At 32.7% G+C, this 144,179-nt stretch overlaps 3 long non-coding RNA genes across 13 annotated transcripts; 1 reads left to right on the top strand and 2 right to left on the bottom strand.

The window, feature by feature from the left end:
- The first annotated feature begins 12,725 nt into the window (after nucleotides 1-12,725).
- LOC118185061 (uncharacterized) lies at nucleotides 12,726-43,431 on the top strand. 5 transcript variants are annotated; one of them, XR_004757544.2, is made up of 4 exons: nucleotides 12,726-12,980; nucleotides 24,568-24,746; nucleotides 26,001-26,185; nucleotides 42,946-43,431. It is a non-coding gene; the product is annotated as an uncharacterized LOC118185061 (long non-coding RNA). The 5 variants fall into 5 exon arrangements; XR_015038465.1 differs by lacking the exon at nucleotides 12,726-12,980 and adding an exon at nucleotides 19,413-19,427; XR_004757541.2 differs by lacking the exon at nucleotides 24,568-24,746 and having other exon boundaries at nucleotides 12,727-12,980.
- Nucleotides 43,432-50,127: 6,696 nt separating this feature from the next.
- Nucleotides 50,128-53,243, bottom strand: LOC146993474 (uncharacterized). Its single transcript, XR_015038464.1, has 2 exons — nucleotides 50,871-53,243; nucleotides 50,128-50,520 (listed from the first exon to the last, which is right to left on the bottom strand). It is a non-coding gene; the product is annotated as an uncharacterized LOC146993474 (long non-coding RNA).
- Nucleotides 53,244-64,753: 11,510 nt separating this feature from the next.
- LOC118185059 (uncharacterized) lies at nucleotides 64,754-131,864 on the bottom strand. 7 transcript variants are annotated; one of them, XR_004757539.2, is made up of 5 exons: nucleotides 131,737-131,864; nucleotides 128,059-128,201; nucleotides 114,315-114,440; nucleotides 109,484-109,582; nucleotides 64,754-104,695 (listed from the first exon to the last, which is right to left on the bottom strand). It is a non-coding gene; the product is annotated as an uncharacterized LOC118185059 (long non-coding RNA). The 7 variants fall into 7 exon arrangements; XR_015038460.1 differs by having other exon boundaries at nucleotides 64,754-74,132; XR_015038462.1 differs by having other exon boundaries at nucleotides 64,754-74,132; nucleotides 109,484-109,548.
- Nucleotides 131,865-144,179: the final 12,315 nt, after the last annotated feature.

Here is a 144,179-nt window from a genome sequence, read left to right as displayed (position 1 = left end):
CCCTTCCTTTAGGCAGATAGCCCTCGTGTGCTTTTCCGTAATTGAATAATCCTAACTGCGAACTAAGGGGGGAAATTTGCTTTTCACTCAGTTATATGTATGCACGTGATGTAACGTTTTCAGCTTGTGTGAGATATCCATATTAAATCTTTATATTATTTAATATTAATCTTTATATTATATATACTGACAGTAATGTTATTTCAAGTAATGCATTGTCTAATCAGTAGACTGTTAATGAAAATGTGTATTTGCAAAGCTAGTTTTAAAAATAGTATTTAAGGGTACACAACTTATCAGGGTCAATGTTCCTTCTAACCTTCTTCGGGAACATACAAGGACCTGACTCGGAACAGAGAGCTTACTAAAGCTATGTTCACTAATTGTGGTAAGTAGACAGGATACAGACGAAGAGTATACAAAACCCTTTATTTTTCTCTATATACAATAACTTCCGTACTTCGGAATACACTGACCCGCCACTTGGGGTCTAACGTAAAAGTATAAAAATAAAACTAAACTCTAATTTAACTTTAGAATAATACACGTGGAAGATTGGCCTTATAATAACAGGAAGCGTATGTAGCACAGAGACTGTGAACACTACAATACGTTTAATTTATCAAGAGGATTAAAACCTCTGGCCTGGAAGGCAAACAGCAACTGCGTAACTTCTAAGGTAAGCGGCCTGCTTTGACTCACTGCTTCCTCCTCTCTCGCTTGGCAAAAAGCCACAACTTAAATACTTGGCGTTCGCCAGACAAACTTTGCATAAATACCTTCACGCTTATAATTCTGGCCGGAAGTAGAAAATAAGAAGTGATAGTAAAGATTTAAAATAAAATAAACGTTAGTAAAACTTAAGATCCTTACATACTTCCCGCCAGAGTTAATTAGTTTGAAACTGAGGTCTAAAACGACCTTGTTGAAAACTTTTAGCTCTAGAATCTAACGCGAGGCCAATCTTTTACAAACACACTTCGCTAGAAACTAGAAATTTAAAAGAAAGAAAATTGTTACAATAGCAGCTTCCAGGATATACAACAATCTTTTTTCATCTGTACTGCATCTAAACAGGAGCTTTTATTCAATTCTGGTTCCTTCCAGAGATCTGGAAGGAAAACTAGTTTAATGAAATGTTACACAATGAAATGGCAAGTAACATATACAATTATACTTCTCTTAACATTCTTATTTCATTCATGACTCTTTTAATTATCTCTCCCCGTGCTCTCTGACATGTGTTGTAAAAAAACACCAAACACGTATGTGTTTCTGTCTACGTGTGCCACACTTCCTCCTACAATCAAAACACTAACGTGTTAAAATTCAACATAACGAGACTCTTAACACACCCTAATTTCAACTCTAAACCCTGAGGTACTATTCTAAAAGTGGCTAACTCTAAAGTGTAGCGTCAGAGAGCCTAACTACATCATTCAACCTTTAACACATATTCGCCATGATTTAGTCTTTACAGTCACACGAATAACAAATTTTTAACATTACTTTCACTTTTACCATATCACGGTATTTCTTAACATTTAAAATAACAGTTAACATGTATATAAGAACATATCAACATGCCGTTAATTTTACACATTTGAAAACATACATTAGTAGTACATTGTTAACTTCTATTCTTTTCAAAGCAAGTGCCAATTCTTTCTACATTGAAATAATACATTTCAAAAAGTCTTTCAGACTAAAACTTCTTTCTTGCTAGAATGTTTTAAATAAAATTTATACAATAACTTTTTACAATATTTAAGTTTTTACACAATGCTATTATACATCAACTTTAGTTTTACGCGCGAGTAATTGAAAAACATAATACGAAAATCGGTCACAACTCATTTCTCGCCCTTTTGGCGATAAAGGTAGACCTCGCATGAGGTAAAACTTCTTGAAATCTGCCACTTGCAGTAAGAATGAAAGATTAACTTAAGTTTGCAAAGTAACATAAAATTTTACTTATCTTTGTAATATTCGGACATCCTTTTCTGGGTCCAGTCTTTAAAGGTACTGCAGATAGTAGTTTGATTTATCCTCCTTCTTGTACGGGCTCGCCCTTCAGTGCTTTCCTCTGGAAGCTTCCTTTTTTCACCAGTTCGGCCACCCTTGAATACCTTCCTTTTCTCCTCTGCTTGTGGTCTTGGCCGTTTGATGGCAGCTGGTCTTGGCGGAACCGGGAAACTTCTGTCGTGTTCCTGCTTGGACCTCGTTGTTGGCCGTTCAAATTTTCCTTGTAACTTTTCCTCCGCCGCTGATGGCCCTTCCGCAGTTCGGCGACTTTTGCTGCGGAGAGTTCTGTCGGATGAGTAGATCTTCCGTTTTAAAGCCGGGTTATAGTTGCCGTCATTTCTCCTGGTTCTCTTCACATACGTCGTCCTTCTCCCTTCTTCATTCTGGGGGTGTTCGTGAACTCTCTTTTCTGGACGGTGGAACGGCTTCTTTTTCTTGTTACCTTCAATTTTTCCGCGGAACAATTTTCTTTTCACTTGCTTCTGTCTCTCATTGGCTTGCCCTTGTACTTGTCGTTTTTCCACCTCTGGAGCTTGTACCTGCGGTGTCTGCCGTGCCGGATCCTGCAAAAGATCTGAAAAGATTTGCATTTTATTACGATCGAAGTAGGGCTTGATTTGATCAATGTTTGCGGAACAGGTTTCACCATTTCTGGCTTTTAACACTACAACAGCGTGAGTTATTTTTTCTATAACATATGGTCCTTCAAATCGTGGAAAAAATTTGGCAGTTTTATCTTCTGGTGCTGAAGAAAGTGAATGCTTAATTTTTAAAACTTCATCCCCTACTTTATAAGTTACTCCCCGTCGTTTCAAATCATAATAGAGCTTCTGTTTTCTTTGTGCTACTTCCGTATTCTTTTTTGCTTCTTTTATTAGTTTTTCTATAACACCCATTTTAAATTCTGGGGCTCTTTGTTGCACATAAAACAATTTATCTAACGGTATTATAATCTTTCTGCCTAGAAATAACTCAGCAGGTGTTTTGCCCGTTGTATCATGTTTTGCGGTCCTAAGGGCGAAAGCAAATTCATTGACATAGTTATCCCAGCTTTTATGAAAATTTTTAACATAACTACGGATAATTTTCACTATATTTCTATTGACCCGTTCCGCTATATTTGATTGCGGCCGATACGGAACCATTTTTAAATGACGTATGCCCAGTTTTTGGCACATGTCTTCAAATATATTACTTACAAATTGAGGACCATTATCCGATATAACTTTTAGGGGCGCCCCGTATTTTAAAATATATTTATTTAAAATAGAATCAGTAACTAATTTCGCGGAGGCTCGTTTTAAGGGAACAATTTCGGTCCATTTACTAAAATGATCAACCATAACAAGGAGATAGCGACTTTTATTTAACTGACTTTTTGCGAAAGGGCCCAATAAATCGATGCCAATTATTTCATTTGGAAATTCGGATTTAATACTATTTAGAAACCCGTCCGGGTGGAAATTAATATAATTAACTGCTTGACATGTTGGGCAGGACTGGACATACGCCCTTGTTAACTTTTGCTGTTCAGGAAAGTAGACTGCCTCGCGTACGCGTTGGATAGTTTTTCGAATACCAGCATGAGAAGCTAAAGGGCTGTCATGGAGCTCCTGCAGGATATTTAATCTAAGACTAGCTGGGATAACAGGTCGAAATTCGTTGTTGGAATTCGTAGTTTTTGTATAGAATAATAGACCATCTATTAGTTCGTAATGGGCCGCTCTATTTCTTATCGCCACAATATCTTGGTGGCTAAAATTTTCAGGATCCTTCAAATACTCATAAATACTTCCAAACTCAGGATCCTTACCCAATTCGGTTATTACAGTTTCTCGGGAATTTATTGTACATGCTGTAAGCATTCCCACCTTTACGGCATTACCTTGTTCGTCAATTTTAATTCTTGATAGGGCATCTGCTACGATATTTTCCTTTCCGGGGGTATGCTATATTACCAGATTATATTCTTGCAGCTTGAGTGCCCATCTTATTAACCTTGGGGATACGTTTTTCCCTGAGTACAATCTAGTTACCGCCGCATGATCAGAGTACACTGTTATTGGCGCCTGTCCAAAATAGACTCGGAACTTTTGCACTGCTAACAGAACTGCAAGTGCCTCTCTCTCGGTCGCGGAATAATTTCTTTGTGTTTGATTTAAAGTTCGGCTAAAAAATGCCACGGGCTGCTGATTTTGCGAAAGTACCGCTCCTACCGCATAATCCGAAGCATCCGCTGAAATTTCTAAATTCTCATCCTTTTCAGGAAATTTCAACACAGGGGCTTGCGTTAATGCTTGTTTTAATTTTTCGAAAGGACTATTGGCTTCGGCCGTCCACGAGAATCTTGCCTTTTTCCTTTTTAATTTTAACAATGGCTCCGCGATAGCCGCAAAATCTTTTATAAAGGACCTATAATATGGACAAAGTCCTAGAAAAGAAGAGAGCTTCTTTGCCGTGTTTGGAGTCGGATACTTTTGTACAGCGATTATTTTTGATTAATCTGTCTCGATCCCTTTTTGAGATATTTTGTAACCTAAATATTTTAATTCAGGTGCTGCAAATTTGCACTTTTCGACATTAACTTTTAGACCGGCCTCATTTAATAAAGAAAACACCAGTCTTAAATCCTGTACATGTTGGTCGAGATTATCACTAGTAATAATGATATCGTCTAAATAGATAAATGTGGACTTTCCAAGAACAGGTCTTAACACAATGTCCATGCATCGCTGAAATGTTGCCGGGGCCCCTGAAAGGCCAAACGGCATACGCAAAAATGCATAAGTGCTAGACTTGGTTATAAAAGCAGTCTTAGGCACGTCCTCAGGCCTCACCCCTATTTGAAAATAACCAGTCGTTAAGTCTAAAGTCGTCATAAATTTGGTTGATTTTATGTTCCTTAAAATTTCTTCTATGATCGGTAACGGATATACCGGATATTTCGTTATGGAATTTAGTTTACGGTAATCAATAGCGAATCTCCACCTTTTTGGATGCTCCAAAGGATAGTCATTATTTTTCTTACATAAAACCACCGGGCTAGCATAACTACTTGAGATGGGTGTTATGATCTTTTTACGTAGCATATCGGTAATATGCCATTCTATAATTTTTTCCTTATTCTTATCATACCGGTATGGTTTTTGGCGAACTGGCATTGCATCTCCGGTGTCAATACTATGGTTAGTAACCTGAGTAAATCCTGGAATATCACTAAATAACGAAGCAAATTCACTTACCACTTGTCGGATTCTATCTTCCTCGTCATTAGGCAGGTGGTCAAGTTTTAACATCGGCGGTCCAGCGTTTTCAGTACGAACTGGTTTCATTGTCAGCTTAAGGGACGCTTCATTAAAATCCAGCGTAGCTTGGGATTCTGAAAGAAAATCTATTCCTAAAATTAAATATGCTTGCAGATTCTTTACTATAAAAAACATCACCTTTATTTGTTCATCCTTGATACGGATATACAAAGGTACTTTACCTACGCACTTACATTTTTCTCCTTGCGCCGCTAACACTGTCGTATTATCCGAATTATATATGCGGTATTTGCGAAAATACTTCCTAAAAAACTCTTCTGCCACACAGGAACACTCCGCGCCGGTATCCAGGAGTGCGGTGGCTGGGATATTATTCACCAAGACTTCAATCTTCGGAAGAGTCAGATTTTTCACCATTACTGTATTTAACTTGTAGGAAGAGGGGTTTTCGTGGCCTTCGGATTTCCGCACCCTCTCGTCGGCAGAAATCCGTTTTAGTTTAAATTAATATTCATTTCCGTGCTTTCCTTCTTTTTCCACTGGCCTTGAGACTTTTTTCCTGGGTTGCTATTGAACTGTCGACGTTCGCGGGCTGTTTTTGAATGCTCGGGTTTCCTTGCCCACTGATTCGCTTTGCCTCCGTAGCCGTGTGTTTGAGTTTGCTGTAGTCTTGGCGTACCGAATTGGTTTCGCTGTTGATATTGGCGTCTTCTTTCAATGTCCGCCGTTCTTCTACTTTCAAACTGGATTGCTAGCTCAAATAACTTTTCCAGTGTAGTCGGATTTCTTAATTCAATAAAGTCTTGCACTTGGGGCAGTAACCTCGGCAAAATCACTTGAATTATTTCAGGATCCGGACGGTTTCCATACAAGAGCTTGAAAACGTGAATTTTTCTTAAAATAAAGCTCGAGAGGTTTTCGATTCTTTGTTGATATATACTGAAAAGTTCCGTTTCTAATTTCGCACGATCCCTTACAACAGGGAAGGCTTTTAGTTGGGCAGTCTTTAAATTTTCGTCAGTATAGGTGGGACTTCCTGCTTGACCCAAGAGACTTCTGCCTATACATTTGAACCAGTTAAGCGCTTGGCCCCTCAAAGCGCTGGTAGCTAAGGTAACTTTTTGAAACTCGTGCACGGGGTAGAGCATGAAGTGGTCATCCAATTTTTCCAAAAAACTGGTTACCGCTGAGTTTATGTTAAATGTTGCTTCTGGTTTCATCGAAGCGCGCATGGTCTGGACGATGTAACCAAATCCTTCCAGGGCGGCAGCTGGCATTTCTGGATTCTGAGCCGTTTCTGCAGGCAGCACAGGTTCTTCTTGAAACTCGGCCATGGTTATTCTTCTTCGTTGGGCGCCACTATCAGGGTCAATGTTCCTTCTAACCTTCTTCGGGAACATACGAGGACCTGACTCGGAACAGAGAGCTTACTAAAGCTATGTTCACTAATTGTGGTAAGTAGACAGGATACAGACGAAGGGTATACAAAACCTTTTATTTTTCTCTCTATACAATAACTTCCGTACTTCGGAATACACTGACCCGCCACTTGGGGTCTAACGTAAAAGTATAAAAATAAATCTAAACTCTAATTTAACTTTAGAATAATACACGTGGAAGATTGGCCTTATAATAACAGGAAGCGTATGTAGCACAGAGACTGTGAACACTACAATACGTCTAATTTATCAAGAGGATTAAAACCTCTGGCCTGGAAGGCAAACAGCAACTGCGTAACTTCTAAGGTAAGCGGCCTGCTTTGACTCACTGCTTCCTCCTCTCTCGCTTGGCACAAGGCCACACTTAAATACTTGGCGTTCGCCAGACAAACTTTGCATAAATACCTTCACGCTTATAATTCTGGCCGGAAGTAGAAAATAAGAAGTGATAGTAAAGATTTAAAATAAAATAAACGTTAGTAAAACTTAAGATCCTTACAAACTTTCAGTTCGTACGGTTTTGGACAGTGATTCTCAGAAATCTTATCTTTCAGAAAGGGTTATCGCGTTTTTGGAACTGCGTCCTGAATCGAAACAAACCATTATACACGGTTTGTTTGGGGAGAGAGACAAGTCCTCATTCCCATTTAGTGTCTGATGTTAATTTAAGAAATTTTGAGGGCACTTATGACCATAACTTTGAAATACTTTCTCAGAACAAAATATGTGGATGTGTTCCAAAAGTAGTTTATCATAATACCCTAAAAGAATTAAGAAAAAATATTACCTTGTCAGATTTGCAAGCTAAAGAATATGACATTGAATTGCTTTTAGGAGCAGATGCCATTGGAGACATTATTACTGGCAGTTCTCTGAAACTGAACTCTGGTGTAACTGTAGTTGAGACTAAATTCGGATGCACTGTTTTTGGTAAAGTAAACAGCTTATCTAAAGAACCTACTTCAACTACTATTCCAGCATTACTACAAAATAATTTGTGCAATAATGTAGTTTCGTTGCACTGTGCCAATCTTAGCGTAACTGAACTCTGGAATTTAGATGCCATTGGCATACTAGACCCAACTGAAGATTTTAAACGTAAACTTGCTCACTCTGACACCGTTAAGCAATTTAAAGGGAATTTAAATGTTCTTCCTGATGGCCGATATGAATTGCAACTACCCTTTAAATCTGAAATTCTGTTACCTAACAATAAGTATGACTTTTGAAAGGGCATCAAAGAATGTGTCAACGAATTAATGAGGAAAATCAGTTAGATGACTATAAGGTAGTTTTTAAGCAATGGGAAGACCTAAAAATAATAGAAAAGGTTCCTGAAACTGAAATTGATAATTTGAGTTATTATTTGTCCCATAGACCTGTTATAAGGCATACTAGCCAGACAATGAAGGTAAGGCCGGTGTTCGACGCTTCAACCCGAGAGAGAAATCAACCATCCCTAAATGACTGTAACTGTATCCCTAAATGACTCATAACCTGTTATAATTGATAGGTTTAGATTGTATTCCGTTGGTTTATCATCGCATATAGAGAAAGCGTTTCTTCAGCTGAGTATTATCCCAGAACATAGAGATTATTTGAGGTTTTTTCTTCCAACTCTTGAAGAACCTATGATTGACAGACACTGCAGAGTGGTGTTCGGCGTTTGTTCATCTCCGTTCCAACTCTCTGCAACGATAGAGCATCTCTTGGATAATTCCCCTGCCGAGTTTGACGATGTGACCCAAAAATTAAAGCATTCGTTTTATGTTGACAATTGTGTCACTGGGATTCACGATATCAAACAGCAAAAACATTTTATAGTTAAGGCGACAGAAGTAATGGCTCAGGGATGTTTTAACCTACGGGGTTGGGAAAGTAATGTTCCAGGTCATTGTATTTCCCGTAGTTCAGGTATAACTTCTCTTCTTGGAATCTTATGGGATTTGGATAACGTTACATTAAAATGTAATCTTAATTTTTCAATGGATAATGAGATAAGTAAATGTAATATTTTGTCTATGGTACATAAAATTTTTGATCCGCAGGGTTTTTTGAGTCCGACTACCTTGTTACCTGAATTACTATTACAGGAAGCTTGGACTATGAAATTAAAATGGGATGACCCCTTGCCATATAACATTCAGAAAACTTTTCACAAGTGGCAGGATGAAATTAAATATCTTGAGAAAATTAGTATTTCACGATATGTAGAGATAAATGAGAATTCCGAGCTACATCTATTCGTTGATGCATGCAAGAGCTCCTATGGTGCATGTGTCTACATTAGAACTGTAACGGCCGTGGGAGTCAAAATTCGATTTATCAGAGCCAAATTCAGGGTAGCGCCGTTAAAATCTCTGACAATACCCCGGTTAGAATTGATGGCCTGTTGCATTGGCGCGAGACTGGTTCACTCAGCATACGCCGCCTTAGACTTGCCTGATTTGAAATTATTGCATGAAGTGATTAAATGGTAGCACTCTGGTGGATTAAGAAACCGTGGTGATTGGTCAGTGTTCGTTGCGAATAGAGTAAAAGAAATAAACAGTCTGATTCCTTCTCAGTATTGGTGCCATGTTCTAAGTGATTTAAACCCGGCAGATATGCTTTCAAGAGGCTGGTGGGAGAGGTTAGTTCGTGTAGTAAAAGAACCGTTGAGAAGGACACTCGGTAACGCAATTCTTACAACTGAGGAGTTGTACACAGTATTGTGCGACTGCGAGTCAATAATTAACTCTAGACCTCTTACCTATCTGTCGGAAAATCCGGATGATTTAATTCCACTTTCCCCAGCCATGTTTCTCATCGAGAATCGTAGCTTAGGTGTTCCCGATGTTGATTTCTGCGATTCGAAAAGTCTTCGAGAAAGGGCTAGATATCGCCAAAAACTGCTTAATGATTTAAGGCATAGATTTAGGAAAGAATATTTAGGCTTTCTGGTCCAAAATAAGAAGGATCCATTGTCAGAGCTACGGTTGGGGAGATTGTAAAAATTGCAATTTTAAATTAAAAATATGCCCCCTTCTTTATATGTGAAAAAGGAAAACACCAAATATATTTTTTTCACTAAAATTATATTAAGGAATTGCTTATCTGATTGATCAATAGCCAGAAGCCTATATCATACAGATATGAAAACAAGCGAATTAGGGCTGATGCTATAGGTTTGGTAAACCGAAATAATCCAATAAAAGTAGGATCGTCAGCATCAAATGTGTCATTTCTATCGCGAAGCACTTGAGTTTTTCGAAAATCTTAAGAAATTAAAATATCCATTACGTACACTTCCAAAACGTATGCGTGACCAGTGGCTAATTGCACCGACGGTGCGAATGGCCAAGAAGCTATTCGCCACACCTACGTTCGCGCATGCGCACAATCAGGCCAGGTACGAGCATTTTACGCCGATTTCCGTAAGGCAGGCCTACAGCTTCACAAAGCCTACAGACCGTTTCTTCTGCTGTTTGCTCCGATTGGTTAAAAGAGGTAGGGTTACAAAATCTAGTGCTTGGCGACTTTTGGTTCATCGCCTTTACAATTTGTATCTGAGCGTCGTGTACCAAAAAGTGAGCATAACCAAGGCCAACTAGATATCTGGTTGGCCTTGGCATAACCCACCCGAGAAACCGCAGCCCAGTGGTAACGAGCGCGGGAATAATTCTCAAACTTCTAGCTTGCTGGCTCTATCCCCGCTCGTAGCTTTCATAAACTCTGCTCTGTACGAATTTATTTTTATTTTAACTTTATTGAATGACTTTGTCATTATTTGTCTTTTCGCCTTCGGGTACGGCGTTAAAAATTAAACGCCTTTATTTTCTCTATTTTTGTTAATGTTAATTTTTCTTTGGTTTGTACTCTTTGTAGTAGGTACCAGTAAGCAAGATTACGATTCAAGATCCCGAAAAGCGTTTCAATAGAAATAGCGCATAAGGGAATAAAACATAATTTTAGTTATACTTACTCGTAAAAAAATAGGTATGCGACACCCTTAAATGTTTAGTGAATGTTTTCATTTGGTTAATTTTTTAATATTCCTCTATTTGTATAAATCAATGCGCTATCAAAATTTACACAACAGACTCTTCCTAAGTGAAATAACGAAAAAGTGCATATGCTGTCTCCATATAAACACCTTTTCTTGTAAAACAATTACGTACTTTTAAAAGTTTAAATTCAAATATAAATAAACTATTAATAAGATCAGTAGGTTATTTAAGATATATTCCACACAATTCCTCTAAGCTTTCATTCATAAACTAAAAAAATATTGAATAAAATAAACGCTGTTTCCGTTTGTTTGGCGTTAATTACCACGCCTACAGGGCGATAACTTGCCATTCCAAATAAGACCGCCAAGCGGATGTTTCCTCCAATGAGAGCAGCCCGTAGCGAAATTGTCTGTAGGCTTTGTGAATATGCGGCAGGCGGTAGCGAGAGCGAAGGTTGTTAAGCCTAACTCAGCAGTAGGGTTGTTAATAGTTAACCAGCAAGAGAATAATTTGCATGTAATAATTATCAGTTACAAAGACGGGGCCAATCAGGAAATGATTAGATAAAATAGGGATTTAATGGTGGTCCTAATTGCAAGCGAGGACGTGTATTTAGCTAAAATTTTGACAAAAAGTTAAATTATTGACAAAAAGAAAATTTCAGAAATTACTTAAACTCTTTTACCTATCAGAGGAATTTTTATGCAAACGTATAGCATAGGACAGTCAGAATTTATTATTCAATAAGAAAACTTACTGAAAATTATAATATTCTGACATATTCATCACTTTTTCAGTATCCACACATGTATTATAGGTTCAAATGCCATATTTAAAAATCAGAGTTATTTATCAAATAAAACCTTATAAATTCTGATAAATAATTTATGTGTGTAGATTTTTAAATCTAAATCTCTTACATTAAATTATTTTTGTCTTTTAAATTACATCCCATTATTTTTTAAATTTAATTTATTAAGTGTTTGTACTAATATTTCAATGTTCTTTGAAATACTTTTTGTGTCCTGAAATTGCCAAGTATTTCTATAAAAAAATAAACAACAATACAAAATTATATGATTAATTCTTCATTTAATAGTTGATTTCTTTTAACTTATTCCATGTCTAAATTTTCTAGACAGAAATCCTCTGTCTAATTTTTATTATATTTTCTAAGACGAAAATTTTCAAAGAGGAATGAATTAAAGTATTGATTGTGTAAAACATATCTTTGAAGCCAAATGTATTCTAAGAAGTACAAAAAATGTAAACAAGATTTTGTCCCCCGCCCAAACCAGCCATTTAAATTATTCCAACCGCTCAGGAAAACGATAAACATTGTGAAATAAAAATCTGCACTTTCTTATATATACATACTTTAGTAAAAGGAAATGTGTTCCTTCTTTCTATATATACAAGAAAAGGAACCCATTTTCCTTTTTAATCTTTTGAAAGTCGTCAAATGATTGGGTTCAAATGACGGATCCGACAACTCAATGCGTATGAGTGGTTATTGTTGGTGCGAATAGCCAAGGCCAACTGGCCTTGGAATAGCTCAAGCGGCTACTCAGCTAACGGAAAAATTTCCTACGCGTCGATCAGGGTAATGATCGAGACTATGACACCAGACTCGCTCTTTGTCGAGTAGATCGCAAAAAACGACCCGTTCTTCCATCTTGACGGTGTTCAGACTAGAGCCCTATTACTAAGAATTCCCTCCTTACAAAGAATTCGTCTCCTTTTACCTACTCCTTTTTTTTTATTCTTTCTTACCTCGATGGCTACTCCACTCTTAAGATTATGAAAATATAGAAAGAATATAGAAATATTGAAGAAAATCCTGCTGTTTTCAAAGTACCATTTCCTTGGCATTTAATGGCTATTTTTTTTTTTTTTTTTTTTTTTTTTTTTTTTTTTGGGTAAAGGCAATCATGCATTATTTGTTAATAACATATTATAGTATAACTATACCTTGAATGTCACATGATGTCAGTTGCATTGTTCTATTTGTTCAACTAGTATACTGATATCAACAATAGTCGAGGAATTATCAAAATTATCAGACAGCTGAATGTGTGAAATAAGAATAAACATTCTATTAGCTGATAGAAAGAATATTTCTATATAAATACTGCAGAATATTTCTGAAATGTGCGAAAATATTGATGTTGCAATGAGTCTGAAGTGTTGAAAGAATGTTTTCTGTTGCGAACGGTATATGCCCAAAGGAGAAATCACCCAATGAGTTACGCAACAAGGTAGGAAAAAAAAAAGGCTACGTTAAATTGTGTCATAGAATGTGAGAACTTTCATGATAATGTGTAGAAGGTCAAGATAACTTGGTACAATCGAACGTGGCTGATCTTTAATAAATATACCTGAATTTTATAAGGGTTCTGTTACCGGTAATTAAGAGTAAGCTCACGATGTTTGTCATAAAACTTTCCTAATCACCTTTCATTGTAATGATTAACCTTTATCTCATATGTGAAATCCCAGTGTTTTGTTTTTTGACTCAACAACGTACAGGCCAGATATTGAATTAACGTTTTCTTGCCTGTTTTTAGCGCCACTGCACGGGAATTACTTTAACTTTTAATGATATTTGATAGTGTGTGTGGTACGTTTGTTTACCAAAATAAGTTATGCAATTTTTGATAGTTTCATTAAATAGTGAATATTGTTTCGTGCATAAACGATTGGATTTAATAATTAGTTGAGTTATTACTTTTATGCTGCGGACCACTCAAATAATCTGGCACTTGCATTAAAGTTCCGAAAGTCACTGAAAAGTGTTAATTTATTTTTATTTTCCACTGGATTAATAATTAATCTCAGAACTTTAAAACAAATTTATCAGATGAAACTGAAATATGTTAAGAGACTCGAATATGTATTAAAAGTTGATTGGGTACTTTTAGGATGATCTAAGTGAAATAAATTGCTACACGTCATTTTCACTTGTTATTTCTGTTTACTTGACGGATAAAAAGAGGTTTACAGTGTCTCAAAAAAGTGATGGGACACTTGTGCTTTACAAAATGAAACTGCAATAAAATAAATTAAAAAAACATGTAAAATTTTTTGTGGGTGTGTTTCATACTTAAATTTAGTAACAATTATTACATAACATACATTTTCTTAAAATATTAATTTAATAAAAATACAATTGTTTAGAACGGAGCAGAAAATGGCTCACTTAAGTGATGGGACACTTACTTTTCCATCGAATATTTATCCAAAAATTTTACTTTTTAAAAGGTTTTAATATTTTGTTGGATTTCCTTTTACTTTTAAAACATGATTTAATCTTCTTGGGATGGATTCGACAAATTTTTTTGTGATTTCTGGAATGATTTTATCTCATTCTTCTTGAAGCACCGATTTTAATTGTTGTTTTGAAGAAATGGTGTGTTTGCGAATTCTTGATTCCAATTCTTGCCAAATATTCTCTATGGGATTTAATCGTGGAGATTGTGGGGGTCTTTTTATTATTTCAGGACAGTTATACAGCAGCCAGGGTCTAACGTTCAAAGCACTGTGCTTGGGGTCGTTGTCCTGGTAGAATTTAAAATCGTTATGAAGGTTCAATTTTCGAGCTGAAGATTTCAAATTTTGATTTAAAATGTCAATGTACTTGTACTGATCCATTATACTGTCAATAAAAACAAGATTACCAACTCCAGCGGACGACATACACCCCATACCATAACTCCTCCTCCACCATGTTTTACTGTTGGCACCAAGTTCTGTTTACGAAATTCTTTCCTGGGTTTTCTCCACACCAAGATTCTACCGTCAGAACCAAATATATTAAATTTACTCTCATCAGCAAGTATAACTTCGTTCCAGTAATCAGAATTCTTATTTATGTTGGATTTTGCGAAAGCCAGTCTGAGTTTTCTATTATTTTCACTTACGAAGAATTTTTTCCTGGCTGCTCTACCGTGATATCCAGTAGATCGAATTACTCTTCTAATAGTCTCAGAATTAACAATTACTCCATATAATGCTTGTAAATCAGCAGCAACTTTAGGAGCACTCATTCTTGGATTTTTTTTTAAATATTTCGAACGATAATTCGCTTTATTCCATTGGATAGCTTTGATGGTCGGCCAGGTCTTCTTTTATCCTGAATCATATGATTCTTTTTATATCGTTTAATGATATTGAAAACTGTTGAATGACTGAAGTTAACTGTTTCAGTAGTTTCTCTAATAGATTTTCCACGTTCAATATGCAAATTAATAACTAATTTTCGAATTCCAGGCAACGTTTCTTTTCGTTTAGCATTCATGGCTGCACAGAGCTAAGAAACACAAAAATTCCAAAACAAACTGGAGAGAAATGCTGCAGACGATTTTATAAATTATTGGCAGTTGCTTTTGAGTAAAAATAAATACCCCAAAAGATATTTTTATTGCTTACTTCAGACGATTTTTGTTGCATAGTACGTAGTGTCCCATCACTTAAGTGAGCCATTTTCTGCTCCGTTCTAAACAATTGTATTTTTATTAAATTAATATTTTAATATTTTGAGAAAATGTATGTTATGTAATAATTGTTACTAAATTTAAGTATGAAACACACCCACAAAAAATTTTACATGTTTTTTAAATTTATTTTATTGCAGTTTCCTTTTGTAAAGCACAAGTGTCCCATCACTTTTTTGAGACACTGTATATATTTATAGTTGAACTGTGTCAAACTTCAAAGTGTTATATTGAAGCTAAAATTATTAGACGTATTAAAATTATTCTAAGAATTTATATATACAAATTAACTATGCGAAAGTCACCTGATTTAATTTCGACATTTCGAAAAATTCTCTGTATTGTTTGTTTGAATTAATAATAAAAAAAAAGAAACATCATAATGTGAATTATGTTTTCTTACGAATATTGTTGTTTTTTAAGGTTAGATGGAAGAAGAAGAAAAAAAAAAGAATACCAGTTTTAGCTGTAAAATTCAACAGAATTAAACCATGGACAGATTTTAGTTTTTTTTTTTTTTTAAATGTATATTTCTAGTGAATTTGGCACAAGATTTGAATATTTGCTCCTTAGAGGAAATTTAAATAGGGAAAGTGAAGAATCACCCACTGCTTGGTATGTTTTTCAAAATCACCAACGTGAAAATAACAAATCAAAGAATTGCACAACTCGGTGTCCATTTACACATCGACCTATTTTCACTTTAAAAAAATCGGAGAATTTGACAAACTCGGCATTGCACACTCCTTTGACTTCGTCCATGTACACATTGATAAAGACTGGGAATAAGTGAGCTATTCTGCATTTCATCCATATAAATACCACTGAAATATTTGCTTCTTAAAAAATGGGAAAGCCACCATTAGCCTAGGGGTTTTACCACTAAATTCTGAGGTTGACTTAAGTTTGATCCCAGTGGTGAACAAACTAGCTGCATGATTGTTTTCTCCATGTGTGGTGTGTGTATAAGCCAGTTTCCCTTAGAAACTCCTTCATGAAGCCATCCCATTCTTTTATCTGATAGCTCTTGTGTGCATCACTATAGTCAGATCACCTTATCTTAAGAACTTGTGTCAGATTTCCTCAAAATGCATAGAATTTTTCTATGATAATTGGGCTGACTGATGTTGAATTTTACCCTGTAATGTGAAATACCTTACTTACTGAAAGAAGACCTTTTTCTGGATCTTCTCAAAATGCTGAGAATTTTCTTACAAAATCGAAGGTTAATTTTGTCTTAATCCTCCTCCCTCCCAACTGCTTATTTTTGAACATAAAATTTAATGAGTATTCGTTAATTTTTTTGTGATTAGTTCAAGACAAATGCCAGAGTTTTTATAACTTAAAACAAATTTTTATATTTATTCTTGGTTCTTCAGTTTGATCTTTCCAGTGATCAACACTGTCAATAAAAAATCCATTATAAGGTTTTTTCTACAAAATAGGAATTTCCCCCCCCAAGCAGATTTTAGATATCATTTGTTTCATATTATAATAGTGATCTGTCTGTTACCATTACATAAAATATAATATTTCTTTTTATCTGTGTTAGAAGTAATTTTTTTCCCTCATTTTACCTCGCTGACTTGTTTATTTAATTTATAATTAGAAGTATGCTATCAACATTGTAAGCTAAGTTGGTTATAATTTTACTTACTTTCATATAGTTGGGTTAAAAATAAGTTCAAAAGTAAAATTTTATCTACAGTATTAATATATTAATTGTATCTATAGTATAAAATATAGTGTTTAAAAAGAATACATCACTAAAAAACAAGGGGTAAAATCCTAGTATATGGTGCAGCCTTGGCTCAATTTTGAAAATTATGGGCAATACCAAAGTGACCCATTTAACTACTAATCGTATATGTCCCGTTTACTGCTCATCATAAAGTCGCCAAAAGTAGCAAACCCCTTGTGCACCGGATACTAAGATTAAACCAAAAAAAAGTTAGTCTACATTGTCATATATATTATTTTGCATAAAATATGATCATTAAGTTGCATTTAACACAAATATTGTATATGTTCAAGTTGCTAATATTTCAAATGCTTTAAAAAAAGCATATATTTTTACTGAAATATTTGCACTGATTTTTTATCTTGGTCATACATAAGTATGTTTTGTAAATGCATGCTTAAGATAAAATTGAATTAAATTCCATACTGTATTTGATTTTTCTTTAGTGATTCTGGAATTACTTTTTATTTGAATATTAAAATCATTGTCATCTTGTATATAGCAATGATTGTTTTCTTTCATGTACATATTACATGTGTAATATTATTATTCTGTACTTTGTTGTAACATTAAACTGGAAATAAATGTTCCTTTTTTTATGATTCTTTAGGTAGGCTCTTAACCTGTGTGTGTCATTCTTGCCTTAGTGATCCAGTTATGCTTTTGAAATTTAATGTTATATTTTTTAATATTTAATTACCTTTGGAACTATTAATTATCAAGCTGTATTTTTGCTTTTAAGAAAGAAATATTTTTGCAGCTTTTTTGGAGGTTTATTTTTGTTATAAAATATGAGATAGTCTCTCAGTTTTTTATAAAAGTTTATACTTCTATAAAGAGTAAATTAATAATTATAAGCTTATTAGATTCTTTACTATTTTGATGATAGCATTCATGCACTTTATCAGAACCTTTATATGCCATTTTTGCTGTTTATTAGCATTTTTGTGGCAGTACTGGAAGTAAGTAATGATAGCTGAGTGCATGAATGCTTGATTATGAACTTTAGCGACACTGGTAATTTTATAGATTAAGAAGTTTCATCATCTGTAAAATTTGTAAGAGTGATTTTGTTATTAGTAATGGGTGCTTTACATATTTTTAATGTTTAAACTGTTGCATATGATACGTAGGCCAAGTATATGTAAGCATTTTATGAATAATAATATATACATGAAGAAATTGTACATATAGTTAAATGCATGCATTATAGTTTATATGAAATTAAGAATTCCACATTCATAACATAAATACAAGCCAATTTTATCAGAGCTTCTTATTTTACTCTAAATTTTTGTATGATTTAAAGAAATTAATTTTATTTTCTTTGGACCGCTCCTTTATGTTCTTTTAATTTCTCTGTCAAAGAAAGTAGGATGTTATTCTAAGGCCAGAAATGGTACATTTATATTTAGGCTTCATTGAAATATAGAATGGATTTAATGTAATTTTTTTTTTAATTTGGGGGAGATTGATGTAGTGGGGAAAGTGCAGAATCACCCACTGCTTGGCGCGTTTTTAAGAATTGCACAAACTCGGTATCCATGTACCCATCAACCTATTTTCACTTAAAAAAAACATCAGAGAATTGCACAAATTCGGCATTGTTTACTCCCTTGATTTTGTCCACATACACCTCGATGTATTTTCACTTAAAAAGCCAGAGAAAATTGACAAAAATCCAATTATTCTTACCCTTGTAAAAAGCACCAAACATAACATGCCAAATAAGTGAGCGATTCTGCACTTCACCTATTAATAATGTTTGTAATATGACGATGGTGGCTCACCAGCAGCCGAGCGGTAAAAGCAGCTGAACACTGGTAGTTCGGTCCGGCAAACGAGCTGGCTGCATAGGCGTTTTCGTGGTTTTCCCCATGTGTAACGTGGATGCGAGCCAGTTTCCCTTAAAAAGACCTCCACAAGGCATCCCTCCCTTTCCATGTAGTGCCTAAGGGCAGAGCACATAATAAGTAAAAAAATATGATGATGGTATCAAATTCCCAAAAGTTTAAAAAAAAATCAAAGATTGTACATATTTTTTTACGTATTTAAATGTAAAGAGTTGTATTTATTATGTAAAGCTTCTGAATTACATTATTTTTTAAGAATTTTTGTGTAATATTTAATTATTCTTTTAAAATTATATTGAAAATTATTTTGCCGTAAAAGTTATTTATTATTATCTTTTGACTAATTTTGTATTGTTATTTCTAAAGCATTTTCCCTGCAGCATTTGTGGATGAGACAATGCATTGAATATTGGTATTTCAGCAGAGGTTCTGTTTCTGGCGAACAGGCTGGAACTATGGGACTTTCTTGATTTTCCACATTCATAACATAAATACAAGCCAATTTCCCATAAAATGCCCTATATAGAGGCATACCTTATCGCAAGCAGATAACCATTATTTGCTTTATCATAGTCAGTTAACCAACTGTTCAGAGCATTTTATAGAGGTCTTTTCTTGGTTAGTTATATTTCTGCTATTATATTTTTTTAATTTATGCAGAAAGTAATTTTAAATTATGGTGATCTGCAATATTTTAGATTCTTTTAACTGAGTGTAATATATGTCCTGAAAACACCATGAATGATCTATGCTAGTAGCTGTGAGCTATGTCAAAAGAATAGTCTTTATTTTATGATATTTCTATTTTTCGTAAATTAAGAGAAAGTCAAGAAAATCATGGTAACTCACTTAAATGTAATATGTTCTTCACGAGATCTTTGTTTTGTAGTTAATATTAATTATATCAGCTCACTGTGAATATTGGTTTGAGTTACAGTACTTAATGAGCCAAGTAGCTAAAGCCATGAAACTAATTTCTTGGGTTCTTCTTCTAAGGATTTATTGGGATGGCAGTAGGCAGTGTTTTTGATTTTTCTCAGATGTAACCTAAATATGGACAAATTTCTTTTAGAAAGCACTTCACAGAGATATCCTACTCCATAGGCAGATGGCCTATATGTGCTTTGCCATAATCAAATAATCTAGTCAACCAATTTATGTAGTTAGATAGCTTCATAAAAACTCGTGTTTTGAAGTGAATTTTAATTGTGTTTTCCAAATGTGTGAATAGAAATTGGACATACCCATTTTATAAGAAATCTTGTCTTTTAACAGTTTCTAGCAAAATTATATCAGTTATTATTTTGCGTAGGAAAAGGATATGTTTACACAGCTTGCCAACAATTCCATGCCCCGTGCATCATTTTCAAAGAAATAAACTTGCACTCAAGTATGTGAACTTGACTTTAAGTCTCTAGAACTTTACATTGTTCACAGATGAATCCAAATACAATAGGTGCAGATTTCTATATGTTAACAGTCGGGAACTCAGCTGTTGAAATAGGTACTTTCTGAAAACTGCACATCTTTCCAAAAAGTTGCCATCTTGTTGCTGACTGAATTTTCTCCAAGCTAATGTGTGAAAGGCTATAGCTATTTTAAAAAATGACAATGCACTAAGAATTCCATACCTAAGAAAGAGCAATAAAACAATAAAATGAAAAAACAAGAAACGTCTGTAATAAAATTATTACCTTTTTAATTTTTTTTATATGTGTGTATGTTGTTGTTTCCTCCACCTCTACCACCATGTACAAAATAATCTATTTTCACTTAAATATTCATCATAGAATTGCACAAATTTCAATCTGTAAAATTTTATCATTTCAGAATACGACTTCATTGAATATGAATTTTAGCATTATCTACTGTTAGGCAAACCGTAGTATTTCTGAAGAAATGCAACACTTTCTTTTTCATTAGCCAGCACACTTCACAGTCTCATAACAGTTTCTTACAAGAAAGAAAAATTTACTGTATGTAAAAAAACACTAATCAGAAAAATGACTGTTGAATCGAAAGGTGGAAATCTGTGTTCATCTGATGCATGTGTTTGCATACCTGGGCTGTCACATAAATACATTTTGGAAATGTCATGGGTTGCCCATTGCCTAATGAATACTTTCCAGGGGGGTAATCAGAAAGAATCCTGAAATGTAATAATGATTTTGTGGACCCTCTTGTGCATTTTAATCTTGGTGTTGTAGGGAAACATTTATTTTACGAGACAGTAACTCTTGAAAATTAGAACAGTACTTTCGAGAAATGACCACTGTGCATATAAACTGGCCATATGTTGAACATGTATGGTTATTCTGTGTAACTGGCTGCATAGAATTTCTGTCTCCCTTCATAATTCTCAATTGCAGAACATGAAACACTAAAAGTATCCACTCTCCACCCTCAAACATATGTTTTAAGCAAAAATAGTTTGCTGTGCACATGGAAGAAATAACAGTGCTAAAAAACGATTTCTCAAAATATAAGTGTTTTATTACTGATGTTTCTATCTTTTTAAAGCTTGGCAAAAAATGAGTTTGCAAATGCCCTCCAGAGTCACCAACGAGTTTGTGACTTTCCGATTGGAGGTATGGATAATGAAAAGTAATCATATTTGTTCCAAGCATAAAATATTTTGCATGCTCTTACTGCCTTTTTTTTTTTTTTTTTTTTTTTTTTTTTTTTTTGTGAGGAAGGAGGTACAGAACCATAGCTGGGGTTTTCAGTACCTAGTGGCAACAGCAAATTTCACGCCTTCTTTTGTTTGCCAAGAATGGATAACTTTTCATTCTAAAATTTTGTATCATCAGTTTGCCTTCCCCCTCAGATGTTGTGCCTAGGGACAGATGCCTTCCCTCCAGATGATTGTTCTAAGCTACTTCATCCACAGTTTCAAGCAGCACAAATAATGTATGAATCTTTGACGAGTTGTGAAAAATTGAAGGGCAAAATTAAGTTGATCAATTGAATTCATGATATGTTTGTACCTATATGGCCTTTCTGTTGAAAATTTTGATATGTCATCTATAAACATTGCCAGGTGAAAATATCATAATGTACATAAGATCATAAAATAATGTGTCGTTCTTTTTGCTTGTAATTTCATCTCATTTTAATTTAAAAATATGTTTGTAGTGTCGAAGCAAAAAAAAAAAAAAAAAAAAAAAAACTGCTGCAAGAATCTGTTTTTGTAGTTTTGATGTATGCAGTTGATTAGGTAATATTTGAAATTTGGTATTTATATCAATGAGGAGAGCATAAAAATTAAAAGAATTCTTAACATTTATATGATTTTATCTTTCCTTTAGAAGTACTTGGTCTAGTGCATGTTTGATAAAGTGATGTTTTTACTAGCTGAACTTTTTTTTTTCCAGTACCTGAAAAGGAAATTGATTTTTAATTGTAATAATGTCTTCAACAGTTATCAAAATGAGTTTAATATGAAATTTCTACAGTCGTATAGATTTGGTAGTGTATATAGTGTAGCTAAGTATATAACCTTGCAGATCAATTATGTTAGTGGCCGCAAATAATTTGACCTATGATGACATGAAATACACTGAGTAGTAGTTACATTCTGATTCACTCATATATCTCTTGCCAAATCCAAAGCTCAACAGACTTTAAATTAAATTTTGGAAAACAGAATTTTCTTTATTTTTTCCCATTTGATGCATTGGGCTGTCCTGTCTAGAAGACATTAAGTTCTAAGCCTAATTCTAAAGTTATATTTCTAGAATGACAAAATGCAGCAGAACAGTTACATCATTTTTTGAAGAATATAAAAACTGAACTACTGCTACTTGTCATTTGATTTTGGGAAGGTATAAAAGATTGCCAATCATATGTCTGAATCTCAAAAATTCAAACATTTAGTGATTGAGTTCTTGACAAAAGAAAGTCATAACAATGCATTATATTCATGCCTTTTTGTGCTGTGTAGTGCGACAGTACTTTTCTGGACAGCTAATCAATGCAGGGCTGTTCTCTTTACGGATGAGTCCAGGTTTAGCCTCCAAAGAGATAGTAGACATTATTTGATTTGGAGAGAACCTAGAACCCACTGTCATCCATCAAACATCCGTGAAAGAGATGCATGCAGAGGAGGCAGTGTCTGTGTTTGGGGTGGTATCTATTTGAGTGGATGTACAGACCTCCATGTCTTGCCACATGGAACCATGAATGCTCAGGTCTGTAGACAGTGCTAGAATGCACAGGGCTCACATCTTGGATCATTATTTTCAGCGCATGGAGTGGCTAACTCGATCACCAAACCTGAAGCCTATCAAGAATGTTTAGGATACTTTAGAAAGATGTATAGCTGCTCTCAGTCCTTTTGATGTGTTGTGTCACTTCTAAGGGAGATCATACTCCATACTGAAAGTAATTTTCTTATACCAAACTGACACACCAGATGTGTTCATTTTATACATATGCTAGTTTCTATAACACCATAATTGTCTGGTAATTTCTTTTCATATTATTTTATACCTTACTATGTATTGTATACTGTGGGTCAGCTTCATTAAATTCTACATGTAACTTTTTGAGTAATTATTATTTTTGTGATTTTTTCCTTAACTAATGATAACCAGTGTAGTTTTTATTCATGACTAGTCACTGCTATGACCTCATAGGGAAATTTAGTGTAGAAGCAAAATAAATCTTCCTATTCCTGAGTACAGAAATTGTTTGGCTGCCATTTTTGGGAGGTTGAAGAGGAACCATTGATCTATAATTATTTGTTATTTAACTGATATTTATTTTGATAACTTTTTGCCCGGACTTCAAAAGCTATAAAAGTAAACTACTATGGCAAATTCAGCAGAAAAGTGATGTTTTTATATGAACTCATGTACAGAATTGAGATTTCCCAGACGGCCACTCTGCAGTGCAAATTTTACCTTCTCTCCCACTAACTGTATTCAGCAGACAAGTCTTCAATGACATTTGTTCAAAAACTGAAGCCGCACTTATGTAGTTCATGTGATGACAGTAATGATGACACAAAAATGGCATTTGGTATTCGGTAATAGTTTCAAGGCTGTGACAGAACTTTTTTTTATTACTTGAATTGGCTGCCTAACTGATCAGAGTGCTATGTGCATTGGAGTCGATGGAAACTTCATAGAAAGCTGAATAGGTTATATTGGATATTATTGTTATGTGAGTGTTAGACTAAAGTCTCATATAACACACATATTAATTCACATACATCTGATAAACATATCCCATATATTTTGTGTAAAGCACTGCAAGATTACAACTTAAAAGTGTGAGTTATATTTTAGCACAATCCTTTGATTATTTGAAATATTTATCATAATTACAGGAAAGTTATTTATATGGGAAACTCTCAACTTGTCTTCTTTTATTGTCTATAATGGTACTTAAATAGTGAGTGTCCATAATATGGTACTTAAATAGTGATAATACTTGAAAGTGAATGATTCTACAGTCATTCATTTAGGCTGTTCAGATATCATAAAAAGAGCTTTCCCACTTCTCTTAAAATTGTATTGATAAGCAAAAGTACTTTCTCTAATCAAGTAAGTATATTGTAGTTTTCTGATTAGAAAGTAAAAAATATTCTGATCTTCAGACAGTTTTAATGCTCTTTCAGTGCTGATTTGTACTTTGTTGTGCTGTTTTATGAAGTAGACATTTTATCTGAAAATTCTTATTTGTGATAAAATTCCTGATTATTTATAGCAAAAGTCTTAGTTTCTTATGCCAAAATATTTATTTATATTTTTAGATATTCTTTTTGGATGGAGAAGAAGAGCATCTCATTTTGCATGGAAGCCAAAACATATGCTAATATTCTTAAAACTTTTAAGTGCTTTGTTTTAGTGTTTGTTATTTTGCAGTCTCCTGTTCAATTTATAAAATGATTGAGTTTTTTAAACTGACAGTATAATCTTATGAGGCATAACTGTTTGTATACCTTCTTTTATGAAAACTATTTTTTATAACCAGTATTTTTATCTTCTATAACTAATTGAATAACAAATTATATCTGTTGTAAAAATTTGATGCCTGTTTATATAGGTGTATATTTCAAGTAAAAAATGTATTTCCTTATTTTTAGGGGAAATTGACATAAATGTTTATCTTTATAGTATTTATTCTTTTTTGGGGGGGGCCTCTATGTTTTAAGTAATTTCACAAAAATAAATTTGAAATGATTTTTATATTCACTATTTTGATATTTTTAGGTACAGATATTATTTATACTGGTATTTTTAATGAATAGCTTTTATGTTCTCTCTATAAATTTAGAATATCTTATAAATTTAGAATTTATAAATAGGTTTTTCCTTAGTATATATTTCAAATACGGTAAAAACTAATTTGTAAATTGAATTATTTGTAATTATGTAAACTTGATTAGCTAGGCTTTGATAATTGAAGAATTTACTATTTTCATTTCAATATAATTGATAAAATACCTGATGAGAAATGAGACTGAAGCTTACTTCACTCTGTATTCTGTATATATTTTTTATTTAATTACAAATTAGTTGAAATCAACAGAATTGTCTTACAATTTTGTGCATGAATTTAAATTTTATTTAATATGCATTTATTCTTCTGATATGTCCATTAAGTTATTAAATAAATATACACTTTGCTTTAAAGTTGCTGTAGTAATAATATTAGTTTTGAATGTAAATAGTTGTATTGTATTAAGCTAGTTCTGAAGCACTGACAGACTTTTAATAATACTTGTAATATTTATTAAGTATGCGTACATTCAGTTCACACTTAATTGTATTTTATTTTGTGGGAAAAGTAACATGTTTTACATTATATTAAATGAAATTCTTCTTCAAATTAGAAGGTTTAATTCAGATTAAGTGTAAAATACCTTTTTTTAATAAGTAAAGCCAGATTTTGTGACACTATTTATAGACTTCTGCAATTTAATACTCCATGTTAGGAAACCTAGTTGTGATTTTTTTAGACAAAATTAAAAGATTACTTCATTATATTCTGGAATTTCCATCTTTCTAAATATATTTAAATAATCACATTTGCTTCTCCTTTCTCAACCAGTTTTCAGGTATTTCTGAGTCAGCTTTGTATAAATGAAATATATATTGCAGGCTAATTTTTTAAAAAGAGTATTTTGAAGACCCTTTTAATTTTAAAGAATAATTTTAGTTATTATTGTTATTTTTTTTCTAGGGAATCATGTATGTGATAAACCTAAATATCCTTGCCCCCACTGCTGGAAAGAATTTGGGAAACGAAAATACCTAAGTCAACATTTAAAAATGCATATTCCAGATTCATTTATGTGCCCACACTGTTGTCATACCTTTCGGTGGAAGTATCGTTTAAAACAGCATTTAGAAGTTTGCAACAGACAGGTAAGATTTTTTTTCGGGGAGGGCAAAAAATGTAAATTTTTGGATGTTATATGTTACTAGAATCATCAAACGTTATGTGATCTGTGAGTGGTCAAGTGTTGTACAACTATTGAACTCTGGTATTCAGGTTCAAAATGCAGCAAACTGGCTGGCTGTATGGGGTTTCCTGTATATGTAATGTAATTATGAACTATTTTACCAATTAGGGCTGGCAGCCTTCACATGCTTTGATTTAATCAGTTATGTTGTAAGGTATTTCTCTTGCCTTCTTAGCGTGCCTTCGTGGTGTAGTGGTCAGCACACTGAGCCGGTATTACAGAGGTCCGTAGTTCAATTCCTGGCGAAGGCGTTGCTAATTTTTCATCTCTTCTGCTTCCAAAAATTACCTAATGTCTCTACAATGTGATGAGTAACTAAGTAAAATGTTTTTATTTGTTTAACATAATTATGGGCATCTTATTTCATTCATTTTTAACAGGAGCTTTTATTAAGCTTATTATTAATATGCTGTCGGATCACAACAGCAGCCTGATCTGTGGATCTGATGTGTGCTGATTTTTTTGTATGAAGAATAAAGCGTTTTCTGAACACATTGTGCCAAAGTATTAGAATTGAAGTACTGCATCAGAATTACTATCACTAATATCTCTGGCAGTATGCTACAGTTAGCAATAGAGAGCTTCTGGTACCATTTGAAAGAGCTTGTGATGCAGAAGGCCATCATTTGACAAAGGTCATATTCAAACAACGGCATTCCTATACCTACTATTTGATACAGAAAAAAATATATACCATGCCCACGAAAGTCCTTATGCAGCCTTTGTTTTTGCACTGGTGCTCGTTCCAGTCTTAAAAAAATATTTTAAATAATGCAGTTACTCATATATTGATGTTTTAAAATTTTTAAAAAGTATTTTGTAAATTTATTAATCTTTTTATACAGTCACGCAGCCCCTGTAGTTTTATTTAGGGAAAAAAACATGGGTTGTTAAAAAAAGTAAAGCACAAAAAATTGTGACTCTGAATGAATTATACATAGATTATTAAGAAATAAAATGCAAAAGTGCAACTTCTGCATCTGAGCTATTTAATGCTTGGAAACTTATTAAACTAAAATTTAAATGCCAGTTTAGGAAAAGGCATTTCATGTGAATGGATACATGTAAAAGCTTTACTATCCAAAAAACTTGGGAAATGTCAAATTATGGATTGTTGAGCATATGAAAAATGGAATTCACATTAGAAAAGCCAAATGAATGAGAAATACTTCTGCTCTAAAATTAAAAGCAATCGTCAGATTTGTTATCAACTTGAATATCAAAAGCCTACATTCAAAATTCTATATCAGGGGGAAACTGCATTTCAGACAGAAAAGCTGACATATTTAATGGATTTTAACCCTCTGAGTAGCATGGCTTTCTAGATCTGCTCATGAAGTCTTGTATTTAAATAGCTTTTATTAGCTAAATTTTTATAATTACATATTTTAATATCTGCTTTAGCAAGCTTCCATTCATTAAGATGATATTTATATTATTAAAGATAGTAAAGAAACAAAATATTTGAAATTATAATACAATATATACCAAGTGGCAAAAAAGTTCATGACTAAATGAAGGCAGTCATGCCACTTAGTTAACAGGTTAAACATGAAAGTAAAACATCTGATCCAATTACAAACTCCTGCCGAATGTGAAAGTTGGTAAAGATGTTGCCACTCATTCTGACAGAAGTTTAAGCGAACAAATTGTTCTTTATTTAGTTAGATAACAGAGAGATACAAATTAATGGACATCACATATAAAAAAAGTTGAATTACATACTTGTCATAATTTTTCATGTTATATCCCCATACCTAAATTCAGGTATCCTGGCTTTTTTTATGCCCGGATCTTGTAACTTTGAAAATATACTACTTCATGCTATGCCAACTGTTAATCATTTTTTCCAAATGTGAAGAAAAAAATATGATAAGTGATATAACGAGTACGCACAGGTACAGGGCAGCAAATATGGATCCTGCATGCAAATGTTAAAATATTTTTGTTGGAATGCAAATATTCCACCACAATACCCCCCCACACACACACACACAGACACACGTGCCAAAGGCACAAGGGGTCAGATATATCTAGGGTTAAACTTGACTCTTCTGCCAGAACGAGTAATCCACACTGGAAGTTTAGTGCAATTAGGTCTACTATAGAAGTCTGCTCAGGAACAGGAGCCGATGCTACAGTATCTGAAACTAAAAATGCTGGTTTCAGGTGATCAATGCTGATCATAGATTCTTTGTGCAAAACAGCTTCAATAGCCACATGTGAGCCATCAACCATTAATGACAACCGCTGACTAGGGGCATGGTAACAAAGTGTCACTGCATTTGTTAGATCAGTTTTGCATTTTCAAAGGCTGCACTTGTTCCTGCTGCCTAGCAAATAGGATATTTAGCATTTTTCTCACAATCTTTCAAAAGAGAATGAAGCTGGGCTTGGGTAATTATTGCATATTTGCCAACCTATGACACTCAAAAATCAGGAGATTTTGCCAAATGTTAAAAAACTTTTTAAATGATAAAAATATAGTTTTTAATAATTAATTAACTTTAAATAGTAACTAATTCTTAAATGCAAGCAACACATAAACATTTTTATTACTTGCATCGTTTAAGAAAACAACAAAAAACAAAACCAAAAAAAAAAAAAAAAAAAAAAAAAAAAAAAAAGACACTTTAATCAGTTTTCGTACAAATGTTATAAACAGTGGCAGATTTTGTTTTCTTTAAGAAAGAAACTTCATAATTTGTTCATAGCAATTGCCACATAGGCCTACTTTCACTAATAAAAGTTTTTCTAATGTGTCATCACTAATATTAGATCTAAATTTAGTCCTCGTTTTTGCAACTTAAAATCCTCTCACACTCTGCATTACTATGGGGAACTGTTAAGATGGCCAACATAATTTTAGACAGTTCACTATATTTTAAAATTCCATCAGCACCTTTCAGTTTTCCAATTAAACTCCACTGGGTGTCAATCCTAGCTGATTTTATAACTTCATCTAAGTTTTCTAATTGTAAATTGCTGTTATGCAGCTGTTGGAACAGTTTCAATTTTTCCTTCCTTTTAGAATTCCTTTCAAGATAATAATAAATATCAACAATGCGTTCATCCACATTTATTGGTAAAGAAGCTGCCCCTTTTTCAGCTGCTAAATTTAAGAGGTGACAGGTGCACCTCATAATCTGCAAATCTGAATTTTCCGTTCTTAAGATGCCTGCAACACCAGTCTTCAAGCCTACCATTACTGGTGCATTATCGGCAACAAGTGCTAAGCAATTATCCAGAGGGACTGCATTTTCTTTTAAAGTTTTAATAATTAGCTGTGCTATATTAAAGCCTGTCAAATGTTCTAAAGCGGGGACAGAAAATAAACTGCACTCAATTTCTGAAGACTCTGGATTAAAAAAAAAAAAAAAAAATTTGGATACAGTTTTGAATCGGTATTATTGCTTCTATCCGTAGAAAGGCAGAATGGAGCTGTTTTAATTCAATCAATAACTGAAGATTGATTTTTCGAACCCATTTCTGTAACAATTGCACCTGTTTGGGTTCTTGCACTTGAGTATTTCTTAGCGATTTCACTATTGGAAAACATTTTACTAAATAAAGCTGCAGCGTGATCCGGTGCATTCAGTGGCAGGTTGTGCTCCAGTAAAAAGGCAGAGAACAGACATTCTGCATTAATAACTTTTTGGTCCTTTGTTTCTGAAGAAAAATTTAATTTTTTTTTTTTCAAAACAACTCATGTTGTTCTTGTGTTTTTGTGCACGCACATGTTTGAGAATATCTGCCCTTCCACAATGCAAAATCAAAAAATTGCAACGACAGGTGGTACACATCGCAAATTTATTACATTTCCTTGAGGAAATAATGGAAGGAAAGTCAATTGTGTACAATTTTTGAAATGTACACGAGTATTTCACCTTACTCACAGACATAACAAAAGATGATAATTTCTAAAACTATTTCCCGAAGGCATGTGTACTCACACAACTCAGGACAAAATGAACGAATTAACTAAAGAACATCCAAATAACAGCTTGCTTTGTTCTCATTGGCTAATATATGCCAGATGACACGCAGTGGAGCTTGATGCCCATTGGAGAACGACGTTTCTGGATACGTATATGTTCTCACTCGCAAAGCAGAAGTTATCTGATTCGCAAGGTTTTGTTTTAGATATAATCTAGAGAAAATTCAATTTCTTTCAGATGTCCAAAATCACTCTTTTTTTTTTTTTTTTTTTTTTGGTTCATATAACAAAGTATTAAGCCAAGTTCCATAAAAATCGTGAGAAATTTTAAGAATAAGAAAAAGTCGGGAGAAATATATTGTAAATCGGGTTGGCGGGAGAGCGTTCGAAAATTGGGAGTCTCCCGCCTAAATCGGGAGAGTTGGCAACTCTATTACTGGCTTAGGCAAAAATCGCTGACAAAAATTCAACATTGCCAAAAATCTCTCTAGTTCAGACATTGTTATAGGTTTAGAAATTATTGTGATTTTTTCCAGTAATGGGTTGAATACCAGAAGTGGTAATTAAACAACCAAAAAATGATACCAATGACTTTCCAAAAACACATCTAGCAGAATCCAATTTTAACCCATATTTCTTCAGTCTATCAAAAATTAAACGAATGTGGTTTTTATCTGCTGAATCATCGAAGTAGGAAATGCAAAGATCTAAACCAAAAAGTACTTAATGAGTAAAGCTTTGGAATATTTGACCTGCATTTCATATACCAAACTGCATTCTAAAAAATTCGAATAATCTTAATGGGATAGCCACAGCTGTTTTGGGCACATCCTGTGGATTAACAGGAATTTGATGGTATGCCCTAGTTAAATTGAGTGTTGAGAAAATATTTTTTCCAAGAAATATCTGTGTACAATATTGAATATGCGATACAGGATACTGATCAGGAATAATAGTAGCTTTCAGGCAGCGATAATCACCGCAATAGTGCCAATCACTGTTATCTTTATGGACCATGTGAAGAGGGGGCCTAAGGGCTTTTGGATGGCTGAATGTTTAGAGAACAGAGGAGGACCTTTAGCTCAATACAATGGAAAATTCTTGAATTCTGATTATTGTTGGTTACATAAGAAGGATTAATGAGTTTGGGAAACTCAGCTAGTAATCTATCAAATTTATAATCACAAAGAAGTACAGATATGCCCGAATCAGAAGAATTCCCAAACAATTTACCGCATGATGGCAAATTAGTTTAAGAATCAATAAGGCAATTATTAGCAACATCAACAAGTAATCCACATTTCCTAAGGGAAATCTACACCTGTAATTGACTGATTTACATCTGCAACAACAAATAAGCAAGCAAAAGTATAATGCAAATTTAAATTCAAAGTAGGCATTTAGTGTCAAATGTGGGAATTTTAGTTCCATTGGTGGCAAATAAAACCAAATTATGGGAAGATCTAAAACACAGAGCATACTTTTTTGGTTGCAGACACATCCAGACATGTATCAATTAAATATTTTATTTTTGAAGGGTACCTCAAGAATATATGATTTACCTGGTGTTTGCTATTTTGGCCAGAATGAGATCACCCTATTCATATCCCTTTTGGCGAAAGGAGCATGGAGACTAACATTTCCTTGCTTGTTCCCCAAAATTTACATGATAAAAGCAAAGCTAGTTTCTTCACTCTTTCAGGGCCGTTCCTAGGCCATCGGCTGCATGCGTACTCTCCTAGCATTGCTGCCCCTAGGATTGGCCTGACTGCAAACTTTTCTAGGATTGCCACCCCCAATATTAAAAAAAAAATTCAATAATTAATCAAATTTTTATTTCATATTTATTAAGTACTTACATGTGACAAATTGTATAAAAAGTATTTACAATGAATTTAAAATATTTAGTAGTGTTAACGATAAAGTCCGCCCTCTAATAATTATTTTCGCTGCTCGCATACTTTTACGCACTGCACCCCTGCAAGGAACAGCCCTGCACTCTTTATAATGGTTACTATGTTCATGTGATTTTCTGTGCTGGTACGAATGTTGAGACTTATGCTTAGGACTACAAGAATTATGTTCCAAGGTACAGGTTTAACTCACTAACTTTGTAGTCAGTTGTGTTACCTGGTGTTCCACATTAGTTGTACCAGATTCACTTGGCTGAGGGGTCACAAAAGCTGTATTCACATAATAATGAGTCACTCAATAATCTTATCAGCAACCATAGCCAATTTACTCAAATTATCTTCACCAAGTTCAGCTAAAATAGATTATGTACATTAGGAAGCCTTGCAAGCCACAAAGATCTTAGCAAGGGTTCACCTGTGGTATCACCTGCCAAAACACTCATATGAGTCAACAACTTAGAAGGGTATTGATCGCCAAGCTCTAAACCTTGCAAAAGAGTACGAATTTTCGACATTTCTATTTCGACATGCACTGAAATCAATCCTTGTTTTAGGACATCATATTTTCCAGTAACAGAAGGTTTTTAAAATTATGTTGCCAACAGAATTACGTGTATCGGTGTCTACAGCAGCAACAACATGGTTAAATTTTGTTAAATCCAAAGTTCTGTTGGAAAGAGAAAACTGCAATTCCAATCTGACAAACCATAAAGCAGGACTTGTTTTCCAAAAAGGCTGTTGTTTTACTGAAATGTGACGTGTGTAGCCGCTGCACCTTCAGCTGCAATGTATTCAGCAGAATTTTCATTATGCAACATAACCAACTTCCTTCAACTAAGCATTACAAATATTAGTGCCAAGACATAACATAAAAAGATAGAAAACCTATCACATATCCCTGCCTATTAGAGATACACACTGGAATGAAAATGAATATCAACAGAAATATAAAATATTCACTACATAAAAGAATGCTGTACACATTAATATGGAAGAAAAATCAACTTGAACCAGTCCTACCTGCATTCTAAAGTACACGATATCCTGGAAAAAAATTATCCAGTATTAGCATCGACATGCTAAGTAATAAATACTTCCACTGAAATATTCCTGATTTTGTAACTCCACACTAAAATCGTTTGCACAGACACTGCTGTCATAGAATCTCAATATTCAGCTTCCTTGACTGCAATTCACTTCACTCTGACCATGCATAACTGCAATGTTCTTTGGTCACCAAATGTGGTGTTGGTTTAATGCCTCAATACTCCAAATTTGTCAGAAGGTTTATTAAAAAGAAAGTCGGGTACAGAGCATCAAATATGGATACTACATGGAAATGTTAAAATACAAATATTCTTGTCAGAATGCAAGTATTCTACCACAAGAGTACTTATTTAGAAATCAGAATGCAAGTATTCTACCGCAAGAGTACTTATTTAGAAACCGTGCATAGTAATGTAGTTAGTAAGAATGTTATAAAGAAAATAATAGTGTGATGTGATTCCGGCTCACAAAAAAGTTATATTGTCAAGAACTGTGCAAAAGAATTGAAGTTGAACCTACAGGTACAGTATAAACTCAAGAATAATAATTTGGAAGTAACAAGACTACACTTATATGACATTATATTTATAAGTTGTTATTGGCAAGTTTGGATGATGATTTTCAATGCAAAATAAATGTACTTAATTAATATCATATCTGCAATTATGTTCCTAAAATTAATGATGTCGCTTTTTGTACAAGTTTGAAAAAAGGTATCTAACAAATTTTTCAAGCACTGATGTTCAGGTAGTAGTAGGAGCTAATGTATGGCCACATCTGATTTTTTTCAAGATTAATGAATATTTAGTAACCTAATATAGAATATTTAGATTTTAATCTTAAAAACCTAAATTCGCATGGTCACTGATTGGCATGTCAGGAAGTGATTGAATCATCTCTTCAATTATTTGTTTGCATTATTTTGCTCTTAAAATATTCCTGCATTCTGTGTGTTAGAAAACTTAAGAATCTGGGGTGATGACAATACACTGCATTGATATGGCAACTAAATGTAAGACTAGTAAATGACTGGCTTGAGATTTTTTTAGGTTATTCATATAGAACTAAAAACAAATTTCTTATAAATATATGAGAAGCTCTATTATTAATACAATAATGACAATTAACAATTAATATTGAATGCATAGGTAATATAATAATTGTACGTTATTGTCCTCATTATCTTGCGGTGTATACGAGCCAGTTTCCCTTAGAAAGTCCTCCACGAAGGCATTCCTCCCCTTAAGCAGATAGCCCTAGTGTGCTTTGCCAAATTTAAATAAACCAAAAAAAAAAAAAAAAACATTATCTTGCGAGCAGTAACAGTTTCTCTAGTTTAGAGTTTTAAGAGCATTCTAAATTTTTGCCTTGTCTAAGACAGTTTGTAGATTGAATTAGTCACGCCTTCTTAATTTTTCAGTTATACTTTATGTCAGATTTGCTATAGTTGAAACGAAAACAGGATTGTTGGTTCGTCACCCTCCTTGAAATTGAGAGGGTCTGGTAGATTTAGTGTAGATCGGTAAAGTTCCTTAACACTGGCTGTGAAGTAATATTTCTTGAAATGTCAAGTGGAGCCATAACTAGGGTTGCCACTTTTTGGCTGTCAAAATCCAGGAGAGGAAAAAAAAATATAAATTTTCATAACTTTTTATATTATTTTGAACTTATATTTTGCATTCGATCGTACGGATTTCAAAATATCTGGTCTGAAACTAACAAATTTATAAAACTATTTGCAGTCCATTTTAAAATTGAAGAACGTTAGGATTTCTGCCTTGACATGTTCTTCATTTAAAAAGTTTCTTTCCTTAGTCCATACATCGAATGCTATAATGAAAACATGCTCACAGGCAGCGTTTGATACAGGTATAGACAAAACGAATGAAACTACTTTCTTCAACATATCTCCAACTCTGTTTTCAACCATTGAGAAAAATTTTGCCCACTTCAGATCAACTCTTACATTTGATTTAAAAATCCTGTCTTGAACCTCCCTCAAAATACAGAAATCTTCATAAAGTTTATTTTCATCAAAAGTGATCTTTAAATCAATGGCGAAGTCTACATTCATTATAAATTATTTTCGACGAGAACTCGACAAATCTGGTTTTTAATCTCACCACTTTTTTCTTGGGGATCATAGTAAAAATCAAGCAGTCCATGTTTTATCCCACTTTCCTTATGAAAAGATTGCATGACTACTGAAAACATTTTAATGTTGCCTTTATTCGATGCATCTGTTGCGACTGAAAAAAACTCTGCTTCTTTAATCTCATTTAAAAGTATTTCTTGAGCTGCAGGAGCAAGCACACTCTCGCAAATACTTGTACATTTTGTTCTACCACAAAAAATCTTTTTTGCCAAAGAAGAATCTGGAAATAGAGTGCTATACAATTTGCTTGTGCAATCCTGGCTATTAAAACTATGATGGTGCTTAATCCGATGATAGACTGAAGTAATTTCAGTTGCTGATATATTGTCCTCTTCTTTTGAAGATTCTTCATGAAAAAGTTTGAAACCGATTGCGATATTAACGATTCAGTATTAACGGGTGTTTCTTGCATTGGGAATGTACAGTTATAGCTCTAACATCTTCATACTTAATATTAACTGTTTTACGACATAATTTACATTCTCCATTAAAGTTGTCTTTCTTCATAAGCCAATTAAATATAGTTAACCACTTGTCTTGAAACAATGTCGAATACTTTCGTCTTTTTCTGTGGCACTTGTTCACTTGCTAAATCAGAATCATTTTTGCCACTAGATATTATTATAAAAGCATTTAAATAATTTCAAAATACGCACATGTTCGTAGATAGCTAGCTAACTGGAGACTAAATGAAAGCATGGAGGGGGCGTGCACGTGACATGCCGGCTCCACTACTCATCAGCAAGGCGCTTACTCACCACTCACCGTAGATCGCTGCTGCAAAGAAAATATGAGTAGGCATTCTTTTGGCTGTTGTGCGTGGTCATGTGATTTTTGATGCTGTCAACCATTTCGTTTGTATCGTTATTTTCAGGAAAATTATATTCCGGGAGAGAAATATTTATTTTAAAATACCTTCTGGGAGCTGGGAGATTTTAATTTTCAGGGCTCAATTCTGGCAGAGGTGGCAACCCTAGCCATAACTGAACCTTCTGCTATGCCAGAGAGAGCCTGTCATCTCATATCTTGTAACAGCTCGAAAACTGGTCTATGGGGGACCACACACATGAATTTATCTTTGTGTGGTCTACCGCAAATCAAGAATCCAGAGTAAAAGTACCAAAAGGTAAAGAGATGAAGAAATTTATAAATTCTTTGAGCAAACTGTAAAAAGATATAATACGCAGTAATACACTGGGGTGCAAAAATTAAGGACGAAGTCGAAAAATTAGCATATCAGCTGAACGAAGAGGCAGAGCGGACAGAAAGACCAATCAGGAGATTAAGTAAGGTGATGTACGGTAGCACATGCGCAGATATGCAGGTAGACGTAATGGGGGAGTGTCTGAGTAGTATAAAGCTTGTTGTCGGTGTAAGATCAGTATTTCTGGCAAAGAGATTGCACGCCGTAGAGCAGTTAAAATCACACCGAGTTGCTGCCTCAGCGAAAAATGGCGAATAATCAATCTGTTAGATGACATCTGGATGCTTTTACGCGAGGTCGAATCATTGGGAAGTTGGAGGAAGGCCACAGTGTGACAAGTGTGGCTGCAGAGTTCGGATTTGCTCACAGCATCGTTTCACGACTTTGGAGACCATTTCGAACTACAGGAACAGCTATCCGGGGGTTTAATAGTGGTCGTCCACGAGAAACCACACCCGCAGATGACCGGTATATTGCCTTACAGGCCAGAAGAAACAGGCGGCAGACAGCGGGAGAAATCGCTAGACACACAACACAGGCGACTGGACGACCGATATCGCGTTTTACCGTGGCCAGAAGACTGCACGGTGGTGGTCTGTTTGCACGACGCCCTGTACGGTGTGTACCTCTAACGCCTGCCCATTGGAGAAGGCGTTCTCTGTGGTGCCGGGAACACCGGAATTGGAGAGACAATGAATGGGGATGAGTACTCTTTACAGATGAGAGCAGATTCAGTCTGAGTAGCGATTCTCATCGCATACTCATCTGGAGAGAGCGGGGAAGCCGCAATCATCCCTCGAACATCATTGAAAGGGACAGGTATGGAGGTGGCGGTGTTCTCGTTTGGCGAGGCATCATGCTTGGTAGTCGTACAGACCTTCACATCTTCGACGCAGGTTCAGTCAACGGGATCCATTATTGTAACGAGATTCTTCTTCCATATGTGCGTCTTTTTAGAGGCGCTATGGGTCTGCAGTTCCTTTTCATGGGCGACAATGCACCATGTCATCGCACAGTAGCTGCCGGACAGCTCTTAGAGAGTGAGGATATTGAACGTATGGATTGGCCGGCACGATCTCCGGATCTTAATCCCATCAAGCATGTATGGGATTTTCTAGGCAGACGCTTGGCAGCTCGTACCTTACCACCAGTAACGATTCCGGAGCTTCGATTGGCGCTGCAAGACGAATGGGCAGCAATGCCTCAACAACTCATTGACACCCTCATTCTCAGTGTGAACTTGCCTAGCAGTCATGGGAGATCATATCCCCTATTAAAGACCGGATGTTTCTTGCTGGACACCCATCACAGGGATGTTTCGGCCTTCAGTCGCATTGCGCTCCATGCTACTTTTTCAATAAAGCTTCTTTTTATCCCTCTGATTTCTCTTTAATAAGTGTTGCTTACATTACTCATGTCCTTACGTATTGGGGATCTTATGGTATTAAATGTGTTGATTTGGAAAGCTTTTGTACAAAGTTATATTGAAAAAACCGTCTCGTCCTTAATTTTTGCACACCAGTGTATATTGTAAAATTACCTTGAATCTAAGGTTACCCACTTCTTAAGTTTAACTGATAAATTACATACAGTAAGACATTTACTAGCAATACGTGAAATAATAACATTTCACACTTATGTTGTATGTTTACAATGTTGACCATTGTATGTACTAGGCTAGCAGATTTTGGAGTTTAGCTTAATAGGCCAATACCGATGAAAAATACAATGCTGTAGTTTTAAAATATGACAGGGCAATAAAAATTGCATTCTTTTATCGAAGCACTCATAAGCAATGAAATGTAAACCTAAAACCTGTGTACCTGCATATTTATGCTCATATATTTGAACTAATTCCTTAAGGAAATAGTACTGGGTACATTGCGGTCTGTTCTTTCATGATGCACATTTTATAAGTAATGAATTGTTAAGTCCTTAATTATGAAAATTTTACCTGGGCCCAAACTGTAGTGTAGTAACTGTGCTTATCAAATCAGCAAGTAAAGAGGCACTACTATATTTGTAGCCATGCTTTTGAAAATTTAATGCATACACTTTATTTATTAACCTTATATTTTTTTGTAGTTAGTAATACATCAAACATTAGTTACAAGATTATTATCATATAAGATTTTAAAAAACATACATTTTTTTTTTAGTTGCAGGCAAATACAGAGTTTGTACGGTCTTTAAGAGTCGTTACATTTTTTGAATTGATTTTTGGCCCTTAAACGTCCTTAATTTTGACCAAAATCGGCATCAGGTCCTTAATTTTAATCATTTAAAATTTCTGTCTGCTTTTACGACTGCCATTCTGAATGTGAATTAGCATTTTGGAGAAACATTTTTGGCACTTTATTGACAAATATGGGTGAATAGGTTCATGGATTATAATTTGCACCTATTTCTAATATAAATGGTGGGATACTCAAATTTCTGAGCAAGAAGTGAAACATAAGCCTTTCGAAATTCTTTCGTTTCCCCCCCCCCTAATGAAGAGCTCTTGAACAACTTTTCGCTTTTGGGAATGTGAATTCTTCTATTAAAATATTCTAAATTTGGTGATTTATCAACATTTTGGCAGTTTTGAGTTCAGTTTCTATAAAAAAAATAATTTGGAAATTGGAATTTTTCGACAATAGTTTTAAAAATATTATAACATTGATAAATTGCATTAAAATAATGCTAACAGTTTGAAATATATTCAAAAAATAACATTAAAATGAAACATTTCTATTTTTCGCTCTCATATTATAAAAAGACATTACTTTCCAGTTTGACGACCTATTTATACAATATTTTGAATCTGAAAAAATAATAATAATAATAATAAATTAACAGAAATTACAAAACAATGGCTTAGGAAAAGCAAAATAGCTATGTAGTTAATTAAAAATATCTTCGTTTTAATTTTTTTCATGGTAAGAGTTTTTTCCATGTAATCATCTCATAATATGCATGAGTTTTATGTAAAACATTAATTTTACACCTTTTCTCCTCTGATTTTTTCCAACATATTTCTCGCTTTTTTGCTCTTACAGAATTGGTAGGGGTAATTTTTCTTTAGGATTTTAAACATTGCAACATGAAAAGTTTAGAAGGATTTGAAAGCAAGATTTATAGACCAACGAATCTGGAAGATTCCAGAAAAGTGCCTTCATCATATTAACACATAATGGATGTATTTTACAGAAAGTTTGTGGTGAAGTTCTTATTTTTTGGAGAATTTTTGGAAGAACAATTGAAAGCATAATATTTGAATGTTTTACTTCGGATACTAGAAAGTCTTTTTCTTAACATGTTTATCTTCCTTTTCACTAGACTCAAGCGTGGAAGTTATCAAAAATGCTTCTAATCTTATCACATGGATATTAATAAAGAAATTGAAAACTTGACAATTTTAAAGATCCATCTTATATGTCTCATACACAGGGCTGGCACTAGATATTTTCCCACCTGATGCAGTGTCTGTGGATTCTGAATTCTGCTGCCTAGTGTTTTCCTAAATTCTAAAAGTTTTGCCATTTCTAGATTTTTGTTGCTCAGTGTGTCACTAAATTCTAAAAATTCACCGGCACGTACCATATACAGTCAAAAGTCGTTAATCCGGACTCGTCGGGACTTCGCCGATTCTGGATTATTGATTTTTTCGGATTATAGATCATCAGTTTAAATTTCGTAAGATGACATGCAGAAATTCTAAAATTAAAAATATGAAACCGTAATTTATGAAATAAAGAACAATTATCATCTAAAGGGTATCAAAATTTACAAAAAAAAAAAAAAAAAAAAAAGCTTAATATTTATTTACTTTATTAAATATTTCTTTCAATGTAAGTTGTTTAAGTTTAAGTTGCTTCGTTTTATGTGATAATACTTTCTCTTTAATTCTATAAACAGACATAATTTCTTGTTCAGTTACAAAGTTCCGCTGTTCAAGTCCCGTTAATTGCTATGCCGAGAATACCGACTAACTTGTCAATCGAAATTTTTTCGTTTTCACTAACCTCTCTGTCACATTCTTCATGTCTTTATCCATTTTTTGCGGCAATTCCACTTTTTGTTTGTTGGACATCGAAACATACTTTCGTTTTGTAGATCCTTTGGAAGTTCCAGCATCGGAAATTCTATTTGACATAATCGAAAGTGCAAGTTTACTTTTATAAAATTGCTCTTACAGTCTGCAAAAAATAATAAGCGCGATCCAATTCGAAGATTAAGGAACAACGCAATCATTAACATTAACTGAAATAGATAATTAGATAATTTTAGCTTACACCTTCCGTTATACATTAAACGCGCAGGCGAAAACGTATTCTGCACTTGCGCACACGCATATGCGCAGTAGTCAAGGTCTTACGCGCAGGCGTAAAACGCATGTGCCAACGCGGCGCATGCGCAGAAAGTTTTTAGCTTTGAGGTCCGGATTATAGATCATTCCGGATTTGGGGTGTCCGAATTAACGACTTTTGACTGTATAATTTCATATTTATTCTGAATAGTCATATTACGAAAGAAATAAAATTAGCACCTTTTTCTATGCATTCTAAATGCATTTAGTTTTTTTAGAATAACAGAAATCTTTAATTGAATCCAAAAATTCTAAAATGAAGAGGAAACATATTGAAGGAAAAAACCGAATAATATGTATAGTTATTATTATGTCAATTAAGCAGTTGTTTATAATTTCAGCCTTTACTATAATTTTCTATTTCCTCACCAGAATGCAAATCACTTTTATTACTTAATTTAAATTAAGGTTTTGGGGTTGTAAGACAGAATTTGTTTCTGGCCTCGACTTGCATGCTGCATTAGTTTCTGTCAGCTCTGATAATTTGTAATAATTCACCTTTGCATTATTGCTATAGTTGAATTTGTTATGACAAATATTTGAATTTCTTATGACAATGACTATGTTATAACGTATGACTGAGCCAGCTTAGATTAAATTAAATTGTGTGGTCTTTGACTACACTATTTAATTTTATCTTTTACTACTAGTTAGTTTGAATTTGACTGTTCCTGTTTAATAAGATCACCACAAGTTGTAGGTGATTTTGCTAGCATAACAACATACCTTTATGTTCTAAGTTCTTTCTTAATAATCTTTATCTGACTTTGTAGTTGCTTTCAGACATAATGATAATTTGCTTAATGTCTGTCAGGGGTTTTGGAATATTTAACTTTTATCAGATGAAGTAAAACCTCTTAGGTGCATAGTCGAGAGATTGACAAGTTAGGAAATAAAACATGCAGAAACTAGTGGGAATACTGATTTGCATATTGAAACAAATTTCTAATTGCTAGAAAAGACGTTTAAAGAGAAAGAAATTGATATAAGTTAGCCAGAATGTTTGGAAAGGCTTCATATTAAAAAGATGCATAAATATTTTGTTGAGTATTGCTGCTACAAATTATAAATGTTTTGGAGCTTTTAAATGTGTTATCCTAATATCATTTAAGAATCAATCCATGTAAATCTATAATGACTAAGGGTATCTAACTAGCTACTGCATATTAAAGTGAGTTATTGCCTTTCATTAATCCTTACCATGATCACAAGATACAGCAAATTAATGTAAAACTTATTCTTTGCATCTAGTTAAATTTAATGCAAAACAACTTATCACCTCTCGTGCTTTAGTGGCTTATTGGAACCTTTAACTAGTATATTAACTGGGTTATAACCCAAGGAACTCTAGATGAAGCTATGACACTAACTGCATCAGACAAACAGAATAGAATTAATTAACTTTCAAAACTTGCATACATCAGGTTTGTTTTGATAAGCATGTCTTTAGGCAAGCAGCAGCGGGTGACAATGTCTTTTGTTATGAATCATGCCGATTATGAACTTACTTCTAATATTAACCTATGCCGTTTGACAAAATCTACATGCTATTTACTAAACCTCTAAACTGAGCAAGTACATGACAAAATGAAACTTAAAAGAATAAATCAGCATAAAGCTAACTTTTAGTAAAACTTAAGTTAAAATGTCACTAATCTTTTTTCAATTATGTCCAACTATTATAAGTGTAAAATAGTTAATGCTGCTTGATAAACATTATAAAGTTGATTTTATTTTCAAATTTGTTTTATAATTATGTTTATTAAATTATGTTTAATAATAAATCATTCTACTTGTGGATCTATTTTATTTTTAGGATGGTGAAGTTGAGAAGTGAAGTAGCTAATATCTTTTAACTGAATTTATTCAGTTCCCATTTGTTGATGGGTCCCTAATTTTTTTCATTAATGGGGTCCTTAAAAGTACTTAATTTCCATGTGCAGAAATGTGTACCCTGCAAATTTAATTTGTACGATTTTTTTATTTCCTGTTTAATATGAAAGTAGTATTAACTAACTATATATTATTTAATGCTTTGTATTTTTTTTTTTCCAGGGTTAAAAAAATGCAGCTTGTGCCTTAGATATTAATAGAAAAATATAACAAGAAAATGCTGTTTTTTCATTCATATTTTGAGACTTGCAATAACACTAGATTTTTTAAAACAGTTATAAAAGTAATAATCAATATTTGAAGAATCTGACAAAGCAAAAATGTATTGACTGGGTGCTTTGCAAGGTAGAAAAAGTTGGAGTTGCTCACTGGATTCAGCATTATTTTGTACCTTTGTAGAAAAACATCATCTGACACTGTTATATTATTAAAAAAATTAAATGGGTTTGAGGTATTTGTAATCATACTACATTCTGATTTTGATATTTTTCTTCTTTAATAAGCTTTTGTTTAAAATTGTACATGTCTTTATAAATGTATTTTTATGCTAAATTTCATATTGTCTTTTGTCTACTTTGTGTATTCTACATTATAATGAAATTAAATAATATTAATACTCAATTCAAATAAATGCTATTTATCATATGACATCTGTGTTACTACTTTCTTTTATCAGTCCCCCCTCCCTTTAAAGTGCAACACATTTAATACTTCTTTCAAGTAAAGAAAAAAATCCATGAGATTTTCCTAGGTTATTGGTATTCAGTTTGGTTTTTGAAATATGAAAAAAAGTATTAAGGCAGGAAAAGAATTCAGTTTAGGTATACTAAAACAATACTGTACATTCATTGTTGTTTCAATGATGTTGCAAATTAATTTTGTCCATAAAGTGATCCAGCTGCAATTTAAAGTTCTAGGTCTAATGATGGCCAAACCAATATACTTCACCCTTAAATTTTAAATATAAGATACTACATAATACTTGATTTTAAAATTTGCAAAGTTTATATAAAATGACTATTCTAGAAACCATACTGCTGTATCAATCTAAAATGCAACTCATTTGTACAATTCTTTTGCTGCATACTAAAATTGTATACAAAAACCAATGGTAACCAACTTTTAGATTGTAGTTTAAAGACTGCATAAATAAAATAATAGGAATAAAAAAACAAGGCTGCATCATAGCTAAAGTTGAGAGAATCAATAAGTTATACAACTTAAGGCTTGTATTCTTTATTATCGAGTTTTTATTCTTGCACTTTAAAATTGCATAGCTGCTAATACTTTCAGCTTCTGTTGTGTATCTTATTTATGATGAGAACTCTATAACAATACAATAAGGTAAATCAGGTTTAACTACCCCAACCCTCTGTTCATGGAGATGGAAAGCTAACAGTCTTTGGGAAGTATTGAAATGTGATTTTGCCCCTCGTGATCTTGGTGGTTGCTGGAAAATATAGCTCCCTCAAAGTCGTAGTTCGTGAGATGTCCATTTGGTCACAGGCAGTTGTCACAAATGCCACATTCAGAGTTGTTTCCAAACTCTTAACTAAAGATCCTAAAACGTGAGTCAAGTAGATGAGAAGGACTTCTGTCTGCTTTTTTAATAAGAGCCACGAACACTCAGAAACACTGAAACTAAGAAATTTCTCTGCATAGACAGTAAAATTTGTCTTGAAGGAAATCAAGGAAAATATATTTTATGTAAAATGAGGAATTATTGATATTCTTTTAATATCTTCAAAGCTCAAGCCCTGTTATGTTGATCTGAGACATGTTGCCTTAATATGTTTGGATTACTTCCAAATTCTTAATTTTATGAAACTGATTTTGAATTTTTTGCATGTAACAACATTTTTTATGTTACATATTGTTATGATTATCAGTACAGTAGAAGTCCAGAAGTCCGCAAAGCTTGGGACCAGAGGTTGTGCGGATTTTAGGATTTCAAGACAGAAAAGATAAATCATAATATTCAGACTAAAAGTTCAAAATAAATAAGGCATATTACATACATTTAATTAAATTATTATATACATTATAATTATATTGCAATAACATTATTATATGCGTTAAATTATTATTACGTATATAAATTTATTATATTATTCATTGTGTTATATATGCCTTATTATATCGCCTCATGCAAAGATTTCCGGTGTTAGAATCACTGTTGCTGTAAAATTTCAACAGTGTTTCTTTATTTTTCCATATATCGTACACAATCGTATCGCAATTCCATACAATTCTGCTATAAAATGCACCTATCTCCATCTTTTGCAGAATTTGTACTTTTTGCATTACCGTCAATGCAACGTGTTTACGTTTTTCAACGTTGCAAGCAGTGAAATGATGAGTTCATTTCTTATCTGTAATTGTATTAAAAAGGGCTGAAATTTAAAATATTCTTAATTTATCCACAAAGTATCTAGATTTAAAAAAAAGGCAGCATTAAATAATCTCTTGAAATAACAAAGCTTAGAAAATACAACGTAAATTGTGAACTTGAAAGAAGAGTTGAGTGAATCATCTGCTTTCTTACCTCAATGCAGATTAGAGGAGAAAAAACTTTTATCATGATGTCAATAATTTGATATTTCCGTTATTCAGTAATTATGAGGTCATTATGTGGTTAAGTATTTTTTCTTCGATATTTCGTACTCATTGTTGCGGTTTCTGGAACCTATAAACTGAATATTTATATTTTGAAAGGCAACGCGAATTTCAGGAGTTGGCAGGTTCCAGGTCGGCGGATTTTCAGTATTTGACTGTATCTTGTTTATGAGGCTACATAAAGCTTTGTATCTCTTAAGCAGATACCAAACCATCTGCCAGGTATTCTTATGTTATCCCTATTTTCATTTGTTTGCAAAAATGTGTATGAATTTCATTTTAATGGCTATTGCTTATCCCCATAAACTTTATTTGATGTAGATCATACTATAACCACAAATAGCCACCCAGATGGTATAGTGGTTAGGGAAGCATACTGCAGTACTGAAGGGCCCAGGTTTGAATAGTGGAGAAGGCATGATGTTTGTAAATGTATAGTGTCCATGCCGCATGGGGGAACTCTAAATATGTGGTGAGCCGAAAGTCCTCTCAAGAGGTTGGGATAGGGAAAGAGGGGTAGGAGACCTTTTTACCTGTCCCCACGGGGTATTCTCCATCAAAATTGGGGGCAGAACTCAGCGAAGTCATACAATCACCTGCACAGTGCTCAAGGCTCTTGCCAATGGCAGGTGCAATCTTGCTCCCCTTTCCATGATGAATTCCGTGGGCTTCTGATGGTATTGTCAGACAAGTGAGATGAGTCACAACACATGACCAAAAATGAAATCTGAATCAGTTAGTCACTGAGGTCACCTGATCATGTAGAGTAGACTTTAATTAATGTGCTGTTCCTCTAAAAAATTTCATGAGACTTCAGCCTACAGCAAAACTTGTCTACAGACAATGCACGAATGACATGCTTACATTTTGAAAATGTGCATGTAAGGCATATATTTTTAATTAACTGTAAAATGAAATTAATTATAGTCAACTTAAAATCCATAAATATAAAAAAATTGAATAATTAAAAATACTGCTTGTTAATTATATGCTTATTTAATTCGAAATTTTCATTTTTATTGCTCAAGCAGAAATAGCATTAAATCAACTAATATGCTATTGAAGCAATTAATTTAAATCACAAATAATCGTAGAGAAAATTAGAATCCACAAAGCATATATCTTTAAGGTTTTAAAATTCTGATTCCTACAGGGAAATCTAAAAAAAAAAAATCTTGATAGAGATAAATATTATACATATAATTATCAACAAAAATACTTAAATTTATCAATTATGAATTTAAAGATTTATAAGATTGCTTTGTGAGCTTAAATTCTAAATTGGAACATGAAGACTCATGTTGTCAAAAAAGATAAACTCGTGTTATAGAAAAAGATAAAGGTTACATTTACCTTATCACTGAGAATGGCTTCATGAGTTTTCATGCCTAAATTTGGCTAAAATACAATCAGTTTTTTAAATAATAGGGGAAAAAATCATATTCTGTATTTGAGTTTTTTTTTCGGGGGGGGCAGATTCTGGAATTGTTATGTTTAAAAGCTGCTTTGAATAGTCTGAAACTGAACTTAGAAGATTATGCAATTAAAAATTGAATTAAATACGATTTTGCTTTTATATCATTTTTTTTCCATCGTCATTTACGAAGATATTTTAAATTTCTTTCAGTTTTATAGCACTACCTTTGCAAAAGTAATGCTGTTCATAGTCACCTTCTACTCTATGTGCAACTGAAAAATTTTTGTTGATACTGAAGAGTGCATAATTTACAGAAACTTTAGACACGGTAATGCATGGAAATTATGTAAAATATGTGTGTTTGCTTGGTAATTTTAGGCTCTAATTTTGAGGTTGCATAATTCACAAACTTAAAAACGTCCAATTTAATCACAAGAATCACATGTGACTTTTTCCCAGCATAGCTGAGGCAACCTGCAGGGTAAAGATAGAAGCTCACGGAAAGATAGAAGCTGGAATTAGCTGAAATACAATTGGTTACTCTTCAAAAATCCACAAGATCATTTACTTATCACGTGCACGAGCATTTCGGCATCATTTTATGTCTCTTGCCATCAGTTTCAGAAGAAATATTTTCCCTTATTACTCCACTTGCAAAGAATAAGCAAAGAAGTTGGCTGACCGAGCAGAATGGTTTATGTGTGGATACAGGTGATTCATATGTGAATTACAAATTTGTTTTACAGTACTATCTGATTCCAAGAGATACAACTATAAGTGCAAACACACATGAATAGCCTATTTATCTGTAAGAAACAGAAAATTGTTTGTTTCTACAAGTTAGCCATTACCGGCACAGATTTGTAGTTAACAATTCTACTGGACAAGTTGTAGTTTTTTTGCAAAATATCAGCCAAGGATGCATTATTGTTGATTTAACAATAATTTGAAGGAAATAAAACATTAAAATAATATAGGCAAGTTAATGTAGTTGCTTTCTGGGAGGGTAGACTAAAGAATTAACCTATCAATAGTAGCAGCAAAGTATAAAGAATTCACAGTAACTTAAGTAACTACTACTACTACAAAAATTGCATTCTGCAAATAGAATATCAGATACAGATTTTTGGATATTGCTTCATTCATTTAAAATTCATACTGTTTCTGAAATATCGCACAAATTGCAAGTCTAGAAATAGAAATAATTGATTTTCTGTCTGATCTGCAATTAAAAACAAGAATAACACAACCAGATTTTTGGATATTCATAGATGAGAAAAAATATCCACTCTTAAAAGAACTTATGAAAGGTTAAACTTCTGCTTTTGATCAACGTACCTATGAAAGTATTTTTTCAACAATAAACTTCTTAAAATTAAAAGTTCAGATCCAGAATAGCAAATGAGCATCTGAATGACTGCATAACTTTAGCAGTAACATCATGTCTATCAGAGTTCATTAAATTCGCAGAAGGCATGCAGTGTCAGGTTTTGTATTAAAACATGCTTTTTCTGTATTTAATTTACATCTTATTGAATGTTTAGTGTATAGTAATATAAAGTAATTTGCATTGTATTGAATTTTTAGTAATATAAAGAGTACAGAATTATTTTTTAACATACTACACATTTTTATATGTGTATAATTATAATTTCATTTTTATTATGTGTATAATTGAAATATTAAAAGAGCAATATGTAATTGTGGCTTGCAAATTTTTTTTTAAATTCTAAATTTTCATGCACCAAGTTAAATACTGAGAATCTAATTTTGAACTGAATGTATTACTGTGAGTGACAGATTTAAAACTCATCAAGATAAAGTGTGTTTAACTTAAATCTGTAAACATGCATTTTTGTAAATTGACTTGACAGTGCAGTACACTCAAACATGTTTTTGTGCGGTCTTTTTTGTGTATATATATATATATATATATACACTGCACACAATATATATATATATATATATATATATATATATTGTGTGCAGTGTATGAAAATTTCAATTGAATTGAAACATAATTGATGAAGTTAAGAATACAAATGTCATTTTCTTGCAATCGATGCCAAATTTGAAACAACTTCAAAATTTTAAAAGCAGCTTCAATCTTGTATATCTGGCTACCGAGACATATACTAGTATCTAGTAAAACAAATCGTCACAAAAACTGATCACCAATTACATGGTAACTGAAACAAAAGAACTCTAAACGAGTGCGAGGTAGTATCTTCAAGTGACAAAAGCGATTTTGAACCAGTTTTACCACAAGAAAGTTTGTGTATTGTCAGACTATGAAGGATAATGGTTATATGTATTTTACACATAAAAAACACAAAATTCCGTATGCGTAAAATAACTACATATGTAAATAAAATATATAAAAATATTGGTGTGTGTATTTTCTAAATCAGATTCTAAAAGGTTTGGCGAGATTCCAAGTAGCTGCCAAGTCTTGTGTTTTTATTGCATTAAAAAAGCAATTCCTAGTTATTTCGTAAGGTTTTGAATTCATATTTTCTACGTGAGCCTTTTTTTATGTGGTCCCTATTTGCCACATTAAAAAAATACTTTTTAATTGTGTTCCGAAAACTATTTTTTATAGCTACTCATTGAAGTTTTCTGCGATTTTTTTTATGCGGTCCCCGAGCATTTTTTATGCAGAGAGTGTATTTGATTACATATTTAAAGTTCGTAGACTCTGAAGTCAGTAATTTCCAGATATGAAAATTATTGAAAAGCAATCCATCATTTTATCATCATTAAGTGAATCCATCATTTTGTCATCATCCAATCATTTTATCATCATCAATCATTAAATACACTTTGCTTCAACAGAGGGAGGAGAAGTGGAATTTCAAGCAATTACTAATTCCTGATTGAAAAAAAAAAAAAAAAAAAAAAGTTAAATTTAAGTAAACAAAGGTATTTTAGTTTAATATAGATTTTTAACTTACATTAACTGGTAATGTTAACTTTCTGATCAATAAGGCAAGAGGAAAAAAAAACTGAATTTATCCTTAGATACTTAACATTTCTTCAAATTTTATCATCTTATAAAACCAAACTATTATTGCAAACAAATTATTAACTGGAAATATAATGTGACACACTCAGATTTTGCAAGGTAATCAGTGTGCTTAGATTAAATTCCTTCCTTTTAGTCATTTTTGGAGGAGGGAGGAACACATGTGGAAGATATATATCACTGTTAAAAAAGTGAATTCAAAATCGGATATTATTACTAACATTGCAAATAAAAAATGGCAAAATATTGAGAATTTTATGTAGGATGAAATATCAATATACTTCCATTCTCAATAACATATATACTTTATTTTCGCACATCAACTTATACATAATGTTTTACATTTAAAAAAACCTGATTACAGTTATACATAATAAAATAGCTTCAATGAATAGCCTTTCTGTGATGTTATGTAACATAATTAGTTTTTAGCTATCATATTATATAAAATATCTTTTAGAGGGAAAAATCTAATGCCTAGTCTTTATATGATATTTCAGATTATCTTTGCGGGTAAATGCTTTAAAACAAATATTGCACTTAAATGACTCACGGAAAACTTGATGACATTTTAGATGGCGGCGCATTGTGTGGACATCAAAGAATATTCTCTTGCATAAAGGACAAATAGGTTCTTTTAAATTATCTTGGTAGTCTCCTGTTAAGTTCAATTTCCAACCTACAGCAAACAAAATATTAACTTTAGGGACATGAAAAAGGTGTTTTCATGTTCATTATAGATTTAAACTCTTGTTTCTTCTACAGGAATTATTAATTACTCTCCAAAATATGTAACTCAAAATCTTAAAAAATCAAATTTTCTAATAAAAAGACTTAAATATGCAATATTTCTTCAAATTTAAATTTTAAATGCATAGAATACTGCATGTGAAAAATGACCCAAAGATATTCCTCAAAAATGCTGCTAAGCAAGAAGACAAAAACATAAATAATAAGTCTTCATGCTCAATTTAAACTTAAAAAAAAAATAAATAAATAAATAAAAATAAATAAATAAAAAGACTCCACTTTAACTGCAGAGCTCCACAAAATGAATCAACAATTCTTCACTCATTGAACATTATTTTGTCAGTTCCTGCAAATGATAAAATGGACTAAATCTATATTTATAATAAATTTTGACATACAAAGAAGCCAAAATGGCAAATACCATACGTAAATGTTTTTCAAATTTCAATTTTGTAAGTGCTGTCATGTTTTTTTTAATGTAGAATAATAAAAAAAAATTAAAAATTTAAGTAATTATATATGTATAACACAGAAAAGATGAAGCACCATTAAACATATTAAACAGAAATATATATAAAGGAATTTTGCACACAATATACGTTCAGCAATACAAATTATGAGAATAGACATGCTGTAGCAATAATGAAGGTATAAAAGATTCTGCAAAAACAATTAAAATGCATTTTACATATTGCAATAAACAATGTGACATAAGATAGTAAAATTAACAGAAAGGTTACTTACAAAAAAGATAGAAATATTTTAAAGGAAAAAAATGGATTCAGTATTTTTTTATAGTGTAATGCATTCCTGTATTTCTCTCCTTCGAAGAGTTCAGTATTTTACGATAAAACAAACTGCTAGTTCTGAGCAAACTGATTCAGAGCAACACTTTGCAATAATTCATACATAGCATGCAATATGCAAATTAAAAGGTTATTTTTACATATAAAATCACTTATTAAATATACAATTAACAAATTTCCTTTGTATACTCTAACAGAGATTCTAAAACACTAACATCGGCAATGGAAACTCTTCTTATTTTTATCAAGATTAAAGAGAAGCGGATTTTTCATTTAATATCCAAAATTCTAAATGAAGTTCAATTCAGCTTAATATTAAAATTTCTTCAAAACTGTGTGTTTCTCAAAGCCTGCTTTTGATGATCTCCTTAATACAGTGCTCTGTAATTACCTATATTTATTTCCCTAAGCTGCAGTTAATTACCAGTTCACTTTTTTAAGTTCTTACTAGGTCATATTTATAACTCTTGAATATTTCCCTAAAATTACTGCTACAGTCATAAGTCGTTAATTCGGACTCGTCGGGACTTCGGCGATTCCGCATTATCGATTTTTCCGGATTATAGATCATCAGTTTAAATCTCGTAAGATGGCATGCAGAAATTCTAAAATTAAAAATATGAAACCGTAATTTATGAAATAAAGAACAATTATGATCAAAGGGTATCAAAATTTGCAAAAAGAAAAAGCTTAATATTTATTTGTTTACTTTATTAAACATTTCTTTCAATGTAAGTTGTTTAAGTTTTGCTTCGTTTCATGTGATAATACTTTCTCTTTAATTCTATTAAACAGACATAATTTCTTGTTCAGTTACAAAGTTCCGCCGTTCAAGTCCTATAATTGCTGTGTCAAGAACACCGACTAATTTGTCAATCGAAATTTTTTTTGTTTTCAATAACCTCTGTCACTTTTCTTCGCTATCGGAAGCGAATTATAATGACGAGGAACTTGTTTTAAATCATATCAAAGACGGAGCATATCGAGATGAAATACTACATTTGGTAAGGAATTATAAGGCAAATAAAATAAAAACATCTGCGCTGAAGATAGGATAGTGCTGACAAATCAACTTCCAATTCATTAGGCGCCCGCCGCCGAGCATCGTGAAATTGATAAACAGATTTCGGATTTCAAAACATACTTTCGCTTTAGATTCTTTACATATTAACAAATATATATCGGAAATTCTATTTGATATAATCGAAAGTTTAAGCTTACTTTTATAAAATTGCTCTTACAGTCTGCAAAAAATAATAAGCCGGATGCAATTCGAAAATTAAGGAACAACGCAATCATCAACATTAACTGAAATAGATAATTAGATAATTTTAGCTTATACGTCCATTATACATAAAATGCGCACGCGAAAACGTATTCTGCACTTGCGCACACTCATATGCGCAGTCGTAAAAGGTCTCACGCGCACGCGTGAACGCCTCTGCGCATGTGTCAACGTGGCGCATGCGCAGAAAGTTTTTAGTTTTGATGTCCGGATTATAGATCATTCCGAATTATGGGTGTCCGAATTAACGACTTTTGACTGTATTAGTATATTTACGTTCAAATTTGGAAAGAGTAGTATTCAACATTTCTGCTAAAATGTGAAAAACACTGCTTTTATTGAGACTGCCCTTGCTTATTTCTGTACTTTTCTGTAACAATATACATCTCTAGTATTAAATCATAAACTGAAATGTCGAAAAATTTATTTCATGAAATGAAAAGCCATGAAAAATTCATCTTAGAAAATAATAATTAGTTTTAGGAATAATTAATACATTATAATAACTAAATATAAAATCATATGTAAACTGTTTCATTTCTTTTTAACAGCAATAGTTATATTTTCTTTTTTTATAGTTACTGTTATTACATTATTACTGTTATTATATATATTATATAATAATAGTTTCAAAAGAATATAGTAAAGTTAAATTAAATTAAAATAATTCTCTTGCGCCATTGCTGCAAGGAATGAAATTTGAATTTAACAAACATTCTATTCGTAAAAAGCAAATTTAAAGTTAATTAAATTTTAAATTACAAATAAGTTATTAATTATTGCTGCGAACTAATCTACAATATCATTTAAATTCTGAGAGCATATGTAAATCAAGTGCAAATATCAAAATCTATGAATATGAATATATAATAAATGGGCCCACCAGCAGCCGAGTGGTAAAGTCGCTGAACACAGGTAGTTCGGTCCACGGTTCGAACCCCGTCAACGGGCTGGCTGCATGGGTGTTTTTGTGGTTTTCCCCATGTGTAACATGTATACGAGCCAGTTTCCCTTAGAAAGTCCTCCATGAAGGCATCCCTCCCCTTTAGGCAGATAACCCTAGTGGGCTTTGCCATAACTAAATACACATCACCACCATATAATAAATGTAAAATATATAATTCCAATAAATTTTCTAATCCTAAAAATTTATAAAAATGCATAAGTGAATAATTGTTGAGCACACAGGAGACAGACTTATCAAGGGGAAGTTGCCTCCAAACCTAACTCTTCAATTATTCAATTCATGTTTCATCATCCATGTAAGCAGGGTAAAAGGAAAATTCAAAACCAAATGTTGTGAATTACTAAAAAGAAATTTAAACAAGTGGAATTTAGAGAAATTAGCAAGTAGAGACTAGAATAATTAAAGTCAATTAAGAGTAGAAAACCAAAGTAGTTTAGAAACTCTTGCCTACAAAAAACTTCCCCGACACGAATTATGCAAATAAATCAAAAAGAAACTAGATACTATTTATAAAAAATAATACATAAATAAAACTAAAAAGGCAGTTTTAACTTACCAACTATATTTGTATTTGGAGAGTGAAGCAGCATGCCAAACATAAGTGATATTAAGTATTGTCTTTCTTCTAACTTTATAAATAGAGGGTGCTAATATAAGGTAAAGTTGAGTGTTAAGCTGCTATCTGTTAGATTTATTTTAAAAACCTATTCTGTAAACTTTTAGTAATTTAAAATGTGTGAATTGCTGAAAAATGTTTTTGCTAACTGTGAAGTATTGTAAAAATGTGTAAAAAATTGAAAAATGCTAACTGTAACATAATGTGAAAAAATGGTTGCAAATTATTAAGGATTGTAAAACATTAAAGATTGTAAAAAATCGAAAATGTTTTTGAAATAAAATTTATTTTAATTTTGAAAAATATTTTTAATTAAAGTAAGAAATTTATTGTAATAGTCTTAATTTATTAAAACTAAATTTCAACATGTTTAATCAAAACTTACTAAATACTGGCCAAAAAGTAAGGAAAATTAGAAAAAGATAAAAATCTTCACTCAATTTAGGCTATAATTGAGACTTTTGAAAAGAGTTGGCCCTTCAATAGTAAACGGAAAGAATCCAATATTGATTATATACATTTTTACAAATATTTACAGGATAATCCCTTAACTCTTCATTATCCTCCATTACCCTCCAGTTAAGGTTTAAGGTAATGTTATACCATAAAGAGTCAAAAACGTATAAAGAAAAGTTAATACCTGCCTTTAATTTATTTGTAATTTAAAATTTAATTAACTTTAAATTTGCTTTTTATGAATAAAATGTTTGTTATATAGTAATAGTTATATTTTCTTTTTTTATGGACATATATTAGTAAGTTATAAAAGGAATAATTTCTGATATGAAGCAAAATTTTAATTTTTAGCAGAAATTTTATCATTACGAAATTAACTAAGAAAGTAACTTAAAAAACAACTTAATCTCGTACTGAATAATAACTGTATAACTGTATAACTGAATCTCATATATCAGGGGCAAATGATAAAAAAATGTAAAGTTTACTTTTGAATTTTATGTAACTTATTTGCAGTTTTTGCATAAAATATAAAACTTACTTTTGGGCTCTCCTAAATTTCAGATGAATAAGAAATATTATTTGTCAACATCAGATTCTTTAGGTATATTGTTTAGCTTTATTAGTAACTGAGATAATTCTGAACAAATACTTGGAAAATTTGTCTCGATGAAATTTCTTAAACTGATTTATGCTGATTGGCAAGCCCACTTATGCTACAAAAACACTACTAGTTTTACCAGATAATGAAATTCCTTCTAAAAGCAATGAGTGTTAATAAATATTCAAACTTCAAAGAAAAAGATTACTTTGATACACCTTTTTACAAAAGAAATTACGCAAAATATCTTTAAAGACAATGTATATACAAAGAAGCCTAAAAAAGGAAAGAACGGGTCATGTTATCAAAAAGGGGGGGGAATGATATCACACCAGAAAACTGATAGCATGGATAGGAATGCATACAATATGTTCATTAATATATATCTTGCAATAGACTTAAAAAAAAGTAGCAGGGATTCGAAAAGCTAACGCAGGATGTACATGTAAGGATTATGATATCAATCTATAAGGCCTGTAGCTTTATCAGGATAAGCTCCATATGTTGATACTAGTCCCTTTGAAACAAGTGATTCGTAGCAAACATTTACCAACACAATTAGATGATGCCCACTCAATATCATTTAAAGAACAAACAATAAATTTGTTTAAAAATAAAGCTATAAGTTGTTACGCTTAGCAGATTTTAAAACTAGTAGATATATCCAGAAGTGTGAAATTTATTACAGAAAGGAAAGATCAGAAAACACGAATAAATCAATCGAGCTTAGCACATTAGCTGTGTTTAGGAAATGGAGGTCATCAGACACAGAGGATACACTACTACCTACAATAACTTTAACTTCTTGCAAAATACTACTTGAAAATGGTATGTTTTATTGTAGTGAGTCTATCATAATAAAAGAAGGATCTTTCACCAATGCAAATGACAAACTACAGTGAATGTGAAACAATGTTCCTAACTAACAACTACAAATAATTTGCACTGTTGCTATAAAGTGGATGGTGGTGTAGTGTGTATTTAATTATAACAAAGCACACTAGGGCTATCTGCCTAAGGGGAGGGATGCCTTCGTGGAGGACTTTCTAAGGGAAACTGGCTTGTATACACGTTATGCATGGGGAAAACCACGAAAACACCCATGCAGCCAGCCCGTTCGCGGGATTCGAACCTCAGACCGAACTACCAGTGTTCAGCGACTTTACCGCTCGGCCGTTGGTGGGCTATAAAGTGGATGGACACATCATAAGATTACTGCACACAGTCCAATTAATATGACATTTGCGAAAAGAACACACAAACACATAGTACCAAAGTATCTTGCTTCAAAGCAATGATAGCGTACAATGATATCATAGGATTAAATCATCACTTTTTGTTAAAAAAAGGAGATACTAAAAAGGAAGATCTGTGAAATGTTGACACTATACCTTTTATTTCTTGACTGATACTGGGATTGCCAGAAGTTTGGCAACTATGCAAAAGAAACAGCTTTGACCAGTTAACATTCTGTATGTCATTACCTCATAAGCTACTGTGGTATTCTTCACGAAAGAGAAAAGGATGTCCAGCTAGCTTCAGGCAAAGAAGTGCATGATTTTAAATAATGTGCACTTAGGTGGTTTTGGAATAAAACCGCCTGATAAACAATTATGTCAAAACTTATTTCTAACTCCAGAAAATGCACATAAATGTCAAAGAAATGCTGTACGAAGGTCAAAGAAAAGAAGATATTATGTGTGGTCATAATGCTTTAAGCACTGCAGCCCATTTCCAGACTCTCAAGAATGATACTTGGGATATATGCCAAAAATTATACAGAGGGAAGAGTGATTCCCAAATTATTAATTTCAACGGAATTAATAATTTGGGAATATTAATTCAAGGGAAAACATAAAATTAAGTAACATACATTTATTTTGTTTTCCTTCAAATGCTATTTTTCAAATTCTAATATATTGCAAAAATTTAGGAGAAATTCAAGAAAGAAATACATGATCGATAAAAAGATTATACATTAAAAACATGAGGCAACAAATTCATAATTCATTGTTATCAAAAAAGTGTTTAGTAAAGAGTAAAACATCATACTTTGACAGACTGCTCTATAGTGTTTAATGATTAAAACATAATGCATCTTGACTGCAGTATATATGATTTTGTAATGAACTTGCAAATTTTACTTGATTATTTTCTAATTAATCAACAAATATTATATTTGTCTTTTTATAACAAGATCACATTGTACTATTTATTACAAGATTACAATGTCTTTTATAACTTAAAGACACTGTAACAGAAACATCTGCTACAGATTGATCCACTGCATGTAATGGTAAGTCAAGCACTGCTTAATATGCATAACAATGCACCTTGAATACATGTCATACATAAATAGTTATATGTTTATCAAAATGGTTCAGAAGTTACTTTAAGGAAAACTCCAAGATACTGATGTAAAAATACCACACATAGTAACTTAAATTATCTCTGTGGATATTCATTCAAAAATTAGTTCAAGACAATAGGATATAGTAAAAGTATTAGAGAAGAGTTGTCTAATATATAATGATGTTATAAATGGAAAACACTAAAAAGTGTATAGTGAAGAATAATGCAAAAGTACTGCACTACAGTGAAAATAGATGTATTCAAATTTCTCTTTAACAACACTATTATTTGGCTATTTTCAAATTTCATTATTTGGCTATTTCTAAAATTAAACTAGAAAACTTACATTAGATCCAAAAACATATTGCTATGCTTATAGTTTTCCTTTCAAGAGCTTCTGCAATGATAACGATGAATTACAAGTATCCAGAACTCACAACCAAAAAAGCAAGGAAACTGGAATTTTAATTGAAATTTATTCAGACATTATCAATTGTACATACGGTCACACAGGGCTATTAGAGAAAATATAATAATAATTTATGACCATTTCAGCAGAGACAGTGTTTAGCTAAATTTTCTCATGCTGACATCTACAACTATGTACTCTATTACTTCCTTCAGTAACAAATCTGAAATACTAGTTAATGGGACACAGAAATTGAGTGATAATATATAATGTTTAATAAATGATTTACACTAAAAATTTAAATAAAAAATTAACAATGCAGTATTTTTCCAAAAATATAACATTTATTTTTTCTTGTTTCCTTTAGTCATTTCAAAAAATAAAAGCAAAGAATAAAAAAAGAGCCAGGTATTTTTGTCCTGCCTTTAGAATTTCATAATTATAGTTTAATAAAGATTTGACATATACAAATCACACTGTTCTAGAACTACTTAAATGTAAATGTTTTTAACTAATATTAACCCATAAGCATAATCAGTATTATTAAAGGTTTCCATCTTTCTTTTAGAAAACCTCAAATAACACCAATACACACAGTTTAAACTTTACAAGTTTGTTGAAGTTTCAAGTTAATGTTTAAAAGGTTTAGAGGGAGACACAATTGCACTACAAAATTACATTTAAAAAAAAATCAAAGCTTTTTAAAAATGTCTGAAACTGTCAGAAAATTTTGCTTTTGTACAAATTCTGCTCCTTCCCCCAGATAAAATTTTTTTGTTTAGAAACAATGCCTCAGATTTAATATCAGATGAGCAAAGATAATTATCAACACTAGATGATAAACACAACTGTAAATATTTCAGTAGGAAGAGAGAAGAAATGTACAATACTTCAAAAGCTTTCATGGGAGTAGAACTGTAACTACTACAATTTTCCCTTAGAGAATATCTCTACCAAAATAGCATAACTTTAAAATAATAAGATTATTTGATGCATTCTGACATGATGCATCAAAGATTGCTCTTCCCTTTATGGAGATAGAATATTATATTCTTGCTAAACATTTATAAAGAATAAAAATCGAATTTCATTTAAATTTCACATAATTTTAAATATGTGAAATCATGAATCTCTTACTCACCAAATAACGAAAATTAATTAAAAACGGAAAAAGTTAGCCTTGTTACATACACACATTTTATCAATTTATTAAACCTATAAATAGTTTCAAAGAAAGGTTAAATTCTCTTGGTTTTAGAACAAGTGAAACAAATTTTTAGAAAAGCAAATATCCATGACTTATGTCATGAAATTCAAACATCCAATTCATCTTGGATAATCCACTGGTTGCTAGAGAAAATACTATAACCTATTTATGGTATGTATTAGCTAGTCTTGGCTTTCAGTAAGCAAAATATTAGCAGATCGCACTTTTTGATCCATTAACCCATATTCTGAATTAAGTTCTAATATATAATGTTTTTACATATGTGGAAGGAAATTTTCTACAGCAAATTCTTCATAATAGTCACTATGAATTTTATATTCATATTACATGTAAACTTCTAAGCACTTTCACACAAAGCCCTTTTCTCTTATTCAAATGATATGTTCTAGTTTTAATAATAGTAATTCCACTGGCTTTATTATAGAATTGCCAATCAATCGCAATACTCTAACAAATATTCAGTTCCCTCTTTCAAAAAAGCTGTTGAAACAGATTATACACTCGAATTGTACAGAAGAAAGATTAAAACTAAATAATGTAACTTGTCCTACACAGATGAAAATCTAACAGCTTTTATATATATATATATTAATTTCGTGTCAAACTCAAGTCTCATTAAAAAAATATTAGCTCACCAGTGATAGAAATGGATAAGTTTGTTAAACATTGGTAGTGCAACCCAGTTTCAAATCCTGGCAAATGGGCAGATTGCATAGGCATTTTCAATGTTTTCTCCATATGTAACACGCTTGCACTATACAATTACATTAAAAAAATATCAAAGCTTTTTTAAAATGTCTGAAAACTCTTTGAAACAATTAAATAAACAACCTATCAATCTGATTAAAATAAGGAAAAATTCAGTCTTGTGTTGATTTAGTATTATTATTTCTTATGGTAGATTACAAAGACAACTGTAGACAGAACAAGCAAAGATTGAAAAAAACAGAAAAACCAAAAAAAAAAAAAAAAAAGAATCCGCAATATAATTTATGAAATCTATTTTGTGTCTCCTACGATCTCTCCCAGAGTGATCCAGCATTAAGTGAAGGGCAATGCATCAGATGTGAGGCATCCATTTCCTCATGAAGGTTCACAATTTACAAATTGAGGTTGGGATACTGTTCATTCGATATAGATGTTTTAAAAACAGCAATTACAGCCAGTAACAAGACGAAAAATAGCAACAGATTTCTTTCTGGGCAATAAAGGAGTGTAAAAAATTCTGTTAATCCATACTTTATGACTATTTCTTTCAGTAATGTCTTTCCAAAAAGTTTCTCTGTAGTAGTTTTTTATTACTCCTTTGGCAGTGTAAAAAGGGATGTGGTTATCAGTTATTTGGAGAATATTGGCCCTTTCTCTGTCAAAAAATCTGCCTTATCATTTCCATGAAGGCCACAGTGTAATGGTATCCATTGCATGGCAAATTCTTTGCCTTCCTGAGCTAAGTTGTTTAGAAACTGCTGACATTTTAAAACATCAACAGACATTGGTGATTCAAAAGTAGAAATGGCTAGAACAGCTTTATAGGATCGTCTTGAATAATTTTGTACAAAATCTTTATGGGTTTAAAGAAATATAAACCTAGCCCTATTTATAAAAAATCTAATCACTTAAATAAACAAATATTAAAAGAATTACAAAAAATAATCTGCAGCAGTTTTGAAAGAATAAACCTGGAATTAAGATCATTAACTTAAGATTTTAATGGATGAAATATGCTTCAAAGGAAACATAATTTATCTGCTGAGAAACATTCTTGAATTATTTTCATACAATTATGACTAAGATAAAGGAATGATTAAGGTGTATGGATTTGGCTTTTTTATTACAACAAAGCATCTAAGGCAATGTTTTTATGGAGGGTTTTCAAAGGTAAACTGACATATTTAAATGGATGTCAAAAATCCTGCACATGAAAAAAGACATGAAAGCATTATGCAAACAGCCTTTCCAAATGCAGGAATAAAACCTTTGATTTACCACCAAAGATTTGCAGTTATAGTCACTTGGCCACTGTTCAGCAAATGAGAAAGGAACCAAAAACTATCACAAGCTGAAGATTTATCTTTTTCCAACATTTAGATTTCCTTTAACACTAAATTTTAAAGTATTTTTAATTTGAACAATGTACACTCCACCAATTCTCATTCATATTTTTCAAAGGCAACAAAGCTGTACATCTCTCTGTCAGATGGCAGAAGGATTTTCTTTCTTATGATTGCAACTGCCCATAAGAACTAATATAACTTTAATTCAGCACAGTAGAATTCCCATAATATCTCTCATCGTCTACCCATTTGCAATTTACCAAAATAAGATATTTTACTGCCTCTGATGAATATGTTTTTCAAATGTTATCTAATCAATAACAGCAAAGCAAATGCCTATTTTCAGGACTGAGGGCTTCCTTGAGACTAAGCATGGATTTGTGTTACAAGAGAAAGCAATTCAAGACAACATAATTCAGCATGAAATTCAATTTCCAGCCCTATTTTCCACATCTAATATGCATGCATCATATTTATAATTTTTTCTCTTCAGTTTGTCAGAAAGGTTGCTTCAAATTAATGAAATAAATTTACTCTTAATTTAGAATATTTTTGAAAATTGCGACCTTAAGTTTTCTCTCTTCTGCAAACATTTTGTATACAAATAAAGCAAATTACCTGAAATTCAGAAGCTTCGTATACTGATTATTTTACATATAAGCCTAGTTATGCATAAAGGTGAATGTGGATTTGTTTGAAAGACGCACATTATTCAAACAAATCACATAAAAACTCCTCTATAAAAAATAAAAAAGTAGAAATAAACTGTAACTGCAAATCCTAACTTTTCACAGCATAATTTACACATACAACATTCCACGTAAAATTACTCTAAATGGAAAATGACTAAATTTTGGTTGCATTAAGCACAACCTAAAGTTACATCAACAATTTACAATTTTATATCAAGTCACTGCAGATGTTAGATTTATTCTATAAATAAATGGGCTTATTACTTCAGGCAGCGCCTACAGCAAAAGAAATCAAGTTACAGGTTTATAGATGTCAGACAAAACTAAAGGACACAAAATTATTGTGGTGAGGAAGTTTAAAAGAAAGTATTATGGATGTAAAAAAATAAATATGATTCTGATACTTTTAACCTGCTTATGTAACATTAAACACTTTCTAGAATATTTAAAAAAATTATTTAAACAAATTTTAAATGTATGACAGAAAAAAATATAAGAATTGCTTCTCTTGTTAAAATTCTACTTCTACTTGCATGAACTGGATTAAAATTTTTCATAATGCCATTTAAAGATGAAGGATGTGAAAGGATATTCTAAATAGAGGAATTCTTGATGAATAGAAAATTTCCTTGTGGAAACTCAGTTGCAAGAAATCAAAGCTCATGAAATTTGGACACTTCAAGGCACTGGTACCTCTAAACATTACAAATGTAAAAAATAAACATTACTATTGTGCAGCTTTAAATATTATGAAGTGAAGATAGGAAAAACAAAAAAGGTGCCCACAGCCAACAACCACATTTGGTGCTATGGATAAAGCCTCCAATAAATGCTCTTACTACACAATAAGCTATCACAGATAAAAGACAGCTTAAAAATATAATTTTTGAAATAAACGGTTTTCAGATATTTTTAAAATAATTCCAATCAATTCCAATCTTTTCTTATAAAACTGAACAAGGAATACTCCCTTAACATTAACACATAAATAAATTCACTCAACATTTACAACAAAAACCATACCTTGAAAAAAAGGAGAGATAACAATTCTCATACTTTCATGAGATGAATATAATTTTGGCATCCTAATGGGTTTCATTCCTACAGGCATCACTTTGGATTCATCACACACCTCTTAATAAGCTGTCACATGGAAGTTCACTTATCTTAGTTTCACTTCTCTGCAAAACAGGCCACCTGCATGGGACTCTTATTCCCCATCTGTAATGTGTACATAAACCAGTTTTCCTTAGAAAATTCTCCACAAAGACACCAGTCCTAATGCACACAGCCCTTGAAAGCCAGGATATAAATAATTTACCAGCCAACATATGGCTGTAGGTTTACTCACAAATCAGATTGCTTCCCCCCTCCCCATTCGAAACTTCAGTTTTATTGCTACAAGTGGGTTTACAAACTAACATAAAACTGGTGGAATAACTTCATTCATGATAAAACATCCAACTACACACAACATTGATCTCAGTAATAAACTACGATAGACATTTCTTCTCCTTCACACTTCCCTGATATACAGTTATTCTGTAGAATATCTCATCCAGAGCTATATATCAAGGTCAAGGAAGTGCTGTAAAATATAATTTTTGCACAATAATCCCATTTTAAAAATTGCACAGCTGAAAACTTCAACAACTCAAGTATAGCACAAGTTAGGTTAGTATGGCAAAACTCATGAGGGCTATCGGCTTATTGAAGGGATGCTTTTGTTGAGGACGTTTAAAGACAACAGACTCATATTCCTGTTAACTCATGTGGAAAACGACAAATATTCCCATGCATTTAGCCAATTTGCTGGGACTCGAACTATCAGTGCTCAGGAATTTTACCAACATGCTGCTGGTGTTCCAAGTTCAGGACAACATTTTTCTATAAGTTTGATAAACTTACTAAATTAATGTCACATATCATGTTTAAAAATATAGAAAACTAAAGTTATCATAAAAATATTCTTTCAACTTTTGTTATGCGATTTGTGTTAAAAATGAATAATTATGTCATTTGAATTAAACAAATAATCATATTATTAATTTAAACAGTAGTTTATAATTTAGAACTGCTCACTTTTTTAACATTTTCCTCCAAATAATCATAAGATGGTGCAATAGAATATTTATGGATATTGACTTTTGGTGTGATACCAAATTATTTTTTAATTTCCATATCACTACAAATTCCAAATTTCTTTTGATTTCATCTCACCCTGCAATTACTATCTCACTTTTCTGAATATTAACTAACTAAATCTGTAAAATAAATAACTTAAGCAAATTCTGTTCTTGCTCAAGACCATTACATGAATTACTGTACATGCATTTTCTCAATACATTGTTATGGTATATATAACCATTTCAGACGTCATAAAATTCAGCATTTTCATAAATTTGCAATTCCTAAAGGAATGTAACTATCTCACAGCCGTGTTCTACGAACAGAGGGGGAAATTTAAAAAAAATTTTAAAAAGTCAACAGTAACTTGCCATAGTAAAACATTTACAGGAAAAGAATTAAGGAAGCATTTACTATATTTATGCAACAAAGAATGTATATCTCTTTATTAATACTTAAATTAACTTCCTAAATAAATTAGTTTTTTTGAAATGAAATGCTGTTATGTGATATTTTGCATTTTAAATACACTGCTGGCTGTTAAAACTGCAACACCAACAAGAACAAAAGACAATATAACTTTTTTTATTCTACAGATTAATTACAATAAAAATATGACAAGGATGCATTTACTATATGTATGCAACAAAGAATGTATTTATCTTTATTAATACTTAAATTTATTTGAATTAAAAGAAATAAATCTGTTTCTTTGAAATGCTGTGGTATTATGCACAAATTAACGTGTTTTAAATACACTGCTGGCTGTCCAAACTGCAACACCAACAAGAACAAAAGATAATATATCTTCTTTCATCATGCAGATAAATTACAATAAAAAGATTATACCTTTATAATTTCAAGTAGACTAGACAAAGAAGTTGTGCTGTGATTGTACTGAATGTGGTCAAAATAAGCAACTGCTGTATGGTGATGCATAAAGAAGAGGCTCTAAATGGCATTTTGGAATACTTTCAGTCCATGCAGCATTAATGCATAACCACAGTTCATCCATAGTTGCCTCCAGTGGTCTTTGTTGTGCAAGTGTGTGAGAGACACCATGGATGAAACTTGTTCAATTAGGAAAAGATTTGGCGAATGCACTGACGAAGACAGAAAAGTACACTGCTGTGTACTGATGAAATATCTGATTCTGAAAACAGAATGTGACCATGCACTGTCCTGTTGTAAGATTTAAGAGGCTTTTCAATATATGGGAAAGCTGCAGGGCTTAACACATTTGTAATGTAACAGTGACTGGTCAGGATGGTGGATACAGAAACCAGATATAAACAGGATTTGCTTTTAGTTGCACTCTATACCTGATCCTTGGCTGATATTACAATGCATGAGGCCAGACTCCAACTAAAGCTTACCATAATGGCATCACATGTGCACTTCAGCATGTTCTTACATGCAGAAACACCTGAGAAAACAAGCTATGTCATTCTTGTATACCATCACAGTCCCAGACACCTGTACTATACTATTAAAGCTAAGCAAAGCAGCGAGTGCTGCACAAACAATCCATGACTCTCAAGATAGCATTCATCATATATTCAGCCAATTTTGCTAACCACCCATTATATTTCCTGTGTTAGGGTACCTGCAAAAGATGTCTATCCACTCAATCACTGGTGCATCTGTATAGGATCCATAGGCTCTACATTCACATAACAGTGGCTAAATAACCAAAGCAAGTGAAACTTTCATAATATGAGATTATGTACAGTAAACTCTGTGCTATTACTCTTGTGTGATCAAATTCAGGTAAATGCTGCTATAAAATTTTACCTTCTCACTTATGGCAGGCACACTTTGCACTTTTAGAGGGAAATACTATTCCCTTATGAAAACCTCTTTTATGCCTTTACCTCTTTTATGCTGATTCTACAAGGTGTTACAAGCATCCATTAGTTATATATGCACTGCATTTTAATCTTTTATGCCCTACTGTGCTTAATATTACATTTACATATGTTAATCAGCTGCTTCCATGGTGCTGCAATCTAAATGGCCAACAGTCTATTAACATCACAACAGAACTAAACAAAACTGCTTTAATAATATCTCATGACAAATGGAAATGTTCATATCTCCATTTAAAATCTTCACAGACATCTCAGAGAAACCATTTGAATGAATTTGATTACAATTAAAAAGTAAATAAAATATCTTAATATTACAGAAATGTTATTAAAGAAATATTAAGGAGTACATTTTAGTTTTCATTTTAATAACACACATATAATACAGAAGAATACATTTTATATAAACCCATACAGGAAGATAATTGAGCAGGAAATGTAAAACGTAGCCTGCAAGCTCAAAGGCTAACTGGGGGGGGGGATGTTTGCTGCCTTGCACATCTTCAATCTATGCAACATTTCTTATTAAAAGCAGGGCCTAATTATCTGTTACAACTACTGGTGAAAAGGCTTGCACTTTTTTTGTTTCAAATAAGATATACTTTTACATGAGGATAAATCACAAATTACTTCTCAACACTCAGTCCTTCTCAGAGTTTCTGCCACTCCAACCACTTAAACTCTTCCAAAATAAACTTGGAGGTTACAGTATTTGATGAGGCTAAGGGTCTGTTTTATCATCATAAAAAAAGTACATTTTCCTTTATTATTTTCCTGTTTTTCAAGATAAATGAGTTCATCATAGTTTGATTACCTTCAATCAACAATCATTAACCTCATTTTTGCCATAATTTAAATTTTTCCCAATCTTTCATATTCATTCATTCTGCATTTCAGATCACATTATTTAATTTCATCATTATTTTTTCACTGTTAGTGTTGTTTAAAATATGATTTAATATTTTATTTTACATAGATACTTAAAGATAATATTTAAAGAAAAAACAAACTTTCTCCTAAATGTGCCAGTTTGTCCTCAGACCTACAAAATGAAGCATTCAAATTGAGGTTGGACAATCACTTAAAGTCAGTCACAATGGACACAATTCTTATATCATACCATTCAACTCTACTTTTAGAAGTATTTTCTCAGCACTGATATACTGATACAAATCAACATTCAAATTTATTTAATATGTTTCCCTATCAGTCATGCAAAAGGCTTCACAAAATATCACAAAATTTATACTTCAATAGTTCTTCTACATTATTAAATATATTACAACATCAATCACTAAATACAAAAATAAAAAAAATAAAAAAAAAAAACAAGCACAATAAAAATCACATTTATAATGGTATAAATTAGAAGAATGATGCCCAGCAAAGATTCAAATAACATCTCCTTTAAATAAAAAAGTCTGCATTCTTTTAATTAACAGAAAAAATATGTGAAGAAAATTCCTTAAATTTAAAATTTAAAAAAAAATCAATGCATACAGTTTTCCCATGTCTGACAAAAATTTTGCAATCATATCACAAGATTTAGACACACATAAAAGTTAAGAGAATTTCATGAAAAAACTGGTAAAGCTTACTGAATTACAACAAAGACTGAATACTAGAAGACATCTGTGAAAGCATATAATAGTTAGTATTGTTTTATGAAGTATCAGTCATAACATTAAAAATTCATACCCTTTAAACAGAAGGTTATATGGTCAATGGAAAAGTGTCAAAAATGAAAAGAATTTTCTTACATTGGAATATTCAACATACTATTTTATTAATAAATATTCACTAAAAGCATATAGCAGAATCAACAATACTGAATTTATATAAATATTTAAAAATATTCATGTAAATTATACCAACACTTTCCATAAAGAGAGCAGCTGACATTTTTTACAAATATTTATAAATACGAACAATTATTCTAAGGTATAATGCTACTTTATAGTTATATTATATAAAAAAGTGCAGTAAAAAAAAATTATCAATGATAAAGTATGACTGACAGTTCTTGGAACAACTAAAATATTGGCCAGCAGAATAAAGACCATTAAACTATTCCTGTTGATTTTATTCAAAACCTTTACTGCATTCCCTCTACAACAATTTCACACAGCAAGTAAGAAGTGCCAGCACCAATCCACAACATGTAATTTCAATAGGATCATTTCTAACTCAAAATGCTTGAAAATGTCAAATTTTCACATTACTAGTTAAAGACCTTACTGCTAAAGTTTCACAGTTTAAAAATTATTATTATATAAATCAGTACTAAATTTAAATTTAATGTGTGTCTTTTTTTTAATTTTCAGAAAGAAAAAATGGTTTGACAGATTTATATTTAGATACTGAAAATAGCATGAATAAAAATTTGAATTTCGTATCAAAATAAAATTAAGTATTTTATTACTGGTTTCAGATGTTTCATAGTAATAGATGGAATACATAAAGCATCAAGAATTGAAAACTGGTTAAAACAGTAAACAACTTATGACAGGTCTGACACATGTTAGAAGAAAAAAAATGTTTAATGATCAGGTAACTCAAGCAATATCCTAACTAACTCACATTATCTATAGGGAATGTCAGTTTAGATTTTACATGAATGGGGGTTTGGTTTGGTTTATTTAATTACGGCAAAGCACACTAGGGCTATCTGTCTAAGGGGAGGGATGCCTTCGTGGAGGACTTCCTAAGGGAAACTGGCTCGTATACACATTACACATGGGGAAAACCACAAAAACACCCATGCAGCCTGCCCGTTCGCGGGATTCGAACCTCAAACCGAACTACCAGTGTTCAGTGACTTTACCTCTCAGTCGCTGGTGGGCACATGAATGGGGAAGAAGATATATTGTTTTAAATTAAGCCAGCTATTGAGATTAAAATGTAAAATTTTATTTAAAAAATTTTAATTTTTACTTTCCATTGTTTATTTGTGATTATTCAAGCAACATATTTTATATGTTTGTGTTAAGTTTTTATATCACTTAAAATATTGAAAATTCTTCATAAAATATTTAATAATTCATCTTTGTATTCAGGGAAATAATCAACATGTAAAATAACACTGTGCTTCTTATAAGCTCATAAAATAAGAAAGCATGTTACATGCTTTCTTATTTTATGAGAAACATTAAGTGATTTTCTTATCATGTTTACTTGTTTTTGATATTTTTATTATGCAATATTCCTGCATATCCATGCAAAGCTCTGTAAAGACAGAATATGACTGTGTATGCAAATGTGTGTATGATCACATAGAAAAATGCAAGACCTGAGATGATCTTTTTTGTTCATGATATAAACAAAAAAGATACTTTATGCCTCAAGTTAAAAAGAATTAAAAAAAGTGCTAAATTTATTAAAAAGAGAACTTTTTTTTTTTTTTTTCTTTTTGAAATACAGGGTAATAGGAAGAGTAATGATATGCATACTCAATTACCTATCATGTACAACTGACTCTGATTTTTTAATGGCTTTACCAGTTACTCTGGTACATGATAATGGTATTATGAATTGTGGAAATCATGTGATTCTCTCTGTTTTTAACATTCTCCCAAATATATAGCACAACATTTTCTTTAAGCATACATTTAGTTTTGGATCTTCAGTTTTAATATTTTTAAAATATTCAAGCAGTCTAGGATTTGGTCTAACAGGGCCAAAAATCTGAACTATTCTAAAAAATAAACCTTTTACAAGTTTAATGCTATTGTAAAAGTTGTCCATGAAGCCATTTATAAAAATGAAGTTCAAATGAACACATAGATCAGTGGTTCTCAACCTTTTGACTAACGCATAGCAGCTAAACAAAATTTGAAAACTTTACTACTACCACTACATTTTACAATGATTATTTTTCAATTTCTCAATAGAAATATTACCAAAAAAATACATTTTGCCATTTGCACAACTTATTGGCTACATTAAATGTGCACACATAAAAATTATTCGATTAAAAATAGGTGCGAAACTCATGTGAAGATGATTTTTGTATGTATTGCTGTACTTTTATACAAACACCAGTACTGGAAATAATGCCAACTGTTAAATTATGTTACTGATATCTCTCTAAATGTTACTGGAAAATACAGAGTTTTCAAAGATTATTAAATATTTTATATTTCAATACTTCAGTTTCCATGATCTAAAATGCACAACCAACATAACTCAACACAAATGCTCCAGTGAGGACCCTGGACCATGTACAATTAACAGCTAAAACTCAACATGAATGCTCCAGCGAGGACCCTAGACCATGAAGTATACATTAAAAACTCAGGAATTATCAACAGCTAATCTGTTAATAAAATAAAATTTTTGTGCAACAAAGCTTCAATTTGACAGCTAATACAGCTGCAACTTCGAAGCTGATAGCAAAGTATTTTATACAGACTTCTCTATAATACAAACTGCTCACACAAAATAAATTTCATCATTTGCTAGTACATCAAATCTTGAAAGGAATTCTGAGCAACTTTCATTGCAAGACCACAAACATAAGCTTCAGTTCATTTTACTGAATAGCAAACAGTATTCTTTCATACTTCATCAAGATATCTACAGTCCAGGAATTTGAAAGCAAATTTTTACTCATCTTTGTTAAATGCCTCTTCCAACACTTCATTAGTGTCTCAACTACCTTTCAATTTAGCAAGTTTCAAATACATTGTTAATGGTATGTGCTCACAACAGTGTGTGCCTCCTAATCTGATTGGGCATTGTCTAATAATTTGTACAAATACATGCTATCTATGTATCTTATCAACAACAAAGAATACTCTCAGCAAGATCTTATGAGGTGTGTTTACGTATTTTCCCCTCTCCATGCATACCTGTGTATTAACTTATTACATGTGGTAGCCAGCTGATAAAAGAACTCACTCTTTTCTCCCCAACAGGTCCATTACAAGCAGGGCCATTCCTAGGCTGCTACCATTGGCTGCCTGTGAACTTTTCTAAGATTGCAGCTCCAAAAATTTTTTTAAAAGAAAAGTGTTCAAAGATTAATAAAATTCATATTTACATATGACAAATTGTATAAAAAGTACTTACATATGACAAGTATTTACAATGAATTTAAAATATTTAGGTGTGGTATTGCAAAAGTCCACCCCCCGCGTACTTTTATTCGCTGCACCCTCACTAGGCATGACCCTGATTACAAGCAAGCTGGTTGCACAAATTAATTACCACAGACACAGCACAGGAACACATAACCATATATACCTGAGAAAATAACAAAGGAAATTGCATACTTATGGTGCTTCCTAACATGCCCCACAATCCAGCAAATGACCCAACTAGGCATGCCCCCATACTGGGCAGCAACCTACTAATTCAACAATCATTTCCACTAATTCAGAAGTCAAACAACAAAAATCAGCGTTATTTTTTCAAATTTTCACAGGACTAGTTTTACATTGGCCAAACTAAGGGAGCCTTAAAATTTCACGTCAAGGAACATTAGGCATATGTTATAGAAAAGGAAACACAGAAGTCTTCTGTTGCCCAACATTGTTGGTCCGAAAATCACACTTTCAATTTTTCCGCTGCCAAAATTATTCAAAAAACATTTTCCATTGGAGAACTGGATTTAGAGGCATTTCACATTCAAAAAATATCTTTCTGTTCTAGTTAACGATTCTAATTCCAATCAATCTTTGCCTTCGGCCTTTAAAGAAATTTAGTTCTCGTTTCATCAACAGATGGCGCCACTAGCTTATTTTCTGTCCAGCCTTTCTTTTATCTTATCTGATCATTATATCCTATCTCATTCATTTGCTCTTTTGCAGCTGGCGAAGGTGGTTTGGTAAAACCATTGAAACTAGTCCTGTGAAAATTTGAAAATATAATGCTGATTTTTGTTGGTTGACTTCTGAATTAGTATTTGTTTGGCATGTTATTGTGTCTTAATTATTTCCACGCTTACAGCTAGCAATCTTGTCACACTAAAGAAGCTTAATCGCGATGACAATTGGTAGCCTGGCAACCAACCAGCAGTTGCACTGCGGAAAAATATCAGCATAATTGCACAGAAGTCATTCAAGCACTTTCGATTATGGAATACTATGTGGTTTCTACACCAGACTTCAGTTTGATATTCAAGGTCACTTTTACTGACCACTAAGACATGGAAAAAACAGGAGTGCACTTACTACCTTCTCAAATGATACTAAATATTAAGCGTAAAGCTGGTTCTACACTAGATGACTGGCAGATCAATAATCAGCCGCTTATTTTACTTTGCTAATCCTATCTTAATGCTCAGTCCCAACCACCATTCTAATTCAAACATTGTAACATCACACCATATTTTTATTCTTTTCGATAATCTACTCATTAAAATTTTAGTGACAATCATGATTTGTTTGGTTGCAATTATTTCAAAAAGTATTGTGATTAATTAGGAAACAGTCTCATGTTTGTTTATTATTATTCCATGTTTAGGGAACTAAACTGGTCTAGGATTACCCTGAAATGTTTGATGATTTCTGGATGTGCCATTATCATTTCAATTAAACTCAATGCAATTTTCCTTTTTCAGTTTGCTATAGATGGATATAAATTACACATGGACAATAATTTAGAGGAAATGATCACAACTACGTGAACTAGCAGCAGGCTCAATATAACCATGACCATCAGGAGTAACTGAAAAAAAAATCAGGAAAATTTCCATCTAGCAATATTTTTTGCTGTCCACTTCATGAAGGTATTTAAAATGAGAATGGTCCCATTCTTATGACAGCTAAAGCATTTTCAACATTTACCCATCACAATGTCATTACTTTGCATAAAATGAGAGTTGACATTCCTGAAGATAATGTAAATCTTACTTAGGATGCCAACTGCCCTACAGTACGATAAGTGTTAACACATATAATAATGGCAGCTATGCTGCTTTATATTCACAGAACTAATTTTAGTTTACTGTATGTTTCAAAACTGCTATAACAGGTACAAGCAGGAGGAGAAATCTGTAACCTGATATTAACAGTGAAATATTTATGTAAAATTTTATACAATATGCAATAAAAAGTTAAATGATAACTCTTCAGGCTTTTAGTATTTCAATAACTGTTAACATTACATAACTTTTTAATTAGAGGAGGGGGAATCAACAAGTCCATATGAGAGGTACAATGAAACTGAAACACTTGGCAGACACAGAACTCCCAAATTTCAAATTCAGTGGGGAAATACTGAAGGATTTTGAATTTCATCAACAGCAACAAAATGTGAATTTCATGTTTTCAATGGTATTAAAGATACCAACATTGGATACTGAGCATAAATAGGAGATATACTAGAGTTCAAAAGAAAATTATTGGGATTTGGTTGGCTTGCATACAGACAGATCTTTTTTGATGTACCTAGGGCCACAGTATCGGGTTATATGCTAGAATATGCTGATGAAGTTCAAAAATCTTTTCCTCCTCTGGCATCAATGATATGGAATTGTTACATTTGCAACAGAAATAACTAAAAATAATTTTAATGTATTAAAAAATGTTTGTACTGACAATTTCCAAGTTGAATTGGTGCAATATTGCCTCCAAAAGACAGTAAACACCATGTTAATAAAATATAACACTCTACATGCAAGTGTTTCATTTTCAATGACCAATTCCTTTAAACTACCATAAAATCTTTCTTCCACAAATTTTTTTGAATGAAATATGGCTACAAAAGTCAAATAAAATACATGAGGGGGCTTTTAAAAATTTTTTATTTTATTTCTGAAGGTGACATTTAATGTAAATATGCAGGAATATAAAAATTATACCAAATAATGTGTAAAAATATTTAGTTATGAAATAAATCATCAGAGCAGAAAAATTTCTGAAATTTTATAAGTACTTTTAGTCACAAAATGTTCCTAAATGGAATACAGTAAAACATTTTCTCCGTTGATCGATGCAAAGAGGTACATTGCATGTGTCACATCTTGCTGTTGTTCTACGCTCCAACTTATCTTTGCTACACATATAGCATCTCCGTCTAGTACATGGCACAGGTCTGTGTAGCCCTGAGTTACATGATTCTGCACAAATTAACCCATCTGCAAAAATATGAGTACAGTTAGAGAAATAGCAAAAAAACTGTGGTCGTATAACATACAAGCAAGGTTGCAAGTAATAAAACATCTATTAATAAAGAAAGTTTAATACATTCAAACATTTTATTACTTATCTTAAAAGATTCACCTTGTCTATAAAACAAAACACTTTATCAATAACCATAATACAAAACCTAATCATAGATATATTATACTAAGTGCTTTTGAAAACAGTTAAATAAAACTAAAAAAACACAATAATGAGCATATATATTTAGATAAAATTTAACACTAGGACATATAAATCATTCTTGGTATGTGAACTACTACTCTTACAAAATTACATGAATTATCAAATGAAAGGGGAAAATGCCTTGTTTTCCCGAACTTAAAAGATTTTTAAAGAATTTTTCATAAAAAGTATTAAATGAATAAATAAATGCATAAATATTAAATTTTAAGTTTACACACATTTATATATATATATATATATACATATATAAGTATATAAAAAAATATGTCTCATGCAAACATGAAGCTTCTGAAATGAATTTTTCCCTTTTTTTGTTTATTAAAGATCATACATATTAAAAAAAAAGAATAAAAAGTACAGGCGTCTTATATTGATTCATTATGAAATGTTTATAAAAACATTTCATAATGCTGTTTAAAAATGTTAGTTAAATTAGCATAAAAACAAAATGCATTAATATAACTATATTAAAAAGGATTTTTTTTTCTTTCTTTAAATGAAGTAAAGACATCTTGCAAAAACAAATTCAAGATCTCATATTTTTCAAAATTCGAAAACAATCCAATTTATTTTTAGGTTTATGCCACAAAACAGATTTTCTTACTTTTAAAGATTGATTCAAATTATGCATTCTTCTTGTAAAGTATTACTAGAAAAGTCACTGATATTTTGATTATTTGTAGTTATTTTGATACTTTCTTTATAAAAAGATTGAATACAAACTTAGTAATACAGTTAAAAGTCTTTAATTCGGACGTCCATAATCCGGAATGATCTATAATCCGGACCTCAGAGCTACAAACTTTCTATGCATGCGCATAATACGTTTACGCATGCACGTTTAATGTATTTACAGATGGCATAAGCTAAGCTAAAATTATCTAATTATCTATTTCAGTTAATGTTGCAAATAGCGTTGTTCCTTAATCTTCGAGTTGGATCCGGCTTATTATTTTTTGCAAGCTTTCGATTATGTCAAAAAGAGTTTTCGATTCTGGAGCTGCCAAAGGATATAAAAAGCGAAAGGATGTTTCGATGTCCAGCAAACAAAAAGTGGAATTGCTGCAAAAAATGGATAACGGCACATCCTTTGTTTCTCTAACCATTCCGAAATCTGTTTATCAATTTCACGCTGCTCTGGGGAAGGGAAGTCGCGGCGCGCAATGAACTGGAAGTTGATCTGTCAGCACTATCCGTATCTTCAAGGCTGGTGTTTTTATTTTATTTGGCTTATAATTCCTTACTAAATGTAGTATTTCATCTCGATGTACTCCGTCTTTGATATGATTTAAATCAAATTCCTTGTCATTATAAATATCAAGAATATACATCAAATAGTTTTCTGGTTGCAATTTTCTAACTTTGACTATGCGTAATGTATGCTTAGTCGAAATTAGAAAATTGTTGAAAGTTGAAAGAAATGTTTAATAAAATAATAATGAAAGTAAACAAATAAATGTTGCTCTTTATTTCATAAATTACAGTTTCATATTTTTAATTTTATTATTTCTGCATGCCATCTTAACAGATTTAAACTGATTTTCTATAATACGGAAAATCCAATAATCCGCAATCGCCGAAGTCCCGACGAGTCCGGATTAAAGACTTTTGACTGTATAATGTATTCGAATATGGAAGATAATTTTAAATAATTTACATATTAAAATAAATCCCTCATCCCATACTCAAAGAAAAATGACCTAACAAATGTCAACAAAATCTCCTAATTTTTAATACAAACATAAAGTAAAACTATTAATATTTGTCAAAAACCAAAGAAAATAGGATACAAAAATAGCTTCATATAATATTACTTACATCAGCATATTCAGACATAGTTTAGTTACCAGAAAATCACACTTAAAATTTAAAATGGAATTTTAAAAGCATTTAAACTGATAAAAATAAAATAAAATTGCCAAACTTTAAGTGTCAGATACTTTCCTACCCTTTATCGGCACAGTCACGTATTCAAAACACTAAACTGCAAAATAAGGTTGCCTTTTTTGTATGCACAGTGTACAAGATTGCTAGGTACTCCTTTAACTGTCAGTCAGTGAGAACAGAATAAATGAACAGAATAAAAAAAAAATCTTAATTTTAAGAGTGATAATGGTAGTATCGATTTTTTTCTTTGGTCACTGTATATAGGATAAAAATCTAAAATATTGGGCCATATAAAAAGTCTCTGCAGTTTTTTTGGTACATTTTTAACACAAATTTTCTTTATTAAAAATCAATTTTAATCAAGTACATATTGATCATTATTATGTATGACCTTTTGCCATTTTTTGAGTAGCTTTATAAAACCATCAGTGTAGAACTTCTGTGACTTATCATTGAAAAACGTGGCCAGGTCATTTTCAGTGGTGCTTTGGCCAGCCAAATTTTTTACCATCAAGAGAGTTTTGCAGAGACTGAAACAAATGATAGTCAGATGGCACAAGGTCCAGGCTATAAGGTGGATGCATCAAAACTTTCCAACCAAGTTCCGTCAAATTTGTTCCGAGTCATCAAAGATGTATGTGGCCAGGGATTTTCATGATGGAACACAACTCCCTTTCTGCTGGCCAACTCTGGTTGCTCTTTCTGCATTGCTTCATTCAAATGGTCGTGTTGTGAACAGTACAGGACTGAATGGAGGGTTTCGCCAGGTTGCAACAGCTCACAGTGGACAATTCCTTTCTCACCAAACACTCAATTAACCTCATCTGGTGACAATCCAGGCTTTGAAATCATTTGTGGAGGGTCACAAGCCTTTGACCATAATTGCTTGTGTTTGATATTCTCATAAAAATGGTTCGATTTCATTGCGTTTTAGCTGCATTTAACTGATGAATTCGGTCAATCAAATTTCTTTGCATTAATTCATGTGGCACCCAAACATTGAGCTTCTTTTTGTAGCCTGCTCTTTTCAAATGATCCCAAACTGTCATGTGGTTGATGTTTAGTGCATCTGCTATTTCCTGACAGCTTGTGTGTCGGTCTTGCCACAGTTACAAAATTTCATCAACTTTTTCAGTGACTGCCTGACTAGAGCCAGGTGCATATTTGACATCGAAATTTCCGAAACGGAATCAAGCAAACCACTCCCGGGTCCTTCATTCACCCACAGCATTCTCACTGCACACTTCACAAATTGTTTGGCATGTTTTTGCAGAGTTTTACCTTTTTTATACTAAAAACACATCATATAGCATATTTCTTCAGATATTTCACTCATTTTCAAATCAATATAACTTTTTACACAAGCAATGGATTAGAAAACTATCTTCACAAACAATGGAAGCTGAATGTCACCTTTTAAATACATGTCCATTGAGACAATCAGGCAAGTGTTGCCAGATAATAGGCATCAACACCATCTAGTAGCAAAAAACTGTAGAGACTTTTTATATGACCCAATATTACCTTTAAAAAATGCAGTTTTATACTGAAATAAAACACTGAAAAAAAAATTTCTACTCAAAATTTATTGATACATGTTAAATAACAAAGGAATATAATGTTAAGTATGCATCATTCAGCAGGTAGTTAGCAAAACTTCCTATACCAGCACATGGAACATCAATTAAAGAATCTAAAGCAAAAGATATATGATATTTAACATGCTATGGCTAAAACTCATTTTGAATTTACTTTGAATATTACATTTTTAATGCATATAACAGTAAGAAAATTAAAGAGCAATAATGCAACTAGTTTTCAATTCTAATCTTGTCTTTTATATGCAGTGCACAATGCACTTATGCTAAAAAATAGACCTTCATTATTGGCTGTTTATATTTTATTCTGGCCATAGAACTTCCTAATGTCCTATCAGTCTTATCTCTCACAGCAACAGTCCCAAGACAGAAGGATAATCAAGGTTCCACTACAGCATGTAAAACAGATTTCAGTATTGCAGGTTACTCTTAATGTCCAACAGACATACAGTGGTTACATCAATTCAGCAATTTCAACTTTTTGTATAAATACTTCAGATTTACTATACTGACATTTAAAAAAAAAAAAAAAAAAAAAAAAAAAAAGTTTTTTAATTTACCCACAAATACTAGCACCTGATAAACTTAAGAACACACTTGATTAAGAAAACACCACCATATTTATGTACATATTTGAATTATTAGCACTTCCTATAATACAAGGGAAGAGGAAAAATTAAACTATTTTTCTACATAAAATAAAATGAAAAATTTACTTATGTATTATCCCAATGACTGCAAAACTGTTGCCAAGCAGCACAATTTAGCATCAATTATGGATATGTATGATATAATAATCATTCATAACATCTGTACTTGACTGATTTTTTATATGCCATGTTTTGTTTTTATCAACAAAGATATAAATTTGTTGTTGTTGCTGTATTTTTTCCTTGCATTTTGGAAAAGATATTGATTAAAATTTGGGACCTGTCTTCTACAGAACAGCACATTAATAGACACAATGAAGTCAGTTGCATATGGCTGGCAAAACAGTAACAGAATGGAATAATTACCTGCATGAAGTTACAATAGTATTTTAAACACAGCTTTCAGTTAAATTGAAGGGCCTAACAAAATAGGAGAAATTGGCGAAAGCCTTTTTATGAAGCACAAAAATGAAGAGGGTCAAATACTGTTTGTTCATTAAATAAAGAGGCATCCATAACTTTTGAATTTATTAGGAATGACTGGCACAATGTTGGTGGGATCAACTTCAACTTTAATAATTGTGCGGTATCTAAATTTCACAATCAATGGAATGATACGCAAATACCAAAAATTTACACAAAAAATTCTTAAATTTTAGTTTTAATTTTATTCACTTGCTAGTTGACTGGCACTAGAAACCTTATTAAACAGCAGCAGAGTTTGAAATCTAATCAGCACAAACAAATTCATGCAACTGCAAAACTATTAAGCATTATGAGCTCAAAACTATTGAATAATATACAAATGAATAAAATTCTTTCAGAGCTTTCTACAAATTATTTCAGTTCATTACTTTATCATGAATTATCATAATCTACAATCTTAATTTGAGAGCTGAATACGAATAAGTAAGGAACTAGGTTGTTAACTATTGTATATATAGGTTGTTAACTATATTGCAAGATGAAAACCAAATTAATCTGTACCAGGTAACATTATTAGTTATAATAAAGTTGTAAATTTTCATGAGCTATCAGATGGATACAATTAAAATGCATTTTAAATTGCTGATATATTATAAATAATTTGAAAGATGAAAATGTTATGACGTTAAATAAGTATTTTACAGGCTGCATGGAAGATAAAGATTTTTATGTCTCATGGAATGGCAAACACTTGCCTGGGTGATAAAACGTCAGATAGTATGTGACATTATATAAAGACCCTAAAAAATTTAGACAGACTTCCCTTAAGATGTTTCTAATGTCAAACTTGACAATTTTTCCTTACTGCACTTTCAGAATCTTGAAACATAACAATTTAACATGACGAATCTGTTGATGACACTTTTAGGTATATTTATATTCTTGTACAAAGACAGCGAATAAAACCGAGCCAATTCTTACTTGGGAAAGTCCTAACCTTCAAAGAATTCTGAATGAAAATAGGAAAGTTACCATGCAAGCCACTAACATAAATATCACAGAAAGTATGCATCCACGCTTTATCATAAGCTTTTTCCATTTCAAAGAAGACAGAAACAAGGTGGTTTCTTCTGACAAAGGCAAATAAGAAATTTCTAAAAGCAGCATATTGTCAATGGGTGTTTTACCTTTACAGAAATTACTCTGATATGATGAGATTACATCATTTTTTTGGAAGTAGTACACTAGATGGCAGTTTACAATTTTTTTCAAACAACTTGCAAATACAAATGGTAAGGGCTGCTGGCTGGTAGTTGGAAGGATTCTACGGGTTTTTCCCTGGCTTAACAATGGGAATGACTACAGCTTTCTTTCATTCAAAAGAAAAAGTATACTCCTTCTATATTTGATTGTAAATAGTGAGAAGGGCAGCCAGTGACTTAAAGGAAAGATGGTTCAGCATTTCCCACAACTGGCACCATCTGGACCAGGACTAGATCTATGTGTTTGCGAAAAAGCACTTTTAAACGTTGAAATTAAGATTATAGGGTTCTGAGTTGGAAGAACTGAATAGAAAGGGAAATTTTGCAGAGTGACGCTTCAAAGAAATGCAGTGGGTAATTGCTGCCACTTGTAGTGGCAGAAAAGATCTCACTGATGGCATTTGCAATTTCTGCCATGATGTTAGTCACCCAGCCATTTTTTTCCAGAAAAGAAAGTGATTGGTCTTTATATATTCTGCATCGCTTTCTAACTCTTTCCCAAACTTTTCTGCTTGGCATAGGGAATGCTATTCATGACACACAGGAGATCCAGGAATGCTTCTGGCTCTGCCATCTTACATGTTTTGCATTTGCTTTGGCTTTCTTGAAGGCAATAAGATTTGACTAAGTGGGGTATCAAAGAAAAATTCCCCAAGCTTTTCTCTGTTGCCTCAGAGTTCCTGGTTACTTCAGTTCCACCAAGATTTTGAATATTTACAGAGATTTGATGATGTGAGGGGTACAGAGTTTGCAGCTGCCTGAACAATTTTGTGTAATTTTCTCCAGGCTCTATCTAAAATGAAACGTCTAGGTCTCGGAGTGGATAAATTTCCAAGTTGTGTTAATAAGACACTGATCAGAAAGTGATTACTATCACAGGCATCTTGTCTGATACTAAATGAACAAAGTGACAGAAATGAAAGTGAACAAATGGCAAGACTGATGATGTGGAATTTCCTAATAGGGTGATGGGAATAAGTAGGTTGGGTGGATACAGGACAGATATAATTTAAGCATATGAATTTTTAGGAAGATTTCTTTAAGTTTATCACAATATGATAAAGGTAGTACAAGATGAGACAAGATGTGAAATAAATCTCGCAGTATGCTTTACATATCAATCATCTCAAAGTGAAGAATAAAAGGCATTATTGGCTCTTTAAAAAGCACATAACCTTGCAAAAATATTCTCCGAGGCTATCCTTTGGCGATTCTTTTAAACAGAATGACGATTCTACCGAGAGCATATATTTCATTTATTCAAAGTTACAAAAATGGGTCAAAAACCACAGAGATATCAGAATAACATATTGTTAAATATAATGAGTATTATAAATTTATAAACAATCAAAATTTGTCAGCAGATTAAACAAATTTTTACACAGGATAATTACAATACACAGAAAGTTCAATGACTTGCAAAAAATTTAGAAGAAAATTTAAAAATTAATTTTAACACGGAGAAAAGTCGTGCTTTTAATGAAATTCTAAAAATTGATTTAAAGATGTTTGAAAGTTAAACAGCTGCTTGTTAAAACTAGCACACCATATATCAAAATAATTCCAGCCATTTGTGCAAGAACAAATCTATAAAACTATACAGGGTGAATCTGAAAAAGTAAGCAAAATTTAATGGTGTATATGCAGCTATAAGAGCAATATTTGTCATAGAATGTGCATGGTCGGTGAGAGGTTAAAAGTAAGTTTTCCACTGTCAATATTTAAAGAATTAACAAAAATATAAGAGTATATACTTCAGAAAATATTTTATTAACAGGAATGTAATTGATGTGCATTCTCAAAGAAATTGCTCAAAAGACTTTCTGCCAGCTGTAATATAGGCTTCACACTTGTATGATAGGGAGTGATGCACATTTGCGAAAACACCAGTAACAATGCCACTCCTGGGGACTAGATCCATATTGGTTTTTATAGGGCACTCGTAGTTTAGGCTTCTCATATGGTCCCACAGGAAAAAGTCCAACCACGAGATCTGATGATCAGCTAGTGGCTTGCCATTTATGTTTCGCCCGAACTTTCTACGACAAATATTACTTGCATAGCTGTGTTCTGTCACCCCGTCATGTTTTGGCCATTTTTTCAGATTCACCCTGTATTTTCAAATTATGAATATGTATGCAATTCACGTATTTTTGACAATCAAGTGTTTCAAACAGTAAAGTCCTGTTTTGTTAGCACTAATAAAATCATTAGGAGCAGATTGGATCAATGCACAGATATTAATCTAAATTTAAAACTTTCAAACAGAACAGTGATGCATGCTAGGACAATCATGTTGCAGATTTATTTTTTTTAATTTCCTTCTGATAATTCTTCAACTAGACTCATGTCTCAAATTATCTTTATATGAATGAAATCACAAATTTCTCATATGCTGTGAACTTATGAATTTGTACAAAATGAGACATAATTACACATGAACAAAAAGGGAAAAAATATGAGCTTTGTATACGATATAAACTGTGGCATGAAATGATAAAAATGGTAATTATATGTTACAAGGAAAATTCAGAAAAAAGGAATAACTCAAAAAAATTAAGACTCATGAATTCAATATGTAAAGTGATCTCCCAACTTGTCCACACATATCACAACATGCGTTCATGCTTAATAACATTATTAACCACAATTTGCAATATTAGTTACAGACTTCCAACAATGTGATCTTCAGTGCATTTGCATCTCTAGGAGGTTGATGTCTCTGTACAATTGCTTTTTCAAAGTAGTTCTTTAAGTTCTCCATTAAGATCAGATTTTGTTGGCCATGGTACTCACTCAACATCTTTACTTTCAAGATATTAATTAACGACGTTTGCTAGATGTGGACAAGTATCATCCATCAATAAAAAACAGATCTATGTGCACCTTTGAAAAATCTTACATAAAGTTCTGAAACCTCATCACGATATCTCTGGCCAGTCACAGACTCACTGTTGAAAATGTGTATAGGCGCACATTCATTGATTATTATTTATCCTCATACCATCATACCTACATTACTGAAATGGTCACACTCCTTAATGTTTGAAGAGAAATTTTGTGTTCCTGATTTCCTCCGCATGTTTGAATCAAACGTTGAACTAAAGCAGGACTCAATAAAGTGAACACGGGGCCTAAAGGGATGACAGCCCTTGTCTTTCTGACAAAAAAGGCCTTTTCGTTAAGCCTTCTCCATACAGTTTGATGTGATAGAGCAGTGCCAATGATGGCTGCAAGCTCTGAACTTACATGCTGAGAAGTAGACTTCCCATTACAATGACCAGTTATTTCCAGATATCTTGAAAAGCAGTTGTTAATCACTTATGACCTTGTCCAGGCCTCCTTACAACAGTTCCAGAGTTCTGAAATTGTTTCCATAGCATAAAGGATTTGTCTTGAAATTTTCATTCATCTCACTGCTTCCATGACTGTTTGCCTTGCTTCTAAACAGGTGATAATTCACTGCATCACAGATTCTTCCAAATGATACTTCAGGGCCAATAACAAACCATTTTCAGCCCTTACACACTGAAATCAAACATTATATTGCAGAAACTCACTCAGATATCTACTACCTGCAATGACATAATGCCTTGCTTTGCATATCAGAAACTGTTTGATCACTTTTGATTGGGTAATGCTAATTATGTTTGTCTTTCACACATTCCCAGCAAAAATGAATAAACATCAATTGGACATTTCATGAAATGTCATTATTTTTGGGTATGTAAAGATAAATTTGGGCATGAGTATATTTCCTATGGCATCACTTAATGATATTGTTCTCAGAATATATAGAAAATTCACACTGTTGCTCATTTATTCAATTTAACTATTATCTGAAATTCAAAAGCATGAGAGAAAACTCATGTCAGTTTAAAAGTTTCAGTTCTTTATTAATCCACTGAGAAGAGCATCTTTTTGGACTTACTCATAGCTGCCAAACTTGAAATATGAAAAACCACGTGGTTCACTTTCCAAAAACTGGGAATATGCAGGAGGTTTTCACAGTGCATGGTGACCATTTTAAAAGAATTCAAAACTGATTTAAATATGTTTCATAATGCACAATTCAGTTTACTCAATTACTTATGTTACGAGACCGACATAAAATATTTTTGTCACATATTTTAAATTTTAAGTTCTTTAGCTAATTTCACTTTGTAATTTTGTTACACTTTTATACTGAAAAAATTCTGATAAGAAAGGTGGTGGTGGTGGATTTTATAGCCCAAATTCTAATACATTAAATGTGGGAATTGAGTAGGAAAGCTTCAGTTTATTAAAGAACTTTTAAGCAAAGTAAAAATAAAATTAATGATTAATGTACATACTACTAGATGGATAAACTTAGCAATGAGTCATATATTTGCACGATATTTTCTCCCTCATTACTGTGTGCTTCTGTGGTATAACTAGCATGTTCAGCTAGCAATCAAGACATCTGCAGTTTGAATCCCAGAAAGGGCACTGCACATTTATTATGTCTCTTGCTTTTAAAAAATCAAAAAGTCGTTCCACAGTGGCACAACTAAAACGCGGAGGATAATAATTTGCCATCACCAGCAGTTGGTGACTAAGTCCAAAGCGATGTAATCAGAGGCACCTCTTTCTAGCAACTAAACAGTCCTGAGTTTGAATGACAGTAAAGGCATTGCATATTCTTCACATATCTAGTTCCAAAATCAACCTAATGAGTCTAACAAAATTAAATATTAATATTTACTGTTTAAACACTTAATGGAATATTCATATAAAGATCTATAAATATCTACAATAGATTAAAACAATTCAAATAAAATAAAATTTAATAAGAAAATTAAGCTGAAGATCACTAGTGATGGGCAAATGAAATTTGCAGAATTTAAGCTTCAATAATGCAACTTAAACTGTGCAAATTGAATTCTACTGCTGAAAAACAATTTCTTTCAGTTCTTCAATACAGACTAAAAGTTAAGAACCAAGAGATTCTGTGATCTACTCGGAGACCAGCAGATGTGTTGAAAAAATGCACGTCTCCTGGTAAAATCAGGAGAGTTGGCAGCTATGGTGTTATCAGGTTCAATGTTCCGTCTTACTTTCTTTGGGAACATGCACAGACCTGACTCGGAACAGGGAGCTTCCTAAAGCTATGTTCAATAAATGTGGGAAGTAGACAAGATACACAGGAAGGGTATACGAAACCCTTTATTTTTCACTCTTTACAATAATTTCCGTACTTCAGAATACAGAGACCAACTACTTGTGGTCTGAATGTAAGAATATAAAAATATTTAACTAAACTCTAACTTAACTTTGGATAAATAAACAAGGGTCGACGTGGAAGATTGGCCGGATATTAACAGGAAGCCGTATGTAGTACAGAGAACTGTTAACACTACAATATGTTTAAAATTTATCAAGAGGATTAAACCTCTGGCCTGGAAGGCAACCAGCAACCGAGTAAAACTTCTAAGGCAAGCGGCCTGCTTCGACTAACTCCTTCCTCTCTCTCACTTGGCAAAAAGCCACAACTTAAGTACTTGGCATTCGCCAGACAAATTTTGCATAAATAAGTTAACGCTTTTAATTCTGGCCGGAAGTAGAAAATAAGAAGTGATAGTAAAGATTTAAAATAAAATAAACGTTAGTAAAACTTAAGATCCTTACAGTCTTACTGATGAAGAGTTGCATTTAAACACTATTTTTCAGCTATATTTGTATAATTACTTATTCCATTTCATTTAGATAACACTTAGATCATAAACGAATATTACAAAACATTCTAAATAACAAACTATTAGTAAGTAAAAGAAAAATTTCATAACTGGATATAAGCAGTCATGCTGCTCAAAGGGTTGAGTACAACAAATTAGTACAGAAAGATTATTATTAAAACACTACTTTTATTATGTTGTGCATAACTATCTTGTAACTTGAAACCACAAGATATGCATTTCTAAAAATTCAGAAAACACAGAAAACAACTTTTTTGAAAAAATCATCACCTTCATTTAAACCTCATAACCTAACAGGAATTACATGAAGTTATATTCTTTTCAACTGATTAATCAAAATGCATTACTTCTTGCATCAAATGTCAACTTACATTAAATTTTACAAATTCATCTCTAAGAAATTTCAGAGCAAACAGATAGGTAATAACATTCCGCATTATGAATACTTCACTAACATCTTTTCCAGTTGCAAAGGATTCCAAAACACTTCGTTCGATACAAAATTTTAGAAATATATGATATTAATTTAGCCTGATTATAAATACTTACTGATTATAGAATTCACAAGTATGTTTAAGTATTCAGTAGTGAACTCAAAGACCATACTTACACTTTTAAACCTTCAGTCAACACATTATTCAAGTAAAAACAAGAACAGAATATACATTAAGAGTTAATACATGCAATTACATGTACAGGGTGATTATAGTTATCTTTCCACTTTCAAAAAAGCTGTAAAATGCAGAGCCACTTGAATATACATCGATGGAAAAAAAATCTCAACACCAAGGAAAAGTTATTGTAGTGTAATGAAATTTGGACAATGCATTTGTCTAGTTAACATGTTTAATTGATTACATTTTCAGGATCACGGGTTAATTTAAGCTCAAGAAAATGCATTTATTAACAGCCAGTGTAACCTCCAGAATTTTGAATGCAAGCCTGCAAACATTGTGTCATACAGGTGGTGAATGTCACTTTGTGGCATGGAGTTCTATGCTTGTTGTACTTGTTCTGTATCAATACTGGGATGGTCAGTGCTGGTTGTGGATGATGCTGGATTTGTCACCCAATGATATCCCATACATGCTCAATTGGAGACAGATCTGGTGATCTTGCAGGCCAAGGTAACATGTTGACACTCTGCAGAGCAGGCTGCGTTACAACAGCGATATGAGGGCAAGCATTATCCCCTTGAATGCTGTTCATGAATGGCAGCACTAAAGGTTGAATTATCAGACTGACGTACAAATTTGCAGTCAGTGTGTTTGGGATAACTACGAGCATACTCCTGCTGTCATAGGAAATTGCTCCCCAGACCATGATTCCAGGTGTAGGTCCAGTATGTCTAGATCGCAGACAGTTTGGTTGCAGGTGTTACCCTGGCCTCCCTTCTGTCCAATATATGGCTATCACTAGCACCAAGGCAGAACCTGCTTTCATCAGAAAACACAACAGATCTCTACTCCATCCTCCAATGAGCTTTGGTTTGAAACTACTGGAGTCGCCAATGGCTTGGAGTCAATGGAATGCACATTACCGGGTGCCTGGCTAAGAGCTATTCTTGAAGTAACCGATTTGTAACAGTTTGTTGTGTCACTGTGGCACCAGCTGCAGCTTGAATTTCTGCCGCAGACACAGAACAATGCGCTACAGCCATATGCCGAATATTGTGGCCACTCGGAACCCGGTCTTCTTGAAGCAGTACCTTCATTTGACCACTGCTCCCAACAACTATGCACAGTGGATACATTCCAGCCAAGTCTTTCTGCAGTATTACCGGAAGAAAATCCACCTTCTCGTAGATCTATTACACAAATTCGTTCAAACTTGGTGAGCTGTTCATAATGGCTTCGCCGTCTTCTTAAAGGCATTCTTGGCTAACATGAACTCAATACATCAAATTTCAAAGATAAATAACACTCACGAACTTTACAGCACATATTTAAAGAAAACATGGCTTAGTAAACTTGTAGGTAATAGTGAACTAATTACCTACATAACTTTCATAAAATGTCAGTATTTTTTTTAAAGCCTTTTTTACTAAGACATGTTTTCTGAATACTTTTACTAAAAAGGAAATACATTTCTTCATGGTTACTTAAATAAGTTCTGAGTGGCACTACTAGCACCACACTTATGCAGGAAATTTGAAACACCAAATTTTCACATGAATGTGATAATTTTAATATAACTGAATACTGTAAACAAAGCTCATGGCTCAGAAATAATTCCTGTTCCACATTCCCAATGCACAGTTCTTACTAAGACTTTGGAAATTTGTGCTTAAATGATCACATAAAAAGATAGAGAAACATACCATATACAAAATGAGAATAAAATGCTAAAAGACTACAAAGAACGTATCAAGTACTCTTGAGTTTCCAAAAAAACATTTGAATAGGGAACTTTTTGCTAAATCACAACAAAGGAGATGGTGATCACCAACTGTGGAGTTAGAACTGCAGACAGGACACACCGGTCTGCTAAAAATTCCAGTTTTATTTAGATGAGCAGCCACTGAAACAGCAATCTTGAGGGCAATCTGATAAATCATCACAACCCTTGCTTCACCCCCTTATTTTTAATGCAATCTTTAAAATCTCAGAAGTAACACAAGAGGACTTCTTGAAAATTCCTGAAGAGAAGGTTTTCCATGTAATTTTGTTTAAAGGAACCAATCCTACAAGCAATAAATATAACTTTATTATAGTTGTACATCATCACAGTGATCATATATTACTATTTTATTATTACTGCTACACATAATATCCTTTAATGAGTACAAAAATTTTCTTGAAAAGGAAATCATAGAACATTTTCCCCATTTGTTAAAGATGCATATCTGTGAATAAAAATCTATTTAATGTAAATGTTATGTAGCACTTTTTATGGTATGAATATTAATTTTTGAATGTTTAAAATAATTTTGTTTCTTATAAAATAAAAAAGGCTATACTTAAAAACAATTACATATAACAAAAGTATTAAAGGGAAAATTGGATAAGAAAGATGATAAAGATTTACAAAAGTACATATCTATATACTTATGTCAGTGTCCGTCTATGATTTTTTTACCTTTGTTATATAAATCTATAACATCAATAGCTTCAGAGTAAAAAAGGTATTCCATGTAAAAAAGGTATGATGTCTAACAGTAATAATAGGACAAGGTTTACTGTTATTGCTCTATCATAGCTCATAGCAACAGAAGCTGGAAATTTAAAAAGGAAAGAAGAAAAAAAAAAGCAGAGAAAACATAATAATAATTATCTGTTATCAAGAAAGCAAAATGAAAAAATCATAACTTTACACTAATTCAAGGCATCAGAAAGACAATGCATTGATCTATATATGTATTATTAAAATTTGTTTTCTTTAATTTAATAAGCAAATGACATGCCATCTCAGCCTCTAAGTCAAGCATTACAATGTATTTGTATATGGTATATTGACATTGAGAAAGATATAGCTGCAGTCATAAAGCTGAATGATTGATTGCCCATAAATGAGTTTCCCATGCATATGTGAATACAAATTAACTCTCCAAAGAAAGTGCTCTTTGGGATAATTGTCCTTCATTCAATAAATAATCCCTGTATTCTTTCCCATAGTGAACTAATTACCTACATACTTTCATAAAATGTCAGTATTTTTTTTAAAAGCCTTTTTTACTAAGACATGTTTTCTGAATACTTTTACTAAAAAGGAAATGCATTTCTTCATGGTTACTTAAATTACAACAGTGGTATTTTAAAAAAGAATAGTAATAAAAAACAACACTCATTAAGAACTATAAAATAAGAAACTGCTTTTATTTTTAGCGATAGAAAACAAATGCATTTTAACAGTAAACCCATTACAAAATAAATGCAATTTTCCTATACAGCAAATGTATGTTTCTTCCACTACTAAAGTGAGCCATATCTGGTTATGGACATTTACGGATGTTTAGCATGTGTGATGCATTTTTGAACATGACATACTTGACAATTAGATTTGTACTCTATTTTGTATTCTTTATACAATAAGTCAATAATTTGTATAACAAATTAACACAGGTCTTATGAATAAAAAGAAAGCCTATGTAGTAAAAAATTATGTAAGATATAAAATATAATGCAAGCACAATTTTCTGTTTTCAGATCTAAATATATTGCATCTGTTACATGAAGAATTACAGAAAATTTAATCCTATAAATATCCCTTTGTTGCATACCAAAAAATCTAGAGAAGTTAAACGAAGATGTATGTATTTTTTCAACTTAAAATAACCTTAGTAATAGTAAAAATAATTAATTTTATTCAAATTTCGTTTTAAATAATTGCTACAGTGGACAACATGCATATACGTACGTGGCATTTGAAATCATTTCCTGCCTTGTTTGCAGTGATCATTACCATATTCTAAATGGTAAATCTACAACTGACATGTACATACAGATCCTCCCAAAATACCTTCATTTTGTCGATTGTGATCGAATTCATTTTGCTACGATTTTGTAACCTGTACCTGTTGGATTCAAACGTCAAATGTTCTAGAAATTCCTTGCCAAACATAAACATTTCCAGTGGTGATAAACATAAACATTTCCAGTGGCTTGATAAGCAGTACATTTGGGTTTCAATTCACACTTTTCGATAGATCTTTATCTACCCACTCTTTCAATTTTCTCAAACTGACATTTAAAATAAAATGTCTAAAATTACTAATTATGAATAAAAAATGGCAGTATAAGAAAATGTAAGCAATATTATATAATGTTTACTATGAGAAATTGCACTAAATGGAAACAGAAGTAGCAGCCATTTTCCAAATAGCAATGCTTTACTTAGTGATGCTATACAGCCATCTATGATCGACAGTTGAAAGTTCTAATAATATACAATGAATAAACACAGGAATGGAATCTGTTAAGGCATTTACAGAAGAATAAACAAATTTAAACTTTTGTCTACTAGAGTGGACATGATGCAACAAAGGGATATACAAGTTTATGCATGGAACATGATATAGTCTGTGCTTACATTTCTTGGAACCCCCAAAAAGGACTGCTTTCAATTGGGGTTCAGTACTGCTAAAAGAAATTTACCAAAGAAATTAAAAAGGTGTAACTTCAGGAGTTCAGTAAAATATGCATATAATATCCAATGCTTTAATTCTACCACAGTAGTGGATATATTAGTTTGAACAGAAGGATACTAAAATGTTTTAAGTTTTCCAGTAAATTTAAATAATTTTATTCAACAAATGTACATATATATATATATATATATATATATATGTATGTATATATAAGGACAAGCACTAACACATAGCTGAATTCTAATGCCCTGTAAAACAAATAAAATTGCTTTTTAACCATACTATAAAAAATGCATAAAAACTACAACAGGGCAAAATAAATAAATAAAATACTATCTTTGTTATAACATACACAATAAAATTGTAAGAGGAGGGAATACATACTAGTGACAAATGCAGCTAATAATTTATGAAGCATGAGGTCATAACTAATAACAAATTTTTATGAAAACAATTATTCTTTATCTAGGTCCTCAGCAGGAAAAAAAGAATATAAATAAATGTACATAAGAAAGATTTTAAGTGTAGAATTAGTGAAACATAATAACAGTCCTATAAAAATAAAGTTTCAATTGGATTTGTTGATGGCAAAAATCACATGGCTAGTTAATATTAAGAAGGACTGATGTCCTGTTACAGATTGCTATACCCAAGTTAATCTATTCTTCAAGTTTCAATTCTCTCTTAATGTTTTTAAATGACCAACCTAAATTAGGAAAGCCGGAAAAAAAAAAAAAAAACCACCACCACTTAACAGAGCTCTATGTACTTTTTAGCAACGTTTTATAATATCCAGAATACTCAGAAATGATGAGATTGTTTTGACTAATAATTTTATGTATTGACATATATGAATGAATTCATCCTGTACATGAGATTTAATGATTGCATTCCTTACAAATAAATAACAACATAAAAAAATAAAATCAGACACATATAATACCAGAAATATACTAAGTCCTTTAATAATTTTTCAAGATAAATTATAAAAATCTTCAAATCTTGTTTAAAAGCAACTGACTTTCTTTCATTTTTTTCTGAATATGTAAAGTACTGCTAACTTCTAAAACACATGCTAAAATACATATCAGCAGTTTTCTCTTACTGAAAAAATGTTATCATTTTTAAGGAAATGATGCAATTATTTATATAATATGATGTATATAATATCTTAAAAATTGCTTTGGTATGAAATGCAAAACTGCACTACACTAACATTTCTTAACATAGCTCCAAATGAAACAAATTGTTATACTTCAAAAATCACTGCTTTCTTGAAGAATGAAGGTTTGCCAAACATGTAAATCGAATAATTTTTTTATAACATTAAAGTTCGAAGCTTTTACAGTTTATAAACCTGCCGGATTACCTTACCAACCTCCTTAGCCAATAATCTCAGTAATGACATAGAATGTTAAAAAAAAAACTTCATGATTTATAGAAGAAACAGCCACCTTAATGAGGTAATTACATATTTTGTACAACTGACAGCTACCCGAATGAGATAACTATATTTTTTATACTCTTAAATACTAGTGGTTCCCACCTGAAGAAGATTAACACTTTTCTAAAAACAAGGATTTTGTAGTAAAAATATTCCCCCACTTCGCAATAATATACTTTCCATAAGCCAAAATGACGTAATGTGATTATCATTCCTTTATATATGAAATACTTTTAATCATTTTCGGGCCTCTAAAAAGCACCTATACAATCATACCATAAAATGCCTAAAACTTAAATACATATAACCCATATAAAGACAAACTGCACGGATAGCATAGTTTACTCTTCTAACTAAAAATCTAACTTAAAAATACAGAAAGCATATTGGAAAACTTAGAGGTAATGGCAATGAAAAAGGCACACTAAACTGAATATTCATTACATATACAGTCTCTCTCCCTACCTCAATGTCAAGTGAAAAGGTGCCTCACTTGTTTTGACTGATGTAAAAGGTTTAAGCATAGCTGCTTAAATAGGCACTATCATGCAGCTTCTCGTAGGCAATCATATCACACAGCAAAACTTCTCTGAACCATCATGCTGTTTTGGAACTGAAGTTATGTCTTATTTAAATCACTGGTTAAAACATATGTTAAATAAAATGTGCTGCTTTCCACTTATAAAACAGATAAACCAGAAGACAAATGCTAATGCAGGTACTTTCATAAATCAAGGGATGTTTGTTCTATATTCCACATTGTTATTTGAGAACTAAAAGCAGGCTAAAAATTTTAGTGAAAATCTTCCCTACAAATTTTCATCTTGGAAAGATGAATTTAAGATAATTAAGTAAGAGCGTGATTTTTTTTTTTTTTTTTTTTTTTTTTTTTTTGTCAGTATACAGCTTTCAACAGTTTTTGATTTAAACAGACTTTCCAATATATATACATTATCTACAGTACCATAAATTATATTCCACACAATAAAATGCACATAATTAATAATACTTTAAACACATAATTATAGTAATAGTTCTAATGTTCATAATAGTTCACTACTAAAAAATACAGGCTAAAATATTCATTTAAAAGAGTAGTGTCAAGATTTTCTTTGATACAGGACTTGAAAGGGCAGAATAGATATGAGAGCATAGACATATAAGTGATTTAAAGATTACAAAATTTCATTACAACTTATAAATGCAGCAAGAGTCCATAATTAAACAGCTTAAAATGTATAGTAAAATAACTGTAACAGCAATCCGGATTTCCAGAAATAACACTGAAAATAATGATATTTAACTTTATAATTATTGTTATGCAGGCTTAAATATATTTATATGTGAATCCTAACATCAAATAATAGCATCATCAAATTAAGTTGGTCTGCAATCAATCATACAGTAAACATAATTGCATATGGAAATTCAATGCCTAATTCCTAATAATTTATTACATGATTGTTTGAGATACTACCACGTCTTTTAGAAAACCACTGATCTGCAATGCATCACTTTTGCACAAAATAAAAATATGCAGTTTGAAAATAACCCAATTTCTTCCCCTTGGCACCTAAATTCATCATTAAAGACAACAGTGATACCCAATTAATACAGACGTAAAATCTATCAAATAATAAAAAACAATTTCTCATAACATTTCTTCTACTTTGAAAAATGATGAATTTAAAAGCTTTTCAAGAATGATAAATCGTAAAAGGTCTTCCAATTAAAAGCAAAAGACTGCATATACAACAAATTATAATGGGTGAACCTAACTACTAAGTTACATAGGAATTTATTAGCATATATTTATCAAGGAATTTCAAGTATATATATGCATTTCTACAGTTTTCAATTTTTATATCAATATTCCAGACTTTTATGTAAAGAGGAATTCATATGCATGATGGATTCTGTAAGTAAGTTATGTGAATGGTTATAACTCTTTCATGTATCCTTTGAATAACGTATAAGAGACTATATACACTTTGTGATTATGACAGAGGAACATAAACTGGGCCAACATTACCATGAAAGTACAAACATTTAAATAAATTCACTACTCGATTTTACTAAAAAAAATGACACCAAATCAATACCTAATTTATGATTCAAATAATATGATTTAATTATATGAAAAACATGTTAAAATACATGTGCAAAACTTTGTAATACCAAATATGCCTACAATACAAAATCAGTGCAATTACATATTCTTTCCTTTCCATGAAAATGCTCTTTTTAAAACTCCAGTTCTAAAGACAAAGGAACTGAAAATGGCCTTACTTCACAAGCATTTTTATTTAACTACCCAATTAACGGCAGAATTCTTTACATTACATTTACACTCAGTTAGCATTAACATTTCAACAAAGGCATTGGTTTCATGAAAAACAGGAATTAAATCATTTCCAAATCACTAATTTAAAACTGTTTCTAAGTGACACAGTACATAGGTTTTGTTTGGTGGCTTATAACACACCACTCTTTCTGTGACTGGTTACATTCCTAAACTGTTCATACCGATTTTCTCATTTCCTGCCTGGCAGTTGGTTAAGGTAAAAGAAATCAGTATTCAAATGGACACAAAGTTGTTTTTGATGTTATCATTTGCTTGTTATCATTTGTTTTGTAATCATTTGCATTAATTTTAAAATAAATCGTATGCATACAATATTTTTATTTTGAATTTCCTGAATCTTAAGCGACTTACCTTAGATTAAGATGCATCAATAACTTTAAGATAGACAAAAAACACTAAGCCTTACATTTAAAAGCAAAATTAAAAGTTAGTAATGCTACTGGAAGACAGCCACCAAGAAAGCTAGCAGAAATATTTGTTTGAGACTTATAAAATGCTTGAGTTACTTTATGAAGTTCACAGTTCTTCAGTAGGTAAACTCTAAAGGCAAAAAATGAAAAAAAAAAAAAAAAATCAAGTAGACAGACCTTTATCAGAGTACGCAGTATTTCTCGTGTTTTGAAATATTGCCTTTTGGTTAATTTTCATAAGCTCAAAATTTTGTAAATAAATTAAAACAAGTAGGTTATAATGTATAGAATAAAGAGATGATTGGTTTAATTTACAGAATTTAAAGTAGTTCATTGGCCGATTGGGAGGGAATGCACACACTTTAGTGGACAACTACTTTAAAAATACGGTGCTTTTGAAATTATGAAACAAAATTTATAGTATGTAGTTTTGCAACTTTTCGCTTTGCACATTCTTTAATATATGATATTAATGATATTTCAGAAAATTACAGTGTTTACTCAAAAACAAGACACCCTTGAAAAGTAAGCATTACATCTTTGGATACATTTTGAGAAATAAAAATGCAGATGAATATTGGAATGAATGTAAGCTACCTAATTACATTACAATATTTTACTTTTGCAGAGAAAAAAAATTAGGAAAAATAAATGATATGGTATTTGTTCTCCAGCATATTAGTAACCAACATAGTGGATGCAAGCCTATACTAAATTTGCTCACCTACAAATGATTATCAAAATTGGTATTTATTCAGTTTTTATATACATATGGTAGGTACCTGTATGGTTTGCTCAGTATTTAAATGGCAAAATTAATTCTACATATGATAGTTAAATTCATAATTCTCATACTCCAATTTAACCAATAAATACATTAAGACATCACCAACATTTAGAACAAAAACACAGCCCAAAAAAAGCTTTTATTTCTGAGCAAATATGGTAGGTATAATTTTTTAATAATTTATTTTTTTACTATCAATTAAATCATACTCTTGTTGTTATAATTGTTAAACCAATATAACACCCTTCTACTTCAGCATTTTTAAACTAACTCCTAATTAATTATTAGCATGAAATACTTTACATGCTAATTGACAGTCAGAATCAGTCACAAAGCATCAACATCCTCATCAGACCAAAATTATCTACAACTGACAGTTCTCTAACTAAAGATTCACTGCAATACAATGATTACTTTCATTTAGCTCAATAGTAAGAAAACTTCCATTCATTTAACAAGCAGGAATATTGATGTTTTTTAAAGAAATATTGCATAAATAAAAGCTTAACTGTTTTATTCATCAAAACTCCTTATCTTTATACAACTGACTAAATATCTGTTATACTGAATCAGATCTAAGAATATACATTTAGTGAAAAAAGGGCACCTGCACACTGAACTTTCTGTTTAAAAAGACTGCTCTTTTTAGGCTTTTAATTTCATATCTTGCCTGTATATTTCTAAAGTGTTTCATTATTTTTCATAAACATCAGACATAAAAGTACACACACTGATAACACCGTAAGTTTTTAGAACTAAGATTTCCTAGATAACACCGCAAGTTTTTAGAACTAAGCTGTATTCATTTTAATAACAACTGTCGTATGCTCTACCGATATTTACATAATTCTCCCATTTAAAAAACAATTTCAATTCAATTTTAAGGGGAGATACTAGTTTTCAACTTTCAAAAACATTTCCCAAATTATTTTTAAAAAACTCACCACACTTTTATGATAAAAGAATAAGTATTAAATAAAAATTAAGCTTATAGTGGCAACAGATTCAAATATGTGATTTACTTTTGGTCTGAGGCAGTCTGATGTTTCACAGCCAACTGGTAACATAAACAAAGTTTGTTTTGATTTGTGACGTTTAATAGATTGATTCGCACCTGAATAGTAAACAGCCCAATGAATGATATCGGGTGAAAAACAAACCTGCAGTCAAAAAAGGGATTAACATCTCAATTTTGTATTATTTTGCGATTTTCTTAATTTTTTGAAAAACCGTTGAATTGTGATTTACAGCACTCATCTGTCAGTTGGCTACATTAAAACTAATTAATGTCATATACATTTTAAAAACCATTTTGAATAATTTCTATAACATCGATAATTCAATCTAAATCTTATTGCACAGAGGAACGAAAATTTTGTAGTTATCAGACACCAACCAATCTTTCAGCCTCTTGGACTTGTAACCTGAAGTTTAATTCAGATTATAGGTACAAAGGCTCATTCATTAATTTTGAAACTGTCTTCATTTTTCAGCCATACTGCTTTCAATAAAGTGACAGTTCATTTTACATTCACATACTAAGTCCGATAACACTGTCAAATTCACATACCTTTAAAATTTTTAGCTTGCATAATACAACTTCAATTTCTTCATTCAAAAGCTTACTACAACACTGTTCTCATTTTAACATTTTATTATGAACAAAACATTAAAGTACATGCACATGAAAATTAAGAACTCAGTATAGTACACAAAGGATCACAGAAATATCTAAAAAAAGAAGAAAGAGACTAGAATTATTGAAATATTCTATTATTTTGGTCCCACAGACTGCATAGTACATTTTTCTAAAACTGCAGACTCACATTAACAAAAATTTAAATAGAGTTAAGAAAAGAAATGAAGGCTTATCTATCATTCCAGAACACATTAGTTCGGTATGATAGGTGCTCTTTTTATAATCAAATTTTTAATATTAAGAAGGCTGTAGAAATTTGGTTGCTGATACATAAAATTTATTTATCCTCACTGCCATTAAAAAAAAAGTTCAATCATACAAGTTCTATTATTCTAAATAATATATCTCACAAATATTTTTTCTAGCTGATGCTAACTAAAAAACTTGGTTTAACAGAAATAAGACCTTACAATATTCACAAAAAAATTTTAAAAAGGGGGGGGCTTTTGATGCATGCTTTTTCAATTATCAATTTTAAAGATTTCACAGAAAACTTACCATGGATTCAAAACAGTCACTACTTTTAGTAATTTCACCTATAACAAAAGTTATAAAATAATTTAAAAATATAATTGAACCCTGCTGTAACAAGCTTCAAGGAAACAGAAGTTTGGTTTGCTACATCCAATCCCAAAAGAAAAATCGATTACCTCACAAAAACATAATTATATGATGAATCAACAAGGAACAAAAAACCTGATTAACACTGTCACATCTGCCAGCCCAAGACTATGAAAAATTAATTGAATTAAAAAAATTATATTAAGATTTAATTAATTATTATCATGCACAGTTACTAATTTTGTTGGCCATTCATTTTTGTTCCACTACTCATTATTAATTTTACACTAAAAATTGCTTGGCATAAATCTTCCTTCAAATTACACATTTATAACTACGAATAATTACTTTAACCATAACAATATAAAAACAAAAATAAATAAAGTACTGATAAATCTATCTTTAATTTTGCTTAATTTCTTTGTTAAAAAAATAATCCAATTTTCTACTGGCATGCTGAATATTGCAGGAAAATTTTATTCATATTTTTTGTCCAAAATGGAAGGGATTCTAAAGAATTTGAATGGAATCTGAGAAACCACTGAGATGCTTTGGTTTAATAATGGTCACATACATCATATGGTATCCTTATGCTTATAGTGCCCTCCTTCTCCCAGAATTAAGTTCACACCTGTTTTGCAGAGCCTTTGTTTAGAACAAATTGAAAAGTGGAGGTGAAGGTAAAAGAAATGTAACTAAAAGGTGCTTTCCTTTATGAATGGAATATGGATCCTAACATCCTATTGATGATACTAAGAGTTAGTAATTTTTCTATTAAAACTTACAGAAATCCTAAAAAAAGTGGGAAAAAAATGTTTTAATTGAGGATATCCATAATTTATTAATGAAATATATTACAGCATTGTCATTTGCTGTTGTAGGGTGTTTATTCTCCATCTGTTGCATATTTCTAACATTTTCATCACCATCAGAAGAATCTTTAATGTCAGCATTTCTCATTTTAATTTCAGTCACAACTTCACTTAAACCCTTGGGTATGAATTATCACTTTATTGCTTAGTTCAGCACAGCGAAAACAATTTTATATGGGTTTTTTTTTTTTTTTTTTTCTGTAACAAGTCACCAAGATTTTCCTAGAGCTAGCATTCCATCAAGAAGTGATAGACATATTTGCCATACCTGTCCAATATTCTTAAAACCAGCTGCTAATGACGCTTCTAATACCTGATCGTGAATCTATCCTTGGACAGCAAAAAATTTTTAATTTCTGGCATAGCATTAGTGTTGAATAGAGCTCTGTCTGATAGTTCAAATCAAAGAATTTAAATGGAATCTGAGAACCCACTAAGATTCTAATAATGGTCACATACATCATATGGTATTCCTTATGCTTATTGTACCCTCCATCTCCCAGAATTAAGTTCACCCCTGTTTTGCAAAGCCTCTGTTTAGAGCAAATAGAAAAGTAGAGGTGAAGATTAAAAAGTAACTAAAAGGTGTTTTCCATTACAAATGGAAATTGGATCCTAAAATCCTACTGATGATACTAAGTAATATCCTATGAATGATACTAAGAGTTAGTAATTTTTTTATTAAAACTTACAGAAATCCTTAAAAAAATTGTGGAAAAAAAATGTTTCAATTGAAGATATCCATACATTGCATTATATCCTACTTTCTTATCTTTGGAGGTATACTACAGCAGTATAAAATAACATTAACTGTACAGAAAACTAGATGGGACCAAAAGGTTTGTTTATTATAAGCTAGGTTCATTACAGAGGGGTTTGAATTCATTATAAAACATAAACGTTGAAAATACGGAAACATTTCAAAATCATTTCGACATTTTAATTTACATAGCTAAATTCTGACAGAAAAGTGCACAGTATTGGAACGTTTTCTTATAGTTCTTCCAACCAATTTGATAGACAGGTTTGTTTCTTGTACGCACTCCATTTCTATTCTCAACACTATAGTCCCAAGGAAGGTATTCTAAAAAGTATGACATACATAGCAATTCAAATAATTTCAGAACAGAAATAATCAAAGGCTAAACTCCTCCTTCCACTAATTAAAAAAAGAAGTTATTCAGGCCAATCTGCAAAAGAATTTACTCCAAAGAAATGTAGAATTTTTCAATGCATGTACACATTTTTACTAAAAGCTATCTGCATTTTTACATAAAAATGAGTACAGTCAAATCCCGAAAATCCGCTGACCTGAAATCTGCGTTGCCTCTCAAAATATAAACATTGAGTTTATAGGTTCTGTAAACCACAACATGGAGTATGAAATATCGAAAAAAATACTTAACGAATAACGACATCATAATTACCGAATAATAATGAGTCATAACAGAAATAGCAAACTACTGACATTATGATAAAATAAAAGTGTTTTTCCCCTGCAATCTGCATCAATGTAAAGAAGCAGACGATTCACTCAACTCTTCTTTCAAGTTCACAATTCACGTTGTTGTATTTTCTGAACTTTGTTATTCCACGAGATTGTTTAGTGCTGCCGTTTTTTTTATCCGGATATTTCGTAGATCAATTTAGAATATTTTAAATTTCAGTGCTTGTTAATACAATGACAGATAAGAAACGCACTCATGATTTTACTGTTTGCAACGTTGAAAAACGTAAACATGTTGCATTGACGGTAATGCAAAAAGTGGAAATTCTGCAAAAGATGGAGGCAGGTACTCCTCGCTTTTTAGCAGAATCATATGGAATAGCGACATGGACTGTGTATGATACACGGAAAAATAAAGAAAAACTGTTGAAATTTTACAGCAGCAGTGATTCTAACACTGGAAATCTTTGCATGAGGCGAAATCGGCAAACCTCAATGCTGTCTTGTACAAGTGGTTTCGGCAGCGGCGGAGTGATGGAGTACCGATTTCAAGACCGTTCCTGAGAGAAAAGGTGAAGCAGATTCATGCTGATTTAAAAATAAAGGAGCTGTGCAATTTCAGCAGCAGTTGGCTGAACAGATTTAAACAGAGATACGGTATACATTATCTGAAAGCATGTGGGGAAAAACTTTCAGCAGATAAAGATGCTGCAGAGGAGTTTATTGATGAGCTTTTTCTGTTAGTGGCAGAAGAAAATCTTAGCCCAGAACAGGTTTTTAATATGGACGAGACTGGACATTTTTGCGATGTTTGCCAAGACAGATATTTGTGACAAGCAAAGAAAGTGCACCGTCAGGGGTGAAAGATGCTAAAGAAAGAGTTACCATTTTAGTATGCAGCAATGCAGCTGGAACGTACAAATGTAAACCAGTGGTAGTGGCTAAGAGCACCAATCCCAGAGCTCTGAAAGGAGGAAAATCCTTACCTGTGATTTACAGGAGTAATAAAAATTCCTGGTTCATAAAACAACTTATGACTGAATGGTTCATGGAGCATTTCATTAAAAAGGCTAGAAGGCATTGTAACAGTGTGAGGTTACCATCAAATTGCAAGATTTTACTATTGTTAGACAACTGCTCTGCACATCCAGATGCAAGTATTTTAACACATGATAATGTCATGGCCCTTTTTTTTGCCCCCAAATACTACTGATCCAACCAATGGACCAGGGCATAATACAGAGTATTAAATGCCACTATAAATCAGAGTTTCTGAAAAAAATTCTTTCATGTGACCCTTCTATTCCACTTTCTGATAATTAAAAAAATTCACCATCAAAGACTGCATTTACTTATTAGCTGAATCATGGAATTCTGTTTCCCAAACGACATTAGTAAATGCCTGGCATAATGTATGGCCATCTTCTCTGTTTATTGAAACTGAGAGTGATGACAGCGATTTTTCTAGTTTTAGGGTTAGTGCAGAAAGGATTAAAGCAAGAGAATTGCTTTTATTTTCAAAACAAAAAACAAATGAGGAGGCTTTGCAAGAAGATATTGTTGAATGGATGATGTGTTCAGATGAGCCAACGCTGGCATATCAGATGACTGATGATGAAATCATTGGCTCTGTTTTGAATTCGCCAGAGCAAGAAGACAATTCTGACACCGACACAGATAGTGAATTTGATAGAAGTGAGAAAATATCTTTTAATGAGGGTCTGGAACTTGGTGAAAAATACCTAAAATTTTTAGAACAACAAAGCTGTGTCACAGAGCAAGAGATTATGACTCTATATAATTTACAAAAAAAACTTACTCTGGAGCACCCTAAAGTTTTAAAACAAACCTCCATCAGAAAAATGTTTGAAACACGTAGAAAAAAATGAAATATTTTATGCTTTATTAATATCTCTTATCTTTATGTCTATTGAATACATCCTAATGCTTTTAAATATCCCTGTAAGCACTAATGTAAATGAATACTAATACATATAATATAATCAATTTTTATATGTAATAATTAATATACATAATAAATTATTGTAATAGTCTATAATAATTTAATTAAATGTATCTAATATGGCTTATTTATTTTGCATTTTTAGTCTGAATATTATGATTTATCTTTTCTGTTCTGAAATCCGCAAAATTCTAAAATCCGCACAACCTTTGGTCCCAAGCTTTGTGGATTTCTGGAATTCTACCGTACTCTTTTTTTTAATTTTAAAATGCATAATACATTACACATGGACTTGTGAATGTTTAAATAAACTTTATACTTCCCATAGAAAAATTTTAAGCATTGAAAGCTTATAACGGAATAACACAAAACATTTTGCTTTGGGATTTCATAGTGAATTACTGGCAAGTAAAAATTATAATACAGTACAAAGTCCGTAATTTGGGCGTCCATTATCCGGAATGATCTATAATCCGAACCTCAAAGCCACAAACTTTACGCATACGCATAAAGAATGTGCATACATTACGTACATATGCTTTACACATGCGCATGTTGAAAGAAATGTTTAATGAAGTAAATAAATAAATATTAAGCTTTTTTTGCAAAATTTGATACCCTTTAGATCATAATTGCTTTTTATTTCATAAATTACGGTTTCATATTTTTAGTAGTATAATTTCTGCATGCCATCTTACCAGATTTAAATTGATAATCTATAATCCGGAAAAACCCCTAATCCAGAACCGTCGAAGTCCCGACAAGTCCGGATTACGAACTTTGTACTGTACCACAAATTTATAGTAAATAATAAACAATTTGGATATTTTTCTACATAATTACCTAAAACAAGGCTCAATTAATCAATATTGTTTAGGAAATAAATTATATATATATATATATACACAAACACACACACACATAGTTAACATTTTCAATATAATTTCACCACTCCCATTCTCCCACATAAAAAAACTATTTAAAGAATAAAACAAACAATCAACAAATATATTTTACAAAAGGGCATTAAATGTTTACTTAAACTAGCAGGATTAAAAGCTAAACTGAATTTGCCCACTGGTAAACATACTTTTTCCCACCTATCTGAATCTCCCGCTTTAATCTGATGACTATACCATTGGTTATGCAGCTGAATATAAAATCATATATAAACAATTTTGGCATTCAAAACTAAGAAAATAAAATGCATTAATGACATTATTGAAATGCAAGGGAAAATATAAAACATGAAATTACCCAGAATTCTGACATATAAAGCATTTATTTTTCACAAACCCATGATGTAAACACAAGAGTTTACACAAAATATTGTGTAAAAATTTTTTAAATAAATTTAATTATGTAAGAATGAGCCCTAACACATCTAGGGTTCTAATATTCACAGGCTTCAATATTAAGCATATAATTCAAAGTATTAAGAATTAAAAATATAAAATGGCTATTTGTAGATTCTTTAACAAAACTGCTTTAAAATGGCTACCAAAAGTACTTGTAAAGTACACTGAAGAAATAACAAAAAAAAAATTATTTCTGTTGGCTCTTCTATACCTTTGAGTCGAGAAATGATAAAATGGTAACAAAATGCTATTCCTTTTTAACTGTCATTACAAAAACCTCATTTAAAATCTTTGATGAAAAGAATTTACAAAAGTTGCAAAGTTCAGTTTGCTCGACTATGCTCTTAAATGCATATTTTGCTCATGCTTGGGAAATGTTATTATTATTATCTGTGGAAGACTGATAGCCTCACACATTTAAGTAGGAAATTGTCTCAAGGGACAATAAGATTTTTAAATCACAATCAAATCACAATGATAACTTTGCATATCAAATTAAACAATCACACTGAAAATTATCCTGAAACTCAAACTGTCCCCCCTTGATCTAAGAGTTCCCTAGTACGTTTCCTCTTTGACTCAAAACGAAAACCATGAACTAGCTGCATGTGAGCTCTCATATTGTCAAACCAGTTAAAACTTCGAAAACACACACTACACTCATATTTATGGAATGCAGGATTATGAATTGCATGATGCCGACGCAAAGAAAAATTTGTTGTAAAGTTCTTGCTGCAAATTTCACAGTGAAAATTAGCATTTCTTTTTCTTGAGTTCTTTCCTGAAAAAACACAAGAATTTACACTAAATAAAACAAATATCAAAAATTTATATTTACAAGTTTAAAGCATTAAATTTTAATTCTGAAAAGAGGAAATTAATAAGACATGAACAAGTTACCCTATATATTTATTACAATAATTTAACTTTAAATAATATTTCAAATGAGAATTTATTTCTTAAACAAGATTAATTATTAAAACAGAGATTTTTAATTCATATATGTCTACACATGCACACAACACACACACATATATATATATAACACATTCAAAATGAGTCTATTGCTGAAGTGTTTATCTATAACTGAAGACAAATCTACTGATGCTTGCATGACATGTTTTGTAACATTAATGTGTTCTATTTTTAAAAACTAAAATATTCATTAATAACATTGTGGAGATAAAGGATCACATTTTACAAATTTAAAAAAGGAAGAAGAAAAAAAAAAAAAAAAAACAATTTCATACTCTAGTAGCCCTGAAATTCACACAATACAAATATTACATTCCATAAGTGAAAAATTTTCAAAAATTTATAAAAATGCTAATAAATACCTCATATGCACAAATATTATTTATTATAATATTATTTAAATTATGCACAAACAATTGCATTTAAATTATTAAATTGTTAAAACTGATGGAAACATGATATAAACTGAATTATTACTGGAAAGAAAATGAAGTATACTATTTTAAGAAGCAATATAAAAATGATCCAGTTACTATTTATACCATATTCTCTCATAAACATGTACCACCTATAGGTATTTTAATAATTTTTCAAAAAAGGAAAATAAAATTGCACTGAAATCATTTCATTGTTAAAACTGACATAAACATAACAAACTAATACACTAAAAAAAAATTCAACACATTCTTTCATAAAGTAATACAAATATAGTTCATTGACTAATTTTTAGTGCATTCTCTCAAAAACAAACCTCTCCAACTGCTATTTCAACAGCCTTTCAGAAAATGAAACTACACTAAAGAAAATAATACACATATTAAAGTAAAACATGGCCAAACTTTAAACAATTTTTTCTGCATTAAAATAATATAACTATTAAATGATCATGAATCAAATATTTTTGAAAAACTATGACTAAAATCCACAAACTATATAATATCACTGTATAATACACTGATTCAACTGTTAAAAAATTTATAAAAACAATGCATCTAAAACTGAATGTCTGCAAAAATATTAACATCTTAACCCTAGTTTATGATGGTTCATGGAAATGACTGAAATATGAAGAGCTTGAACATGTTTCAAACATGATCCAGTACCTACTGAAAATGTTAATAAATTAGTTAAAAGTCAATATATAAAACAGTTAAATATAAAATAGTTACTTCTTTTAAAATTTTCAGTTAAAATTCCAGCAACACTTGGAAGAATAATTGTAATACATTATATATTACATAATAATTATACTTCACATACATTTTATATGAAAATAATCCACTTTATCTGCAAAGATAATATGACTGGATCAAATCAATTATCAGCAAAGAAAATATGCAAAACGAACAATAAAATTCTGCAAAAGACAGAGAGAATTTCAAAATACAGTGAAACCTTCCTAAGAAATCAAGCTTCCCAAACCACAGTTGCAGGTAATTTCAGTCTTTCGTGGAAGTGGTCAACTTGTAGAAATGACAGTTCATATTTGATTGTATTCTTTAACATGTTGACAGTGGTGTGGATATTCATTGTTCTTTTCGTGCAGTGGCACTTGAATTAGCGGTCCGTCTGGTTTTTTGAATCACCCTAGTAAAGTAATAACAACAAAAAAGAAAAAACATTTTTTTAAATTCATATGTAGGATCCACGAGGAAGATGAGAAAGCGGTGCAAAGAATGCTATAAACGCTTAGCAAATCTAAAAGGTACTTAGTATGCCACAAATAGAGCAAAGAAAGTTACAGCATATTGCTATGATTATATCGGCAAGTCGGCACTTTGTTCAGCCTGCTTTAAGAAATTGCATAGAAAAAATTAATAATTATATTTAATTTATACGTTACATTTTATTTAATTTATAAGTTACATTTTAAGTTATTTGTTTTGTATTGAATGTTTAATTATAATATTGAAATACACTTTTGATTAATTAAAATAAAATTTTGTTCTTGGATCACGCTGCCCCACGGAACAGACAAGTATGACCCACTGGTGGGTCAGGCTGGCATCAATTGTGTTAAATAACAATGCTTTCAGATTTTATATTATGCCCAAAGGGGCATTTTTTAACAATTTGTGTGTTACCTTTACTTATTAATTATCATGTTCTTTGCACTTAAACCATAAAATTCAATTCAACAGCAATATTACAAAATATTTAAAAAAGCCTATATTTAGAATTTCCATAGTCTAGCATTCTGGAGATAATTTTTCCCCCCATACAGCATTGCCATTGCTCGCTTTGAAATTGCTGAGTTTGTTAATCAAAAAGTATTTAATGTTTGATAAAATATGAAATAGATAATAAAACAAATTCCAGACCTGGGCTTCCAGATGTCCATATTCGAATGCAGGACTACATTATTCAAAATTTGATGTCTCTAGGTACCATTGTTTTTTCACAGTGTGAGAAACATACATACAATCATGCAGATTTCTTCATTATTTAATTTCTTTAACTATAATGCAGGGCTCTAATATTTGGTGGCAACAATATGAAAAGTGGACTGATACTTATAGTGAACCGACACAAAATGCCAAAATGAAATTCACAGCCCTTCTGATCAAATTGCCCCTTTGGGCTAAAAAAAAACTGGTCACGTTAAAAGATTCTCCTTTCACAACTCTTAGAAAAGTGGTTGATATAAGAAGTTTCACTGTATTCAGTTATTAAAATAAATCAGAACTTTTTTTTATAAACAGTAATTAAATGTATCAGTGACAAAAGCTGCTTCGCAAAACCTACAGAATATGAATGTTAAAGCAATACAGTTGAAAGAAATAATCAGAACATTATTCTTAAGCATAAACAATACCTTAAATTTATTTTTAATATTTTCCTTTAGAAGGACAGAATTACAGATAAAATCAAAATCTCAAGAACACAATATTACTACAATATTCCTAGTGTATAAAAATTCAGTGATATTTTAGTACATTTCACTAAAATGTCCTTCAAAATAAAATCATTATATTTTTTATGGCTAAAATAAAACCTTATTTATTGAAGTCTACATAAAAATTATTTTTATTCTGCAATATTACTATATTTTATTGCACAATATTACAATATGTGGATCTATCAAACGTGCTCTCCTTCTAAAAAGAATAAAAAATTTCATACAGTACACAGTAAAGAATTCTGAGAATCTCAGTACACTTCAATCTAATCTTTCAATATTACTTACAAAAAATATATATGTGTACATAATTTAGCTTTATATTTGTATACCTGAAAATTACATTCAAGTATGGCCATGGCAAAATAATTCTAAAAGTGCTTTGGGTTTCAAGACAACACTAAAAAGGAAAGTTCATATATTAATTTATACACAGAACTGATAATTACAAACCCCATCCCTTTAATACACCAAAAACCTTCAAGTTTACAATTTATTATATAATTTAATTAAAATGCATTACAATATATTAAAATACACCTCAAATTCTATCTGGCAATCAAATATTTAAACATTTCTCAAAACTTTTATTAAATATCACATCATACACTAATGGATCAGCAAATAGTCCTTTCTGATTATCCACATATCCGACTCCCCTAAAACCTGCTAACTAATTGATGACTTCATTAAATTGGCGAAAAATGCTGCTCGGTTATCTTTACAGCTCACACAGACTGTTCCATTAATAAATAATAATAAAAGGAAGAATTTTTAAAAGACACGAGAAATTATATGAGGGAAAAAATCTATATGGCTGCTATTTACATTTTTGCAGCTTGTGGATACTGCTCAGGGAAATGAAAGTTAAATATAAACTGTGCAATTTTATATTAAAAGATGAGTATGGATGCACACAGACTTACCATCTCAAGTGAGGCAACAATAATTTGTTTAACAAATGGTTTTAAGTTGCAAATGGTTCAGAGAGATGGAATATGAATTCAGAACTTATTAACTGACCAGTTTAAAGTTTCAAAAACTTACCTCTGACAAGTTGTTCAAAACAGTAAACAAGGTAGATCTTTTTTTTTTTTTTTTTTTTTTTTTTACTTTTCCCTACTAAGTTTCATATCTTTATTTTTCCTAGAAGCTTACATAGATTTTAATTTTGAAAATTTAGTTCAGAATTAGGATTCAACTTTTCAAGATTCATGTTCACAATGCTTACTTGCTGTTACTATTTTTACTACTTTAATTACTTCACTGCAAATTTTCCTTAGGATAATCAGGATTACAATTTTCGATTTACTCAAACTTTATATATGTGTATATTATACATACATATATGTGTGTGTGCATGGATATACTCATTTAGAAATACATAACAGTAAAAAATTAGCTTCATATTTCACAGATAATCAAGGGGAAAGGTAAAAACAGAGTCTCATGCCAAATACAGTAGTTCTGTACATTTTCAATTTCTTATTCACTTTGATTTAAAAATTAATTTTTTGTAATACTAAGTACTTTTAATTGAACATATATAATTTCAGTGTGTTGCTGTATTTTCAAGAACTTCAATGTTTTACTATAAATGCTTAATCACTTTTCCAATAAAACTGCTGTTCTAGATATAAAATCACCAAAAAAAAAAAAAAAAAAAAATCAAGGAATTCCCTATGAAAAACTTACCTTTCTTGATTTATAGCTAATGTATCGTGTAAGAAGATCTGTTGAAAAAAGCAGATTGTCTGGAACTGGAATGCAGTATGTGAAAAAGCATTAAATACGCTAAAAAAAAAATCTCTTAGTAAATAAACCATTTTTCACAGTACAATACAAACATGCTCAGTGGCGTAGCTAGGGTGGTGCAAGGGGGGACATCCGTCCCCGCGCGCAGCATCCAGGGGACGCCAAATTGATGATACACATTTCAGAGTGAAATGTTTTCCATTCTTGGAACACAGAAAGGGTCGCAAAATCTTTAGGTGTCCCCGGGCGCTGAAAATCTTAGCTACGCCTCTGAACATGCCAATAATTTTACCTGTAGATGCACCTCAAGGACTACGAATAGTCTTTTTACAGAATAATTTACCAATGGTATATATAAGGATACACCAAAGAATTATGCTCAAATAAAAAAGAAAACTTCAGCTATTGTATTTGCATATGAGAAATTTCACCAGTACATATTTGGTAAGTGTTTTATAGTTGAAAGTGACCATAAACCACTGGCATCAATTTTGAAAAAGGCCATTAATTAAATGTCCAGCAAGATTACAAAGAATGTGTTAAGATTACAGCCATATCAGTTTGAGATAAAATATAAATCAGGAAAAGAACTTTTTATAGCTGATGCATTAGAAATTTTTCAACAGGAAACAGAAAAAGACAAACTAAGTTTTAAGAAAATTAATTTAAAATGGATGGCCAGATAAATAACGTACGGTCCCAGAGCTGGCAAAACTATATTTTAATTTCAAAGAAATTTCAAAAGCAAATGGATTGGCCAGAAATGTCAAAAGAAATTAAGATTTGGTTCTGAATTGTCCAATATGTTTGAGTTTCTGAAAAGCTAAAAGTAAAGAACCAATGATATCTAAAGAAATACCTAATAGTCCATGGGAAGTACTGGAAACAGAACTCTCTTACTTTCTAGGCAGTGAGGCAGTACTACCTTAGCAATAGGCATATCTAATGGGCAGTACTACCTTAACAAATGTGTTGAAATTAGACATTTGGGAGATGTGTCAAGTGTAGAAGTTACAAAACAGTTTGGGAAAAGAGTTCATGGATTGGTGCCTGTAAAAGAGAACATCATCCTAACTAAACACTACAAAGAGCAAAAACATTTACTGAAGAAACAAGCTTTACAAAAAAGATGTTATGTTAGGAATATAAGATCATTAATCCTAGGTAGTTCCTGGACCAATGATGTATACAAATAAGATGGAAAAAAACTAAAAAAAAAGTGGGAAAATTATAGATGCAGTAGAAAGACCACACTCATACAGGATTGTAAGAACAGATGGAAGAATTGCAGAAGGAAAAAAAGAGAGACATTCTTAAAGGAACTAAATGAAAAGATTTCATAGTGCAAAACAATTACAGTGGGTGATCAGTTAACAAACATAATCTGTTACATGACTATGTTCGCTATCCCATTTGTTTGTTAACCGATCATCAATTTACCATAGATTTTTTTGTGATATCGATTAGTTCGTTCTGGAGACCCTAAAAATTACATTTAAAAAAGGGATGTATACTTTCTTAGTAAGTTTATTTAAAAAATAATACATACAGTCTTGTATGTTAATCAGTCCTTTTCATTTTTTGTTTATGGGGCGTTAAAGAACATGTCCAATGTCGATTGCTTTTCTGTCTTTTTCAGGATTTTCCAGAAGTGATTAATAGCATTTTCTTGAAAATACAATTTCTTGCATACAATTTCTTGAAGCCCACAATAACCTCCTGATCCATTGGCTGAATCAGCAAAGTCATATTCGGAGGTTGAAACTGAATGGTCAACCCGGGAAAGTCTGGCAGCAAATTATCTTCAAGGCCCTTTGGGTCTCCTGGTGCATTGCCCAATAGTAGCAGTGCTTTCAGTGGCAAGTCATTGGTATTAAGGTAGTCCTTGATGCTCGGGGCACAAACTTTAAACAGCCATTCTTTGAAAAGAGTCAATGTCCCATGCCATCTGATTCGATTTCCACATTACTGGCAGTCTTGTTTTGATTATGGATTTTTTTAATGCTCTAGGATTCTCAGAGTGGTAAACGAAAAGTGGTTTAAGCTTCATATCACCACTAGCGTTAGCTCTCAAAAGTAACGTCAATTGGTCTTTCATGGGTTTATGCCCAGGAACACTTTTCTAATCTTTCGTGATGTAGGTACAGTTCGGCATGCACTTCCAAAACAAACCAATTTCATTAGGATTAAATATTTGTTGTGGACGATACCCTTCTGTTTCAATGAATTCTTGAAATTTGAGACAGTACTTCTCAGCTTCTTCTTTATCTGCACTAGCAGACTCACCATGCATTAATACATGTTTAATTCCAGGTCTCCTTTTAAATAACCAACCAGTAGTAGCCTTGAATTCTAACTCCTTGGATAACGAACCTGGAGTTTGTTCTTTCAGTTTCTCAAAAATTTCTCTAGCCTTTTCTTAAATGATAGCCATACTAGTTGCATCTCTTTTCATTTCCTGTTCATTTATCCAAACTAAAACCTCTCCATTTTTTCATGGAAGGCACTTCTTTGCTTCGCAGATGTGATTTTCATTACTCCTTTAGATGCTTGAGTCTTCTTGATGATATACTTCTTAGCTAAGATGGTGCATATTGTAGACCTGTTTAAGCCATCTTCTGTCCACTCTCTACTTTGGCTATAATCTCTTGCTTATTTTTTATGGCGAGCACAGTTCTTGGCACTCCACACTTTTTGGGACCCATACTATTGTCAGATTTTCAGTTTTTTATAAAGGGTTCAGAAAAACGCATGCAAAAATTTAGAGGAACAGAAACCAACTAGCGTACACAATTGACAAAGTTTCGGTGCACACTAGCTATGCTGCGATATGTAACAATGTGGGAAACCAAATCATACTTCACTGCTACATGATATAGTTCACGTTAGCACCACATATGTGTTATTACTACATTCAGGGTTGCCAATGGCGACTTTTTAATGCAAAAAAAAGGGACCAAAATGACCATTTTTAAAAAAGCGGTGCCGACTTTTTTAAACTTTGGGCAACTATTTCAATTTTTTAAAACATTCTTTTGTACGAAATAACATAGGTGATAATTACAGTAGTGGTATTTTCAAACACTGCTACAGCCTCGAATGTGTTATTGCAAAAAAAGTGCTGATCATGCATTTTCTGAGGTAAATAATGTGTCGTGGTTTGCTTCTAAATGAAGGGTAACTATCCTTCCGTTCGCTATTATAAATTTGCTGGATCAGCGAGATGAATAAATGAATAAAAGGAGCTGGGAGGGAAAGAAGACGCATATTGTTTCACAGTGAGAGGAAAGGAGTCTGCCGTTTGGAATTAGTCATTCAAGACTACGTATGGGACGGTGAATGAACAAATGGGGGGGGGAAGGCACTCAAAATGAAATCAGAATGATTTTTTTTTTTCCAATAGAATATTTATTGCCATTCAAAACTGAAACTGATGGCCTACTTTGGCTACAAATATTCTATTGGAATTTTTTTTTTTTTTTCCCCCATTTTAGAACTTTGAAGTTTTATAAGGCAAGCAACATAATTCAAGTGAGATGAAAAACTATTTTTGGTCCGTTGGGTTTGACAACCCTGCACATTATGGTCCAAGAGCCGAGAAGTGTTCGTTAGAATTTATTTTAATTCGTTATCCGAACACAAAAATCTTTCGTGAAAGTGTTCGTTGTCCGATTTGTTTGTTAACCGATCACCCACTGGATGATAATGAAAGCCATGAAAATGTGAATGAACCTGAGATTGGTAAAAGTATACTCCAAATTCAGATGTGCCTGTAAATTCTCCTGCATGCAACAGAAGTGTTGTGCTACCAAATTCTCAAAGAGGTGTTGTATCACCAAATTTTGAAAACTGACATAACTATGTTACTCAACCTGGTAGGACTGTTAAAAAACCTTATTATTTAAAACAGTATGTATAATCTTTTTATTTCTATCAAAAAAAAAGGAGATGTCACATATGTAACTGTAACATAATATATATTATAACCATAACTGCAAAACAATAGCAGCAGTGTAGAATAAATTACGTTTAGCTGATCCTGTAATCTTTTCACTTATCTATAACAAATAAATACTGTTATAATCTTGTGAAGTGATGTTTGCTGTACTCAATATAGTTTGGTTTGATAAACCATTTTATTCTCAGTCTGTTTAATTACCAATCCCATGATGGTTAGAGGGCACTTACTGTATAAACATATGCAAGCAAAGCAATGAAGTTCTAAAAAAATTATGCCACTATAATAAAAAACTTACGCCTTAATATATGTAATAATGTGAAACAAAATGATCAACTTATTTAATATTGGCAACATATTTTCACTTTGTTAGATGAAAATTTCAGAAGATTCAAATCAGATGTAAAACAATGTAAAAATAGCATTCAACAAATATTTTTTTTTTTTTTTCCAAAAGAGTTAGGAACTTTACAAATGTTATGTTAACATGCAGCATAATTCAACATTTACATTAAAGTAAATTTTAATGCTCCCTCCAAGAAATTACTTCAAATATGTACAGTGTCATTAAATGGCTTTTTGAACTTTGGCTGATTTGCCCCATTCCTTTGGATGGTTTTTAACTATACATATGCTTGCTGATTTCACCTAGGTGATAAGGAATCTGTAGTTCAAAGAGTAAAGAAGGAAATTGTTATTATTCCAAACCCATAAATCATTTCACCATCTTATCACAAGAATGTTATTCAAGGTGCATCACAGATTGTAGGCACTTGCAATGGGAAAAAGCCAACATCAATGCTCACGCCTTACCAGGGAGTAGAACCCATCAGAATAACAGTCAGCTACAGCATAATGTCAAACTGTGCAAAGCAGCCATCCTTCTTTAGTTGAAAATTTTCAATGCTCTTCTTTTTTTACAATAGCCTACAAAATCACCTGCAAAGTATTAGTACATTCCATTAAAATCTTATGTAGAATGACCATTGGATAATTTCTCTGTTAACATGATGTATACCAAGCTAAGTATACCAAATTCAAATAAGACTAGGATAGGCTAACATTACTGCTTTATAATATACACATTACCCTTCGATTAAGATTAGTAAAGTTAAAGACAAGGCAAAATTGAATGCATTGTAATTCTAAAGAAATTGGTAGATTTTACAAAACATTTAACACTGCAAAGATATAACAACTAGGCTTATCTTGAAAATAAGCTTCCCAGTGCTTTAAATTATTTGATACTGTTTCAAGAAATTCAGCAGATATGGTGTAATAAATTTAGAATCTTGTCTGGTTTAAAGCTCATTTTCATTGTTATAACTTTCAATTATAGTCTCCTAAGCTTTATTTCCTTATCAATTCTCTTAATAAATTTAAAATAAAAATAACATTACATAACTTAATGCTTTCAATTCTGAAGCTTATAACTGAGACATTATCATTCATTCATTCATTGAGAATCTGCAGCATTACGGTACTCTAAAAAATTATGGTGTATTATGAAGAACTCAGAGAGACAACAGAGGAACTATTTTCAGCAATAAAAGGTTTTTCCAAAGTGTGATCCTTATTCATGAATAGCATTTACATATAATGAAAAACATGGCATAACCAAAATACCTATAATATAGAATTTTTAATAAAAATTTTAAATTATGAATTTTAAAAACAGTATGAATTTTAAAAATGCAAAAATAGTGCCTTAAAAATTTTATCCCCCCCAAAAATACAATACTAATACTAAATATGGATCATGTATTTAAAGGCAAATGAACTCCCAGTTTTTGCAACATTTATGATTTAATTAACCTTGAAACACTAGAAGTATGATGATGGACTTATATCACATACAGATACTACAATAATATTTATGTCACATCAAGATACCTACGTCCTCTGATAAGGTCAAATTTTTTTTACTAATAAAGGAAAGATTCCGATTTCACCAAATTCTCTCATCTTCGGTAAAAAGCAGCAACACACTGAGGTACATAGTTGAGCAGATAGATTATAAATTACACAGAAAGATGCGAGTCAATTTCATAATCACTTAAGTCTTAAAGGATGATTGAGTGAATATATACGGTACAAAGTCTGAAATCCGGACTGGTCGGGACTTTGGCGATTCCAGATTTGGGATTTTTATGGATAATAGACCAATGGTGAGATTAAATCTTTTATTTCAACTGTAGTTGATGATGTGAGCCTTAATAAAAATAGCTTGGAAAACTGTAAGGAAGACAAAGAAAAGCTAGACAAAAAGTGTGACATAAAAACTTTACAGACACTTTAAATTACACCTCCCAATTAAAACAATTCATGATTACTAGTGGTGACAATGAAGGATTTAAGGTCATCAGCGACTTTAATATCCACATGGAATAAAGTGCATGTAATTCATAAACTTTCAAACAAACCAATGTAACAGATTATTTTCAATAAATTTATGTATATAAAAAAACTCTATTGTTCATTTCATATATTTCTGTAAAGAATTTTCAGTTTCCATCAGTTTCAAATAAATACCTGTGACTATGTCACTTCTTTGCATATGATTTAGTTAAAGCTTGATACAACCTGACTTTCTAATTAAATTACATATTTTTAGTATGTATCCCCTGAAGAAGAGATGTTTCGATTTAAGGGACAAAATATCTGGTCAGGATGGTGTTCCTTACTGAGAGGTACTACAGTACAAAGTCGTCCGAAATCCGGACTCGTCGTATGGATACATTATCTTTCACTAAAACTTTAAGTGAAGTAAGAGCTGAACAGTTGTCTACAATCAGGACTATTTTTAAGTCATCAGGTAAACCAACCGAATTCAAATGATGCCGAGCTTCGGGTATAAAATGATTTTCAAACCAATCATTTATTAATGCTTGTGTCATCCATGCTCTTTCATTTGCACGATATATAACGGGGAAAATCATTACACCTTTTCAAATGCTCGAGGTAATGCATGTTTTCCGATTACGTAAAGTTTGCATTTGTGTGTTCCTGCAGCATTTGCGCATGCTAAAATTTTTGGAATCTTTTGTCATCAGTTGGAACCTTTTCTGTAGAGGTTGCCAAGGTATTTTCGCGGTACATATTGCCAGAAAAGACCAGTTTCATCAGCGCTGTGTTCTGGAGTTAATTGTTCACTAGTAATGAGTTCAATGAATTCATCTGCAAATTGTTCAGTGTCAGCTGAAGCTTTTCCCCCTGAAATTTTTAATTGTCTGATACCATGGCAATTTTTAAATTTGGTTAACCAACCTGTCGAATATGTGCACTCAGTGTTTTAAATCATTTCTTCATGAAATATTTTGGCTTGAACCATTAGCATTGGACCCGCCAATGGCACGTCCTCGCTGCAATGCTGTCTGACCCATTCAATCATCACTTTGTCACGATCGTCACTTTTAGCATAGTAAATACTTTTTCTGTTATTTATTGCAAGTGGGGTGTCAGAATTCACAAAAAAATTCAAAAAGCTCCTTTTTCACTTTTCTTATGTCATATACAGTTCACTTTACAATGCAATACTCCTCACATAATTTTGAGATGGATATGCCTTTATCCATTTTTTGCAGCAATTTCACTTTTTGTTTAATGGACATCAAAACATGCTTTTGCTTTGTAGATCCTTTGGCAGCTCCAGAATTGAAAACTCTTTTTGACATAATCGAAAGTTCAAGCTTAATTTTTATAAAATTGCTCTAATAACAGTCTGCAAAAAATAAGCTGGATCAAATTAGAAGATTAAGGAGCAATGCAGTCTGCTGCATTAACTGAAATGCTTTAGAATCAGTAAAGATACTTTTAGTCTAGCTTAATAGCATTTGTTATACATTATTGGCTGTGTATCACAAGATTAGCGATGAAAAGCAAGTTGTTCCGCTAAATTTTGTCTTGCTCCTATTTCATACTGAATTAAGCCTGAATTGTATTAGTTTAGTTTTGCATATGCTTAACGGCGTTAGATACCACCCAGTGCAATCTCTGCGGGTCCTAAATTCTGATACAAAACACCTTCCCAAGTTCTAAATTTTCACAGCGCCTAAACTTTGGATCCCAGCGCTTTTCCTAAATTATAAAAAAACTTCTCATCCCTTAATTTTGCCGATCGGTGCTTCCTCAAATTCCAAAAACTTTGTCTTCTCTAAATTCTACCATCTGGTGCAGCCATATTCTGCCACTACTTCTGGGTTTATGGTGAATAACATATCAGTTATTCTTAATTAAAACAGCACTAAATGTAATCTTTTGGCCTATGAGTTTCATTAACAAAATCTATTTTTAGCATATGAAAAGAAATTGCTGTTGAACTTCCCTCGTCAACATTTCTTAGAGCATTTAAAAATCTATAATTATGCTATAAACTTGTTATTCAATTACTAATATAAAAAAAAAGTTTAGGCATCACTGCATGAGCTATTACTGACGCTGTCAAGTATTGATAAACATGTGCTGATGAAAGCAAAATATAAATAATGACTCACCAGGTCGGCATTAGAGATATAGAATAGGTGAATGTTTCTGTTTGTGATGTATGCTAAGCAGGTACTCGGCTATGGAGCAAAATTATTAATCTCACAAATTTATACTTGCATGATTGTTTTTTCATAACGAGGTATTTTATTTAGCGCCTAAGTGAAATTAAGAATTGAAATTTTTAAGTGAAAACCACCACACGTTTTAATATGGAAGAAAAAAATCAAATGCACATGCATAAAGCTTACCAAAAAAAAAAGTTTGCAATGCAAAAAAAAAAAAAAAAATGTTTGTGGCTTTGAGGTCTGGATTTTAGATTATTTCGGATAGCGGATGTCTGGATTTCAGACTTTATACTGTACTATACACTTTTTACTGATGAATTGTTATGCAGTCATAAAACAATATTGTATAAATACAAACAATATTACATGACATAAAACAATTGCACACTGATAGTTGTCACATTTTGAACTTAGATTATCTCCTGTACACGTTGGTTACAGGTAACCCTATTTCATATTTTCACAGTGTAGCATAACTATCAAATGACCTTTTCTAAAATGCCAATTACAAAGTTATCAAATTCAGAAAGCCTTTTAAAAAGGCAGTGCTCCCTAGCTCAGTAGCCCTTATTACAACAAGTAAAACAACTCATATACTAGAAAAAACAGCAGAATGAGCGTGTGCTTTATTTTGTTTGTTAGTACTTGAATAACCCTTATTCTTCGTATCTGGAATGTGGATTTTCTCATAAATTTTTAATTTCTCTTCGAATTCAGGGTAAAAGTATAGTTTAGGGTACCCCTTGACGAAACTTGGTGATTTTTGGCGGTACATGGATACTGATTTTGTGCAATTTTGTACAAATTTTGTACCGATTTTGTACAAATTTTTAATTTCTCTTTGAATTCAGGGTAAAAGTATAGTTTAGGGTACCCCTTGACGAAACTTGGCGATTTTTGGCGGTAAATGGATACCGATTTCGTGCAATTCTTTGACTCGTTATTTTGGCTTGCAAAGTGGAGATTTTTGCACCAAAAATCGCCACTACACAAAGCCAAAATAACAAGACAAACAATTGCACAAACTTGGTATCCATGTACATATCAACTTATTTTCACTTAAAAAAAATTCTCGAATTGCACAAAAGTGGCAATGTGCACTCCTTTGACTTTATCCATGTACATGTCGACCTATTTTCACTTAAAAAAATCCCTGAATTGCACAAAAATGGCATTGCGCACTCTTTTAACTTTATCCATGTACACATCAACCTATTTTCACTTAAAAAAAAAAAAATCTTTGAATTGCACAAACTTGCACTGCGCCCTCCCTTTACTTTGTCCATGTACACATCGATATATTTTCACTTAAAAAGTCAAAGGAGCACCAAATTCTAGAATATAGGCAAACAAAAAATACATAATCTCAATAAAATACATTTTAAACCAAACAATAAAATAACATAAAAAAGGAAAAACATGTTACACATTTAAGCACTACCAAAAGCAAATATTCACTTACCATGATTTTCGAGTTCGCTTCGTACCCCCAGAGCCACGTAAAAATTAAAATATCAATCATACTTAAATTACTTTTTTCAAACCAGGTACTCTTTCTGATCGAATGCTTCACATAGTGACCATCTAAATCTTTCTTCCTACAAACCCATTCAAATCCATCTTAACGGTTTTTACGTTCGACTAGATGCATATCCTTCCTATATACAGGACACTTATAATGGCTACTAAGTAAATCTTCATTTACACACCAGTCAAAGCACACACCAGCTCTTTTCCCCTTTCGCTCTAAATCGTACAGAAACTTCAAATTAATCTTACTACATTCAGCCATTCTACCATCCAAAGAATCAAACCAACACACACCACAGAAATGCTTACTGTTAAGTTTAGGATTGTGTATCCATAGATCGCCAATAGATGGCGGTAGTGTTTGTTTGTAAAAAGAAACTGTGATGTCAATTATGTATATGTATCAGTTCGTCTTTGGTTTCGTGAATAAACGTTGTGTGGAAGAACGCTCCTCTGTTTATTACTTTAACTGCGATCCAGTCTGTTTATTAGAGATTTACACATATTTTGTTTATGGTGCCTGCAAACCGGGATTATTACGAACCAGAAAATCGACAGACTGAATATTTCGAAAATGGAGGGCGTTCTTGAAAATTTGAAAAAGAAACGATCGGTTGTTAGACAATTAACTACGAAACTGATAACCAAAGTCGAATCGAATTTAGCAAATAATATTCCGTTAAATGAGAAAATTGAGATAATCGAGGATTTATATGAACAGTTAATTGAGAAAATCAACGAACTGAAAAGTTTAGATTCAGAAATAGAAACGAAAGTAACTTCGGAGGAGATTGAAAATGAAGTTACCTTAAGTCAAGAATACCAGGATAAAACTGTTGTATGGAGAGGAAGAATGCAACGATTTTTGAAGAAGAATTCGGAATCTTCTAGAACAGTTCGTCAGAACGAAACGGCTCATGTTGCACTTCCAGTTGAAACGAAAACAGTGAAGTTGCCACGTCTGCAAATCGGAACTTATTATGGAGATTCGTGTAAATGGTTAGACTTTTGGAACCAATTCGAAAATACAATTCATAATCATAGTGGATTGAGAAAAACTGAAAAATTTGCGTACCTAAAATCCTTACTTGGAGGTAATGCTTTAGCTGCCATTTCCGGTTTCGCTTTAAGTGACCAGAATTATGATTCCGCAGTAGAAATATTGAAAGAACGTTTTGGAAGACAAGATGTTGTTATCACCTCGCATATGAATAAATTATTATCCCTTGAACCAGTGGGAAACATTTCAAATGTTAAAGCACTGTGTAAGCTGTACGATGAATGCGAAGTCAACATTCGAAGTTTAGAATCGTTAAACGTTACTTCTGGAAGTTATGGAAATATTCTCTGTCCTATCATTTTGCAGAAACTTCCAGAGGAATTAAATTTGGAATTTAATCGAAGTCGAAATATGGAAGCAGGATTTGATATAAAGGAACTTATAGAATTCTTAAAAAAGGAAGTTAACTGTCGAGAAGCTGCAAGTTTAATGAACTCTGAGAAAACGAATCAGAAACCATACTTTCGTCAAAATGAACAACGCACGAAAGTTTATCCGAATTATAAACCGAAAGTTCCGACTGCTTCAGCTTTATCAACAATTGGATACAAATGTATATTTTGTGACAAAAAAGATCATACGAAATATAAATGTACTGAGGTGAACTCTGAAGAGAAACGAAACATTTTGAAACGTACAGGAAAATGTTTTATGTGTTTTGGATGTAAACATTTAGCTATCAACTGTAAGAACAAACAGTTTTCCTGCAAAAAGTGCCGCGGTAAACATCATGAAAGTGTGTGTGTGTGAATCTCGCATCAGCTGTCTCCAGTGCAAAAAATAAGGAAACCGAAACATCCGCGGAAATTGTTCAAAATTCTTCTGCCAAAACTGGATCTAATATTATGCTTCAAACGGTGTATGCTGTGGCTGAGGGCAGAAATAAGAACTGTATTGTGAGATGTCTTCTTGACGGCGGTAGCCAAATCTCTGCAATTCGCGAAGATTTATCAAGAAAATTACAGTTACCAGTGAAAGGAGAAACTGTTTTAAATCTGCATACCTTCGGTGAAAAGAACGGGAAACATTGGCGGCGAAAGAAAGTTGAACTTACGCTCCGGAATATTAATGACCCTGAAAAATCCATAAATCTCGAAGTCATTGAAGTACCAGTCATAACAAATGCCGATATACGGGTACCAGATGTAGAAATCAAATCCAAACTCCAAGCATTCGGCGTCACTTTGACAGACTGTGGCGGCGCCGATGGAATGAATCATATTTCCGCTTTAATCGGCGCGGACATTATGTGGAAAATAGCAAGCGAAGAAATAAAAAGGATAAACAGAAATGCCGTAGCGATGAAAACCTTGTTTGGGTGGTGTATACAAGGCAGATTTTCTTCATCAGACTTTGAAATCCATGATGCGTGTTTAAACGTAAGTGTAGAAGAGAAACTTCTAAAAAGCGTCGAATCGTCTTGGGATATTGAATCTATAGGAATTAAAAATATTTCTGACGAAGAACAAAATGAAATGGCCTTGCAAATATTTAACAACTCGATTACACAAAAGGGTAATAGATACGAAGTTAGACTTCCATGGAAAGATCAGAATTTGACTTTAAGAGACAATTTTAAGAATGCTGAAAGACGGTTCTTAAATCTGATCAAACAATTTAAATCAAACTAACTTTTATGCGCAATATAAAGAAGTGATTGACTATCAGCTTAAGGAAGAAATCATAGAAAAGGTCGATCTTTGTACTCCATCTGGGAGACGAACTTACTACATACCTCACCGTGCTGTCATCCGTGAAGATCATAATTCTACGAAACTTCGCATTGTTTATGATGCTTCTTCAAAGGAAAAAAATCATGAATCTCTAAATGATAATTTACTACAAGGACCAAATCTTCTTCCTGAACTTTTGAAAGTTTTAATAAATTTTCGACTTCATCGAATTGCATTTACGTCAGATATTGAGAAAGCGTTTTTACAAATTTCTGTTGCACCTGAAGATCGGGATTCAATGCGATTTTTGTGGATTGATGAGAATTCAAGTTTGAGCAATCCGAGAATTCAAGTTTATCGGATGTGTCGTGTAATTTTTGGAGCAAAATCAAGTCCATTTTTTCTGAGCGCTTGCATTAAGCATCATATAAAGAAATTTGAAGACATACATCCCAGAACTGTAGAAATGTTAGAAAACTTCATGTATGTTGACGATTTTATTTGTGGATCAGATACGGAGGAGGAAGCTATACAGATATATCATGAAGCCAATGATATAATGAAAAAGGCATCAATGACTTTGACCAAATGGAATTCTAATTCGGATACTGTAAAAAACCAGTATAAATCAAGTGACAACTTCGTTAACTTTAAATTGCCTGACTGTGATTTCCCCTCAAAGATTCTTGGACTTCAATGGGATACAATTAAGGATATCTTCTGTTTTAATGCACAAGACGTTATTGATTTCATCCAGTCAAATGACCAAACAAAACGCTGTGTTTTAAAAGCTGCTTCAAAAATATTCGATCCTGTTGGGTTTCTTGCTCCATATGTTATTCAAGCAAAAGTTCTGTTTCAGGATTCATGGCTGAAAGGTATTGATTGGGATGAAATTATCCCACCAGAAATGCAAGACAAGTGGAACAAATGGTATAGGCAACTATGTGATCTACCTAATATCCAGATACCTCGGTGGTATTTTCGTGATGTTGATGAAACGCCTGAAACACTGGAACTACATTGTTTTTGTGATTCATCTCAAAGTGCTTATGGAGCAGCCGTGTACGTGAAATTTCGTAGCTTAAAATATTGTGGAACAAGTTTAGTGATAGCCAAGAGCAGAGTGGCTCCCCTGAAAAAATTATCTTTACCAAGACTCGAGCTCATAGCAGCAGTGTTAGGTGCAAGACTTGTAACTACAGTCCGTGTGCATTTTACTCAAGCTAAGATTCATTTATGGACAGATTCTCTTATTGTGCTTCATTGGATAAAAAACTCACCACGGCGATGGAAAACATTCGTACAAAATCGAGTGTCTGAAATTCAAGACAAAACATCCCCGAGCATGTGGCATCATTGTCCTGGCTTAGATAATCCAGCCGATAAAATTACACGTGGTGTTAAAGTGAGTGATCTTGTAGTAAATCACGTGTGGTGGCATGGACCTCCATGGCTTCATCAAGATGAAATAAATTGGCCTAAAGTGAACAAGCATTGTAACATAGATAGTGTTGAAGAAAGAGTTGTGACTCAAGTTACTAGCAGTGTTCAACCTTTACAACCTGTGTTAAAAATAGAAAACTTTAGTGACTTAGGTAAACTTTTAAGAGTAACGTCATATGTATTTAGATTCATTAATAATTTAAAGTCACAGAATAGAGTGATTGGTCCTGTGACCAAAAATGAAATATGTAATGCTATGTGTTATTGGATTATCTTATCACAAGGTGAGTATTTTTTTGAAGAGTTGAATGATGTTAAATGTAAAAAACCATTGTCTCATAATTCCAAATTGTTTGGGTTAAATCCAGTAATGGATGAAAAGGGTTGTTTAAGAGTTGGAAGTAGATTAGTGAAATCATCATTAGATGTCGATGAAATTCAGCTTATAATATTACCAAATAATTATTTTTCTCGTTTAATTATTTTGAATTGTCATGAAAAGGTACTTCATAGTGGTGTAAATGAAACTTTAGTGCAAGTAAGAGGGAAATTTTGGATTTTAAAAGCTAGACGTTTTGTAAAATCTGTGTTACATGATTGTAGATTTTGTAAAAAATATAATGCTAAAGCTGGACACGAGATATCGGCTCCTCTTCCAGCTGACCGAGTGGAGAAAGCTCAACCATTTGAGGTAAGTGGCATAGATTTCGCTGGCCCTTTGTATTTAAAGGATGGTACAAAAGTGTATATTTCATTGTTTACCTGTGCAGTGACTCGAGGAGTCCATTTAGAATTGTTATCAAATTTAAGTGCAGAGTGTTTCATTCAAGCCTTACGTAGATTTTTTGCACGTAGGGGTATTTATAGAGTTATATATTCTGATAATGCTAAAACCTTTAAGACTGCTGATCGTGAATTAAAATATTTGTATAAATTATGTAAAGATGAAAAGGTTCTAAATTTCCTTGGTAAAAATGGGTTTGAATGGAAATTTATTGTAGAAGGTGCTCCTTGGTGGGGCGGATTCTGGGAACGTTAGGTAAGATCTGTAAAAACTTGTTTAAAACGTATCTTAGGTAAAGCGTCTTTATATTATGAAGAACTGTATACTGTCTTAGTTGAAGTTGAAGCTGTTATTAATTCTAGACCTATAACTTATGTATAGAATGAAACAAATGAACTTTATCCTCTTTCACCATCTCATTTTATAACTGGATCTAGATTGACTGTTTTACCTTCACCTGAATCTAAACTAGAATCTACAAGATCTCAGTTGATTAAAAGATGGAAGCATAGGCAATTAATATTAGAGCATTTTTGGAAAAGGTTTTATAAAGAGTATTTGTTAGAATTAAGATCAGTCATGTTTTCAAAAACTCCAAAGAATTCTCCTGTGTTTAAAAGTAATGATGTTGTACTTGTACGAGAAGGTAATGTGAAACGCTGTAACTGGAAGATAGGTAGGATTAAGGAATTATTTCATGGAAGAGATGATAGAATTAGATCTTGTGAGATTCAGTTGGATAAGGGTGTTGTTAGAAGACCAATTGTTTAGGATTGTGTATCCATAGATCGCCAATAGATGGCGGTAGTGTTTGTTTGTAAAAAGAAACTGTGATGTCAATTATGTATATGTATCAGTTCGTCTTTGGTGTTCGTGAATAAACGTTGTGTGGAAGAACGCTCCTCTGTTTATTACTTTAACTGCGATCCAGTCTGTTTATTAGAGATTTACACATATTTTGTTTACTTACAAAACATCCAAACATCCCATGATTCAAAATTTCCCAGAATCATGCACCCATCACAATAGAGTTTCCATAACATTCAACTACTCAAGCTACCATAAATGAAACAAAAATTTGGCGATAAATCAAACAACAATTTCGCCATAATACAAGGGGTACCTTAAAGTCTACTCTATCCGAATTCAGAAATAGTTTTACACCCATACAAAATAATTTTGTTACTACTCTGATTGGGTATCCCTTTTATTACATAATCAAGAATTGATGAATCATCAACAGAACCGCGACTGGCTATTTCACGCATGGCAATTAAATATTCGGAAAGGGATTCACCAGGTTTTAAGTGTCGTTTAAGTCCAGACATAGTCTAAATGAACTGCATTTTTTTCTACTTAGCACGATATTGCTTGCATAATCAGAACAGCTTAGCTTAATAATTTGTTTGTTTAAACATTTCGAAATCTGTTTATCAATTTCATGCTGCTCCGCGGAGGGAAAACGTGGCAGCGCGCAATGAACTGGAAGTTGATCTGTCAGCACTATCGTCATCTTCAGGGCAGATGTTTTTATTTTATTCAGCTTATAATTCCTTACTAAGTGTAGTATTTCATCTCGATGTACTTTGTCTTTGACATGATTTAAATCAATTTCCTCATCATTATAAATATCACGAATACGCATCAAATAGTTTTTTGGTTGCAATTTTCTAATTTCGACTATGCGTAATGTATGCTTTACCCATGCGTGTGTTGAAAGAAATGTTTAATAAAGTAAACAAATAAATATTAAGCTTTTTTTTTTTTTTGTAAAATTTGATACCCTTTATTGATTGCTCTTTATTTCATAAATTACGGTTTCATATTTTTAATTGTATAATTTCTGCATGCCATCTTAACAGATTTAAATTGATTATCTATAATTCAGAAAAAACCCTAATCCGGAATCACCGAAGTCCCTACGAGTCCGGATTACGGACTTTGTACTGTAGTAGTTTCACAACACAGAACAGCATTCATGCTATTAAATTTGATGAAGACGGAATTCTTTAGGGGTAGCCTTTTTTTTTCCCCCTACCATAAAATCAATACACTTTATATATGTCTCTTTCAAAATACTCCTTTTTAATAAAACTTTCCTTAAACATAAACTCCTTTTTTAATGGATCAACCTTTCCAGAATTACTAATAATTCTTCCAGCCTCTGCATAAAAAAAAAAAAAAAAAAAAAAAAATTAATCCCAAACACTAATCTTGAAGATTACGGCCTGTGAAATTAACCTGTCCTCTAACACAATACACAAAATTTGGTGTACATGTACATTCCATTTTACCTATCCTCCAATTCCAGGTATGAGATAGTAAAAAATCCAGAATTCCGGCTATATTGAGACTAGTCAACCCTGCCTATATGTAAAACTTTAATAAGAATTGTTACATAATATGAAAGGTGAATTAGGAGGTGAAATTTTTACAAAATGAAAATAACAGCAACATAAAATTCTTTAGGACGTTAAAAGAAGCTAAACTACGGCAACTTTCAGATATGACAATTGAGAATTGTTTTCTTTCAAAAAGCATTCTCATAATTTGATAATTTCTGCAAGCTAACTTCGATGCCATCTAGGTTATCAGGTGCTATAACAAATATTTGAACTAATCAATAAAGTATTTCACATGTACAGATTTGCAATAATGAATTTCAAATTTTTTTTTCATCAAAATAAAAAATTGGGAAAAATTACATAACACAAAAGCTACATGAAGAGTTTATCAGTACACGGAACAGGATCTCTGTCCACAACTGCTCATTAAAGCTGAGATATGACAACAAACTATACCGGGAACATTCAAAGAAACATATATAAATTTTTGGCTAATCTTTGGAATATGGTAACAGGTAGTTTGGCGACATTTTGGTAAGGCAATAAAGGTTACTAGCTAGAACATTAGCAGTGTACATGGATAAAGTCAAGAGTGTGCGCAATGCCATTTTTGTGCAATTCTGGGATGTTTTTTTAAATGAAAATAGGTCGACGTGTACATGGATACTGTGTATGTGCAATTCTTAAAAACGCGGCACGCAGTTTGCGATTCTGCACTTTCTCCCAATTTCGCACCTAATCTTCGTCATGATTAAGCACTTTTGTTCTATAAAAGTTCTAGCATAAGCGTAATTCGGCTAGTAGACTTTTGGAAAAAATGTTGAAGAAAAAAAAAAAGACATGCCTTTACTTTGTGAAAACAAAATGGCGTCCAAACAAAAACTAGCAAGTTGCTGTAGCAGGGTTGGTCGCCAAATTTTCGCGAAAAAAATCGCCAAGTTACCATAATTCAAAGATTAACCATGCCATTAATTTTCTTTTCCCTCTAAATTATCCATTATAAAAGTCGCCACAAAATAATCTGTGACTGGAACTGTGTACTTCTCAGATTATTGCTAAAGTCCTAGCTAGTAACCTTTATCGCCAAACTACCTGTTACCATATTCTAAAGATTAGAAAACACAAGCAGCTATGAAACACAAGCAGCAGAAACTGTTTTTGGTACTTACGTATTATCTCATTGACCATGAAACACTGTCAGCAAGCAATGCGATTAAGCACCAAATATGAAAAAGCTTGACTTGAAACACACAGCATCAGCATTTTGATTGGATGTAAATCTGACAGATTCCCAATAAGCCACATTTTGTTCCTATGAAGATATAAATTAACTATTTATTGCTGTATTTTTCCATGGCATTTTAAAATTTTAAGATTAAAATTTTGCAACTTCATTTTAAGGTGTCAGATTTTTTTTTTTTTTTTTTTTTAAATCCAGGATACAGCCCATGGCATAATTATGAAAATCGCTCTTTGAAAAGAAAACTTGCACAACTAAAAAATTTCTCATTTTTATGCATTGCATGAAAAATATAAAAGCATCCCTGAGATAGTTACATCAACTTGAAAATTAAGAACCTATTTAATCCAAAACCTTTTCCCATTATCATTATTGATTTTAAATATACTTTTGGTACTACTCTTATTGCGCCCTTTCCGTGTGCCAAGAATGGAAAACATTTCATTAAAAAATTTCGTAGCATCAGTTTGACGCCCCTTGGATGCTGTGTTCAGGGACAGATGTCCCCCCTTGCCCTACCTAGGGCCACTGACGACCTCAGATGTATGGTGTCCCCAAGTGTGGAGAACTTGATGATTGGTTGGTTTGGTGGGCATTTTGAAATAACTTATGTTGCAATGAAAGACATCAAAGGCAAAATTTTAGTCGCGTATTTTAGATTGTGTGCAAGATAAATTTAGTATTAAAAAGTACAGATAAAATTTTATTCACAAATTTATGCTGGAACTTGTATGCTCCGTATCTCAAAATATAGGGAGGAAGGATAAAATGGTGGAAATTGACGAGTTTTGCTGATGTTTGAAATTGATATTTCTGCTGTGTGATGAAACATTCACAATGGCAAGTGCATTTTATTTCATTGTTGTTCTTATTTTGTAGAATGTTATGTTCATTGTTTTTTTGCTATGAAGTTCTGCCGCTATTGTTGTTTTTTGAATTGTTTGTAATTTATTTTAGTTTATTTTGCTGATTTATGCACAATGCCTAGATTGTGCAATTCACTGTTTTTTTTTTTTAAGTTAAAACACAATGCTGTGTACATGGTATTGTTTGAAATTTATTGTTGTTAGTTTATTTTAGCGAGGTGTGTGCTATTCCTAGATTCTTACGCTGCACAGATTGTGCAATTATCTTTTTTTTTTTTTTTTTTTAAAGTTAAAACAGATCGCTGTGTACATGGATTCTTGTCAAATATTTTTGGTAAGAAACTTTGTTTCTACTATCTAAATTTTTTGTTTTTGTTTCGGATTTTCGGCATAAATTGTATGCTAAAAATGTGGTTTTTGTAGGCATTTTCGGCTTAAATTTTGACATGTAGACAAAAAAATTTAGATAATAATATAAATTATAGCACCCTGGATAAAATTTAGATAGCACCATGGAGTTTCTCGTCAAAACTTTTTGGCAAGAAATCTGGGTTGATCTTTATATTATGGTAACTTGGCGATTTTTTGGCGAAAATTTGGCGACCAACTCTCCTACAGCAACCCTCTATTTTTTTTTTTTTTTTTCCCCCGCCGCCATTTTGTCTTCACGAAGTAAAGACATGTTTCTTTTCTTTTTACCTACTGAACACTTCTTTCAACAATCTACTAGCCGAATTACACTTATGCTAGAAATTTCATCTAACAAAACTGCTTAATCATGACAAATATTCACTGCAAAATTGGGAAAAAGTGCACAATACCATACTCCTTACGTGTTTTTCAAAATAACACATACACATAAACCATGTACACGTCGACTTATTTTTACTTAAAAAAACATCCCAGAATTGCACAAAAATGGCATTGCGCACACTCTTCACTATATCCATGTACACTGCTTTTTTCTCATAAATTAGAAAAATTTCACGAAAATGCATAACAATTTTCTGAATCTTTAAACCCAGTAAAAAGAACATATATGAAATTACCTGATCGTGAAAAATTATATACCCTTTCCAAATATGAACATTTCCCCGTATAAAATAAATAAAATATCCAAAAACTTTTACCTCTACATTATCTATTATATTACAAACGTCACTAACTAATTCATACCGCAAACATTACGAATGGTTACAAATACTTAGTGTCAAATATTTAAATTATTTCCATGCACATTTACGCAAATTACTTTAATTCCACCTTACATTTAGAACAATGCATAAAAATAATATCCTCAAATAATTAAAAATACTAACTTACCTAATCTTCTTCAGAATCTTGATTACGTGTCCGATAAACTTTTCTTATTTCTGTTTCAGGATCTTTAAAATCATACTTATACTTCACAGCAAGGTACCAGGTAAAATAAATAACTTAATAAAACATCTTTACTTCTATCTCACACAACTTTAAAGAAACACTTATTACTACCCCTTTCAATCCCACTAAATACCCATTTTGTTACCACTAAATACCACTTTAGTTAGGGCCATGGGATGCAAAAATTAACGAACACTGTTTCACACAACACAGAATAAAGCCAAATACAAAATTTCCAGATTTTTTACCGATTTCCCCCTTTTTCCGATTAAAGAACCGTAATTCGTCCATTAATATCACATGACATATCCCATGATCTCTCATTTCCCTCACACAAAATAATGCGTAATCGGAACTGAGTACTGCTCACATTATTACCAAAGTCCCAGGTAGTAACCTTTATCACCTCCAAAATGTCACCATATTCTAAAGATCAGCCGAAATCTGTCACCAACCGAAGGTGTGTATAAGAGTAGTTCCATACTTTTTTTTATAGAATAAAAATACTTTTAACTCTGAGTTTCCAACTATCAATAATTTGATACAATTTTTCTTGGATTATTAATACGATTTTCCTTTAAACATGCAGTTAGCATTCAATTTATACATGTAATAAATATTGTATGTGTGTGTGTATGTGTCATTCAACAGCAATATGCAGATAAAACAACAGCTAGATACTTTAATTATTGTTCTGTAAAAAGCAGTATGTAAAAATAGTTTTTCTTTTCCTTACAAATGGAAATGAACAGTTTAAATAACAAAACTACAAAAGAATGGTGAGTTTAAAGTACTCCAGTGTCTCCCAAAGTTTCTCACATTGCGACCCACATGCATATAATTGCGAATTACAGGCATATTCAATTACAAATAAATAATTATTATTGTGTAATAAAACAGAAACAAAAAAACCCTGCAATTGTTCACGACTCGCGGTTAGTTCACGATCCACTGCTGTATATTTAAGATTCGGATGAGTATTTAATGTACTAATCGAACTATATTAGATTATCCAAACTTCCCATCATATGGGATATAAAAAAAACTTCATGAATAATAAAATAAAATATCAAAAACCACATAAGTTATTAAACAAAAACAAAAACAACAACAAAAAAAAAAAAAAAAAAAGAAAGAAAAGAAAAAGAAAAAAAAAAAGAAAAAGAAAAGGAAAAAAAAAAAAAAAAAGACCAAATAATCAGAAACGAAACTTTTAAAAAATGTAACGTCTCGGTTCCATGCGGAACGCTTAAGGATAATACATGTTGAAATCAATTATAATATTTTTATCGCAATAAAAGTTTTCCGTTTTATATACATAATTATTATCGTCTTTGAAGAGAGACTAGTAAATTTACCTGCTCGGTAGCATAAAGCTGCGCGTACTTCTCGTCATAACAACAATTGCACGATAACATTAAATGCAGACTTGATCCTTGCTTTCCTCCAGCCTGAAATTTCGCCATACTTTACGCCAAAGGAACCTCATTTTCCCGCCAGTTTCGTATTACGTGTTTAAAAAAATCTGTGATGTGAAACTTGAATGTTTGTTTTTTATTAGATTACGGCAAAGCACTCGAGCGCTATCTGCCTTAAGGGAGGGATGCCTTCGTGGAGGACTTTCTAAGGGAAACTGGCTCGTATACACGTTACACATGGGGAAAACCACGAAAACGCAAATGCAGCCAGCCCGTTCGCGGGATTCGAACCTCGAACCGAACTACCAGTGTTCAGCGACGTTACCGCTCGGCCGCTGGTGGGCCTGCGAAACGTGAATGTTATGAGAAATTACGTGCAAGTAAACCGTATTTTTCTATTTACAAAGCTACAAATTATAATGAATCGGCTACTATTTATCTAAATGAATGACTAAAAATCCCAAGTTGGAATTTGAAAACAGACTATCTGGGAAATCTTCCAGTTGTAACTCAAGATTATCTGAAAACATTTCACTGAAAATGAGGGTGCGTTTTCGGGTCAAGCGCAGAATTGCCCACTTATTTGTTTGGCGCTTTTTACAAAAGTAAGAAGAATTGGATTTTTGTCAATTTTCTTTGACTTTTCAAGTGAAAATAGGTCGATGTGTACATGGATAAAGTCAAAGGAGTGCGCAATGCCATTTTTGTGCAATTCTGAGTTTTTTTTTAAAGTGAAAATAGGTCGATGTGCACATGGATACACAGTATGTGTAATTCTTAAAAACGCCCAAGCAGTGGGCGATTCTGCACTTTCCCCGCGTTTTCTTATAAGTCATGCACAGTCTTCATAAGTAACTTGCCTCATTGCTTTCAAGATTTAAAAATTTTTAACTGCTTCTGCTTTATGGCAACTTTATGCACTAAATGACTCGTTTACTGCCTGTCATAATGTCGCCAAATCCCATGTGTTCCGTATACTAGGAATAAACCAAAAAATACTCATAAACTAAGTACGCACTAACAGCCAAGGAAATTCTTATTACTGATCACTCATTTTCTTACCAATGCTTTGTTCTTTTTCTGAAATAATTTTAATATATTTGCTATGTGATGAAAGGTAACCCTTAAATCTTTGCGCATCCGCAGTAGAACTGTTATCCTGGGGGGGGGGAGGAAGCGACTGATAAAGTTTGCATTTAAACGTCGCAAGGCAGACTGCTGCCATTGTGTGAAATGTAACTAATCAAATTTGCTTTTACTAAGAGCATATAGTGAATTTGAGTTTCAGAAAGCAGCGCCTCCTTACGTGAAGAACGTCAGTAAAACAAAAAGACGAAAGTAAATTTGCTATTGAGGCCACTTGTAAATTATTGAAGCTAGTTCTACAACTACTAAGAACACATAATGAATTAGAGTTTCAGAATGCAGTGCTTTCTTTTACTCTGCATCAAGTGAAGAACGTTAGAAAAACAAACTAAGCAGTGTGGACAAAATAAAACGAAAGTATTAAATCAAGTGGCCGCCGTCAGTCGACGAAAAATGTGAGTTTCTAGTGGAATGTCAATATAGAAAAGTCTAGAGTAAAAAATGTTAAGGATGGAGAATGCTGGATGGATCTATTAGGAAAGTATGAGAACTTGATGATAGAATTGCTGTCAACACCTGGAGCATTTTGGGGTTTTAAGGAGGTGATGAAATCTGAAATCAGCAGCCCACTTAGGCCTGGCGAGGAATGTAAAGATCAAAGGACCAGGGATTTTTTAGAAGCTATTAACACACACAGATCGTATTTTATTCTCGAGTGTCAAGATGTAGAAACATCTTTTTACTCGACTTCTGATAAGAATCGGGGATGAGGAGAAAGAGCAGTGTGGAAGGAAGTGTGGGAGGCGCAAAAAGAGAGTCAGGTCCACGCTAGAGGCGGCGAAAAAGGGGGGTAAGTTCAGTGTCGTTATAAGATGTAGCCGCGGGTGGTAAACCGCAGAGTCCCGAATCCCGTCATGGACGCAGAGAGTGACGGTCGAGTGGCTACGAGCTCTGAGCTCCACAGCGACTTTGTTGGAAACACGAATTCGGCGCCGCCAGTGAGCAATTTTACTTCGTCTGATATCAACCAGCTATTACATGCTACAACTTCTATTACCGATATGGACACTACTGCACCACCTCAGTGATTTACTTCACCTGAGGATTTCTCGAGAAATGCGATTCAAATTTATGCTCTCAAAAATCGTCATACGGACCTGAATGAGAACCGAGAATCCAAACAAGGTGGCCATGTTCAAGCAACTGAACCAAGAGGGTGAGAAACTTGTGTTTTCCTTGCAAATTTTGTGTACGAGCCATAACTTGAACATTTTAGAAATTCCTACCACTGAAGAAGAATTCCTCAAAATTTGTACATCCCACCAGACCAAAAATTCGGATGCCAAAAACCCTGTTTTTCAAAATTCTGAAATTACCAATAATTCACCTAAGCCTATTCCTTCTAAGAATACTCAAAAAACGGACACTAAAAAACGCATTCGCCCGGTCGACTCAGACGGGTTTTCTATTCCACGCAAACATCTTATCGCCAAAAATATCCAATCAAATAACCAAATTAATGTCAATAATAACTTGCCTAGCACTTCTAATTCATTTAATAATATTCAGCACACCACAGAAACCATAGAACCACCCATTCAGCAGCCGGCTGTCAATCAAGAGCCAAAAATTCAGGTTCCAACCCCTATATTCATCAAACCAAGAGCTAACTGGTATTTTCTCTTAACCCAGCTCAAAAGACACGCTTCTTCTGTCCAGTCAAAACATTACATTGATTTCTTAAGACTCACTACTGCTAATGAAGCAGACTACAAAACAGTAGTTATATTTCTAACTGATAATCGTATAGAATTCAAATATCACACACTCAAGTCAGAAAGACCACTGAAAGTTGTTATCAGAAGACTTCCCTCTAACACACCTATCAGTGTTGTACAGACTGCGGTGGAAGTACTTGGTTATAAAATACATAAAATCTCTCAGCTCAAGAGATGGAAAACCAGGATGCCTATGCCACTCTTTTACCTGCAAATTTATAACAGCCTTAAAACCGATGAAATTTACAACGTGACGGAACTACTAGGCACCGAGGTAGCCATTGAACACTTCAAGGGACAGAAAGGGCCATCCCAGTGCTGGCGTTGCCAGGGCTCCTTTTACTCTACCAAGACGCTGTGTTCGATGTGCACGTCCCCATGAGGCCAAAGATTGCACAAAACCCTATGATGAGCCCATGAAGTGTGCCAACTAGCAACGACAGCATGCTGCGAATTGACGATCCTGTCCTAGATTTCCTGAATCTAAGAAGAACTCTGCAGCCAAAACAAGTACCAAACCCAGTCCGACCATTGGATACTCACATCAATACTAATACTCATAAAGCTTTTCCTACACTAGCGGCTGCACCCACACCCAAATAATATTCGCCCTGGAGTTTCATTCTCCTCTGTACTTACGGGTATGCAACAGGCTGCACCCCAATATATTCCAAATTATTCAGTCCCACAAGGAGCAAATTTAGCCCTAAATTGTACTGAAATTCTTGTGGCAGTAATTCAAATTTCTAATCAACCTGGTATTGACAAAAATAGATTAATGTTAGCGTTTAAAAACGCTCTACCTCAGCTCAGAGTGGCTCCATCTGGTGCTGATGCTGCTTACTACATCTTTGAGAGTTATGTTACTGTCCAATTCTCAGAAAATCCTCAACATTAAAATTCAATACTTTGAAAGGGTTGAAACAACTACAATTATGCACCTGGAATGCAAATGGCATCTGAAATAAATTCCATGAGTTCAGAGATTATGTAGCAGAGAAGAATTTTGACATAATTTTTGTCCAAGAGACCAAACTCCAACCAGGTAGAGCTCCCAAGCTTGCAAACTATGCCTTATAAAAAAATTACAGACAAGTTTCAGATTCTCATGATAGATTTCATGGTGGCACATGTGTCTATATCAAAAATAATATACCTCATAGACGAATAGACACCCCCCGAGTTTGAGCAAACTCGAGGCAACGATTATTGAAATTTTTATTCAAAATTCTCCCTCCCTTGTACTGATCTCTGCCTATCTTCCCCCAGGAGGTAAATTACCTGTGGAAGATTTTAATAAACTGCTCACTATTTCCAATAATTTGATTATTGCTGGTGATTTAAATTGCCACCATCAGCATTGGCGTTGTCGTAGATCAAACTCTGCTGGTCGTGGCTTCCTAAATTGGGCTCAGTGCGCCCAAATTAAAATTATCTCGCCGGAATCCCCTACAAGATATGATACACGGGCAGCCCCTTCATTCATTGATTTGGCTCTATTTCGAAACATTCCTTTTGCATATAACGTGACTGTGGAAAATTGTTTATCCTCAGATCACAGCCCCGTGATCATTGGCCTTAACTGTAATCTTATTAATCAAAATTCTCCGGCACTCGTCTTTACAAATTGGGACAATTTCAGATTTAAACTTAAAAATAAATTTTTACCCTACCTCGAAATAAAATCCAGCCATGATATCGAAACGGCAGTTGATCAATTAACGACCACTTTAACACATACTTATAAAAAAGTATCAAAACCCACCCTCAGTCCCAATTTTCATAAACTTCCTCCTGAAATTAAATTCAAAATCAAAGAAAAGAATAAAGTACGAAGACTTTGGCAAAGATGTAGGAATGCTAACTTAAAATTACAATTTCGTACTCTCCAAAATGAGATCAAGGCATCATGTGACCAATTCTACCAATCACAATACTCGAACTACATTCAGTCTTTAACGAACAATGACCACAGTCTTTGGCGTGCATCAGCCAGACTACGCAAACACAAATCACACATTCCGTCCTTAGCTAAGGACGCAGTGGTGGCTCATACAGACACCAAGAAGGCAGAATTAATTGCTGACTGCCTCCAAACTCAATTCACACCACATAATGAAGAGATTTTTGCGAACAACGCTAATTCTTTCCAACAAGATGTTGAACGCTTCCTTTCCTCTCCTTTTACGAGAGATATACATTACACAACCATGAGCAAAGTAAGTGAATATATTACCAAGCTCAAACCCAAAAAAGCACCTGGATTGGACTCTATCTCGAATCGTATGATTAAATACCTGCCCTCCAATTATCTATTTTTCTTAGTAATAGTTATAAATTATATGATCATGCATTGCTATTTTCCTCAAAGCTGGAAGAAAGCACTTATTGTGCCCATTGCAAAACCTGGCCAGAGCCATTCTAATCCTCAAAATTACACACCTATCAGCCTCCTATCTTCGTTATCTAAAATATACTAATTTGTGCTACTTAAACGCCTGAATGATTTTCTTCGAAATCACAACGATCTGATTGATGAACAAATTGGAATTTCGAGCAAAACACTGCACCACGCACCAGCTGCTGAGGACAGTGGAGTTCATTCATGAAGGGTTTCGCAGCAAAATGCTTACTGGCGCACTTTTTCTTGATATTGCCAAAGCATTTGATAGAACTTGGCATAAAGGAATTATTATCAAGCTCATACGACTTGATCTTCCGGCTCAGTTAATTCACATAATTAATTCGTATCTTGCTAATAGATCTTTCTCTGTACGAGTTAGTTCTATCATTTCGGCTCCCCGTCCAATCCTCAGCGGTGTAGCTCAAGGTAGTCTCCTAGGACCGACTTTGTTCAACATTTTTATAAATGACATACCAAAATCACCTGGTATCACTCTAGCACTTTATGCAGATGATACAGTCCTCCCATCTCAAAACAAAAACCTTGAAAACTTGGTTCACAACAATCAGAGATATCTCTCAAGCCTTGAGCACTGGCTCATTACTTAGAAAATCAAAATTAATGTTGCTAAATGTGCTGCTATGATCTTTAAATGAGGCCCCCTCCCATACCCTACCATTAATTTAAGGTTTCTCAACGACTATGTTCCCTGGTTAAATCCTTACAAGTACCTAGGTGTGTTACTTGATTCAAAATTACTTTGGCACCTTCACATTGTTCATACTTTGAATAAAGCGAAGGCTGCCAGATCTCAACTTTACCCCCTTTTAGCTCGAAAGAGTCATCTGTCAATTAAAAACAAAATTCTTCTCTATACCTCTGTTATAAGACCCATATTTATGTATACTTGTACTATCTGGGGTACGGCTTCCAAAACTCATGTGAAAAAACTACAATCCTTTCAGAGTAAAACACTACGTATGGCCCTGAACGCAGCCTGGTACGTCGGTACAGATGTGATTCATTTGGACTTAAACATTAAACCTGGGAATTATGTTCTTAAAAAACTTAGTCCAAATTTATTCATCAAAATTGAACAGACTGATAACCGAGCATTGCAACAGCTACCAGAGTACGACCCAGCTATTTGCAGCTCACGAAAGAGACCAAGAGCCATCATTGTTCGGGACTATAGTATCTACTCACCACCTAAAAGGCGTAGACACGCCCCTCTAACACCAGTTCCAGACACCGCCCCGTGAACGAAGGACGTCCCCTCAGCGAGCCGCCACGTTGTTGCTTGTTTTGCCAAACTTTACCATCATTTTTTCCTGCAACCTGAGAAGTGGTAATTATGCAAAGTTATCATTCTATCGTTTAATATACTCTTTAATAAGTTCGATTTGAAGGTGTCTATGAATGTAGATGTTTGGAATATACCAAGGAGCATTGATAATTTCTCGTAGAATTTTATTTTGCAGAATTTGTAATTGTTTAATATTGGTTTTAGCTGCATGTCCCCAGATCGGAGCTGCACATAAAGGAGGGCTGGACGAAATATGGAGCGATATAAAATTAATTTGTTTGTAGTAGATAAGTTGCTTTTTCTACCAAGAAGAGGTAGCATAGTAGCTGTGGTGATTTTAAATTTTTGTACTATGGAGCGGAAGTGGGTTCTGAAGGTAAATTTTGGATCAAGGGTGACTCCAAGGTATTTGGTTTCATTAATCCAGTCTATTTCTTCGTCAAATATTTCAGGGGGTAGAGGATAGTATTTCATGTTTCCCTTACAGAAAATTATTGCCTTGGTTTTATCAATGTTAATTTTAATCCTCCAAAGGGTGAGCCATTTTTCCAGTTTTATGAGATAGTTTTGGTGTTGGTTTTTTACGGCGATAACTGTGCAGGCTTTAGTAAGTATGGCGGTGTCATCGACAAAAAGTGCAAGATGAACAGAAGGGTCTTTAGGGATGTCTTGTGTATAAATATTAAAAAGGTACGGCGAAAGTGCCGACCCCTGTGGGACACCAGCATTGATTACTCTGGTGGTTGAGTAAGCAGTACCGATTTTGATTCTGAATGTTCTGTTGCTGAGAAAAGAGCTATTAAGCGAATAAAATGATCTGGAAAATTGAGAGTGATTAGTTTGTAAATAACGCCTCGATGCCATACCCTGTCAAAAACTTTCGCGATATCGAGGAATATAACACCGGTCAGAAGCCTGCAATTGTAGCCTTCAGTGATAATGTTGATAACTCTAAGAAGTTGGTGGCAAGTGCTATGATGATTACGAACCAAATTGTTCTTCTGGGAGAAAATTCATGGAAGGGTGAATTTTTTGGATATGGAAAAGTAGTATTTTCTCAGTAACTTTAGACAGATGGCTAAGTAAACTGATAGGGCGATAGTTCTGTGGGAAGGTTGGATTTTGTTGCGGTTTAGCAAAAACAATTATTATAGCTTGCTTCCATTAGTTAGGAAAATGAGCGAATTTGATAATGTTGTTTGGAAGATTACGTTATTCAAATTTTGATAGCTCTAGGTACCGTTGTTTTATCACATTGAGAAAAACACATACATTAATGCAGATTCTATCAAATTTGGGCTTCCAGATGCCCGTATTCGGGTGGAAACGAACGTTATTCAAAATTGGATATACACATTTACGCAGATTCTTCGTTATTTAATTTCTTTAAATATAATACATGGCGATAATATTTGGTGGCAACAATTTGAAAAGTATTTCGCCGCTTATAGTTTTCAACGCAAAATACCAAAACGAAATTAATAGTTCTTCAGAGTAAAATGCCCCTTTGGACTAAAAATTCTTTTTTTTTTTTCAGTTTAAAATCATCTTGTCTTACAAAACCATTTAATAATATTCTGAAAAAAAAAAGATAAAAGTTCTTAAATAAATAAAATCATTCAAATGTACAGAGTCCACTTGTCTCGTTGAAGACGATATGCGCGTCTTTAGTTTTAATTTGAACGGTATTTCTGGAATACCCAGCATCAGATAACATTATGTGTACTTATTTACAAATTTCTGTACTTCGTACGGTTCCATCTAATTCTTTTGGACGATATTGCATCCGCAGATATCGATCAACGCGATTGTTTCGCTGACAGTCCAGCGAGCAGTTAGTTGCACGTCGGCTCAGGCAATCTTTGGTGTTGCAAGTAGGCACCCGCGCTTTTGGCGCTACTCTGATCTAATTAAGTGTACGATTTTCTATTCTGTGTAGTTGCAAAAAATATCGTTGGCATTCTCTTACTACGAAGATAACGCAATTATATAGCAATTGCAGAAACACAGTGAGTCCAATGTAGAACAGTTAGAGAGTCCAAACGAGCTGCGCCTGTTGTTGTTAAACCAAGTCCAGCGAAGTAAGAGTACAAATGATACGTGAGGCAGTGCGGAGTTTAAAAAGAAATGCTAGAATTGCAGGTGAAAGCCTTTGACCAAATAATTTGTAACATAAGTGCAGCATAGACAAATAAATAAAAAGCTAGAAACAGACAGATATACACTAAAAGACAAATGAATGGGGGGATGACATAAAACATGGAATATGCATAATATACAGATAACGCTATAAAAGAGAAATACATACAATACACAGATACATAAAGGGCATAGAGAGTTATAAAAGAGGTTTTTTATTTTATTTTATTTTTTGAGTTAATTTAAGTGTCTCAGGACCGCTAATGATCCTTTTTCAGAATGCCCTTACATTGAAGTTAAAGTTTAGTACTGGTACAGAAGAATCCATCACATGTGGAATTTTAGTTAAACAAACTTATCTGCGAAGGTGGCCATATAATCAATTTGATATTCCATGAATCTCTTCAAATGAGATGTAATACTTGCATTTTGTCTAATAAATTATTGCATTTCCTTAACTCAGGTAATTTACTTTTGTATATACTAATAACTCGTCCAAAGCTATAGCCAAAGATACCTTGGATTTCCTTCATGATCTTAAACAGTTCAGAAATATCAGATGCACTGTTACTGTTATTAACTCTGGAATTTTTTGCACTGTTACTATTAAAATAATTATTATTCACATTAACTGGTTTGTTAGCAACCTGTGCAGCAACAGACCATTTTACAGAGATTGGGGTATTAGCAATAGTAGCTACAGGAGTAAGTACGGCTGGTACTTCCGTATTAACAGATTCAGAAGCAGCAGGCTTTAACGCATATGCATAACTCAGTCCAGCTTTGGTGGTGTAGCTCTTATTTGAATTTCTCACAGATGAAAACTTAGGGCAACCACGATATGATGCCACGCGAGGCCCTAGGCAGTTGGCACACTTGGGTTTTCAATGCTTCCCTGGTGATCACAATTGCCAGTACGGTGATAACCTGCGCATTTGAAAACCCGAGGTGCCATATGGCAGTTCTCCGAGGAGTGATGCTATTTCTGGCAATTGTGACACTGGGGTTCTCGATTTTTTGCTACATATTTCTCAATTTTAATGCGAAAATACATAAGATATTTTAGATTATACACTGCTCGACACCGAAAACGCAATACCAAGAAGGAGTAGTCAGAAAGGGATGAAATTCGGAAAAAAGACAGAGACAGCAAGCAGCAATAAGTGATCTTTATTTCAAAATGATAGTCGGATAAAGAGCGAGAATGGTGTCGGCTCAGTAGGATGTAGGACCACCGCGGACAGCGATGCACGATGAAACACGTCTAGGCATGGTGTCCTGAGGGATGGCTCTCCTTTCCCTTTCAACCATTTGTCACAGTTCATCTTCTGAACGAGGCAGGAGCAGAGTCTGCAAACGGCGTCCAATCCCATCCCACACATGTTCGATTGGTGACAGGTCAGGAGAGTACGGTGGCCAGGGAAGCATCTGTATACCTTGCAGAGCATGTTGACAGAAGCGAACACTGTGTGGTCGGGCGTTATGCTGCTGAAAAATTGCATTAGGTCGCCCCTGAAGGTAGGGGATTGCCACCGGCCGCAGTACATTATCCAAGTATCGTTGAGCCGTCATAGTGCCCTGAATACGAACTAGAGGTGACCTGGAATCGTAGGCAATAGCGATCCAAACCATTATGTCAAGTTGTCGCGCGGTGGGACGTTCCACTGTTACTGCCGGATTATATCTGTCTCCACTTCGACGGCACACACGTATGCGGCGACTGTCACTAGATAAACAGAAGCGTGACTCATCTGAGAACACGACGTTTCGCCATTCTGTCATCCACATCGCTCCAGTCGGCACCATTCTAAACGTTGGCGTCTATGCTGTGGGGTCAATGGCCACGGACGCTGTGAGTGCAGGCCACGTTCAACCAATCGACGATAAATCAACTGATAAATCGACGTTCAACCAATCGACTGATGGACACGGGAACACCCAGGGTATCTTGCACATGCTGGAGAATCGCGGTACAGGTGACTTGCGAGACCGCCATAGCCTTTCGGCGGATGCTTCGATCCACGCGTGCTGACGTCACTCTGGCTTCACCTGCACCCCTCCTTCTTCCCACATTTCCTTGTTCCAACCATGTTCGCCATAGCCGATGCACCGTGCTCGCATCCATGTGCGTATCAGCTGCGATTTGACGTAAGGACAAACCCGCCCTTCTCAGTCCGATTACCATACCCCTCGTAAAATCGTCTATCTACTGGAAGTTTTGGATGTGAATGGATACAAATTTAAAGTTAGTTTGGAAGAGTTACTAAGCGATCACCGTTACGTACTTTTTGAGATGAGAGAGTCTTATCTCCAACATGGGAGTGACAGATTTATAGTACTCCTAAGGTTCTCAAAATGTGTAAAAAGTTGAAAACAGTTATTGAAAATTTTACTATAAGTTTGAAAAATGTTAGCTGTCGAGAGGAGGTTAATAATACAGTTTCAAATTTAGAGGATTGCTTGGTGAAAAAGATTGACTCCAATTTAAAGGTAAAAAGAAAGACACGTAAGAAAATTGTTTGGTGGAAGTTAGATTTAGACAGATTTAAAAGAAGGATACGTGCTCTTAGGAAAAGTTTTCAAATCCCGAATGTTGATAACGCAATTAGAGAAAGTAGAAGAGTTAAATATAAAAGAGAATTGGCACTCTATAGGCGATCAATCAGAATGGTAAAGAAGACTAGTACACTCATGTCCATAAATTAAGGATAATGTAAAATCAAGCAAAGGAAGAGTTAGAAGCAAAACAAATTTAACTTATTTGTAAAGCTTATTTATTAAACAAAGGGTAAAGAGCAAAAGAAGATGCTATATGTTTGATATTATTAAAAAAATTAGCGATTTTTTCTTCCTGGAGCAAATTACAAAAAAAAAAAAACCTATTTACAAAAAAACAATATTACATGGCTGGTATGATTGTTTATACATTGTTTGTCTCCCAGACGATGCAATACAGGTGACAGCAGGACAGGGAACCCGGACGGCTTTTTATGACTACTCGGGTGTTACCCTGGCCCTGCAACCATCTAGAGACTTCACAGTTGTAAGACGCTTAACGGATGTGTGCTCAATACATGTCACGTTACATCTACAGTATTATATGTGCACTGTCCATTACTGTGCTAATAGCCTTGAACGGCACTTCGGCTCGTGGATAACTAAAAACAGTTACATTTCCATACTACGGATACACATACCATTGCTGTCCTAGCTACTTTAGTAAGCTTTGAGAATCGTTATGCCAATTAAATTAAGTTATGCCAATTAATCGTTATGCCCAAGCTGTCACAAACACACATATTAGTTGTTGCTAGACCCCTTTCTGCAAAGTACGTCGGAAAGGGGCCTTGGCCTGTTATATATCGCGTGAGGTAGGGCACTGAGATGAGCCGGTCCACCTATACCTTAGGCAGAAACTCATATGCTCTGCGGTCTTGCGGGATTTGGTCCCATTCTTTCTGCCAGTTTCCAATGGCGGTCTCCTCTATTTGCCTCTTTAGGCACGACCGGGGCAGGGGCACTTGAATCTGCTCCGTTTCCTCATTTTGGGCAGCTCCTTGGCAAGAGCGTCTGCTGCTTCATTTCCCTGGATTCCGGCGTGCGCCTTCCCTCAGGAAATTTGGATTTTCATTGACTTTTCTTGTAGACGGGGACTTCTAGCAGTTGCGAG

Source organism: Stegodyphus dumicola, chromosome X1 (genome assembly GCF_044657685.1).
Source record: "Stegodyphus dumicola isolate Sdum_Otavi_A_Nest chromosome X1, ASM4465768v1".
Classification (NCBI taxonomy): Eukaryota; Metazoa; Arthropoda; class Arachnida; order Araneae; family Eresidae; genus Stegodyphus; species Stegodyphus dumicola.
This window is presented reverse-complemented; position numbering and strand designations above follow the sequence as displayed.